This window comes from Astatotilapia calliptera, chromosome 6, assembly GCF_964374335.1.
Source record: "Astatotilapia calliptera chromosome 6, fAstCal68.1, whole genome shotgun sequence".
In the NCBI taxonomy this organism is placed as follows: domain Eukaryota; kingdom Metazoa; phylum Chordata; class Actinopteri; order Cichliformes; family Cichlidae; genus Astatotilapia; species Astatotilapia calliptera.
In genome coordinates, this window is record NC_137427.1 from 43,823,239 (window position 1) to 43,967,417 (window position 144,179).

At 42.2% G+C, this 144,179-nt stretch overlaps 4 long non-coding RNA genes across 6 annotated transcripts; 3 read left to right on the forward strand and 1 right to left on the reverse strand.

The window, feature by feature from the left end:
* The first annotated feature begins 3,938 nt into the window (after nucleotides 1-3,938).
* On the forward strand, nucleotides 3,939-52,998 carry LOC145429620 (uncharacterized). 3 transcript variants are annotated; one of them, XR_013909880.1, is made up of 4 exons: nucleotides 3,965-4,066; nucleotides 23,992-24,146; nucleotides 52,529-52,720; nucleotides 52,846-52,998. It is a non-coding gene; the product is annotated as an uncharacterized LOC145429620 (long non-coding RNA). The 3 variants fall into 3 exon arrangements; XR_013909881.1 differs by lacking the exon at nucleotides 23,992-24,146 and having other exon boundaries at nucleotides 3,939-4,066; XR_013909882.1 differs by lacking the exon at nucleotides 52,529-52,720 and having other exon boundaries at nucleotides 3,952-4,066.
* On the reverse strand, nucleotides 32,186-33,164 carry LOC145429621 (uncharacterized). The gene is made up of 2 exons (XR_013909883.1): nucleotides 33,023-33,164; nucleotides 32,186-32,434 (listed from the first exon to the last, which is right to left on the reverse strand). It is a non-coding gene; the product is annotated as an uncharacterized LOC145429621 (long non-coding RNA).
* Nucleotides 52,999-78,781: 25,783 nt separating the features above from the next.
* LOC145429619 (uncharacterized) lies at nucleotides 78,782-80,312 on the forward strand. The gene is made up of 2 exons (XR_013909879.1): nucleotides 78,782-79,152; nucleotides 79,780-80,312. It is a non-coding gene; the product is annotated as an uncharacterized LOC145429619 (long non-coding RNA).
* A 17,332-nt stretch (nucleotides 80,313-97,644) lies between these two features.
* LOC145429622 (uncharacterized) lies at nucleotides 97,645-98,486 on the forward strand. Its single transcript, XR_013909884.1, has 2 exons — nucleotides 97,645-97,755; nucleotides 97,800-98,486. It is a non-coding gene; the product is annotated as an uncharacterized LOC145429622 (long non-coding RNA).
* The last annotated feature ends 45,693 nt before the right edge of the window (nucleotides 98,487-144,179 follow it).

Consider the following 144,179-nt stretch of genomic DNA (forward strand, 5'->3'; position numbering starts at 1 on the left):
CAAAGTAACCTCAGGATTCACTGATGTGCTTCTCATTGCACCTTTAACATTTTACAAGTTTGTCATCAAAGTATAGTTCAATAAATGCAAGTACTTAAAAAAGAGGTCAAGTAAAGACTGATAATTTCAAATTGTGTTCCAGTACAGTAGTACAGGTTTCATCCTGTCAGCGGGGAGAATATTGCTTTTTTTAAAATCAGAAACACTTGGAGATGTGCAGCGACAGTTACCCAAAACCCAGTTTTTGTTCTGTCAGACGGACAAGTTCACAGACTGATAACAAAGCAACACTGATGTCAGTTTGTAATGATTTGTTTTCTTAAATTTAATATATTATTCATGTTAAGATTGGTGTCAGGTCTGCCACTTCACTCTGTGATTTGGCTGCTGAATATGGAAGCTGCTGTTTGACTTCAGTAGTGAATGAAACCCAACAACCCCCCCAAAATAGAGACTTGTTAAAGTTTTTTGCAGATAATGACGCTTCCCTTTTCACAGTCCTGAAACCAAACAGTAGCCTTTGAGTTAAAACTACTCGGACTTCCTCCAAGTTCTGGAGAGTCTGGATTATTCTTCAGTGCTTCGTGCAACACTTTCACTTGAATGCATTTTTGGTGTTTCTTTAGTAACAATTGTTCCTATTTTTGTTGGCCTGTAAGGTTGTGATAACATGCCAGTTAAGACCATAATGAAATGTTTACAATTAACTTTCAGCTTTGTGAAACTGAGTCGTATCTGTAAATGCTTAAAAATAAACTTCAACCTGACCACACCAGGTGAGGTTCAGCTCAGACCTCAGGCCTGTGCTACGAAGAAACAAATCTAGAGTAAGTGATTATTAACTCATTGTGAGGTCATACCGTGCAAAGGTTTATTATACTTCTGAGAATTTCACACTTTAAGTTGCAAAAAGTTGATTACTGTGAACTTGAAAAAGTTCTAACGGAACAATCCTGAATCGGAGCAGTCTTTGGTTTGTCCTCCATCTTCAAAATAACACCAAACCTTTCAAGGTACTTTTAAGGATTTTAAACTTGCCACAGCTCTTCTGTAAACTCAGGCAGTATCAGTGCCTCCTGTCTCTTCATGATGCTGGACTATTATCTCTATGGGGATCTTCCTCTTCTTGTGACTGAAGTTCATCTTTTCCAGGCTCTGCCTGTTTACGCTCATTGTTTTATGTACAAATTAATTTGGGAACATCTACAGTATCTGAAAGTTTAGTCACAGTGCTGAAATATTTAAAGGAAACTTCCACACAGTGCTACTTGTTAGCTCCTTGTGTTATTGTCAGTTATGCCAGCCTTATGTTGCAGAAAAAATCTACTTGCAGAGTGGGAGCCCTGCCTCGATACAAAGGCCCTTCAGCCTACGGATCCTTTTGATGTCTTTCAGCCAATCAGATGACCATATCAAAATAGATCCAAAACTCCGCCCTCTCTCTCAGGATGGTTCATTTTTGGCACGAGGTCGGCCTCAGATTCCAGTCGAACCAGCCGCGTTTTTTTTCATCTGTCACAGAAACTCAACACCCCAAGGGCCCGAAGAGCCAACGGCCCCAGATTAATGGGTTTGCTCAAATTACGTGGCGCACACAGGAGAAAAACTCTGGGTTTCTCTCTCCTCCTGTCTCCCTCTCTACACTCTGTTTGTTCAGCTGTTCCTCACCCAAAGCTCAACCCCCTCCAGCACCAAACCGCCTCCTCTTTCCTGACTCTGAAGTCCAGGATAAGGCTGTTGTCTTGATTTTACATCTGCAGAACAGCAAACACACCGAGAGCAGGAACAACAAACCTCAGCTCTTCACACCTCCGTGAACACTGCCAGTGACAGTAGCTTGGATAAAAAACACTGTGCCATGCAGCTATTTTTAATAGGTAGGAAACTCTACCTGCAGGGCAAATAAAGAGACTTATGATGCTTGGAAACTAGGTCATAATCGAGTGAAAAAGACAGCTCTGTGATCTTATATATAAAACATATGAAAGCTGTTTTTAACTTTGAAGCTTTGTGGTCTGTCCAAGCTGGAGTCAAACTGTGAAGTATAGTATACAAAATAACATGGCAGTGAGCTTTTACTGGATTCACATTAACATTACAAATGACTTAAGAAAGTCATTTACACAACAATGATTCATTTTATGTTATTTAGAGGCAATCATTATGATTTAAACTGGTCAATAGTAGTTGTTGGTGGTGGACGGCTGTTTACATCCACTTATTATTGGTCGTAAAGGTCAGGAACATTTTTTTTTAATGGTTTTCTTAAACTGTTGTTTTCCAGGGTGAAATGATTGTACAGCATTCATGTTTAATGACTTCAAAAAACATGAGTCATGGTGAAAAGCTTTTAGCATAATTTTTGCTGGATATTTGACCACTCCTCTCGACGGAGTTGTTAGAGTTCATTTAAAGTGGTTGGTTTCTTGGTTCGAGCCGGCTCAGCCCTACTTTCAACAGGGTTGAGGTCAAGATTTTGGGAATTCCATTCCAGAAGCTTAATGTTAGCCTGCTTTATCCTTTCCAAAACCATCTTTAATGTGTATTTGGTATCATTGTCCCGTTGGAACTTCTCATTGTATCCCAAGTCTCAAACTGCACATTTAAGGTGAAGCTGAAGAATTCGAAGGTAACCTTCCAGTATTCCATCTACTTTGTGCAGCATACCAGTGCCACTGGCAGCAGTACATACCCCAAGCATGATGCTGCCACCACCATCCTTGACAGTTTATAAAGTGTTCTTGGGTTTCAAAGCTTCAACTTTACTCCTCCAAACTTATCTCTTGTCATTGTGGCCAAACAGTTCCATCTTTGTCCGTAAGGTAGTTAGCTTGTCTATGTGGGCAACGGCAAATATTAGTGTAGTTTGAAGGAGCGGAGCTTCGTTCCTGGTCCCTACGCCCTCGGTCCTGACTTCACTGTAAACAGTGCTGCTGGTGTTCCGGCAGGCTTGAGGCTTGATAGTTTCTGAACAACCTAACCAATTTCTTCTCATTTGAGGGTAGCCATGTGGGTCTTGATCCGCTGACTCTTATGTTAAAATGACCAATTTTACTTTAAAAAAGCATGTACACACTGCTACAAAAGGCTTCTTGGGGCTCCACAGATAGCTTACCCCTTCATAGCAACTGAATGTTATTTCATAACGTATCTACTGGGATACAGTTGAAGCTTATAGAGAGGGGGGTATCTGCTTCAAGCGACAGTGTTTCTGTCTACTAGGCCTCACCACTTGTTGGATTTTTCACTGTAGTGGATCTCTTAATTGTATTTTTTGCTGCTGGTGAACTTTTTGAAGCGTTTTTAAAGTAATTATCTTGCAAGAAGTTTGTGCTTCAGTTTTGGTGAGTATAATTCCAGTATGATATTATTCCGTTACCCACCAATTAACCAATACGTCTGTCTGTGAGACAGTTTGCCTCAGCCCAAGGCCCAGAGAGGAAAGCAGCATTTCTAAATGTCATGTGTATAATAGCTTGCATTTGTATTCACTCACACAGGTGAAATAATAAAATGAACAAAAGTAGTTTTGTAGTAATTCTGTGGAGCAGCAACTGAAAATAATTTTTAAAAACTTTAATTTTAAACGTCCAGTTCTCTGAGAACTCGGTCCTTGCTAGTTGCCTAATTTTGTCAACTAGCAGCTAAATATTAGCAGTAAGTGTTGACATCAACCCCATGCTGATGTGCTGTGCTGGCTTTAGGGTGAGCTTGGGTTAACCATGTGCTCCAGGGTCATTGTGTCCAAATGAGTTGTTTGTACATCCAGGGCTGGGGCCTCTCTTCATTTAGACTGTGTCCAGATCCTAATGCTGTTCAAAAGGTCAATCAGTCCCCGCGTGAAAAATGACCCGAGCTTAGACCAACATGCTGCTGTCACACAATTCGTTGGTCAGGCCCCCACCGCGTCAGCACTTTCCTGTGTACCCTGGGGCATTACAGACCACCCCCACATCCTTACCTCGTGGCACACACATACATTGTGTTCTGTCAAAATAAAGGCCTGAATTCTTCTGTTTCTTTCTTCTGCTGTGCTGCGTTTTTCCAGCCCAGGCTGCCATTTCAGGTAAACCTTTTCTTCATCTTTGGTATTAGTGGAAAAACATGCATGAAAACAAACATTTAGATTAAGAAAATAAGAATACATATAAATACTAAAGGTAAAACAGAAATGCTAATGTAAGACGTAAGAAACTAATGACACAAATAAAAGTTAGAATAAAGGTCAGAAGAAATGTGACGTCAATTTGTAGAATCAGCAAAAACATCTGAAGACATTTGTGTCAGAAAAGACAGTTTTGTTGTAGTTTTTCCACAAGTCAAACTTTTGTCTTTGTTTTTCTTTTCTTTTTTAGTTGGTGTTTGGTGATTTTTACTTGGTAAAATTTAGGAAAAGCAAACAAGTAATAATTAGCAATGCACTAAACCACTGCAGCTCAATCACCATGCAAAAGCAAACATACTTCACAACCTCTTCCCCATCATTCCAGAGAAAGGTTGGTCACCAAACTTCTAAACAACACAGTGTTTAGAAGTTTGACTTCGTTTTTCTTGGTTATTAATGTGTTTTGCAAGTTTTTCCAAGTCCATGCACTGATATCCACTAGAGAAGATCACAGCCTTTCAGAAATGGTTTCTGGTTGTATTTCTTGCATACAAACATTTCTTGTTACTAGCTTGTCAACATTAGCCTGTAGCTAAAGTTGTCCACCCACACAAAAAATGAACACAGTTGTGATTAGTTGCCTGAAAAGGATCAACAATGAAGACAACATCATCTTTCTGAGAAGATAGATGTGAATCAATAGTAAAGCTCAACATTAAAACTTATAGACCTCTCTGGTGAAACGTTTTCTACCCTCACTAAATTTGACATAGATTTACTAATTCATATTTGTATACAGTTTAGTCCACATAGATTGCAGGGTAATACAGGTTACGGATAATGAAGTAATAACACCAAGTGCATCAGCTGGGTTATAAAATGTGCCACGTGTTAGTTTGTAGCCAAGTGAAAGTATATAGCTAAAAAAAAAACTAAAGAAGACCGAGAATAGAGCTTTGAAGTACTCCAGTGCTTACAGCAGACTTTCACTTCCCAAGAAATACATGTAAGTAGAATCAGTTCTGTATGTTTTTCAATAGTTGAATGATTATTACTGCTGCATGATATTTGCATACAAGTAACTACATGCACATGGGATCAGCTGTCTAGTTAAAAATTTCACTTTGCTAGAACTTTATCTTTAGATAATCAAGTGTGTTAGAAACCAACAATAGATTTAAACTCCCAAAGTTTAACATAGCATCTGTAAAACCTGTCAAAATCATAAAAGGGGTGGAATGTGTGTGCTCAGGTTTTTTCAGGTGGAGTTTTTTCTGTGGAAACACAAATGGAAAGTGACCAGTCTCACTCAGCATCCAAAGTGCTTTTACAGCTCATTCACTCAGGCAACTGTCAGTGTAAATAGTTGGCACTATATGAAGAGAATTGAGTTGTTTACATGGCACTGCAAGAGCTTTGTCCATCTTACTAACACACCCACAGCTAGTTTAAGAATCATCAATTAACTTAACAATTAGCAGTTTTCTAAAATACTTTGTTTTTGCTGACAGTCATCGTTTGGATCGATGTAACTCTAAATAAATAAGCTTGTTAGTGCCACAACAGTTACTTTTCTTTGGTTTCACTTCATTTGAATCTTGCAGCCCCAAAATCCCCAAAAGTTTCTACTACACAGCAGAAAAAGAAGATAGCGAGAGAGATGAAGATGTGAAAGGTGTGTGATGTTTCCTGAGGTTGCAGATAGACACTGCCATCTAATTTTAGAGAGTGCAGCTGCTGTTTGATCCACCAAAGGATCCTCTGCCTTTAATCAGCAAACACCCAGCAGTGAGCACCAAGAAAGGAACACAGTGTTATGTTGACTCTGTATCTGGAAAAGAGGTTTACAGAGCAAAGCCCAAATATAGCAGCTAGTTCTCAGAGCCGCAACCCTGTTGCCTGGATATCCCTGCTGGAAAGTAAACAGAGGGGATGTTGGATTTGCCACGTCAATGAACTGGCAGGAAGTAAAGGCCACACTGAGGGGGGAGGGGGAGGCAATCTCTTTTATTAATGCTGAAACTTTATAACCTGGGAACAGCAGGCTGGACTGTTTCCTGGCTGGAGAGGGAGTTTTACAGTAGAGCTGTGTTTAGAGGCAGTACGCATCTTATCTGGCACTTTTATTACAAAGCACAGGGAGCCAACCAAATGTGATATTGATGACATCACCCTGCAGAGATACAGAAAAGTCTCTGCAGGTTGAAAACACACACAAATTAAAGGACAAAGGAGAGCTGTGTCATTCAGAGGAGACTTGTGAGTTTCTGTAAGTAGAATGGGAGGCAGAGCCAGCTCCCAGTTTGGATACGGGTTAAAACTTTCCTTTTCAAATAAGGCTTGAAGACTTCCCATGATGAACTCTGTATCTGTTTATACACTGCTAATGCAGCTCATTAAATTATGTCTTCTCTGTCCCACAGTTGTCTTTTGTCCGTCTCCCTGTGCTCCCGCTTTATTCTTCTCTCCTCTCCCAAACTGGTCACAGCAGATGGCCCCGCCCCTCCCTGAACCTGGTTCTGCCGGAGGTTTCTTCCTGTTAAAAGGGAGTTTTTCCTTCCCACTGTCGCCAGGTGACAGATTTTGATTTTCGAGGTTTCCTCTAACATTATTAAGATAAGATAAGATAAGATAAGATAACCTTTATTAGTCCCACACGTGGGAAATTTGTTTTGTCACAGCAGGAAGTGGACAGTGCAAAAGTTATGAGGCAAAAATTAGAATACAATAAGAATAAATACAGTACACAACTGTACAGAATATTACTGTTACCTTTCAGTACTAAGCACCTTAACCCTCCTGTTATGTTGCGGGTCAGATTGACCCAGAACAGAAGAGATGTCACATGTCATCTGCATCACTACAGAAAATGAAAAAAATCAAAATTATAAAAGAAAATTGTAAAATAATCAATGCCAGTGTTTCTGACACTTTTGGATGAGTAAATTTGCCCCGGGTCAAATTAACCCAGGAGCATAATTGGTGTTCCTGGAAACCAACATAACAGGAGGGTTAAGGCAACTTGTATGATATATAAATAAAATCTAAAGAAATATTACTCACTCACCGCTGGTGCTGTGCTGTACCTGCTGTTTCAACACCTCTGCCACCTTATTATCCACCATTTAATGTTAATTTATTGAAGTATTTAAGTTCCCAATTTTATTTACAACATATTTTTGGAGAGTGACAAGCTCACTGTTAATTGTTAATTGCCCCTTGGGGATAAATAAAGTCTTTCTGCCTCGATACAAACCTCATTAATTATAGTTAAACATTTCAAAGACATTACAAAGACATAATAATTAATAAAGTCTGGTTAACTATATCATCCTGGGTTAGGTCATCCATGTTGCTAATCATGTTTAAACATTAATTTTGATCATAAGCTTTCACAAAGAGAAAATCACACTTTCCCTGATCCAAGGAGCATCCCATTTTTCTTTTGTCAAATTTACCCTTCCTTGTTTTTTAATCTGCTTTTGGGCTAATGTCTCGGAGATGTGCTTTTTAAAGGGGAACACTCCCATCCTTCCAGCTCTCTGTTTAGCCTTAGCTTTGAGCATTAACTTTTAAGTACACTGTGGTTTGTGCTGTGCAGGGCGGAGCTGGGCTCTTGGCTGTGTTTGGAAGGCCTGGATCTTCTTCCTCAGATCTGCTTTGTAATTAAATATCCCCCACAGCAGCACAGGGCCACTTAAAGAAGGGGAAGAGCCGCTTCCCTGCCAGCCTTCCTCTGTTAAATGTGTAACAGCTGCTCAGCACTTTCATCCTTGCTTGCTTAATATTTAGTTTGTTTTTAAAATCAGAGCCGACCTTTGATCCTCCACCCTCGCCTCCAGGCAGTTCTATATTTGATCTGCTAACGTCAGCATGCTTCCTCTTATCTACACTTTCACAAGTAACGCTAAAATCTGTTTATGTCATTTGTGTATTGAGGAGTCACGGGGTTTTCCTGAGGCTTCTTTTAGACTGCTCTCCACACGGCTGAATGAATAAGATGTTTTGTATTGTAACCTGATTTAGATCCTATGTGCAAAATAAAATTATGAAGATGACTTTCAAAGGAGACTAAGAAAAAGATATTTTGAAATTTAAGCAAAATATGTTAATTCCATAGCAAACTTATGCCATGCCCTACTTTAAAGCAGGAAAAATCCCTGCGAGACAAACTGGAATAATTAGGGCACTAAAAGTGTGGAGGATCCATTGTATCCGTGTAATAATAATTACTCGAATTAATCACGCTAAACATGCTCAAAAAGTCTTGAAACGTTGCACACACATGTGTAAATGTATGTGTTTCATTGGTTTTGGACATGGATGTTTTAAAACGGCTCTAGAGCGCCACCCTATGCATTGATTTTGATGGATTTTATAATTAATCAGTGTAAACTACAGTTTGTATCGTGGGGCGTTTCCATGGCGCCACAGTGAAATTCAATGATAAATTATAATTTTCTGTCAATCACACATACATCGTCCAATCCGGACCAAACTTTTCACATGTGATAATGACTGGCTTTTACATTTCAATACAACATTTGAAAATGGGCACAGCGCCACCTGGTGGAAAAACATAAAATTACATGTTTTACACTTTGAGGTACAGCAAGTGAATGACCCAAGAAATCTCAAATTTGGTGAGGAAGCCTGAAAAAGTTGGTCGTATGTTACATTGAAAACTGTAAGTTTTCGCAAATGACCGTGAACCTGGTGGCAAGGCAAATTTCAATGTTTTGCCATGAAGAATGAAAGTACTCTTGTTTAATGTGCCCAAACTTCACAGATTGATGAAAGCCCAGCCCTGAACAGACCTTGATGACATGCCAGTGCTAAACTTGAGTTATCACTATCGGGTACGTACAGGAGCAGCCGCATCCAGCTGCATCCAGGAGGCTTCATGGTGCTTCCCTAACTGGGCCAGCGGCCATTTTCTGTATCTAATCCCTTTTTTTGCCTGTGTTTTCTTTTCTGGTCCTGGTGGCTATGGACACTTTGCCCCACTCACTGGGAGCCACATGAATGTTGGGGCAGTAGTGCTGGAGGCGTGGGTGCCTAGGTCAGCTGTTCAGTGTCACCGGCTCATCCTATTGGCTATGGTGGACTCCATCCAACCCTGGTTCAGCTGGGGGCTTTTTTTGGAAGTTAAATGAGTGGGAATCAGATGTGTGCCAGGGGATATTCACAAATATCCCATTGTTCCAGTGGAAGACAGCTGGGAGGTCTGGGCAGCTGCTGTACTCTTAGGCATCCCTTTCTTCAGCTCTGATAGTTGGCTTTCTTCAAAGATGTAGTCCACCTGTGTGTACCTCCCTCCACTCTTATACATCATCCTGTGTATAAAACTTACATCTGTTCGTACGATGGTCTTTCGTTCTACACGGTGCATTTCAAGGTCCTGCACCCATCCGTCGGTAAACTGTTCCTGGGTTTGTTGCAGTGACCTGAAGTTACTAAACTTCACGAGTGTATGCACTCACTCCAAGAACCGTATGATTATAAATCTGAGCGTGGTGAAAGTTGGGCAGCACGCTGACGTCTTTTGTCCACTCTGTGTGCTCGTAAGGGTCTGACCCTTTCACTCCTTTGATTTTTTTCCTCGTATCTTTTCTTTGTCTTTTCGTCGAGTCTGTCTTTGTACGGACCGGCATTGTTCTCCTTTTGTTTTGTACATTCCTTTTTTGTGCGGCAAAGAAAAAACAAGAAGGTATTGGAACCGGAGAATGAACGTTTTGCGGTGCTGCAAATGCTTGTATTTGATGCGGTACTTGGATCGTTTTGCCACGAGTTCCCGGCATGCAATGCGCGAAAATCAGGTGATTGCTAAACAAGGGGGCGGGTGCATCCGGCCTCCTCGGCTGTAATTGGTCCAGCCCAGAGTTGATCATGACCAATTGGCCAATCCAACACCTTTCATTATATATACCCTTCCTAAAAAAAATTTTAAAAAAATCCACCGGCCCATAAAAACAAAAAATCGCCAGCGGCAAATGCCCGGTATGCCCGATGGCCAGTCCAGCTATGATGGGTGGTGACCATGGTGGCCATTTAGAAGTCGGCCATCTTGGATACAACTTTTGTTTTTTCAATAGGAAGAGGGCCATGTGACACATCAAACTTATTGGTAATGTCACAAGAAAAACAATGGTGTGCTTGGTTTCAATGTAACTTTATTCTTTCATGAGTTATTTACAAGTTTCTCTTTGTTCACAGCCATTGACATGTCGAAGAGGTTAACACGTGAGGAGCGGATCGAAATTGTGTTGATATGTGGTGAACGCAGTAACCGGGTCATTGCAGCAGATTTCAATGCAAGACACCCTACGAGACCACCCATCTCCCATGCTACAGTCAGCAAACTGCTTGCTAAGAAACTGGTTCAGTGTTGGATTTGCCAAAATGTGGACGCAAGAAAACTGTCACTAAATCAAATCAAATCAAATCACTTTTATTGTCACATCACATGTGCAGGTACATTGGTACAGCACATGTGAGTGAAATTCTTGTGTGCGAGCTTCACAAGCAACAGAGTTGTGCAAAATACGATAACATAAACAGGCAAAATACAAGAATGGCTACATCTGAAACTAATAAATATATGTACAATATATAATAGTATATGCATTTCTGGATGTGTATACTAAATATTTTTCTACGTGTGTGTGTGTGTGTACACATATTTTACAAATTAAATAGAGTAAACAATAAATAAAATATATAAAATAAATAAAATAAAATATACAGAGTGAGACATGTGCAAAACAGTGGCGTTACTGTACAGTATGGAGTGCATAATGTTAAAGTTCCAGTAGTGAAGCTGAGGTGTCTATGAAGTATCAGTGGCTGTCCTAGCTTCATTCAGCAAGAGCCCACAGCGTAGCACTCGCCGCATGTCACTGGAGAGTGGCATTAGTCGAACATCCCTTCGGCAGATATTAGCTACTCACAAATGTCACCCTTACAAACTCCAGCTACTGCAGCATCTCAACGAGGATGACCCACATCGGCACACAGAATTTGCAGAATGGGCATAGACTCACAAGTTAAATGGGCAGGGGATCTTGACTTGTTCGTTTGTCTTTTGTTTTTTTGGCAGGATTTTCTCCAACTTTGCTATGGAATTTATGTAAATCTAACCATGTGTGAAGACTAGAGAACTTTTGATTATCCACACACATCTGTGACAATTGGCACCTTACACAGTTTAAAGTTGCATTATAGAAATATAAAATATAATCAATCTGTCTCTATTAATGTGCCACATACCACAGGCCTTTAAGGTGCAGTAATTAAACCTTTACTTAAAAAGCCACCATTTGACCCAGCTGTCTTAACCAATTATCTCCAACCTTCCTTTCATATCAAACATCCTTGAAAGAGTAGTTGTCAAACAGCTAACAGATCATCTGCAGAGGTTTATTTGAAGAGTTTCAGTCAGGTTTCAGAGCTCAGCACAGCACAGAAACAGCTTTAGTGAAGGTTACAAATGATCTTCTTATGGCCTCTGACAGTGGACTCATCTCTGTGCTTGTCCTGCTAGACCTCAGTGCAGCGTTCGATACTGTCGACCATAATATCCTATTAGAGCGATTAGAACATGCTGTAGGTATTACAGGTACTGTGCTGCAGTGGTTTGTATCATATCTATCTAATAGACTCCAGTTTGTTCATGTAAATGGAGAGTCCTCTTCACACACTGAGGTTAATTATGGAGTTCCACAGGGTTCAGTGCTAGGACCAATTCTGTTTACATTATACATGCTTCCCTTAGGCAGCATCATTAGAAGACATAGCATACATTTACACTGCTATGCAGATGGCACCCAGCTCTATCTATCTATGAAGCCAGATAACACAATCTTCACTTCACTTTTTTTTTTTTTGAAGAATTCTCACGGCACTCTTATGTCCCACATCGGTGTGGGTATAATCCCAACCCTGTGTGTGGTGCAGTGATTGGAAAACACTGATCTAGAGACAGCCACCAAAACAGTCTCTGCAGAAAGCTAATGATCTGCTGGACTCCAGGATGACATATCTTAGACCTCAGTTAGCACAGTACCTAGACTGATGATAGAATGATCAAGCGGTTATGTGGGCCACTCTCTGGATCAGGCTCGTTCTGCTGTGCTGTATGGATGACTTAATCTCATAGGTAAGGGACCCAACACTAAAGCATGAAAGAAGGATGGGTTCTTTTTCAATGGGAGCATCTGGGGTAGAGAACTGGCGAGAGAGGCCCTCCGGCTTGGTGTTGAAATTAAAGCAAGCAAAAAACAAGTACCATCAGACTGGACGTGCATTTTATAAACACTTATCAGTTTGAATTTAAGCCAAGTTTTTCTGATCTGTACAAACAACAAAAGGATGTTCTGCCCCCTCGAGCCAGTGCCTCCATACCACTAAAGCTACCTTGATTGGCAGCTGCTCCCAGTCCTCTATGTCCTAGTTCCATTCTGCAGGGGATAAACGGCAGAATGCTCCACTGTAATGGTCCCAAGGGAAGCTGAAGTCCTGCGAGGTGAAATTTCCTGAACCTGGTGGGTCCTGCAGCTTTGGTGTTTACTCGTGTGGTCATCTAAATAGATGACATTGGAAACAAGTCTGATCAAGGGTCTCATAAAATTCTTTGGTTGCTAACTCACTTGTGATATTGTCATTTAATTGATAGAGGAATGCGCCCTGAAGAGCTCTGTCTTCTCCACCACCAGAATCCAAAAATTGATGGAGAAGTCAGCCACACTTTGCTTTCCTTCCCTAGTTCCTTTCACAAACACACACGCTCAGGGGGCTCCGATGGAGTGGATCATGGCAACTAGGTGAGTGGGGCCAGCAAAGCTGATTCAGTGGGTGGATCTAATTGTGCACCTGGAGCAGTTGGAGCCTGACAGACACCAGGAGTGGTGTGTGAAACTGTGGAAACAGACTGGATGTCAGGGTCTGCGGAGGCAGACCATGCGGAAACGTGTGTGGTGGACCCAGGTGCGAACACAGGCGAGGATGCAGGAGTGGATTTAAACAAAAGCGAGCCGTTTATTATGGCTGATGAAAAGGAACAAAACAGAGTGAAGGCAGCATAAGAGTAACCGTTCAAACGAAAACCTAAACTGGAAATAAACTAAGGAAAAGCTATGGCTTGGAATACGGAACACAGAGGTGGTAACACAGACGACGCGACACAGACTGTATGAAACACAGAGACTAAATACACATGAGGGATGATCAGGGGAAGTGGATGCACACGGGGAACACAGGTGACACTGATAATCATAACTGGGGACACTGGAAACTGAACTGAGGGGGACACAGGAAACTGAACTGAGGATGGCTGCGAGGGAGCTAACTGAGCTGTGAAGGGCTGCGAGGGAGCTAACTGAGCTGGCCTGGGAGGAGAAACACGAGCAGGAAAAGGAGTAGGCTCAGAAAAAAACAGTCCGAGAAATGGCAGACTCAGGGTCGACAAAAATAGCTCTATCAAAAATGAACCCGCCGTCCACTTCATGTTTTGTAGTTTTAGCATTGTCCGGTTTATGGCGGCGGGCGCGCCGCCTCCTTCGAGCAGAGGAAGCTGGCGCGATGGGCGCTGATGGCGCCAACACAGAGGGTGACGTAGTGGTGAGTTCCCCGTCGTCCGCCCCCATCCTTGCCAGAAATGAGACAGGCGAAAAATAGCCTAAGCGGATCGGAGACGGCGAGCGGCTGGTAGGCTGTGCAGCAGGTGAGAGGTCCTCCTCCGGGATGAGCCAGGGTTTCCACCGGAGCTCGTCCTCCCGATAAGCCCGTAACACCTGCTGCCGCTCTTCCTCGCCAAAGTCTATGGCTTCCGTTGTCTCCGTGCGCCACGCCGTGCGGCCAGACCGCGGTGAAGACGCGGAAGCCGGCGGGGTGCGGGCGGAAGGTGTGTCTGTGGCGAGCCTCACCGTTCCAACTCTGACCGCTACTGGCTCATGAGACAGCGGGGAAACGGCGCAACGGCACGGCTCTGGTGAAGGTGCACGCCCACCGGGCCGCTGCTCCTGCGGACGGAGTTGGAGGGTGGAGACGAGAAAGTCGCTGACGAGGGGGTGCAGCGTCTCCCATAACCAGGGGAACACAGATACGCACACCCCTACTTGGCGGGCGAACTCCTCTCGTTCCTCCTCACTGGAACAGTGCAGCCACTTGTCGCATAGAGACTCCACTGTCCGGACGATCCCCCTCCTCTGTGTCGCTGGGTCCGACATGGTCGCGTCGTACTGTCAGGGTCTGCGGAGGCAGACCGTGCGGAAACGTGTGTGGTGGACCCAGGTGCGAACACAGGCGAGGATGCACGAGTGGATTTAAACAAAAGCGAGCCGTTTATTATGGCTGATGAAAAGGAACAAAACAGAGTGAAGGCAGCATAAGAGTAACCGTTCAAACGAAAACCTAAACTGGAAATAAACTAAGGAAAAGCTATGGCTTGGAATACGGAACACAGAGGTGGTAACACAGACGACGCGACACAGACTGTATGAAACACAGAGACTAAATACACATGAGTGGATGCACACGGGGAACACAGGTGACACTGATAATCATAACAAGACACAGCAGGAGTGAACGTAACACTGATGGGAGATGGGCAAAGTAAAATAGGAAGTACACAGAGGTTCAAACAAGAGGGGAGAGAGCACGGGGGAGAACGCAGACATAACGGGCTGGGGAAAACATAGAATAAAACACAAAGAGAGACGAGGGCTCATAAATACACAGAGGGGCACACAGGGGGTGAGAGTCACGAAGGGAAAACACATAAGGAACAACGTAACAGATCAACCCAGGAAGCATGGCCTAAATAAAGAACAAAATACAAAAATACATGAAAACTAAGAATACTGGGCCCACATGGCCCAGGACCATGACACTGGAATTGTCCAAAACACACCTGAAACGTTCTACTTGTTTCTACTAAGTAGTCCTGAAGTTCTTTGCCCAGTTTGAGACCACCCCTCCCTGCACCCCCTGCACCTATCACCGTCTGTAGTCATGGAGTGAAGAGCAGATAGTTTCTCAGTACATCAGAGAATGCCTGCCCTCCTCTCTCGACTCCCAAAGGTGGGACCAAGTCACTGTTTGCAAGTCTCAAGTCTTTGTCCTTGGGTCTGGATTGACACATCACAAGTCAAGTCTGAAACTTTGAATTTCAAGTCTTTTTTCTTTTAACAATGTTGCAGGTATATGTTAAATGTAAGTAACAGACCATGTGTTCTTTTTTATATCTGTATTCATCTCAACACATGATGAAACAGGTGTGACTGAACCCACAAAATATACACAAAGTCATTCTGAAATTGCACCTCTATATTGGTCAGCTCAGTTAAACTTAGCTGCAAGAATAGTCTTCCTTTAAACTATAATTTCACAGAATAAACATTCAATGAAAAATACAAAAGCAGAACCTGAATGCACAGGAATGTGCACTTTAAGTCATTTCAGTTAACTATTCTGCGTTGCATTTCCAAAAGACCAAACCATCCAAAAGTCTGTCAGTCATTTGTGCACGATGAGGCCATAAAATGATGCTGCCATAGCTGAAAACTCGCTCCACAGCAGCTCTACATGCAGGCACTGCCAAAACTCTGGTGGCCACATGAAACAGTGAAGGAAGAACAAGAGGGTGCTCTATCCATCAGCAGTATCCAGGTAGTGACTTAGCTGCAGCACTGGACTAGTCCCTGCATCCTTCTTCGGCCTCTTACAGGAAGCAGCAGAGTCCTCCGTCTTCACAGTCCTCTGATGTTCCTCACCAGGAGTCACAGGTTTGCAGGATCTGCAGCATCTTGCAGGATCAGATCTGACAAAACAAATCAACAACAGCAAAAGAGCCCTTATTAGAATTTTAGACAAAAAAAATACAGAAAAAAATACACACTAAATTTAGTCTCTACCTTTAACTTTTTGTGCCACCTCTATCTTTATGTCCCGACAGCCCAACACATGGTGTTCCACCCGTAACAGAGAAACTGAAGGATCCAAAGCAGCTGCTTTGAGCTACACTGGATCTGAGGGGGCAGTGATCTTCTGCTCTAGCCATTCGCACACGATAAAGATTCCAAGAAATCTTTTGTTCACAGACGCTTGGAGACTCCTGACCAGACCCTTCAGGAAACAGACTTGAGGCTTCAGTTTCTCCAGGTGGTGATTGAGGGACAGCATGGATGGAACAACATCACTGATCGTGACTATTTTCTCACTTTGTGTCAAATCTGTTTCTTCTCCGAAAGGCTTCTAGATGTCCACCATCTCGTTCAACGGGTTCCACTCTGTTAAAGGAGATGAAGGAGTTTTCAAACGAAAACGCATCGTTTTCTCTCCGTTTCATCTCCCGTCCACACTGAGACGGCGTTTTCGCTTATGGAAAACGTATCATTTTCAGCAAAAGATTAGTGTGGACGTAGCCTATTTTGTCAAGTCATAAAATGAATGAGTCCAAGTCATGTGACTCGAGTCCACACCTCTGTCAACCCCTATCAGTTTGCATTACCCTTCACACCCGCTCCCGGATCTAAGCTTTCTCCACCAACCAGCCCCAACCTGTCAGGCCTCCACCTCTCCCCTCAACTGTCACTCAGCACCAGATCTCTGCAGGGCCACATTCTCAGCTACCCTACTGGACGCCTGTAGCTCTATAACTGTACAACAACACGCCCAACTAGTGTCATCGTGTAGTATGCCAATGAAACTGCTGTGGATGAGATAGAGCTCCAACAATTCTATTCTATTCTCTAACTGTAAGTTTAACACATGGAGTCACTTCCAGATCTCTTATTTACTTACTTTGGAAACAGGCCCATCCTGGTCATGAAAACATTTGTTAGTCACTTGCACAGTCACTTTGTGTGTGTGTAATAATGGTACTTCCTAACGAGTTGATGCAGTATTTTTGTTAAAAAGTGATATAAAGCTGGTAGTCTGCACTTCAACCACATCTTGACCGTTTGATTTGAAATACATTGTGATGGTATAAAAAGAAAAATGAGTTATGGAGCTAACTTTATTTAACCCCATCAGTGTGTCAGAGCTGCAGTCTCTGGCATTTTAACAATAACTAAATTTGTTAGATAGATTCCTTTTTAAAATACATTTTAAAGCATTAAATTGGCTTTAGAGCCAACCTGCTCTGACAGTTTTGCCACAAAAAGAAGAAACTGGGCCATTGTACAGAATAACTTAGACGTGTTGTTTCTAATACTATGACAATGTGTTGCTGCTGTGTGTAAACAAACTCTCACGCCATTTTTCTATTCTCCCCTCTCCGCGGTATTTTATCTGGAGGAAGTGAATACATGTGTTTCTAATTGTGCTGGAGGTTGAAGCCAACCAGCCAGTCTCCTGCTCTGATCATTTCCTACAGTCTGGTACCGTAAATAAGGAGAGAGAGAGCTGAGGTGAGGGGAGCGTTTTCTCCACGGCTTGTTTCACTTCATGTCTCATTTCTGGAAGCTGGGATGTTTCAGACAGACATCAAAGAGCTGTGGCTGTTCCCGCTCAGCTTTTTGTCTTTTAGGCCGCCCATATGCTGCTCACGCTGTTCTCCTAACATAAATCAAGGGAACGTGTCCCTGCTGGATGTGCAGGATGGGGTTGGGGGTTGGGGTGGGAGGTGTTCACCTGGTCTCACTTAATGCCACATTTCATTTCCCTGGTTCTCTACAATGGTGGTGGACAATGAGAAAATGAGGACTTTACATGACCCACGGAGTAAAAACGACCTCATGTGAAATATGCCGTGTAGACACTGAACTCTAAGAGAAAATATATATATTATATAATATATATATATTTCTAAAATATATTTCTATAATATATATATTATAGAAATATATATATATTATAGAAATATATATATTATAGCTCAGTCATTGCCTGCTATCTTTACTCACTGAAACCAGTCAAGAGATTTTCATCCTGTCCAGTGTCATAAAATGCTCTCATGGCTCTGGCTCGTCAATGAAACTGAATTCAATTCTAACTCAACTGATGAACACAGACGAAAACTGTATAGAAGAGAATACAATGCATCGTGCCTTAAAGCTGTATTATGGATGGGACAACTCCTTTGGTTGCAAAAACCCATTTTGGTTGTACAGAAATCTATGGGAATATGTCCGTGTAGGTCCGAGTCATCCAGGTCATGGTAGTTTGAGGACCTTGTGAAACTGGTGTGTTCCTGCGTTGTGTCTGACAATGAAAAGTAAAAGAAACAAAGACCTCCAAGTCATTAACTTGCCCACTCCAGCTCTTACAACCAAATGCAAACAGTAGGGAAGAGGGTTAGCTCAATCCACCACAACTCCCAAGCTAACCAGAATTATCTATTCATGCTAGCATTAACTGTGCCTATAACACATATGCAGTGTTGGGGAGTAACGGAATACATGTACCGCCGTTACGTATTTAGAATACAAAATATGAGTAACTGTATTCCGTTACAGTTACCGTTTAAAAAGGTGGTATTCAGAATACAGTTACTTTGTTGAAATAAATGGATTACACTGCGGTACTTTCCTGTTTCATGTTGTCGCGGGTCAGGACTGTTTGGGTTTTGTTTGACAGCTACGTTCTTTCGTTCCAGGCGGCAGCGTTACGGTTGCCATGGTTACAGGGCGACGCTCTCTCTCTCTTTCTGCGACTGTGTGTTTCCTGGGTGAGAGAGCGCCTTTTCGTTGTTGTTGTTGTGCTAAGCTAACAGGCAGAATGCTACAAGCATAGCTCTAAAGAATGTAGCATCATGGGCAGTGTAGTCCGTGCTGCAGGGAGAATGCACTGCCATACAGGAGGGAGAAAAAGGCGAGTGGAAAGGTATGAGTTGTCGTCGAGGAAAAACGGGAGCTGGAAGCATGTAAATATAATAATAACCACTGCAGCCAAGAAGAGTGCCTGACGAGCCCAGTTGTAAGTAAGCTATTAAGACTCGACTGTACACCGTGTTCGTGTTTTCCTCCGAAAACAATAAGTTCCGTTGGAGCCTTTCAACGCCTCTCTCTGTCTCTCGCAAGAAAAATTGACCCACACAACAAAGTAAAGCTATTTTTCGGCTATGAGCCGACAGGGACCCCGCCGTATTAGTCAGAGGTCCCTTTACTACAGTTCGGAGTCGCGGACCTTCAGTAATAGTAATAAATCACACAGCAATAGTACATTCACGTTGTTGTAAAAAGCATGATAATATATTAAGTAATCCAAAGTATTCAGAATATGTTACTGTCATTGAGTAACGTAACGGAATACGTTACAGAATACATTTTGGGGCATGTATTCTGTATTCTGTAACGGAATACATTTTAAAAGTAACCTTCCCAACACTGCACATTTGTGGCACACACCTACTACACATTTACAGCATCTAGCAAAGACAGGCACAATGATGACAATAATTGAACTAAAGACACACAATCAGAAATATCAGGGTGGCTAAATATACATTATATGTGTGTTGTACAGTGTCTGGAAAGAAAGGACACCCACCTCTCCCACAGGGGAACTGTAGAAAAGGGGAGAGGCCAAAGGGGTACACTGTATTTATAGGGTTGCACCAAAGAAGAAGAAGAGCAATGACGAGGGGCTCCAACTGATAATGAACATAACTACAGGCTTGAAGGTCCTAACAGTCAGGTATAACAGGAACGGTTTTGGGTCTAGAACACGTTTTGTGTAATTATAACAATATGTAATTTATGGCCCGGTTACACTTGGAAAGAAAGCGATTGAAAGAAAGTGGTAGAGATTCTCAGGTATTTAAACCCTAGTGGGAGTTGGTGACCCACTGTTGACCATGTGTCTCATTACTTGAGCCAATGTGCTGAAAAATGTATGAGAGCTTGCCTTACCCCACCATGGGACCTTAACAGGTCACATGATGAAAAGTGGTAGAGATTCCCTTAACAGGTCACGTGACCTGTTAATGCAATTCATTCGTGCTTGGAGAAAACTCTGCCGAGTTTCTCTGATAAACCTGCTGCATAAGAGATGACAGTGTTGTTCTGTTTGTCCTTCCGTTGGTGTCTGACCTCTGACCGTGCACCTTCACTGATTTGATGAAGGCCACGTGTTTTATGAGCTTTACTCATATGTGTTCCTTTTCTTTCCCATTTGTCTTAGAGGGAACATATTCTGCCCGGGTCCCGATCACCCCAAGTTTGTATTCCAGAGAATAATGGTAGTATGTACTGGTCTGTGTGTGTGTCTGTGTGTGTGTGTGTGTGTGTGTGTGTGTGGGGGGGGGGGGCTTCTGGTAAAGTTTAATGCTGAGGCTTCCAGCCTCCTCTGTGTGCAGCACATTTCAGAAACAGCAAATTATTTTCAAATATATTTTCTCTGGTGATGTTTCTATCATCTGAGCTGATGTGAACTCTGAAGGCTTTTACCTGTTGTGTTTGGATTTTGACCGGGTGTCATCCAGATATCGGTACCAGTGTACAGGTGCTGCCTCTTGATCCTTGGCACCCTGTGGATCTGTGAGCTCAACTAACACTTTCCTGTTAGTAGACTTCAGTTAGTAGTTTCAAGTCACAATCATTACTAAAGGATTCTCATTTTATAAACTATGGTCCTGTTAAATTTGAAAAGAAGACTAAAGTATTCTTCAAAACAGGAAATCAATTGTGTAAAAATATATAGAAAAACTGTAAACCTTCTTGTAACAAGGAAAAATCAGTGGTTCCTCAGTTACTGTGTTGAATTGTTTTCACATTTAGTAATCAATAGCGAGTAGTTGTGGTGGTCAGCAGGTCACCCAGAGGCTGAGTGTCCAATCTCCTAATGATCATTTTGTTTTGCCAGGTCACCTGTCTCCAAACAGTCATGAATAGTGACTGCTATTCAGAAAGTGATATTTGCTGTCTATAAACTGCAAGACAAACAACTGTCATCGAATGTATTACAGCAGACATATTGCAAACACACAGCAGTCAGTCTGAGGCATTCTGCACCAATGAACCAGACTTTGTCTCTGATGCATCTCCTTGGGGACACGACTCAGCTGGTTGCCAACTCGCTGTATTCTGGTTATATTCCTAAAAAAAAAAGCAATCTGAGCGTCATTTACAATTTCATTTGGCAGCAAATATGTCACTATAGTGACCTAGTAATCTATTCCAAATCTGTGAGGTTGTGGCTAGACACCAAAATCATTTCATGTGCATGTAATTACCACTGACTGTCTCGATCCCATTTTATCTATTTTACAGGTCAGAGTCACTCTGTGAGTGTTCATAGCCCTTGTTACAGTCTTTCAAGCAACCATTTCAAAGGTGAACAGATCTCAAGTTGATTGCACACAGTTGCAGTTGTTTTGGTTGAGCTGTGGTCTTCGATCCCGGTTTTCTCCAGTGTGACTTTAGAATAAACAAATGGCAGCTGTCACAGTGGCCACATCACAGTTTCATATTCTATCCCAAAAGATCAACAGTAACACCCAAGTTTGAAAAAGAAAACATTTTTTTAAAAAGTAGGTAAACTCGGGGTTAAACGAAAAAGAAAAATGTAAGTTAAGGATAAGTTCTATTGATACGGCCCGATATTACAAATCAGGAGGAGAGGAGGTTTAACTTGTGATGCCAGGCATGCTTCGGTTCTTCTGCTATTATGTAACCAGCTGCCTATGAATAAAACTTCCACTGAAATTCCACCGTCGTCACAGATCAAAGGCTCGTCCCAGCTTTCTGCTGCTGCTGCAGGCAATATGACTTCTTTTCTCCTCCCACTCTTCATCCATGTGTGACAATTTGACAGCCACAACTGTTAACTCTGTGTTTGTGTGTCTGAGCATGTGCGTGAGTGTGTGCGTCAGGTTGGTGTGTGTGTGTGTGTGTGGGGGGGGGGGGGGGGGGGGGGGTATATCCTCCAGTTTTCAGCTCCAAGTGTTATGTTTCTAAACTTTGGTTGCTTTTTTTGTCTGTTGTTGTGTAAGAGCTGCAGCCCACATTATTTTCCACCCTGATTTACGAATAAATTCTTTACAAATCCTACCATGTGGATTCATGGATTTTTTTTTCACATTCTGTCTCTCACAGTTGAAGTGTACCTCTGGTGCAAATTACTGACCTCTGTCATCATTTTAGGTGGGGGAACTTGCACAATCGGTGGCTGACTAAATACTTTTTTGCCCCACTGTATATATATATATATATATACACACATGTATATATATATATATGTGTATATATACACATATATCGTCAGTTGTCCAAGTACGCTAAGAAAGGAGTGGGAAGGCTGTATTTTTTGGATGAAGCTCCTCATTTTTTCTCATGCTATAAAAAAGAGCCTGCACTGCTCTAATAACAGCCTAGGCATAGTAGCAGAGAGTTTTCTCCTTCTTTCATTGTTAGTTGTGAACATCTGGTTCCAGGCCATGATTCGTGGAGAAGTGTTTTTCTCCTCCTTTTCTTTCCCAGTGATGATTGGGGATAGGATTGGTTTTGTGGGAAGGAGGGAAAAAAGTCTCTGGTGTCAATCAAAGGCTCATGGAAAGTTATCCAGTGAGCCAGGGCAGGATATGTTTAGATGGTGGTGGTGGTGGTGGTGGTTTGGAGGGTGGTGAGTGAGAGGAAGAGGGTTAAGTGTATATTCGTGAGGGGGGATGTTTGAGTCCAGGCGCTTTGCCAGGAGAGACAGAGAGGAAGGAGCAGGGATGAGGTGGTAATACTGAAAGATGGAAAAAAATGTGACCAGGCCTCAGATTTCAGGATGGTTTAAACTTATTTTCCTTTCTGTTTCCAAGGAACTCTTGCAGTACTTGTTTAACTTTGTGGGTTTTTCTTCATATCAGATGTATGGCTGAAACTGTTAGGGTTGTGTTTTTGGCGATTCAAACTCAGTTTAATCCCAAACTAAAAAATTATGACAAAAATCACGTCATTCTTAGTTTCCTTTTAATGATTTTACAACATATTTGTGATTTTATATGTTTGTATTTTTTTGATGATTATTTTTTATTGCTTTTAGTGTTATTTGATATCTTTAAATTCTGCAGAGCATCACTCTAAAGGTGTTTTACATATCAAGGCATCAACAGGCGACACATATACATTTTGACTGACTGTAAGAGGAAAAGGGTAAAAAGATTTATTGTTTGGCAGTAATAGAATAGAATAGAATTCAACTTTATTGTCATTGCACATGTCACAAGTACAAGGCAACGAAATGCAGTTTGCATCCATCCAGAAAGTGCTTTAGCAATAATATAGATATATTACAGAATATGGATCTATTATTATGTTACAATGTACACGGTATGAAGGTATATTATGAATATACTATAAGTATGTACAGGCTATAGTGTATAAGCTATGCACAGGCTATGAAGAGGATATAAATATGGTTAAAAATATGAAACTATACAGATTGTAGATATACAATTCTGAGTATTAATAAACAGCTATAAAGAGTTGTAAACAGTTGTAGAACTATAATTATTGTATTGTAGAAAATTATTGTCTATACAGCATTTGAAGTTGATCTAAAATAATTAAGACTTTATTGTTCTTAGCTGTAACTCCTCCTTTAAACCTGAAGCGTTATGATGGAGCCAACGAGCTCAGCACGTGCTGAGGGTCAAAGCTGACACGAATCCTCCTCAAAGCTGCTAGTCTCCATTCTTGTTGGGCCTTATGAACTTATATTTACAACATTAGTGAATTTTACCGTTTCCTTTAACTGGAGTATCAATGCTAACACGCAGAGCGAAGATTTTTATTATTTTTATTAAAAAAAGAAAAGAAGAAGAAAAAACAAGCTGAAGACAGTGGCTGGGGGAAGTGGAAAGGCTTTTTGAGTTCATCTCACAAACCCAGTGATGCTCAGATTTGTTTTTGTCAAAGAGCCTAGCCAAGCACAGTGAGAGCTTTTTCCTCCTGCAGAGAAAACCCAAAGTGAGGAAGCGTCTGTGAGGAGGAAAGCCAAGCTTCCACTGTGGTCGACCTACTTTCACAGGAGCCAACATCCAAAGAGGGGAAAATGGCAGAAAATATGGAAAGCCAGCCTCAAACACTGCACGCAAAGCCAGGGCTCAAAGGTGCGTAAAGAAAGGTTTGAATTGCTCTAATTCTGGATGACTGGAGAGTCTGAAGACTTTCGGACATTTTGTTTGTACATTCCATGAGATGCTTTTGATTCCAGTTTAGTTTTTACTTCACCACACGGACTAAAAACACCGAGCCACAGCCAGAGGAAAATATTGGATCCTTTTTTCCAGATGGAACTGAATATAGGCTGTCCTCAGTTTTTCACTGTAACTGGGGAAGACATCGGAAAATGTTTCAGAGTGGTTTTTAAATCATAGTGAACTTTCACTGGCTCAACGAAACAGTGAAATAGACCATAAGGACATCTGCAGAGAGGCAGGTCGGACAAAGGTGATCCGGTTTAAGCTTTAGGATGCTTTAAAAGAAGAGCATATCCAATCGCACAACAAATCCAAATCTAACTTTCTGATGGAAGCAATTCAGAATTGACGTTTTTATTTAAAACTTCTGTAAATGATAGATCTTTAGAAATACGCTCTGAATAAGAACATGCATGACCTGCAGTAGACAACGGATGAAAACCTGGAAGCTTAAAGGTTTGAGGCCTTTAGTCATCGACCGGTTATGTTGGGACAGCTTTGTTTACATTCAGCTGGTGAGCAAAAGAAGAACAGGAAGAAGCTTTGGTCTTCATATGTGTTATCCATTATTCACATACCATTACACTTTAAGCTCACATGTTCTGGACGGTGAGTGTATCCACACAGAAACCCAGCTGACCACATGGTTCAAACAGAGACTACAGCCCTCTGCAACCAGCGTACCGCTGAAATGTATTCAGTTCAATGTATTCAGTAGATCCTACAATAATAGATACAGACGAAAACCCAACAATCATATGACCCCTTTTGAGCAAGCACTTTGGCGACAGTGGGAAGGAAAAACTCCCTTTTAACAGGAAGAATCCAAACTGGAAGCTGGTTCCACAGAAGAGGGGCCTGAAAACTGAAGGCTGTGCCTCCCATTCTACTTTTAAATACTCTAGGAACAACAAGTAGGCCTGCAGTGTGAGAGTGAAGTGCTCTAATAGGGTGATATGGTACTACAAGGTCATTAAGATAAGATGGGGCCTGATTATTTCAGACCTTGTATGTGAGGAGCAGGATTTTGAATAATGGATTTAACAGGGAGCCAGTGAAGGGAAGCCAAAACAGGAGAAATCTGCTCTTGGTGCAGCATTTTAGATTAACTGAAGGCTTTTCAGGGAGTTTTTAGGACTTCCTGATAATAATGAATTACAGTCGCCCAGCCTGGAAGTAATAAATGCATGAACTAGTTTTTCAGCATCACTCTGAGACAGGATATTTCTAAATTTAGAGATGTTGCACAAATGGAGTCTTACATATTTGTTTAATATGTGCATTGAAGGACATGTCCTGGTCAAAAATGACTCCAAGGTTCCTCACAGTGTTACTGGAGGCCAAGGTAATGCCATCCAGAGTAAGAATCTGGTTAGATATTTCTAAGATTTTCAGGGCCGAGTACAATAACCTCAGTTTGATCTGAATTAAGAAGCAGAAAGTTAGCGGCCATCCAGGTCTTTATGTCTTTAAGACATTCCTGCAGTTTAACTCATTGGTGTGTGTTATCTGGCTTCATGGACAGATAGAGCTGGGTGTCATCTGCATAGCAGTGTAAATGTATGCTATGTCTTCTAATGATGCTGCCTAAGGGAAGCATGTATAATGTAAACAGAATTGGTCCTAGCACTGAACCTTGTGGAACGCCATAATTAACCTCAGTGTGTGAAGAGGACTCTCCATTTACATGTACAAACTGGAGTCTATTAGATAGATATGATACAAACCACTGCAGCACAGTACCTGTAATACCTACAGCATGTTCTAATCGCTCTAATAAGATATTATGGTCGACAGTATCGAATGCTGCACTGAGGTCTAGCAGGACAAGCACAGAGATGAGTCCACTGTCAGAGGCCATAAGAAGATCATTTGTAACCTTCACTAAAGCTGTTTCTGTGCTGTGATGAGCTCTGAAACCTGACTGAAACTCTTCAAATAAGCCATTCCTCTGCAGATGATCTGTTAGCTGTTTGACAACTACTCTTTCAAGGATGTTTGATATAAAGGAAGGTTGGAGATTGGCCTATAATTAGTTAAGACAGCTGGGTCTAGAGATGCTTTTTGAGTAAAGGTTTAACTACAGCCAGCTTGAAGGCCTGTGGTACATAGCCGATCATTAGAGATAGGTTGATCATATTTAAGATTGAAGCATTAATTAATGGCAGGACTTCTTTGAGCAGTTTTGTAGGAATGGGGTCTAAAAGACATGTTGATGGTTTGGAGGAAGTAATTATTGAAGTTAACTCAGAAAGATCAATTGGTACTAAGAGTAGCTGTAGATAATATTACATCTGTGGGATGATTATTGGTAATTTTTTCTCTAATGATTAAATTGTTATTTGTGAAGAAGTTCATGAAGTCATTACTAGTTAACGTTAAAGGGATGGTTGGCTCAACAGAGCTCTGACTGTTTGTCAGCCTGGCTACAGTGCTGAAGAGAAACCTGGGGTTGTTCTTATTTCCTTCAATCAGTGATGAATAGTAAGATGTTCTGGCTTTGCGGAGGGCTTTCTTATAAAGCAGCAAACTATTTCTCCAGGCTAAATGATGATCTTCTAAATTTGTGACATGCCATTTCCTCTCCAGCTTACGAGTTATCTGCTTTAGGCTACGTGTTTGAGAATTATACCACGGAGTCAGGTACTTCTGATTAGAGACCTTAGTTTTCACAGGAGCTACAGTATCCAGAGTCGTACGTAGTGAGGAGGTAAAATTATTAACAAGATAATCGACCTCTGTTGGAGCAGCGTTCAGATAGCTGCTCTATGTTGGTACAGGGCATTGAAGATGATAACAGTGGGTGGATTATATTCTTAAACTTAGTTACAGCGCTTTCAGAAAGACATCTACTGTGATGAAGTCTACTCTCCACTGCTGTGTAATCAATTATTGTAAATATATATGTTATCAGGAAATGATCAGACAGCAGAGGGTTTTCAGGAAACAATGTTAAATGTTCAGTTTCGATGCCATATATTAAAACAAGATCTAGAGTGTGATTAAAGTGGTGGGTGGGTTCTTTTACATTTTGAGAGAAGCCCATTGAGTCTAATAACAGATTAAATGCCATGTTGAGGCTGTCATTTTTAGCATCTACATGGATGTTAAAATCACCCACAATAATTATTTTATCTGAGCTCAGAACTAAATTAGATATAAAGTCTGAGAAATCAGACAGAAACTCTGTGTAAGGCCCAGGTGGACGATAGATGATAACAAGTAAGACTGGTTTCTGAGTTTTACAGCTGGGGTGGACGAGGCTAAGCATCAGGCTTTCAAATGATCAGAGCTTCCTGACCTGTTGTCCATCTACACCAAGCGGTGCAAGGTCAAAACCAGGAAGATTATGTTGGACCTCTCCCATCCCAACAATGGACTCTTCTCACTTTTGAGGTCTGGGAAGCGCTTCCACTCCATTAAGGCCAAAACTGAGAGAATGAGGAGGAGCTTCTTCCTCCATGCTATTCAGGCCCTGAACCAGGTGTAGGACATGACTCTCACACACATCACCGCACGCACTCTGGTTTTTCTTCTTGCACACTTCCTGTAATTTATAATTCTTTTGACTACTAATCTCTTACGTAAACTGTTATTTGAACATTCTTACTGTAAATTTCAAAGTTAAAGCTGTAAATTTTTTTAGTAAGCTCTGAATTTTTATATCTTACTGGAAACCTACTGTAATTTAATTGTCTGGCACTGCACAGCTACAAGCATTTCACCTCATGTCATACTGTGTATGGTTGTGTATGTGACAAATAAAATTTGAATTTGAATTAAAAGTCTGTCTGGGTCTTTGGTTGATTAATAGGCTGGTGTGAAAAATTGCTGCCACACGGCCCCCTCGGCCTGTGCTTCGAGGTTTCCGGTAGTTAGAATGACTCGGGGGTGTTGATTCATTTAAACTAACATAATCATCCTGCTGTAACCAGGTTTCTATAAGGCAGAGTAAATCAATTTGTTGATCAATTATTAAGTCATGTACTAAGTCATGTATCTCTATTCCAAGATGGCTGCGCGTGAACAACGCGAGGCTCAGCGTCTCTCCAGAATCTGCTATTTAGCGGTTTTTTATCTACTTTTTACCGGATTATTCGTCCAGAATTGCTGTGCGTTGCTGACCTACAGCAGACAAGAGCTTCTGGACATCTGGGCTCACAACTCCAACAGTTTTATCGCCGATCTCCGACTCATCCCAGAGATCTCCAGAACACCGGAGGCTGCCCACTCTCCCCGGCCGGGCGGAAGTGCACGCAGACAGCGCCGAGATCGTAAACAAAGGCGAGGTAGGCGCGGAGGGCTACGGGCTAAGCTAACGCTAACACCACACCGGCTGCCTTTACCCAGTATTTTTCTCGCCAATGTCCGTTCTCTGGCAAACAAAATGGATGAGATACGGCTCTCCATCACTAACAAAAGACAGATTATGGACTCAAATGTCATGTTTTTCACCGAAACATGGCTGAACAACAGCTGCCCGGACAATGCTATCGAGTTAGCAGGACGCCACACACACCGAGCCGACAGGCTAGCAGATGACTCCGGCAAGACCAGAGGTGGAGGTTTGTGCATTTATATTAACAATGCTTGGTGCATGAACTCCACTACTACTGAGAGTCACTGCTCACGTAATGCGGAGTTTTTAATGGTCAAATGCAGACCTTATTATCTCCCCAGAGAACTCACTTCAATCATACTCACTGCCGTGTATATCCCCCCCGACGCTAATGCTAGGTTGGCCATGAAAGAACTTTCTGCAGCCATTAACAAACACCAGAATAAACACCCCGAGGCTGCTTTTATTGTTGCTGGCGACTTCAACCACACCAACTTAAAGACAGTCCTCCCCAGATTCCACCAAGATGTCTCCTGCCACACCAGAGGAGACAAGACTTTAGACCATGTGTATTCCAACCTGGCTAGAGCCTACAAAGCCACACCCCTCCCCCACATTGGACAATTGGACCATCTCTCCCTGTTCCTCACACCTAGGTATTCACCACTCATCCAACGTGTGAAACCTGCTGTGAGGACAATTAAAGTGTGGCCAGAGGGGACAGACGCAGTGCTCCAGGACAGATTTAAAAACACAGACTGGAATATGTTCAGCCACACAGACCTGGACCAGTACGCCTCATCTGTACTGGATTACATCTCCGAAACCACAGACAGTGTCACCACCCAGAAACGGATCACCATGTACCCCAACCAGAAGCCTTGGATGAACCGGGATGTTCGTCTCCTCCCGAAGGCCCGCAACACCGCCTTTAGGTCAGGAGATGCACACGCCTACAGCACAGCCAGGGCTAATCTAAAGAAGGGCATCAAAAAAGCCAAACACCATTACAAAAAGAAGGTAGAAGAACACTTCTCCAACTCCAACCCCCGACGCATGTGGCAAGGACTCCAGACCATTACAGACTACAGGACCACCAAACCCTCCCCCGCATCCTCTGATGTCTCCTTCCTCAACGAGCTCAACAACTTTTATGCTCGTTTTGAGCGAGGGAACCCCACAACCACAACCAAAGCAGACATGACGCCAGACCACCAACCTCTGACTCTCTCCCCCACCGATTTACGAGCGGTGCTGAGCAGGATCAATGTCCACAAGGCTGCAGGCCCTGATGGCATCCCCGGGCGTGTTCTCAGAGTGTGTTCTGGGGAGCTTGCAGGACTGCTGACAGACATATTCAACCTGTCCTTGGCCCACGCTGTGGTACCGGCCTGCTTCAAATCCACCTCCATCGTCCCGATACCCAAAAACTCCAACCCATCTTGCCTCAATGATTACCGCCCAGTAGCACTCACCCCCATCATCACTAAGTGCTTAGAGCAGCTGGTCCTAGCACACTTCAAATCCTGTCTCCCCCCCACCCTGGACCTCCACCAATTCGCATACCGCCAGAACAGGAGCACAGAGGATGCAGTCTCCATCGCACTGCACTCTGTCCTCTCACACCTGGACAACAACAACACCTACACCAGAATGCTGTTTATAGACTTCAGTTCAGCATTCAATACAATCCACCCCTCACAACTCATCAGGAAACTGACAGACCTGGGCATCAGTTCCCTCATCTGCAAATGGTTACTGGACTTCCTGACCAACCGTCCCCAACATGTCCGGCTGGATAACCGCTGCTCATCTACAATCACGATGAACACCGGTGTACCACAAGGCTGTGTGATGAGCCCTTTCCTCTACTCCCTCTTCACCCACGACTGCAGACCTGCTGATGGTTCCAACACCATCATTAAGTTTGCAGATGACACCACGGTGATTGGCCTCATCAGTGACAACAATGAGGCCGCCTACAGGGAGGAGGTGGATCGTCTGGCTGAGTGGTGCGACACAAACAACCTGCTGCTTAACACCGAGAAGACCAAGGAGCTCATCGTGGACTACAGGAGGAATGCTGACCCACATCCACCCATCCACATTAAGGGGACGGCTGTGGAGCGTGTGAGCAGCTTCAAGTTCCTGGGAGTCCACATCTCCGAGGATCTCACCTGGACGACCAGCTGCTCCAAGCTGGTCAAGAAGGCTCACCAGCGCCTCTTCTTCTTGAGGACTCTGAGGAAGAACCACCTGTCCTCAGAGATCCTGGTGAACTTCTATCGTTGCACCATCGAGAGCATCCTGACCAACCGTATAACAGTCTGGTACGGGAACTGCTCTGCCTCGGACCGGAAGGCGTTGCAGAGGGTCGTGAGAACTGCCCAGCGCATCGCCGGAGCACCACTTCCTGCCATAAATGACATCTACAGGAAGCGGTGTCTGAAAAGGGCTTGGAAAATCATCAAAGACCCCAGTCACCCATCACATGGACTCTTCACCCTCCTGCCCTCTGGGAGGCGCCACAGGAGCCTCTGGACTAAGACCACCAGGTACCGGAACAGCTTCTTCCCCACAGCTGTCAGACTCCTGAACTCTGCCTCCTGACATCTGACCCACGTTAAACTCATGGACTGAACATACACACACCCACAATGGACAACTGTACCCTCAAACACACAATAATAACATGGACTGAACCACCACTCACAACCACTAGCACTTTATATAGCCTCTGTAGAAACTATCTACACCCTCACTTATCTTAACTGCACTACTGTATAGCTCTGTGTAAATAATCATTCTGTACATTCGATAATCTTTAATCCTACAACTGTTTACAACTTGCATAGTTCCCATTTCTGTATAGCTGTATATCTCAGATTCTGTAAAGTTATTTATTTCATATTCTGTATAGTTTTTCATATTTATATCCTGTTCATAGCCTGTACATAGCTTGTACTCACTACAGCCTGTACATACTTATAGTTATAGAATATTCACAACATACTTCATACTGTGTACATTATAACATACCATAATAGACCCATTTCTGTAATATACTCACATATCTATATTATTGCTAATATATATTGTAATATATCTATATCACTAAAGCACTTCTGGATGGATGCAAACTGCATTTCATTGCCCTGTACCTGTGCATGTGCAATGACAATAAAGTTGAATTATATTCTATTTCTATTCTATTCTAACAGAGACTTGGAGGAGAGAGACCTAATATTTAATAATCCACATTTCACTGTTTTACTCTTTGGTACACAGCAAATCCAGCATGTCCAAATTAACACTGTCGGATTTGATTTCAACACTATTAAAGTGTCTATATGGGTCCACACCAGAGAGTGTTAATTTAACTCTTTTTGGAGAGTTGGTACGTTAACTCTGATTTAGTGTTAAACACCAAATCTGTCTGGAGTTGATAATTTAACACTTGGTGTTAAGAGTTTATATATTAACTCTCAAAGAGTATTTTAGTTTAACTACGTAAGAGTTATCTTCTAATTCATTCTAAAAAGCGGGAATTTTACTGTTCTGAACTTCTAGAAATTTCTTTTGGAAATAAACATTTACTAAAAAGATGCAATGGTTTTTGAAAAACATTTATTCTGAACTGTGCACCACAATTTCAAAACATTTTCTGAAAGACGTAACAGTATACATGTTCTCACTTTATTTAGAATTTTGTTTATCAAAAGGTCTGACATGGTAAATGCAAATAACAGCATTCTCATCACTTATTTCTTCAATACAATATGCATGTCCTTCATTCATCCCTTTGTGGAACTTCAACGCACTTCTGCTCTCCCACATATTCCATCTTCACAAGCATATCCTGTGCGGAGATTGAATAAAAATTAGTTGACACTAATTAATGGCACAAATAATCCAGTAAACAATTGCAGCACAGTAAAAAAAAAAAAAAAGGAATCCTCTTTGAGCCATTACTTGTGTAGAGTATTTTCCCAAAAGACAAGGACACAGGCAACAGGTAATACTGAACTAAATGTAAAACCTCAACCTTTTTCATTTTTACCTAAACCGTGTGCACAAAACTCTGGAGGGATCTATGCTAACGTAGAACCCAGTCAGGACGTCTGCTGCTGCTCGTGTTTTTTTTAATTTTTTTTATGGGTGATCGTTTTCAGGCTTCAAGTAGCACCATTATACCAACATTTCACATTCTACACATTGTTTTAGGTGTATTTGACCAAAGGTTTGACTGAAAATTCTCATGCAAGCTTTTTTCAAGGCTGTGGTATTTGCCCGCAAACAATACCTTTCAGCTAGCTAAAACATAATATTATGCTATCACCGAGCAACATGGCTAATGCCTTTCACACAGCTTTGTCTCAACTCCAAAGAGCCACAGAAGTAAAAGCTCATAATAATAATTGAAACAATCTTTGAAAAAATGACTTACCAAGCATGGCAAACAACTCAAATATGTAGAGCAAAATGTTCTGAAACGGCTTCACTTCAGCTTCGATTGGAGCCGTGCTGGGGGCGGAGTCTGTGAATTTACTCTATTGGTGTCATAGCCCCTGTAGGAGTTCAGAGTTAAGAGGTCAAGAGTTAATGTTTCCATTGTAACACCTCCAGATTTGACAGAGAAACACTCATTTTTAACACTCGATTTTAACTACTATCAATTTACACCTCAGAGTTACATTAAAAGAATGTGACTCTGCTTAGAGTAAAATTAACTCTACTTTTGCAAGAAGACTATTAACACCAAAACATTTAACACTTTTGAATTTGCTGTGTACAGATGTGGATACTGTATTGTTCTTTCTTTGTAATTGTTGATGTTTAAGTTGTTTGTTGCTGGTTTTTAGTTTGTAACCGGGTGTCATTACTGCCGACGTGAATTATGATTTTACTAAATTTGCGTTTACCCTTGGCCAGCAGTTTTACATTTCCCCCAATGTCGCCTGCTCTGGCCCCTGGAAGACAACTGACTATGGTTGCTGGTGTCTCTAGCTTCGCATGTCTGAGAACAGAATCACCAATTACCAGAGTTTGACCCCCAGTGGGTGTGTCGCAGAGTGGGGAAAAACGGTTAGACACATGAACATGTTGGTGGTGTACCTGGGGCTTCAGTTTAAGACCGAAATGTAGAGCAGTGTTTATTCATTAGAATCTTTGGGAATATTTATATTCAACTTTGTTTGGTTTTGTTGTTTTCTTTTATCCAAAGTTTGCTGAAATGCCCACTGATCCACCTTCAACAGTTTATCTGTGTGTGGGTCAAAGCAGAGATGTTCTTTCCACCTTCAGCAGTTCTTCTGGGAGATACCCAAGCACCTGTGTGACCAGAAACACCTCATTCAGGTGGTACTACAGTGGGGCAAAAAAGTATTCAGTCAGCCACCGATTGTGCAAGTTCCCCCACCTAAAATGATGACAGAGGTCAGTAATTTGCACCAGAGGTACACTTCAACTGTGAGAGACAGAATGTGAAAAAAAAATCCATGAATCCACATGGTAGGATTTGTAAAGAATTTATTCGTAAATCAGGGTGGAAAATAAGTATTTGGTCAATAACAAAAATACAACTCAATACTTTGTAACATAACCTTTGTTGGCAATAACAGAGGTCAAACGTTTACTATAGGTCTTTACCAGGTTTGCACACACAGTAGCTGGTATTTTGGCCCATTCCTCCATGCAGATCTTCTCGAGAGCAGTGATGTTTTGGGGCTGTCGCCGAGCAACACGGACTTTCAACTCCCGCCACAGATTTTCTAGTTGAGGTCTGGAGACTGGCTAGGCCACTCCAGGACTTTCAAATGCTTCTTACGGAGCCACTCCTTTGTTGCCCGGGCGGTGTGTTTTGGATCATTGTCATGTTGGAAGACCCAGCCTCGTTTCATCTTCAAAGTTCTCACTGATGGAAGGAGGTTTTGGCTCAAAATCTCACGATACATGGCCCCATTCATTCTGTCCTTAACACGGATCAGTCGTCCTGTCCCCTTGGCAGAAAAACAGCCCCATAGCATGATGTTTCCACCCCCATGCTTCACAGTAGGTATGGTGTTCTTGGGATGCAACTCAGTATTCTTCTTCCTCCAAACACGACGAGTTGAGTTTATACCAAAAAGTTCTACTTTGGTTTCATCTGACCACATGACATTCTCCCAATCCTCGGCTGTATCATCCATGTGCTCTCTGGCAAACTTCAGACGGGCCTGGACATGCACTGGCTTCAGCAGCGGAACACGTCTGGCACTGCGGGATTTGATTCCCTGCCGTTGTAGTGTGTTACTGATGGTGACCTTTGTTACTTTGGTCCCAGCTCTCTGCAGGTCATTCACCAGGTCCCCCCGTGTGGTTCTGGGATCTTTGCTCACCGTTCTCATGATCATTTTGACCCCACGGGATGAGATCTTGCGTGGAGCCCCAGATCGAGGGAGATTATCAGTGGTCTTGTATGTCTTCCATTTTCTGATGATTGCTCCCACAGTTGATTTTTTCACACCAAGCTGCTTGCCTATTGTAGATTCACTCTTCCCAGTCTGGTGCAGGTCTACAATACTTTTCCTGGTGTCCTTCGAAAGCTCTTTGGTCTTGGCCATGGCGGAGTTTGGAGTCTGACTGTTTGAGGCTGTGGACAGGTGTCTTTTATACAGATGATGAGTTCAAACAGGTGCCATTCATACAGGTAACGAGTGGGGGACAGAAAAGCTTCTTACAGAAGACGTTACAGGTCTGTGAGAGCCAGAGATTTTCCTTGTTTGAGGTGACCAAATACTTATTTTCCACCCTGATTTACGAATAAATTCTTTACAAATCCTACCTTGTGAATTCATGGATTTTTTTTCACATTCTGTCTCTCACAGTTGAAGTGTACCTCTGGTGCAAATTACTGACCTCTGTCATCATTTTAAGTGGGGGAACTTGCACAATCGGTGGCTGACTAAATACTTTTTTGCCCCACTGTATAGAGCCAAGAACTCCAGTATCCATGTATGGAGCATGGATTCGTAGGCTTGTAGTGAATGTAGGAGGCAATCAGGTCGACGTGCCCTGGTAATCTTTTCCATCAACCAGGAGCTGGGGTTTTGACCATCTTGTGTTACTTCCAGTCCTTTGTGCTGTGGCCATCCATGGGGGGTTTCTTCAGCCAGATAACTTACAATAAGCCAACGTTAAGTGTCCACAGTTTTATAAATAGGTTAGAATCCATTACTATTGTAATGCCAACATATATCTGTCATTCTTCACGTTTAGATTTTGTTCAAATGTGAAGGTAGTTTTTGAAAAAAGGTCAAATTATTTTTAAATGCATGCAGTATGTGAAAGGTAAAGGTATTTTTAAAACTGGAACTTTTTGTCTTTTTTAACCCAACAAATTAAGGGTTAGAATAGTTTCAGCCAAAGATTTCTCACAAGGAAGGAAGCAGCATGAGCGTGAGTACATGAGGTGTTAGTTTCCACTAGGCTTGGTTCAGGAGTTTATTTTAAATATAACTTCATGTGCCGAGAATAAACAGTTCACATACATAAACACATATTTGTGTTAGGAATCTATGGGTAATGTTATTTATAGGCTCTCGCTGTGACTTTGGTTAAGTAGGGCAACCAGTTTACCCAGCAACACCCTCCGCCCTCAGGTGATGGTCACCATAAGTGAAGATGGAGCAGTGAAAAGCAACAGTACAGATATTTCTACACACATCTCCTAAAATACTGTGGTAGAAGATAAAATACTCAAAATATTTAACTTCTTCACCTAAGTAAAAGTAAAAAAGTGTTTGTGTGTGTTCGCACACCTGCGCAGGTAGCTTCTCTTTCTTCACACAACACACAGCTCTCCTATCAGGTGTCAGCATCCTACTCCAGTCCTACTTTCACAGTTAAAGATCAGCAGTGCTGGTCAGCCTCCCCTCATACTACCCCTTCACCCACTGCTACTCCCCCCTCCTAAAAACAAATGCAATGACGAAAACGTAATAAACACTATGATCTGCTCGATGTATACAACCTAAACATCTGGTGAACCTACGATTACCTGGAGAAGCTAGCTCCTGATATCAAATGGTTGATTTTCAAATGACTTTCTGTTGTCAGTGGTAATTGATTTATAATAGTGTTCAGTAATGAGAACATGTTGAATGCGTTAGTGTATTTTTACAGTGGGGCAAAAAAGTATTTAGTCAGCCACCGATTGTGCAAGTTCGCCGCACTTTTTTTTTTTTTTTTTTTTTTTTTTGGCCTGTCCCGTTTGGCTCTTTTGCCATCAGAATTGTTGTCTAAAGGCAAAGAAAGATGCCCAACGGATTTACTTTACCAAACTGACCATCCCAGCCTTGCCGTAATGGTCCATTTGATTCACCTTTTATTGTTTATTTTATTTTCACTTACTGAATACGGGACAGACTTGACTGGGGGAAAGAAGGGGAGAAAGAAAGAGGGAAAGAGAAACAGCTGAGAAGAGGGACGGGGGAGAAGGGCAAAAGACAAAAACCAACAGAACGGGCAGAGAAAAAAAAAAAAGTTCCCCCACTTAAAATGATGACAGAGGTCAGTAATTTGCACCAGAGGTACACTTCAACTGTGAGAGACAGAATGTGAAAAAAAAATCCATGAATTCACATGGTAGGATTTGTAAAGAATTTATTCGTAAATTAGGGTGGAAAATAAGTATTTGGTCACCTCAAACAAGGAAAATCTCTGGCTCTCACAGACCTGTAACGTCTTCTGTAAGAAGCTTTTCTGTCCCCCACTCGTTACCTGTATGAATGGCACCTGTTTGAACTCATCATCTGTATAAAAGACACCTGTCCACAGCCTCAAACAGTCAGACTCCAAACTCCGCCATGGCCAAGACCAAAGAGCTTTCGAAGGACACCAGGAAAAGTATTGTAGACCTGCACCAGACTGGGAAGAGTGAATCTACAATAGGCAAGCAGCTTGGTGTGAAAAAATCAACTGTGGGAGCAATCATCAGAAAATGGAAGACATACAAGACCACTGATAATCTCCCTCGATCTGGGGCTCCACGCAAGATCTCATCCCGTGGGGTCAAAATGATCATGAGAACGGTGAGCAAAGATCCCAGAACCACACGGGGGGACCTGGTGAATGACCTGCAGAGAGCTGGGACCAAAGTAACAAAGGTCACCATCAGTAACACACTACAACGGCAGGGAATCAAATCCCGCAGTGCCAGACGTGTTCCGCTGCTGAAGCCAGTGCATGTCCAGGCCCGTCTGAAGTTTGCCAGAGAGCACATGGATGATACAGCAGAGGATTGGGAGAATGTCATGTGGTCAGATGAAACCAAAGTAGAACTTTTTGGTAAAAACTCAACTCGTCGTGTTTGGAGGAAGAAGAATACTGAGTTGCATCCCAAGAACACCATACCTACTGTGAAGCATGGGGGTGGAAACATCATGCTATGGGGCTGTTTTTCTGCCAAGGGGACAGGACGACTGATCCGTGTTAAGGACAGAATGAATGGGGCCATGTATCGTGAGATTTTGAGCCAAAACCTCCTTCCATCAGTGAGAACTTTGAAGATGAAACGAGGCTGGGTCTTCCAACATGACAATGATCCAAAACACACCGCCCGGGCAACAAAGGAGTGGCTCCGTAAGAAGCATTTGAAAGTCCTGGAGTGGCCTAGCCAGTCTCCAGACCTCAACCCCATAGAAAATCTGTGGCGGGAGTTGAAAGTCCGTGTTGCTCGGCGACAGCCCCAAAACATCACTGCTCTCGAGAAGATCTGCATGGAGGAATGGGCCAAAATACCAGCTACTGTGTGTGCAAACCTGGTAAAGACCTATAGTAAACGTTTGACCTCTGTTATTGCCAACAAAGGTTATGTTACAAAGTATTGAGTTGTATTTTTGTTATTGACCAAATACTTATTTTCCACCCTGATTTACGAATAAATTCTTTACAAATCCTACCATGTGGATTCATGGATTTTTTTTTTCACATTCTGTCTCTCACAGTTGAAGTGTACCTCTGGTGCAAATTACTGACCTCTGTCATCATTTTAAGTGGGGGAACTTGCACAATCGGTGGCTGACTAAATACTTTTTTGCCCCACTGTACGGGGCTAATAGTGTCCTAACAAAATTCATCAAGAACTCACTGGCACTGTGGAATACATCACTGTTCAACATCACATCGTTGGAGGTCAGCTCAAAGGAAGTTGCACAAGTTAATTCAATGTGGAAAATGGGTGATGCACCTTAAGCCAACTCATCACAAAAGTTTGGATACAGATATAGACTCAGGAAGAAAGTGAGACATTGAGTGATAGTCACCGATCCACCAAGATCTACAGCAAGGATATCGGGATTTCATTCATACTGTGGCTGAATGGCTGCAAAAGAGGAAGGGGTGGATCTACCAGAAGCCCTGTGGATATACAGGACAGCTACCTGGAGAATCCACGGGATGTGTGAATTCATCAGAGAGAGAGCCTCAAACACCCGGGAAAAGAACAAATCAAAGAAATGTACATTAAAAGCCTAGAATCACCATGACATCATGTTTGCCATTGAGAAGTGTGCCATTTGTTGAAACCTTCTAACTTTCCATAAATGAGTCCTACTTGCTAAAAGTGACATAATGAAGACAGTCAGTGTAGGAAGCGAGAACCCTCAGATGTAAAAATGACTGTGAGCTAAGAAAGCAAGAAATAAAAATGTAAATTAAGAAAAGTGAAGAAAATGTGATCTGATTTCTACCAGCTGCTGAATTCTTTTTTCATCATTTGCTGCTTCAAGTAAACAGTGTGTTGACTTGTTTTTACAGTCTGACCCACTTTAATATCACAGAGAAGAAGCTGAGTTGTTTTCCTCTCTTTAAAATCAGCTATGTCAAAGACTCGGCTCAACCTTGTCCTCATTAGTGAATAAACATAAATGGTCAGTGATGCCACATGTTAAGAGCTGCTGTTGTGTCAAAAAGGATCAAACTCTGACCTTTGAGCTCGTGTGACACTGCAGCTGCTGTGTTTCTGCAGAGCATCAGCAAACATTCCTAAAAGGCCAGTGTTTATTTTGGTCTTTAACAGCTTCTAATGTGAAGTTCGTGAACAGGACCTGTAGTCACCTCTTGGATGCTCCTTCTGGGTTCTTTCTTCAGAGTTTTTTTATCAGGATCATACACTTCAAATGTAAAGTTCATACCTTTAAAAACTCATTCTCATGCTGATGCATTCACTCCTCTAACATTTTTTTTAAGTAACTCGTTAATTTGGATTTTTACTAAGTTTTAAAATTGGTGTGACCACTTTTGGTGCCTTGTGGTATGGCCCACCCAAAAAGTTTGTACTTTTTGATAACTGAAATTCTCCCATTTTATTAGTCTATTAGTTAGCACCACCATGTATCTGTGTTACAGCTTAGGACAGTCAACCAGTCTTATTGCCTGCTTGTCAATTCCAGCTGCAAAATGAACAACATCACAGTGACAGGACAAAAATGTTAAAACTGGAAAATGCAATCAGAATCTGATTTGCACTCTTCCAGTACAGACCAGGATAGACATCAGTCCCACTCACTTGTGTGAGTCACAGGATTCAAAAGTCTGGTGTAAATTCCTAAAATGTGAATGGAGGTTTGGCTGAGTGTAGCCTCATTGTGACATTCAGACATGTCTGGACATGTTTTTCCACCAGCACAGCAAGCATTTCCTTTTTTTTTTTTTTATCTTCGTCTCCAACTAATATGCATGCTAGTGTGTGCAGCTGGCACAAAAACAGCCAGCTGGAAGCAGTGAAACTCAATCACCACATGTTTTCCTCTAGCTTGGAGCACATGCCCTGGTGTGCGCCCTATGGATCAGGTGTCGTGGAAATCAGAGGAGCCTGGGGCCATGCTCATGTAAGCTAGCCATGAGATGGTTATATTTAGATGAGGCGATCAGCACGCCTTAACCCCCACAGCTACACAAACTCTTTGCCCCTCACTCTGGTTACAAGCCTGCTCACTTTAGCACAAACAATGCGAATGGTGGGGATTTATCAGAAGGAGTAAAAAGAGTCAAACTACACCAAGAGTAGTTTGACTCCTGGTGGTGCTGTCACTTGGGGTTCGCTCTCTCTGCGGTAGAATATCACTTCCTGTTCCTGCTCAAGCACAGTGGTGTTTTTGAGTAGCTTATCTGCTTAGCAAATTAAATAAAAACTTTTAGATACATCCTTTTTTCATACACTTTCTGTGTACTCACTACCTAACATATAGCCAAAGTATTCACTCACTGTGTTTTTACTGTTTCGCTAGCTTAGCTTAGCTCATAGCCGACTCGCTAGCAGCATGGCCTCTTCACCTGTCCCTCCTGCACTTTCCTGCTCATTGTGTCAGATGTTTAGTTACTCCTCGGCCTCCTTTAGCAGTAATGATATCTGTAACAAATGTAGCATATTTGCAGCTCTGGAGGCCAGGATTACTGAATTGGAGACTCGGCTTCGCACCCTTCATTCACCCGTAGCTAGCCAGGCCCCTGTAGCTGGTGCAGCCGAAGATAGCGTAGGCCCCGCTAGCTGTTTCCCGGCAGACCCCAAGCAGCTGGGGAAAGAGGGCGGCTGGGTGACGGTGAGGAGGAAGCATAGTCCTAAACAGAAGCCCCAGGTACACCACCAACCTGTTCATGTGTCTAACCAGTTTTACCCACTCGGTGACACACTCGCCGGGGGTCAAACTCTGGTAATTGGTGATTCTGTTCTCAGACATGCGAAGCTAGAGACACCAGCAACCATAGTCAATTGTCTTCCTGGGGCCAGAGCAGGCAATATTGAGGGAAATGTAAAACTGTTGGCTACGGGTAAACGTAAATTCAGTAAAATCATAGTTCACATTGGCAGTAATGACACCCGGTTACGCCAATTGGAGGTCACTAAAATCAATATTGGTAAATGGCCTGCATTTGTATAGCGCTTTTCTAGTCCCTAAGGACCCCAAAGCGCTTTACACTACATTCAGTCATTCACCCATTCACACACACATTCACACACTGGCGATGGCAAGCTACATTGTAGCCACAGCTGCCCTGGGGCGCACTGACAGAGGTGAGGCTGCCGGACACTGGCGCCACCGGGCCCTCTGACCACCACCAGTAGGCAAACACAGGGTTAGTATCTTGCCCAAGGATATTTGTCATGCAGCGAGGAGGCAGCCTGGGATCGAACCACCGACCTTCTGATTAGTGGCTGACCTGCTCTGCCACCTGAGCTACAGCCACCCATTGAATCGATGTGCAACTTTTCCAAAACAATGTGGGACTCTGTAGTTTTCTCTGGTCCCCTCCCCAATCAGACCGGGAGTGACATGTTTAGCCGCATGTTCTCCTTAAATTGCTGGCTGTCTGAGTGGTGTCCCAGAAACGATGTGGGCTTCATAGATAATTGGCAAACCTTCCGGAGGAAACCTGGTCTTGTTAGGAGAGACGGCATCCATCCCACTTTGGATGGAGCAGCTCTCATTTCTAGAAATATGGACAAACTTATTAAATTCCCCAAAAATATGACTATCCAGAGTTGGGACCAGGAAGCAGAGTTGCAGTCTTACACACCTCTCTGCAGCTTCTCTCCTCCTGCTATCCCCCCAAAAACCCATCTCCATAGAGACTGTGTCAGCTCCCAAACAGACAAAAAACAAACTAAAAACCAGCAACAAACAACTTAAACATAGAAAATCACAAAGAAAGAACAATACAGTATCCACATCTGTACCAAAGAGTAAAACAGTGAAATGTGGATTATTAAATATTAGGTCTCTCTCCTCCAAGTCTCTGTTAGTACATGACTTAATAATTGATCAACAAATCGATTTACTCTGCCTTACAGAAACCTGGTTGCAGCAGGAGGATTATGTTAGTTTAAATGAATCAACACCCCCGAGTCATTCTAACTACCAGAAACCTCGAAGCACAGGCCGAGGGGGCGGTGTGGCAGCAATTTTTCACACCAGCCTATTAATTAATGAAAGACCAAGACAGACTTTTAATTCATTTGAAAGCCTGATGCTTAGCCTCGTCCACCCCAGCTGTGAAACTCAGAAACCAGTCTTACTTGTTATCATCTATCGTCCACCTGGGCCTTACACAGAGTTTCTGTCTGATTTCTCAGACTTTTTATCTGATTTAGTTCTCAGCTCAGATAAAATAATTATTGTGGGTGATTTTAACATCCATGTAGATGCTAAAATGACAGCCTCAACATGGCATTTAATCTGTTATTAGACTCAATTGGCTTCTCTCAAAATGTAAAAGAACCCACCCACCACTTTAATCACACTCTAGATCTTGTTTTAACATATGGCATAGAAACTAAACATTTAACAGTGTTTCCTGAAAACCCTCAGCTTTCTGATCATTTCCTGATAACATTTACATTTACAATAATTGATTACACAGTGGTGGAGAGTAGACTTTATCACAGTAGATGTCTTTCTGAAAGTGCTGTAACTAAGTTTAAGAATATAATCCACCCACTGTTATCATCTTCAATGCCCTGTACCAACACAGAGCAGAGCAGCTATCTGAACACTACTCCAACAGAGGTCGATTATCTTGTTAATAATTTCACCTCCTCACTACGTACGACTCTGGATACTGTAGCTCCTGTGAAAACTAAAGTCTCTAATCAGAAGTACCTGACTCCGTGGAATAATTCTCAAACACTTAGCATTAAGCAGATGACTCGTAAGCTGGAGAGGAAATGGCGTGTCACAAATTTAGAAGATCATCATTTAGCCTGGAGAAATAGTTTGCTGCTTTATAAGAAAGCCCTCCACAAAGCCAGAACATCTTACTATTCGTCACTGATTGAAGAAAATAAGAACAACCCCAGGTTTCTCTTCAGCTCTGTAGCCAGGCTGACAAACAGTCAGAGCTCTGTTGAGCCAACCATCCCTTTAACGCTAATTAGTAATGACTTCATGAACTTCTTCACAAATAACAATTTAATCATTAGAGAAAAAATTACCAATAATCATCCCACAGATGTAACATTATCTACAGCTACTTTCAGTACCATTGATGTTAAGTTAGACCAGGGGTGTCAAACTCAAATACACAGTGGGCCAAATTCAAAACTGGAACAAAGTCGCAGGCTAATGTTAATATTTATTGAAATATATATATATATAAATATATATATTTATTCCTCCAGATATAAGAATGAATCTTTTCTTATGGACTCAAACACGTTTTGCTGAAAAACTGAATATGGAACAAGCAAAGCTTAATACTAAACAATATATATATTAGCTGTATAATACCAGTAGGCCAGCTCTGAAAGTAATTTGGTATGGCTTCGTGGGCCAAATGTAAGTAGGCTGCGGGCCAAATATGGCCCGCGGGCCAGAGTTTCACACCTATGAGTTAGACTCTTTTTCTCCAATTGATCTTTCTGAGTTAACTTCAATAATTACTTCCTCCAAACCATCAACGTGTCTTTTAGACCCCATTCCTACAAAACTGCTCAAAGAAGTCCTGCCATTAATTAATGCTTCAATCTTAAATATGATCAACCTATCTCTAATGATCGGCTATGTACCACAGGCCTTCAAGCTAGCTGTAGTTAAACCTTTACTTAAAAAGCCATCTCTAGACCCAGCAGTCTTAGCTAAATATAGGCCAATCTCCAACCTTCCATTCATATCAAACATCCTTGAAAGGGTAGTTGTCAAACAGCTAACAGATCATCTGCAGAGGAATGGCTTATTGGAAGAGTTTCAGTCAGGTTTCAGAGCTCATCACAGCACAGAAACAGCTTTAGTGAAGGTTACAAATGATCTTCTTATGGCCTCTGACAGTGGACTCATCTGTGTGCTTGTCCTGCTAGACCTCAGTGCAGCGTTCGATACTGTCGACCATAATATCCTATTAGAGCGATTAGAACATGCTGTAGGTATTACAGGTACTGTGCTGCAGTGGTTTGTATCATATCTATCTAATAGACTCCAGTTTGTGCATGTAAACGGAGAGTCCTCTTCACACACTGAGGTTAATAATGGAGTTCCACAGGGTTCAGTGCTAGGACCAATTCTGTTTACATTATACATGCTTCCCTTAGGCAGCATCATTAGAAGACATAGCATACATTTTCACTGCTATGCAGATGACACCCAGCTCTATCTGTCCATGAAGCCAGATAACACATACCAATGAGTTAAACTGCAGGAATGTCTTAAAGACACAAAGACCTGGATGGCCGCTAACTTTCTGCTTCTTAATTCAGATCAAACTGAGGTTATTGTACTCTGCCCTGAAAATCTTAGAAATATGGTATCTAACCAGATTCTTACTCTGGATGGCATTACCTTGGCCTCCAGTAACACTGTGAGGAACCTTGGAGTCATTTTTGACCAGGACATGTTCTTCAATGCTCATATTAAACAAATATGTAGGACTGCTGGGTCTGCGCTTCCACAGGCCCCGCTGGTTTAGAAACTTATTCCCGTTAACGACAAGGAAGCAAGACAAATATCTTTAACCGGGTTTTTACTTGCTAGCTGGTCAGAACCAGGCTCTTGGAGCTGAACACTCCTCACCTGTCTCCTAGCCAACTTCAAATGAACAGCCTTCCTTGCAGCCTTTTATTCTGAGAACACAAGCACCACTCATTGTAAAAAAAAAAAACCCCTATGGTCACAAAAGGTTAAAACACTGCGTGTTTTGGGGGTGCGTTTGTGTGACCTCCTGCCTACAAAAGGGTCATAAAGCTGGAAGTTTACTAAACAAGAAAACAGAACCCTCACATAGGATGTCCCATAATAAAACACTATAGCCTCCCCCACCAACAAACTGGCTGGGGAGGTGGTCAGAAACAAAGGAATGTCTTTGATCATGCTGCTTGAACTAAGACTTACAAATTTAAGTAACACAATGACAACATTTAACAATTTGACTCCAACAACTGCTTTCTTCCATTTGTGCAACATCTCTGAAATTAAAAATATCCTGTCTCAGAGGGATGCTGAAAAACTAGTTCACGCATTTATTACTTCCAGGCTGGACTACTGTAATTCATTATTATCAGGAAGTCCTAAAAACTCCCTGAAAAGCCTTCAGTTAATCCAAAATGCTGCACCAAGAGCAGATTTCTCCTGTATTGGCTTCCCTTCATTGGCTCCCTGTTAAATCCAGAATTCAAAATCCTGCTCCTCACATACAAGATCTGAAATAATCAGGCCCCATCTTATCTTAACCCTGGAGAAACTGCGGGGTCAAATTTGACCCCATGGGTTCTCCAGGGTTAATGACCTTGTAGTACCATATCACCCTATTAGAGCACTTCGCTCTCGCTCTGCAGGCCTACTTGTTGTTCCTAGAGTATTTAAAAGTAGAATGGGAGGCAGAGCCTTCAGTTTTCAGGCCCCTCTTCTGTGGAACCAGCTTCCAGTTTGGATTCAGGAGACAGACACTATCTCTACCTTTAAGATTAGGCTTTAACCCTTACTTTTTGCTAAAGCATATAGTTAGGGCTGGATCAGGTGACCCTGAATCCTTCCTTAGTTATGCTGCAGTAGACGTAGGCTGCCGGGGAATTCCCATGATGCATTGAGTTTTTTCTTTTCAGTCACCTTTTTCACACACTATGTATTAACAGACCTCTCTGCATTGAATCATATCTGTTATTAACCTCTGTCTCTCTTCCACAGCATGTCTTTATCCTGTCTTCCTTCTCTCACCCCAACCGGTCACAGCAGATGGCCCCGCCCCTCCCTGAACCTGGTTCTGCCGGAGATTTCTTCCTGTTTAAAGGGAGTTTTTCCTTCCCGCTGTCGCCCAAGTGCTTGCTCACAGGAGGTCACGTGATTGTTGGGTTTTTCTCTGTATGTATTATTGTGCGATCTACTGTACAATATAAAGCGCCTTGAGGCAACTGCTGTTGTGATGTGGCGCTATATAAATAAAAATGAATGTAATTGAAATTGAATTCAGGCAACTCTCATGGACATCTCCCTGCTCTACGTGACACTGCAACGACCTGCCCAGAAAAAGCCAGGAAGTTCAGAGGCAGGAAACACAATCAGGAGCACAGGGGCGATGTCAGCCTGTTGACTAAGCAGAGATGGTTGACATCCTATTCCTTGGGGGGATTACGCTGTGGGTTGTTTTCAAGGAGTGTGTTCGGCTCCTTAGTTCCACTGAGATGAACTCCTAATACTTCACATACCAAGGCATTTTGGACAATTTCATGCTCCCAGTTTTGTAGGAACAGTTAGGGGATGGCTCCTTCCTGTTCCATCATGGATGTGCTCCAGTCTACAAAGCAGGATCTATAAAAACGTGGATGCGTGAGACTGGTGTTGGAGAACTTGACTGGCCTGCACACAGTCCTGACTGAAACCTGAAAGAAGACCTTTGGGATGAATTAGAAAAGGGACTGTAAGCCAGGCCTTCTGGTCCAACATCAGTGTCTGACCTCAAAAATACTCTTCTGGAGGAGTGGTCAAAAGTTCCCAGAAATACACTCCTCAACCTTGTGGAAGAGTTGAAACTGTTATGGCTGCAAAGGGTGGGCCAACATCATATCAAACCCAATGCATTAAGAACGGGATGTTGCTCAAGTGAGGACAGATGAGATAATACTATTGGGAAAGTAGTGAATTTTTATTTCAGTGATTATTTTTTCATTGTAACCTTGTAAACGTTTAAATTCTTTCTTCTATAAATTATGTCAACCCCCTAAGTCAGCAAGAGTGGATGCAAATATAGATTCAGGGGTGGAATAGCCATCAGCCATGAAAACGTCTTACACTGGATGGTCTCCACCTGAAGTCTAACTCACTGAGTCTGTGTGAGCAACAGAAAGAGTGATGGCAAGCATTAGTGAGTGCCACAATCCAAGATGAATTTCATCCTCTTATATATCAGCAAGATGACCCCCCTGAGATGGCTCGCGGAAGTGGATGACATTCTACCAGTGGCTTGAAATATCTAGCTTACAGGACAGCACAGCGAGCCCTGGAGTCTAAATACTAAGAGACTATCTAATACATAGCAGCAGGATAGTGTACAGTCAGGGGCACAACCAAGTGGCTGGGATAATGTCCAGGAACATCTGTGCTCATATGGACTCAAATCCAATAGAAAACACCACCAAAGGTGGTTTGGAACAACAGAGTAAAGGTCTTGTGGGTTCCAGACAGACAAGGAGTTGCTGGACAACCAACCAGACACAGTGGTGGCTGACAAGGAGCAGAAGACCAATCACAGTGGGCAGAGACATCGGGAATAAGGAGCATGAGAAAACAGAGAAGCATCAGGGACAACTGGACCAGATGTGGACAATGCAGTCCAAAGTGGTCCCAGTGGTAATAGGGGCAGTAGGAGCTATGCCCCAAAACAGATTCCAGGCACAACTTCAGAGGTCACTGTCTAGAAGAATCCAGTCGAAGGAAACAGCCAAGATACTGTGTTGAACCTTAAAAACCTTTAGTAGAGAACCCAAGCCCGAGGATCACGCAGGCATCTTTTTAAAAAAAAATGCACGACCAGGTCCTCAGTCAAGGCCCACCATACTACCCAAGCCTGCCTCAGAGCATGAAAGCAATACTGGCTCAGATGGCACCCGGGTTAACAGGGTGTGCATCAGCTGCTGAGGATCCAGGACACACTGATGACAAGTGACAAGGATATTCTATACAAGGATAGAATTACTGCAATACTGCAACGCCAGCCAGCCCAGTGAGAGGGGTTATATGCAGTGCATGTGGAAAGTATGAATGAGCAGAAAGCCAACATTCACACTGAACACACCATCAAAAAGGCACTCTGTAGTGCTGCTCAGTAAAGAAAGATGACAACGCTTCACCCCAGTTTGTTCTTTCCGGATCCTTTCAGTTTCATTTAATTCAGTTTTATTTATATAACTCCAAATCACAACAACAGTAGCCTCAAGGTGCAAACATTGTACATTGTTCAGACAACAAACTGCATCTTCTTTAAGGTTTTCTTCATGTTTTGAACACAAACACTATTACATACTGAAGAAATGGACCCAAGTACAAACACAAGTCATCCACGTCCTGATTTTCCCAAAAGTCTCAGGATCAAGATGTTTTTGGCAAATGTGAGTCTTTGTGTTTTTTTTGGTCAGCAGTGACATTCACCTTGGAACTTCCCAGGGGATATCAGTTTTGCTCAGTCTTCGTCTTATTGCTGAATTATGGACTTGGACCTTAACTTGGCCAATTTAGACCTGCAGTTCTTTAGAAGTTGTTCCTTGTTCTTCTGTGGCCTCCTGCATGAGTCATTAATGTGCTCCTGTAGTAACTTTGTTAGGCTGGCCATGCCGGTTCCCCACTGTTCCAAGTTTTCTCCATTTATGGGTAATTGCTCCATGAATGCCTTAAAAAAAACCTTTGTAACCCTTTGCAAACTGAAAGATGTCAATAATAGTGATGGGAGGTCTGGCTCTTTTCAAACATTTGGCTCTTTGGCTTGGGTTCCTTACTGGAGCTGGCTCTTACAACTCCCAAAGGGCTCCTCATTTGGGAGCTCTGCTTTTGCTCCTCTTCTATCCATCCATCTTCTTCCGCTTTATCCAGGGCCGGGTTGCGGAGGCAGCAGCCTAAGCAGAGAAGCCCAGACCTCCCTCTCCCCAGCCGCCTCCTCTAGCTTATCCGGGGGGACACCAAGGTGTTCACAGGCCAGCCGAGAGATATAATCTCTCCAGCGTGTCCTGGGTGGCCCCGGGGCTCTCCTTCTATTTCAGCCTAATTTAGGAAATATGAATGGTCTGTGTGTTGGTAAGCAATTATGTATTCAGTGTATCCTTAAACACTGTATTTTCATGCATTCATTACTACTGGGTAAAAACATATATGGGGTTTAAGGCCTGCACAAAAGTTTGAAACTTTTTGTCCTCCACGATCTAAGATACCGAACAGGAAGTAGTTATTACATTCGCTGGGGGGATTGCTTTGGAATAAATGTGCTGACTTTAGTTTGAGTCTACTTAGTCATTATGCAATGACTCGTCTGCTCTTGACTTTCTCGAGATTCTGGCATAATTTGTTGGTTTTTTAGCCTACCTCTCTTTGTCAGACAGGTTCTGTGATTAGCATGTGGTTACTCACAGTTAATTCATGATTTAACAAGAGGGGTATTTACTTTCTCACACAGGACCAGAGGATACCTTTTCATTAAATAAATGAAATTGTCAGGGTCGGACGGTGCCCCGACCGGTCGACCTGCCTGTGTGTATATGCGTGTGTGTGTTTTTCTCTCTCTCGCTCTTTCTCTCCGGCTCTGTTGCGATTGTTTACGGAGGTTGCGTAGCAACGAGGGACCCGGAAAAGCTGTCGCCCTGAGCTGCCTCACCCAAGAGCACCTGGCTGCAGCCACTGGGGAGCGCCATATTGTGACCTCCACAGTAACCGGAAACACGTGACTTCGGTTAAATTGACTTTGACATCGAAAACTAAATTGCGTTTTTGTTGCTATTGATGCTGCAGAGAAATAAACATGACCAGGTCGGTCATGTCCCTTCAGCTTGTGCATGGACAAAAGTGTCCATCTGTTATGTTTATTGTTTTTGCCTTTTTGCTACTTTTTTGGCATAATATATATATTTTTTTTTACATCACATTGTGTTGTGCATTCTGATTGCTGTAGACCATTGTCAATCAATCTATTGCTGTGTTTCCTGTACAGCAGCGGTCCCCAACAGGGCCACGGACCGGTACCGGGCCGCGAGAGTTGAGGCTCGGGTGTGAAATGTATGGTTGTAGTTTTGTGTCTTATCTTGAAAGAACTATTTATGTGTTACCATAGTGACCAGAGAGCATTAAGAAACAGAGAGGAGGATGTTAGTCTCAATGTTGTTGGCGCATTTCAGGAGGACGCTGATAATAAAGTTACATAATTACAATTTTTTTTTAATATTTACAAAATACCACTGTTGTTGTCTTTGTCTGTATCATTTTATTTTGTTGTATTAACCGCGACACCTTGAAGGCTGGTCCGTGAATATATTGTCTGACATTAAACTGGTACGTGGTGCAAAAAAGGTTGGGGACCACTGCTGTACAGTACAGAATGAGTTTAGTTTGTCAAATTTACACATACCTTTGATCGCTAGCAGTGAAGTGATGTAAGTTTTCTCCCCAACAAACACAACAATGCTGACAAAACGTTTTGCACGGTTTCATTCTATAATACTGGACTTATGTTTCTATGAAGGTTTGAACTTTAAGAGTGTTTAAACAAAAGAAAAAAGTGTGAAAATGTTCATGCCAGTCTGAGAAAAGTGTATAAAGCATGTAGTGAGGGGTTTTACAGTCTCAAAACATCTAAAATAATTGTAAAAAATAAAGTTGGCTACTTCACGGATTTCATTTATCGCGGGTTATTTTTAGAACGTAACTCCCACGATAAACGAGGGACCACTGTATCATTAATAGTGTCTGGGACATCTAATTGATTAACATCAACACTGATTATCATGCACTGTTATTTTTGTTCAAGGACAGCAAAAAATATAAAACTCTCTCCCAGCTTGTTCGTTGGCCACTTTTTTGGCCAATGTTATAAAAAGCTATAAAATGTATATTTATTAAAACATTTATCGACTTTTACCGATTTGACACTTAAAATTAGTTCCAGTCCTTTTCATCAAAACCAAAATTTTATCTACATTCTTTTTTTTTACTCTTTAAATGCCAGTTAGGTTAGGTTATATATTACCAGTAACTTTTCAGATAAGCAGGTGATGAAGTCCTAATGTTTTCATGAAACTTCCTTTTTTTTTTTTCATCTGAGCATCGCGGACAAGGCGCTCTTGCAATTGTTGAGGTCACTAGTGTGCGCCCCATTTCTTCCAGGATCACTCTTCATTTGTAGGTTTTAGAGGACTCCTACTGTGAAGTGGTTTTCATCGGACAAAGGCTTCTATTCCAAGATGTGGGAGATTGTAGAAATGAGCAGTAATGCCCTTCTTGCCATCTTTCCAGAAAAATAAGTGATCTTGAAGCTGTTACAGCAGTAGCACTTATTGCACCTGCACAAACTCCAGGAAACATTTACTAACAGTGTTTGTTGCTGTATGTGCAGCAGCTTTGAATTTTTTTTTTTTTTTTTGAGAGTTAATATTTTGGCTATGCTATCTTGTTATGAAATCTACAAGAGTGAAAGTGTTTTTAGCATGTGTTTCAGAGCTAAGTTTGACTGGGAAACTCAAAGCTCAATAGCCTGTATCAACAGAGATTCATTGCAGCCTGTGTAATATTTGATGCGTCATAATTTATTGTCTAAGGAGCTTGGAAAGAAAAGCGTCTGGACTTCTTTGAGTTGCTTGAAGCAAATCTAGACCCATTCATTCCATTTCCATTAACGCAGCAAAAATGGTCAAAAAAGTGAAGTGGCCACAAATGGCCAGGATAGTTGCCCAGAGGGTTAATGCGTAAAATGTATAAAAATATTATTGATTGCAGGGTAGTACATTAATGTTAATAGCAACTGTAAGCTTTTTATTTTGAAATTGCATTGTGTTAGTTTAAAGCAAAAATCTTTAAGTCATCTATGTTGTATGAACATAAATGATACATTTACAGGTTAGATGGTTTAGATTAGTTACTTAAACACATTTCTTATTTTTGGCAGTAGAATGTTAAATTTAAGTTAGATTAATTCAAATATTATATTTTCAGCCACCTTATGCTTTACTAATTAGTTTTACATAAATCTATTTTGTCAACAGATTCCACACAAATGAATTAAGTACATCCAACTTATTTTTTTTTAATTTCCTTTAATTTCCAACACATTCAGTGAACATTTCTGTAAATCCAGTCTGAAACAAAACACGACAGCTCATTCGGGTCAGTAACTAACATCACTGAAGTCTGAGTTGACACAATGTTCCTACCATATTATAAGGTTACATTTGCTAAGCTCGGCAGTAAGCGTGTACTTACTTTCTTACTTACTTACCATTTCCATTGTATCCATGCAGGGAACGTATTTCTGCCTACTGTGGAGGTCACATGTTTCCGGCTACTGTGGAGGTCAGGTGTTTCCGGTTACTGTGGAGGTCGCAATACAGCGCTCCCCAGTGGCTGCAGCCAGACCCTTCTCACCTCATCTGCAACTTATTCTTCACCAGCAGCTGCCAATCATCCACCATCTTAGGCAGGACTATTTAATGGTGTGGCTGAGCGACAGACAGCGCTGGAGTATTGCACTAAGCCTAGCAGTGTTACAAGCCGTTCGTGTAGCTAAGTGTTGTCAGCTATATTTGGTAATTTACTGTTGTTGTCTGTGTGCGACTAGGAATTGGGACGGAGGATACACGAGCACAAGGAGACACTTGGAGGAGAGACAGGCACCCACTACCACGCACAGTCTGAGCACCAGCCACTATTGCAGAGTCAAACTATTGTCAGCCTTTATCCACTGTAAATAAATGCACTGGTTATATTCAGAGCTCCGCACCTGAGTCCACTCTATCCTCAACCGTGACAGAAATGATCATTTGAAGCTATATTTTATATTAAGTCTGGCTATTTTTGTCCAACGTTAGAAATGCTTAGATGATCTGAAACATGTAAGTGTGACAAGGCATCTTCTCACTATGACACCAAGAAAACTGCTGCTCACAACAGCTGAGAAACAGCAGACTCAGCAGGGCCTGAGGATGGGCACACACATACTGTTTGTGTGTATGTGTGTTTCTTAGAAACATCCTGATCAGAAGGCAGCCGTGGGTCACTTGACTCAGCACATTAAGCTGTCACTGTGCACACATTACACCTCTGCAATAAAAAAACACAATTATTTAAAAACACAATTATATACTAAATCTTCATCAAACACACCAGAGCAGTGATGCAGGCTCGACCAGACTACTTGTACATGAACTTTGCCCTTCTCTCCATTGATTGGCAAATATTTGAGTGATTTCTGATTAAAGACAGTTATTAGATAATTGTTTGTGATGGATGTTTTCTTCCTAGCGCCCTCCCATGTCGACCCACCCAGGGTGGGAAACACGCAGCTTCCATTTTGCATTAGCAAATTAATGATAAAATAAATAGATCAAATCCTATTAAATTTCTGTAATCGGTATTTTTAAAGAAATGCTGGACTTATCCCATGGTGTGAATCCAAAGATTTTAGAATTGGTCTCAAGATCAATTTTCCTCCAGTTCAAGGTGAGTGATTGAAATGACTGCACATGTAAAACACCTCTGACTGAAGGGTATATCTATTATTGTGTGTATGATAATGAATACAGGACAGAAGCTCAGGTATTTGTGTATTTTATAATCATAGATTTTTTAAAGGCAACATGCCAAAAATGAAATAAATAAATAAACTATATTCACAATAAGGTGTTTTCTTGCACCTATCCCGAAGCCTGTTCTGTGCCCGGTCTGCTCCGGTTGTCATAGATCATCTGGCTGATGTCTCCCCGGCCTGCGCAGCCTGCTGCCTGCTTCTGCAGCATCCTGTCCATCATCAGTGAATCCCTGGCTGTAGTGCTAAAGCTTTGTTATGAATGTTAACTGTTTCTCTGTAATATAGCACAGTGTTGAACCCAGCGCTGAGATGTGATGTATTTTAGCTCATCCTCTGATTTACCCACAGCTGTGAAGAAGCTTTTACTGGGTCACACAGAGGTGTGGCTGATCAGAGGTGACTGTTGCCTCTTCAGTTATTGCTTCAGCCAGCCCTTCCTTCAGAACTGCTGACTGAGGTGAGCAGACGAAACCCCATCAGCGCTGAGTCAGCACATTTCCACCTCTGAACATCAGGTCAGCGGCCGAGCCTGACGTCTGCACAGGGACACTTTTAGTGTGTCTGTGACACCAGTGGAAACAGCATTACTGATCCCCAGAATAGAGACATAGGTGTTTGATTACAGTGACATTTTCAGCTGCTGTTAATTTATAAAATTAGAATAGCCTGGCATTGTCAGTGTTGATCTCCAGCACTGACGTTATCTTAGAGCGCTGAGGTCGCCTGTATCTGTGAATAGAGCTGACATTATTTTAATTAAATCAAGCAAAGGGTGAAGAAAGAGCAATAACAGAGAGAAGCACAAGATTAATGTTCAAAATGTTTGAGAAGCAGAACATGAGGTGGCACCAAGAGCAAATGGTCTTCATCCCGATGAAGCTGTTCTTACATCTACCACAGCAGAAAGGTCTGAAGAATGAAGGCACAGCTTTGTTTCTTCTTGGCCAAAATGTCTCCTTTCTGTCACTTTGTAAAAAGGTTTTTAAAAAAGTCCCAAAGTGGTTTGAAAAATCTCATTATTTTTTATTTACACTAATGTCATTATTTGAATATTGTTTTATATGAGTATCCACTAATGCAAAAAATAGATGTGACAGAAATAATAAGAAAGTCGCGATAGGTCAACATTAAAATAATCCTTGCATCACTGGTTTTGCTTCCTGTTCCATTTATCTGCCTTGTGATTGGTTGCCCCTCACAAAAAACAGGATTTGAACATAAGTCAGGCTCTGGAGCTGAAAACTGTGTTAAGAGAGATGAGCGCAGGGGCGCTGCTCTTGTGGCGACCTGCAGCAGGTGTTTATTGGCGTTTTCTTTCTCTTTTTCTTTTTGTTTTTAACTTTGTTTTAACTCTGTTCTTAACCGTGGTTTTAACTTTTTTTGCCGAGATGGAGATCTTCTACACCTTAGTCTTATTGTTGTTGGCGATATTCACCTGGAGTCATTCACTCTCACTGACAATCACTTATACACGCGAGGAACTACTTGGATTACGGTGGTCCTGTTTGTCTATGTACGACTCTTCTAATGCTCGGACAGATGTGCTTCTTGGTGAGGATTTATTTTCCCGGTCAAAGACTAATTTTGGAAAGCCCTGCCGCTTGAGAAAACGCGGAAAGAAAGGCGGCGTGCGTCAGCGTCTAAGAAAACTTCGGAGAAAGAATCGTGTTCCTCTGCCTTCTATGATTCTGGCCAACGTCCAGTCTCTTAGGAACAAAACAGATGAATTACAAGGAAATGTGCTTCATCTACGGGAATACAAGGAGGCTTGTCTGATGGCGCTTACCGAGACATGGCTGACCGATATGGACAGTGACACTTCACTGCGAATCAGCGGCTTTGGGACCCCTGTCAGATTGGATCGGAACTGTGGAGTAACACGCAAATCTCACGGAGGAGGAGTTTGTTTATATATCAACCAGGGCTGGTGCAATAACTTTACTGTGTGGGAGCGGTTGTGTCTTCCTGACATCGAGCTCCTTTCAGTATCTGTCAGGCCTTTTTACTTACCGAGGGAGTTCCCTCAAATCTTTGTCACTGTTGTTTACATTCATCCTAAGGCTGACGTTAAAGATGCTGCAGATGCCATTTTTAAAGTGGTACACAATCTGCAGACTCTCTCACCGGAAGCTCCAAATTTTATTCTTGGTGATTTTAACAATTGTAATCTTAAGAAATCACTGAACAATTTCTTTCAATATGTCACTTGTCCTACAAGGAATAACAAAACGTTGGATTTGTGTTATGGACCAATTAAGGGGGCATATAAATCTGTGGCCGGACCTGCGCTAGGTTCTTTGGATCACAATGTTGTTCACCTCCTCCCTGCTTACAGATCTGTGGTTAGGAGGGAGAAGGCCTGTGTGAAGCGGACTAAAGTCTGAACAAAAGACAGTTGTGTTGCCCTTCAGGGGTGTTTTGATTGCACTGACTGCTCCTTGTTTCAAGAGAGCACTTCTGATTTGGATGAACTCACCGATGTGGTGTGTAGCTACATCTCTTTTTGCAAAGACTCTGTGGTTCCAGTCAGAGAATTTAAGACTTTCCCCAATAACAAACCGTGGCTCTCTAAAGATATTAAGGATCTGATTCTTAAAAGGAAATTTGCTTTTAATGAGGGAGACGTTCCCACTATGAGAATATTGAGGAAGGAGGTGAGGGCTGCAATAAAGATCGCCAAGATGAGGTACAGAAATAAGATTGAGGCAGAACTCAGCAGTAACAACCTCAAAAGAGCTTGGCTTGGTATGAAAACAATGGCAGGGCTACAGATGAAAGGTAAAAGTAGCATTACCTTAGAGGGGTTTACCTCTGACAAACATCTGGCATCAGTCTTAACAGTTTTTACCTTCGTTTTGAGAACTTTGACTGTTCTAGGTAGACCAGCACACTGAGGGAAAAGACCATCACTCCCCAATCTATTTGTATTGATGAGACAGGGGTAGCTAATCTTTTTAGACACACCAAAAGCAAGAGTCCTGGACCTGACAACATCTGTGGACAGGTACTGAGAACTTGTGCTGATCAGCTGAGTGGGATTTTTCACTATATCTTCTCACTTTCTTTAGAGCTACAGACAGTACCTAAGATTTGGAAACATGCAATCATTGTTCCTGTTGCTAAGGGCAGTTCTCCTAAGGTACTGAATGATTTTAGGCCTGTGGCTCTGAATTCTTTAGTGATGAAGACATTTGACAAGATAATTAAGAAGGAGATTTTAATGCATGTTGAACACCATCTTGACCCCTTCCAGTTTGCTTATAGAGCAGGGAGAGGTGTGGAGGATGCTGCTGTCACACTCCTGCATCTCTTGTATAAGCATCTTGAGGCCCCCCACACCCATGCAAGATTATTATTTGCTGACTTTTCATCTGCATTTAATACAATTCAACCCCTCTTACTTGCTGACAGGCTTTACAATCATTTCAAGCTTGACACTGGTCTGGTCGGCTGGGTGACAGACTTTCTGACTAATAGGTCACAATGTGTGAGGGTGAATCATGTATTTTCTGATGTGCTCTCCTCCTCTACTGGATCACCCCAGGGTTGTTGCCTCTCTCCCCTTCTGTTCATTCTGTACACAAATGAGTGTCGCAGCAATTTCACGAACAGACACATCCTGAAGTTTGCTGACGACACAGTGATCGTCAGTCTTCTAGTGGGGGACGAGTCAGGCCATGGGCAGGTTGTAGATGATTTTGTGGATTGGTGTGATGAGTCCTTCCTTTCACTTAATGTGTCAAAAACTAAAGACATGATTATAGATTTTAGGAAGTCCTCTTATAGCTCATCACCCACTATCATTAAATCTGCCAATGTTGGGATCGTTGAGAGTTATAAATATCTAGGTGTGGTACTTGACCATAAACTGTGTTTTGAATCTCATGCTGATGCCACTACTAAAAAGTTCAACAAAGACTGTTCTTTTTAAGGAAAATGAGATCTTTTAATGTCTCATCTGAGATGTTGTCCTTGTTTTATAGAAGTTTTATCGAATCTGTGATGTCTTTTTGTATCGCTGCCTGGTTTGGTAACCTGACGGTGAAGAATAAGAATCGGTTGGGACTTCTGGTAAAAACTGCTAGCAAAATTTCAGGGTGCTGGCAAGATGGACGTTTGGCCATTTACAATAGAAACGTGCTTAGAAAGGCTCATTCTATTATTAATTGTGTGAACCATCCACTTCACAGTGAGTTTGAGTTGTTGCCTTCCGGTCTTGTCTCCTAAATGGCAAATAACTGTCCTTGAACTTTCTATCATTATTATTGTTAATATTATTTTATATTATTGTTCTGTTTATTTTTATCCTCCTGCTGCTAAACTAATTTCCCCATGTGGGACAATAAAGAAATTGCATTGAATTGAACTGAAGCTAACATGTAAAATGACACGACACCACTAAAAGTCAGTCTTTATGGACTCATACTTTCTGTTATTAAAAACCATATTTAAAACCAATGTACAGTTCATGAGATTTATCATTGTTGGAGCCATCCATGGCTTCATTTTCATGCTGTTGGAGCCTTTTGTTCATTTTCTGTTGTTTTTGATTATATGACCAAACATCCGAGAAGTTTGTGTTTTAGTTTTGTTGAGAGAAGTTTTTTTTGTCAACTGTTGCTTATCAAGCTAGCTAACGTTACCTGAGAAATCAGCTCTCCAACCTCATGAGATCATTTCTGAGAAACACCACGACCAAAATGCTAACACTAAAAATCCTAAAGGTAGGGCTTTACATCTCAACTGTTTGTGGCTACATTTTTTATTAAATTTCTCTGAATTGCATTTTTATAATATTGGTCTCACAACAACAGTGAGCTGAATGAGCCTTTCAGAGGAGAATCTGCGTGCACCAGCTCGATCCCCGACGGTTCAAGGGGACGATCAGCTGGTGAAAGCCTGGATAAAAGAAGACATTGCTGGGATGCTTTTGCAGGGCGAGTGGGTACAGAGTGGAAGACTTCAGTGGATGTAAACCTCAAAATAGCCACTGATTACCGGCTCAGACCCTCAGCAACAGCCCAGTGTTTACATGCAAACAGCTAATAAAATGCCTGGTGATGACCCACAATGACCCCTCTGAAATATACAGACGTGTGTGTCCACAAGAAACACATGATAAAACCTGTCCGTCTGCACATGTTAGCATAAACATTCACATGTTTACATGAATTCCACTAGACTGAAACGTGATCTGGCAACCATGATGTCTGGCTCTGCTTGTGAGGACTCTTGTTGACACAATGCTACAAATCTGGTTCTTTCCTCCATCCTAAAAACAAGTCAACCCCCCTCTGAGCTCCGGCAAAGCTCATCAAAATAGTCCTGCAATGGACCATTGTCCTTGCAAAGACTACGAACACACAAAAATGGATTATTAACACACCTCACGCGTGGTTTTGTCTCACTCTGTTCAGGCCCAGTGGAATCACACAGCCATCGTCCTCAGCTAAAGCAGACGTGTGACGGTCAGCCTGCAGGCATCTCAGCAGCTGCCTGAGTGTTGGGCCATAAATAAATATGGGGACAACATGAGAGAGAACACGCACACACAGACACGCACAGAAACACACATACACACTGCTCAGTGCGGTAGAATGGGTCCCAGACCTGAGGACTGGGTCGATTTCTGCTGCTCACTCCTGCGTCCTGTGTTCACTACATGACATGAAACGGCCATCATGCGGTTACAGTGTAGACTAACACAGACTAAGTGACAGTTTGGTATGAAGGATCCCGTTTTCACAGGCTCAGAAGTGCCATGACAAATGAAGATTACTTTGCTAGGTTTTGCTGGAGCCTCCTGCAGTTGCTGCTTGGCTGTAGTCACAATTTTTTCTTCATTAAATACAAAACAGGCTCAAAGAAGTTGAGATCAGGTGAATTAGGAGGATTTAATTTGTGTTCTGTCGTTGCTTTCACTGTGTTTTTGGTCTTTATCCATCTGTAACATCAAGCTCATCGCTTACATCGGTGTTTTTAATCTGCAGTCCTGCCACATTTGTGTGGAGATAATGGAGTTTGCCAGCAGCCCCGCCTCTCTCTGAACATCTCCTCCATTATCTTCACTCATCTTGAAGACCTTAGTCCACACTCCTCTGAGAGACGCTCAGACTCACAACTGAAGCTGAGCCACATCCAGGTTTTCATCACTGGAAGAGACAGTAACTGTCTTATCTTTGATTTAAACAAAACAAACTGAAAACTACCAGAAACATGATGTAATGACAAACAGCTGCCAATCAGAAATATTATTTTGCTCATGTAAAATATTTGTTCTGATACTTCCACAGGTTCGTTCTTCTTATGCTTGGCATTGATCTGTTTTGGACGTCTGTCCAAGGATCGATTCAGGCTGGACTCCAACACTGTCTTTGTAACGTTATACAATTATTGTAATAAATAAAGACATTCAACATTTAACATACATTTTATGCACATTTAGTAAGAAATGAATGAAGAAAAACTGAAACTAAAGAAATCATTTATGTTATTTGCACGATTTGAATTTAGACTTCTTGTGAATCAGACACTCGTCTCCACACTGCTCCAAACACACGTGTGTGTGATGCTGACAGAGCGTGGAAATGACATTATTCACACAGCAACGCTTTATGTTACTGCAAGTGCAGGAAACGTTTCCAGAGATGTTAGACTGAATATAATGACCCCGCTATGCTGAGCCTTTTTACTTTAGCTTTAACATAAGTGTGTGTTTTGTCCTCTGAGGCGTCACAGACGGAGATGAGTTGGCACAATCGACAGCAAAGTCCAGACGAGATGTCTCACCAGTAGGTAAAGATTCCTGATAGCACCACTCAAGTCTCCTCCTCTGCTTCACCTCCCTCAAACTGAAATGTAGCCTCCCTCCGTCCTCTTCTCTCGCTGTCTAACTCTCCAAACTTCATGGCCTACTTTTTCAGCCCTTTGAAAAACTGTCTTTGGCAAAGGTTGGATGAAAGCTGTCAGGGTGGGGGGAGGCGCTGGAGCACTGGGCAGAGGAAGCAAGTGATGGCTTGCTCCCTTTATCTCTCTGGCCAGACCTCCATCATTTCCACCCCACCCCCCACCCCCTCTCTTCTTCTCTCTCTCCCTCACTCATGTTATGAGATTACTCAACAGCATAAATTGTTATTGGGGGCTCAGGCTTGTGTAATCAGCTGATCTGAAAATGTGAAAGCATGGCTGGAACACAAACCATCTCTTTGATGCTCTATGAGGACAACAAACATTAATAACATAATTTCATTTGATTCATTATAAAAATAATTCAATAATTCATATTCACGTACAGCACAGTGACAAATCCAGTTCTCTTCAAAGTCCTGCTGTGACCACATTCTTCAGGACCAGCTCTCCAGGCTGGTTGGAGGAGCAGCGCTCTGCTGGGTTTAGGCTCAGAGGAGGTCTGTGCAGCACTGATAGGGTGTATTTGCTTTCATTGTACTGGCAGTGCAGAAAAATGAAGCAACTGGCAATCAGATGCTTTCCAGATGGTGTTACATGGTTAATCAAAATCTGACTATACTTGTCTCCATTCAACCAATTTTGAAAAAGATCCCCAACCTACGACAGAGCCTGCAGTGTGCCGTACACATGGAGGCCTGACTCTTACACACACTCACACATCTGGATCTATCAAAGCCTGCTGATGAGGACTTTCAGCCCAGTTCTGGTTTAATTTGGGAAAACTCGGCCTCTCATGTTTAGCTGTTTCCCTCTTTTTCTTTGGTCATTTTAGCCTTTTTGGCCAGGGTGAAGGGAGTATCTGCCATCAAACAAGAAGACAGCCGCATGTAACTACGACGGTGTTTGCTAGTTCACCTTACATGCATTAATGTAATAACGTGGTTAGCCTACTCAACGTAAATTACACACGAACAATATTAAGCGACTCACCCAGACAAGAACAGCTGCTGCTGCAGCAAGCTATCAAATACGGCGCATTTCTCGGCTTTAAAAAACCGCTATGCGTCGCCAGGTGTTTCATCAGATTTGAGGTGTTACCTCCTTTGACAGTATCACAGTATCAGCTTAAAGCACTTGTTGCAGGCTGCTGAGTTTGCATCTTTTGCTGTGAAGTACAGCCAGACTTTGACCGCTTCGCCTTGGGCGTTTTTAATCTGTAGCTCTGCTCTAAAAGAACGGACGCACCTGGGCCCGCCTACTATCCTCGGAAACGTAAAATGATTGGCGCGAATTCAAAGTGTATCACAGCTCAGGGGAAAAAAAGCACCGAAATAAAGCATCGAAATGTGCTCTGCTTTTCGGTCTGGTTACTACCGTTTATGTCAGAACCGGTGCCATCATGGCACCGGATACCGGTACCCATCCCTAGCTGTGACCTCTCTCTCTAAAGTTTGCCTCCCACATTTTTACAGAGCTGAACATTCGCTGCTTTTGTTGCAAGGAAGTCACTTCTTGCTAATACTTTCATATTACAAAAAATGAAAATGAATCAAGTATCTTAAAAGTTTGTGTTCACCAGGTTACAAAGGTCAGTGAGAATCTATCAGGCTGGCATGTCAGCAAACAGGAGCAGCAAGGTCTTTGTGTCATGAGCTCCGTGTTCTCAGTCATACATCTAATGTTCATGAACGACAAAAACTAATATCTGCTAATCACGTCAAGGTATATGTGTGTTCAGACATTTCAAAACTGGCATGTGAAAAATCACACCACATAGCAGGAGCTCTGTTGTCTGTCCATTCAATCAACATTCAAGTAGTGTAATTATCATCAGGTATTACACTGATGGCTGCATCGGAGGATATTTTGCATGTAGAGTGGAGCAGACAGGGATTGAATCGAGTCACCCGCTTGACCTCCGTCCAAACAGGTCAAGCTTATTAGGCCTTTCTAACTGTATCCTCATGAACTTGAGCTCATTCCTCTGAGTATGACACAGTTACTCCAGTTTGATGAGTCTACTTAACCTCCAAAATCATGTGCAAACAGTAGTTTTTCTAAACTTTATTGTTCATATGAACACATGTATCAGTCTGCACTATGTTTAATGCAGTGAGAGAAAAAAACTAACAGCTAACAATGTTTAAATTCATCACATGTATATGTAAATATATTATATAGAGATATATATGTATATGCATGTTGACCCATGACTCTGATTCTGAAACACAGTCATTGTTCCTCATGCATATTGTGGCAAAGCCTGTTTGCAAGCATCAGTTTGTAAATGTGCTTTGTCATGCTGCAGCTCACTCTGCTCTCACTTCCTGTTTTGATTGTTATTGCTTGGCTGGGCAGACGACCGTTTTACTACAGGAAGTGAGACAGAAGTTGGCTTGTGTTTTTTTCCTCCAACCACAGTGTGACAGAAAGCTGAGTTCACCACAGTTGAGGAGGAAGCAGACGTTGGGTTTGTTTTCATCATCTTCTGTCCTGTAAGGTCCCCCATAACAGAGCTGCAGAGTAAAGCAGCAGTGTGTTTGAGCAAAGCTAAAATCATAGTTCTGGGTAAGTTTTGATGTCCTTGTGACTGGACAGGGCTACGAAAGCCCCTCACTTATTTTAGAGACACTCACCAGCTTTGTTTGACACAGATCATCAAAGTCCATCCAAAAACATGCCTGTTATGCCCCTGACTGTGTTTTTGTGATACGCTCATGTTTCCACTGTTCTAGCTACTTAACACGAGTCAGTACAGCGACACGCTGTCACCGCCATGTAACTGTTCATAGTTGGCCTCTTTCTAGGGTGTGTGAGGAAGGACCTTTATTGTGAAATCAATACACTTACAATGGTAATCTTTATTTCTCTTACACACTCAGCAGTCATCAAAAGCTAATTTACAATCAGCAGCAGCCTGAGGTGTTATCATCTGCAGAGATCTGGACATGAAACGTCTCCGTTATTGAAATAAAGTTTTAACTCGACCTGTAAGAATCTGCAGCCTCTGAAAGCCTTCCTGTATTAGTCTGCACTCAGAACAAACAACGAGCAGCAACTCACAAATGTGTTCATTATTGTTTGTTCTTTGATATCATCAATGTTCATATTGTTCATTGTGTTATTGTTCTGACAGTCCAAAGTAGCATCTGGAACAACATGCTTCGTATAATGCATGTAAGAATGCGCCTGTGTCAGCGTGGCAACATTGGTTAGCTAACTGGCAGAAAAGAGCGAGTTCATGTCATGTAAATTGTACTTTAGATTTTAAAATGTATCTATAAGCTAATCACGGTCACTCTGAGGTAAATTAACAGGTCTGTTTCAGGTTATGGGACAGATGAGATATCACCAATATCAACTCACTATGTGACGAGATGAAGGTAAACGCGGGTCAATGTACAATAGGCTCTGTGGACAACATAACCACCAACTCAAGCTAAATGCAAAATTATACATGTGAGTAGGAAACTCTAATGTTATGTTTTGTTTTATTTTTCATGTAATGTTACTTTTTTAAAATTGCAATGTAGCCATTTGTTACAGTATAGTAAGACAACAAAATACCTTTTTCTACACTACACTAATCTAGTTCTTATATGTGTGTGTGTGTGTGTGTGTGTGTGTGTGTGTGTGTGTGTGTGTGTGTGTGTGTGAGAATGCTGTTGTGATCGAGCCCTGATGGGTATAACAACAAAAATGTACTGCAAGAGCAGCACAATTGTATACAGCAGTGCAACATGTGTGAACACTTATGAAGAGTGTTGTCGTTGCAAATCCTCGGTCGGACCTGTGAGACGGCCTGTGGTCTGACCGACCATGTCAGGACAGATTAGCTCCACCAGCGTCTTCATTCAGCATTATCCTCCAGAAGCACGCCCAGATACCTGCTGGGAAAGGTAACCGTGAGGTCACAGAGATTCCCCTTTGTGCTAATGATGGAAAATGTTAACCAGGGTTTAAAGTCACTGCTGTCAACATGTTGAACATCACACTTACGTTTTGGTCTTATGTGCTGTCAAGTAACATGATTTGGGGTATGTTAATCATTAACTAAAATATTATAGATCCGTTATCCATATCAATACGTTGGTTACCAGAGCTTGGAAAATCCTTCTTAATAATTCTCCATTAAACTGACTGTTTGACCTGTTCTTGACCTACAGGATCGTTTGTAGAAACAAGTTCCATGAAGCTGAAATTTTATTACTTTTTGTTAAAAGAATTTTTTAAACCACAAACTTCAGGTGTCCTTAACATTTACAGATGTGAAATCTGAAGATATTAGTTTAGGTTACGTTTCAGGCTTATTTGGCAGTAACACAAATTTTCTTACAATTATTTCACTCCACAGAGGATTGGTAAGAATGGTAGGAAATCCTACCTACCATTATGAATAATAGTTAAATCAAATACAGGCTGCCCCTTAGGCCCTGCTTGCCCAATTTTCAATCAAAGTGAATTGAATACAAACGTACAGGTGCAAACCACGTCTCATGAGCAAATCTGCTGGCACTTACGGTGAAGCGATACAATATTTGACTTTGTCTTCAGTTCAGACAATAAACACTGAAAAATGCTTGCCCCTTGTTTTAATAATAATAATAATAATAATAATAATAATAATAATAATAATAATAATAATAATAATAATAATAATGCAGATTAGTGTACTGGGAACTGTTGGTGCTTTCGGATGGTCCAGGGATATCAAACACAAACCTCATGTGAGAGACAGAAACTGTGGCTGAGGAATTAAATGTACTCCTTGGTTCCTTTGCTGGAAATGATTGGAAAGTTTTCACAATGGAAAATTACCACAGACTGAAGCAGGTAAAACCTAAAGTATAGAACATTTTGTGATACATTCAGAGAATATACGTACTGTTTGTGTTAGTTAAAAATCCTTTTTAAACCTTTGTGGTGTCCTCGGGATTCCCATATGCTTGTTTGCATTCACCTAGGGACCATTTTTGATGCGACGACACCATTATGGACTTACCTGTGATTTAAAGGGTGGATAGTTACCAGCATGTACCTCTGAAAAATGACCTTTTTTTGTGCTCAGTCACACTAAAGAAATTAATATATGATGGAAACATCCTTTGCACTCGGAAAAATGAGTTGTTAGATAGCTAGATGCTGAGCAACAACTATATCTAGGTAATCACTTCCACAGGTCACCCAGTGGAAGGCGTCTCCAAAGAACGGCTGGCCGACTCAGACGGATTAACGTTTCAAGGTTCAAAGTTGCAAGTTCAGTGCATGAGGTTGGCAGTGCTGCTGTCTCCAATCACTGTTTTAATTACTGTGTGACTGTAGCAGAACTCCAAACACATCACCTCATGCTACAGTGAAAATCATTTTACACCTCGTTTAACGCTCTTAGACGTTTGTGTTGCTTATTTCATTCTAAAGAATAATAAAGCAGTTTTTAATACCAAAATATATGATGTTCAGGGTGTGTCAGCTGATTTTGTTTGTTTCTTTGTTTGTTTCTTTGTTTGTTTGTTAGTTGTAGAGGTCTCAAGAGTGCTGCTGCAGATTCTGTCCTAACCTTGAATCACTTTGTGTGCAGGTGTTGCCTGAAGTAGGAAACTGTATTCAGAAGACATGTTTGAAACAAAAGGAGTAATTTAATTAGTAATTTTAAAAAATGATTTAACGGTTTGAATCAGTAACTGACACACAGAAATGTTGCATGCTGAGTAGTTTGTTTGAAGTAAATGTGTCACTATTGCTGCTAAACCTTTCTTAGTTTCAGGACAGCCTTGTTGTTCTGAAATATTCATTTTAAGGGGAATAAATAATCATCACAAAGCTTTTTCTCTGAAAATCTAACAATTTTTATATTTGAATAACATTTGCACTGAGCTCAAACTTGCAGTCAGAGATTTCTTGTGTTTTACCAAGATTCAAATCCCAACAGTCAGCGTGCTTTTATTTTACAATAAATCTTAATCATTGCAGGAGAAGTGAGACTCATGATCAGGAAGTGAGAGTGTTTCTGAGGTGAGTTGATGACTTCAGCTCAGCTTTGACGGTTGCAGGATTTTCCCGCTTTTGTCCTTGCACACATGACATAGTTACTCAGTGTTATGTTGATGCAAATGCAGAAGGAAATGCCCTGTGTGGTTGAGATGGGTTACACACTCACTGGTATGTCCTGTACAGTCAGACCACAAAGACTTGCACAATAAATGCAGCACAGTATGCAGCTTCATCGTTTTTGCTTAAAATATGAAAGAGGACTTCTGACAGTTAAAGTTTTGCGTTATATATTTAGTATATTTTTGTTATGGGTGGGACTCGATTACAAAAAATTTATATAATTAATTAGAGGCTTTGTAATTAATGAATCTCTATTAATCACATTTAATTTAAGTAAATTTGCTCCAAAGTGCAAAAACTTTTTTGAATTTAAAAGGGTTTTAGTGGGCAACAGAATAATAATAGACATTGACATGAACATTGTAATTTAAAAGGGTATAATTTGTAATTTAAAAGGGTTTTTTTTGTGGTCGACAGAATCAAGTAATAGACATGGACATGAACATTGTAAACTCCAGCTCTTTTAATTTATGAAAAAAAGCATTTAAACTGCATTTCAATTCAAAACAGAGAAACTAATATCCCTGGCCAAAATTGGGCAGACTTAAAAATAAAGTGCTATTTTAATTACATTTTCAAAACGGTATTGTCTTTTAATAATAATAATACAAATTTCACCATAAAGTGCAGTTTTTCTTCTTAAAAAATAAGGCAGAAACATAAAAGGTTTTTTTGAGCAGCTTCACCTTTAAGCCAACATTATTTTGTACATCAGGCTAAAATGATCATCGAACACTTTAGTGCAGAAAATAACAAAAGCATTGGACTCACAATACCTCCATGCTTATTTACTGTCTGTCTCTTCCAGCCAGTTGCTTAGAGAAACTAGCCTGTTCACATTTTCAGAGCAGCTTTGTTGTTACTACATGACCTGTAAGTGAGAACAGTCTGTCACATGGGACAGAAGTGGCTGGACCAATCAGATACTTGAAGGCCAGGACAGACAGCTGTGGGCCGGTCCCTGCTCGACTGGTCCACCACTGCAGCGGGCAGTCTGTCTGGCTGATGGTGGATTCTGCTCTTGTGACGTTGGCCCTTTGTGAAGGCAGTCTTAAACTTCACCATGCAGTTTGAGTCGTCATCAGAGACCTCCATGTTGTGATGCAGGTGGCAGAAAGCAGGTAAAACCACTGAACACGAGACGTATGTCTCACCTCCGAGAAGCTCAGTCACAAACCTGTAGCAGACAGTTCAACAAAGTAATTATTAATCTACACAGTAACTGTCAACTATAGACTTTTGAAGAAACAGTAACAATAAGTTGCATGGCTCAAGGACAGTCGCCAGCTTTTGGAGTTTTACCAGCTGTGATGGAGTTAAAATGAAAAGCTCTGTCGTGGTCCTGGGTCGGTGATCGCAGTACAGGCACTCCCCTGCTCGGAAACGCCGCTCCCTCTCCTCGGGCGTAAGACGTGAGCGTCCAATTTCCATGGGTTCAGGAGGGGGCGAAGGAGGACGCGAGATCGTGGGGGTGAAAAAAGGCGGAGGTGCGGGGGAAGTGAGCGGGGGCGCGACCCTTAACGGCGACTTCTGAATACGAGGATGTTTTTCATTCTCTCTCTCCCTCTGGCAATTATCCAGCCGGAGGGCGAGAGAGACCAACTCCTCAAAAGAAGCAGGCTCGTCTCGCGAAGCTAGCTGATCCTTCATTTGATCATTGAGCAACTGAAGAAATATGCCGCAAAGTGCCGGATCCGGCCAGCCTGCCTCGGCAGCCACCGTGCGGAAGTCAGTTATGTACTCCGCAATGGTCCTTTTGCCCTGTCGAAGCCCCAACAACCTTTTCGCGACGCTACCCTCCGTACTCGGGTGCATGAAAGTCCCCTTAAACTCTGTGAGAAAGTCGTCGAAGGGGTATCACTGAAAAATATGCTTCAGCCCACGCAAGCGCCTTTCCCCTCAGTAAACCCACGAAGTGGGAGATCTTAGTAGCATTGTTGGGAAAGGCGTGTGGCGTTCGGCAGAAGAATAGAGCACACTGGAAAAGAAAACCGCTACACTTATCTAGATCCCCGTGAAACGGCTCTGGCGAGGGGGAAGAGACGCTGCGATACGCGGCTTCAGTCACCGGGGAGGAACCCGCCGGGACAGCGCTAGCGGCAGGTGTGGGCTCGGGTTGGCTGGGCGCAAGCGGTCTCGCTGCCAGAGTGTGATTGAACCAACTGATCTAACTTGTCGAGGATTCCCTGCTGAGTCTGACCAATAGCTCTATATTGTGCCTCTAATGACTGCAAAGCCTGCTCGTGGCGACCGAGCACAACGCCTTGCTTACTGATTGTGGCGGAGGCGTGGCCCCGGGCGCAGCTGCAGGGGAGGAGTGGAGCGGAAGGCTCATCAGGGCGGCGCTGCGAGGCCGGTAAGAACAGCTGATGTGTGTCTCTTTTTCTCCTCTCCCGCTCCTCTTCGTCTCACTATAACACAGGGGAGGGAAACCATCATCAGTCCATAAACAACATCAGCTGTTCTTACCGGCCTCGCAGCGCCGCCCTGATGAGCCTTCCGCTCCACTCCTCCCCTGCAGCTGCGCCCGGGGCCACGCCTCCGCCACACTGATTATAGAGCGAACCGGGTCTGCTGGGTCCATTTCTTGGCCAGTTTGTTCTATCATGAACCAACAAGTTTGATCAGGAAAGTGGACCCAAAAATGCAGACAAACATGGGCGAGGAATGCTTACAGTGAATTTTAATTGAAAAAGTGACCTAACGTGACAATGGGGGACCAATCAGGCTAGTTGCAGGGACGGGGAGGAGGTCAGTGAGCCACGGGAATATTCTGTAACAGAGGAGGAGGTAGTTATAATCGGAAGGGAATGCTGGAGCATAGATAACTAGAAACTGGAGAATTGTTCGCCTTACTGTGCCATTCCGGGTTAGAATTACTGAAGGGAGGGTAGAGGTCCGTGGAAAGCGTCTGGAGGGTCCCAAGCTGAAGCGTGGGGGTTGGAGGGCAAGCGGACGAGTAGGCTGGGACTGTCCCCATAAGGTGAAAGCCAGGATAGGAACTCCGCTGTACGAAGGGAAGACAGAAATCACTCGAAGAGCTAAGTCACACAAGGAAAACCACAAAGGGAAACATCATTTACCACCGAGACGGGTAGAACAAACTGGCACGGAGGAGACGGTTGAGACAGCTGAAGTAGGTCTCCAGCTGATTGCTCACAGCTGAGGCTCAGTTGAAGCACCGAAGTCCCTGCCCCAAAGGGATGGTACAGCAGCCACAAAAGGAGACACCCTCCAGGTAACCCCACAGACCATGACATCTGGGAGTCCTGATCCGTAACTATCATTTTATTTTTAGTTTTTGTCTACATTATATTGAAATGTTTCATTATTGCAAACATTTTAAGTGATACTTATTATTCTTAACATCTTAACCGATACTCTGACCCGTAACTATCGTAAAATGCTTCAGCCAGAAGTAGACACCTTTCACACACGCGTGGTACCGATCGGGTTTCTGGTACGGATCGAGTAGTGACACAAGACAGGCTTCGGATGGTCCGTGTCATGGTCTGGGTGGGTACCTGCAGGTCTCCAACAGCGGCCCCTCCTCCTTTAGGCGGAGTTCGGTTGCTCCTCTCTGGCTGACCACCTGTGAGCAATTATTCCGGCAGTATATTAGACCTGCGCTCTCAACCATTCATCGCCTGAGTATCTGCTATCCCCATGTTAGTCAAGTGGAGCATCATAACTCTGTCCAGAATCCGTGTGATGACTTACTTGTTCTTCTTGTTCTCAGAGGTAGCACCTGGAGTGGAGGTCTTGTCTCCCTCACTCCCGCCTTCCTGGACCTGGGCCGCTTGCTGCTGATACGACGTGGCCTGCCGGCCCACCACTCACTTGCCTGCCTCCCCACGTCTCGACCGCTTCCGGGCCTTCCGCCCCACCTGTCCCCTCCACCTGAAACCAAGTAAGGGAACTCAATTCAACTGTGGACGATCGTTGATTGTCTGCTGGATCCCACTGACCGTGATCTCCTCTTATTCCAGTGCCCCGGCCCCTACCTAGTCCTGTTTCCACCTCCCCGCTGCCTCTGCTGTTCAGCCGTCTCCTAGAGGTGTCTAGGTCACCCTCTGTTATCTTAGATTATCCTACGCGCCACTAGTGTGGTGGCGTCGTTTTGTTTTTTTGCTTGTGTTTGCCTGTGGGCGGAAATAAATCCTTTGTTCCCTTATCGTCTCGCTTCCGGGTTGGTTTCTGCACCTGTGTCCATCTCTGTTCCCTCGTGCCGCTGGGCCGTGACAGTCCGTGCGGAATTTTCTGTCATTTTGGTGAGTTGAGCCCATGTGTTGGATAAAAAATAATAACATACTAGTCTTTTGCTAAAATTTGTTTTTTCTATTCATGCTAATTCATGAGTGGTTATTTTCTGTTTGAAAGCAATGAAAATGCTGTTTCTCAAACATCCAATGACATGAATGCTTTGAAAGCGTCAGCATCAGCTTTTCTCTGACAGCATGGTGGGAGTTTCTAAAATTGACGCAGTCTTCATTAATCCCATGCAAATGTACACCTATCTGGAACAACCCTGACATATCACAAAACAATAATATGATTCCAGATTGGAGTGGTAAAGGAATAAAATATTTAGAACATATACTAGAAGGAACAGAATTTATTTCATTTGACAGACTAATTACACAATATGGGATCAACAAGAAAAGATTTTTTAGAATTTCAACAAATTAAATCCATAGTAAAAAATAAATTTAAACCCGGTCATGTTGACCTACAAAAAAACATAAAGTGTGGTACAATTACTTGCTCTTATACAGAATGTTTTCTAAAACAGGTGAATCAATATCACTTCCTATTGCAAAATGGGAAGCGGATTTATCAGTTAACTTAGACCAAAACGTCTGTTCTCAGATATGCTTAAAAACCTTTCATTTAATTAGAAATCCCAGTCTTCAATTAATTCAATACAAAATACTACATAGAGTGCACTATACAGGTCATCAAATGTTCAAGATGGGTTATACGTCTACCAACAACTGCTCACACTGCCAAACCAACTCACCGGACAATTATTTCCACGCTCTTTGGTTCTGTCCACCGGTTCAGAAGTTTTGGCGCGAGATATGTGAGGACTTATCGAAGTGTCTGAAATGTAACATTCCAACTTCCCCTTTAACCCTTGTGCTCCCCTTTGGTACTCCCAAAATACCCCACCCTCAGTAGAGACAGGTGAATGAAAATGATTGGTCTCACCCCAACCGGTCGCAGCAGATGGCCGCCCCTCCCTGAGCGTGGTTCTGCCAGAGGTTTCTTCCTGTTAAAAGGGAGTTTTTCCTTCCCACTGTCGCCAAAGTGCTTGCTCATAGGGGGTCATATGATTGTTGAGTTTTTCTCTGTATCTATGAAGCGCCTTGAGGCGACTTTTGTTGTGATTTGGTGCTATATAAATAAAATTGAATTGAATTGAAAAAAAAAGAACGATCATTTGGGGTCCCCAGAGCGATTCTAATGGGTTTGTCAGGGGATCGGGAAAGAAAACTTAGCACTTGGGGGTCACGCACAGAAGCTGCTGCGGCAGCGTGGGGGTCATTGATACCCCAGTACATAAAAATGAAGCATAATCACAATAATGATAATAATGATAATAATAATAATAATAATAATAATAATAATAATAATAATAATAATAATAATAAGAAGAAGAAGAAGAAGAAGAAGAAGAATAGACGCTTCTTTTTTTTTTTCTTTTTTTTCTCGCCTGTCCCATTTGGTTCTTTAGCCATCAGAATTGTTGTCTGAAGACCAACAAGGATACCCAATGGATTTACTTTGCCAAATGGATCATCGTGGCATTGCCGTATTGGTCCATTTGGTCGATCTTTGTTTTTATTATTTATTATATTTTATTTTCAGATGTTACAGACGGGACAGACATGAGTGAGGGATAGGAAAGGGAGAAAGAAAGAGGAAGGAAAGGAAAAACAGAAGGGGAGAGGGACAGTGAGAAAGGGGGGGAGAAAAAAAAATCTCCTGGATCACCTGTTGAGAGAAGAATAGAAAACAAGCAAAAAAAGACAAAAAAAACAAAACAAAGCAACATACTAAACACAACACCATCGCATTAATCTAGCTAAGTGTAAACAGCAGTAAATACTAAATATTCAATGTTGTTGTGCAGCATGCAGGACAGATGTGCTTCGAAGTAGCAGCCAAGAAAGGTGTAATTTGGGTCTACGAGCAGTGAACACCTGTGTGCATGCCTGTGTGGATCAGTGCGCTTGTATTCCAAAGGTTTCTCCATGTAACGATCTGCTAGGGAGTGTGGGGGGGCCACAGCCCCGTCCTCCAGGGTGTGAAGCAGGTATGGTGGAGATCAAAACTCCAGACATCCAGAGGCCCCCAGAACACAAGAGACCATGGAAGACCAACAGAGGGGCAGCCGCGCCACTGTTCCAGTAAGAGCTGAGAAGAGTCCCAGATGAGGGTTCACTCAGCAGCCGCGGAGCAGAAGCCAGGGGGAGTTGCAGTGACGCGCCCGTGAGCTCCGCCGGCCGCCAGCTGTGCCTGAGTGACCGAGCCCCAGGCCGAGAGGCCGGGGGCACCCCACCCCCGAAGGGGCCCGAGCGAGCCCCAGGCTCCAGGCCCCGATAAGCGGCCGCCAAGGAGTGAGCCGGTGTGTACCTGGACGCCCACCCCCAGACACAAAGAACCACCAACGCACCGACACCTGAGGGAGTCCGCCACCGGCAGGGGAAGTGGTGGTAGGTGGAGATAGGCCTCCAAACCTTGGAGGGCCTGAGGTGTCCCCAGAGAGGTGGCGTCTGATACCCAGCCTGACATATAGACACAGACATACAGGCACACACAGACACAAACATCCATTCCCCCCCTCATGCTCTCATATGCACTCACTCCACACTCAACCAACGTGGAGACAGACATAAAGAGACGCTGTACACACGATCACACTCCCCAAGCGTACTCTACAAACCGGGTCTAGGTACCCTTGCCCCTGGAGGGGGGAACTGCACCCAGACCCAGGTGGTGTTACCCTTTTCCCTGCGGTGGGGAGAGGCAGACCACCCCGACTCCGTAGCAGCAGGGAGGCCCCACACTCCAGACCGCAGTCGGACGGCCAACTCCACCTAGCCCTCCCGCTCCAGCAGGCCGCAGAGAATGGGGGTGGGAGAAGACTCCAAACCTCCCTCCACCCGCTCATTGTAGTGTTGATGCATGTGTGTTCTAAGGTGCAATTAAAACCCAGGAGGGCATGGAGCTACCTGCCAAGGAGCAGCAGGTAAGCGCATAGTCCCTCCTGATAGCCCTCAATGTCTAAGTGTATTTAAAATTGAGAGGTGGGCAACGACGCCAGGGGTGAGGTGTACACCCTGATGGTAATTTGGACTCCGTGATTGTGCCCACCCCCAAGATCCTATATATATGTGTAATGAGAGTGTGAATAATGTGAATGTCTAAGTTGTGGGATAAAATAGACGCTTCTGAGTTTTATTTTATTTTATTTGAAATTACACTCACGATACAACTGAGGCAATCTTGCTTTCATTCAAACTCTGTTCTATACATTGTAATTCCGTAGTTTTCATTCAAACTGTTCTGTACATTCTAATTTCGTTTATTTTCCCATACGGTAAAAAAATATATTTTAAAATACATTTTGAAATATATTTCAAAATATACAAAAAATGGCCAAAAAATATATGTGCTAAAATACATTTTAAAATATATTTATATATTTAAAATGTATTTTAGCACATATATTTTTTGGCCATTTTTTGTATATTTTGAAATGTATTTCAAAATGTATTTTAAAATACATTTTGAAATATGTTTATGTATTTTGAAATGTTTTTTAGCACATATATTTTTTGGCCATTTTTTGTATATTTTGAAATATATTAATAAAATATATTTCAAAATACAATTTAAATTTATTTAAAATCATTCAAAAAAATATAAATTTAACCCTTCATATATTTCTAAGAAAACACAGTCACATGTAACATCTGAAAGAAATCTTTATTTGATGTTTAAAACATACATATAGCATATCAATCAAGCAAGGAATATTCATTTTATAAGTTTATTCTCATTACATACTTAAACATTCTAAAAGAAACACACACACATATACATATATGTGTGTGTGTGTGTGTGTATATATATATATATATATATATATATATACACACACACACACACATATGTGTGTGTATGTGTATATGTGTGTGTGATTGTATGAACATAAATCAGCATACTTAAAATGTAATTTCTTTTCCTTTTCCAGCAGTCTCAGTTCCCCCAGCTTTCACGGCAATCCTCAAAGCCCTTCTGGACACGCTGGGAAACCCCTTCCTTACCGCCACTGTAACAAACAAAAGTCACAGTTCTATTACTTTTATCAGAGTTAAAATAAAAATGTGATTTATGTTAGCTGGCTTCATTTAGCAAACAGATATTTCTGTTTATATAGATACAGATATTAATACAGATATATTTTACGCATAATTTTACCTCTTTTTCTTCCTAGATGGGAAGTCTATCCAGTTCACATTACAGTAATGCTAACACCCCTTTTGGTCGTCTCTCCTTACCTTCCAGCATTCATAAATCTGTTGACCTTCTTTGTCTGAGACCAACCACTACAATGCATCATCACCTATTTGTATTGGTAACTTACTTTACAACCTATTTTAATGGTTGCAAAGTAAGTTACTTGTGCTGTATGCAATTTTAGATACACAGAAAGTCTTCACTTACTATATATGGCTGTCATAGTGTCCTTATCAAGGGCAGTTCTTCACTCTGCGCCGATGTCCGTTTTGCTCTGTCCTCCTATAAAAAGCATGAACATTTGAGTGTTTGACTAGTTTTAGATTTCCAAAAATTTGATATTTGTACAACTAAACATTTGAACTACAATATATGCTATTGAGCGATACTTTTATGGGTAATTTTTGGTAAAGAAACTGGTGACAGAGTTGTAGGCTTTTTAAAGTACTATTAGCTAACCATTTGAACTGACTTTCAAAGCTGATTACCTTTTAAATTGCTGTGGATCAAAACCTCCAGTGGGAAGGCGGCCATTAGAAGAACACGCACCATTGAACCTGAAAATAACAAAAACAAACAAAAAACAGAACAATATATAAGAGTCCGGTAGGGTAATAAATCTCTTCTGAAGCAATATAGTTCATTTTGGGTGAAAAACAAAACATTCCTCTAAAATATATATACTGACATCAGCAATCAACATCATGATTGTAATTATTTCCTTTTTAGTACATCTACTGCTGTTTGCATGTGTCAAGCACTACGACTGTATCTATGCATATAAATTCACCATATATATCCAGCAAAAATGTTTTGTTATAGTCAAAAGGAAAACAAACAAAGGCATTCAATCAGAGGTGAGAAATTAATTGGGAATATGAATTATAGGTGAACTATTCTTTACCTACTAGCAATCAAGCTTCTTTAACCAAGAAGCTTGAAATATTTGAATGTAAAATAAAATAAATAAATAAATAAATAATAAAAATAACATGATGTAATTAAAATGCACAACTTACATTGAGGAAATCTGCATTTGTATCCACAGGCTAAAAGTAAAGCAGTAAATGTGTTAGTGATAGTACAGGTATTTGTAAAAAAAAAAAAAAAAAAAAGAGGCAGTAACTGTGACGCTTCTAGTGGGATGCTAAATGCAGAGATTTATATTTACAGTATAATACTGCATGTACGGGTAACTGTGTTGTGAACTGTAACTGAATATTAGAGAATCTCAGAGAAATTAAATGTATTTATTTTTTGAATTTATCAATCATAAAACCGTCTGTTTTGAAGGCCTGTTACGATAGCGACTTTTTGTTGGTCGGTATATTGCCCCATAAACAATTGTGACAAGTTATGTCATTGTCATTTTAAGACCATTTTATGTCTTTGAATGTATAATCATAATATAACACCATAATAATGCAAGATCTACACACTTTCAATTGACAAACCAACATCTAATTCTTAAAGTATTTAGATCATTGAAATTAGAAATCAAAATATTAGATACCTTAAAAACTTGAATAAATAGTAAATTTTCTAACAAATAGAAAACAATGTTATTTAATGTTATTGTTTTGTTATCATTATATTTTATTTTTGTAAATATAATGGCGGATAAATTACATCATCAACAATTATTGAGGTCATGTACATGTATTGTGTGTTAAGTCGATATATCGATTATTGTGATAGGCCTACTGTTTTTGTATCATAACGAGCTTGTCAAACATGCATGACCACTAAACAATGTCTAAGCAGTAGTATTGGTCTGAATGACAACAAACATAACTAGTGTTTTGGAAAATCTGTTAGAAAACAGTTATTTCAATAATTATGATTAGCATGTGACACAGACACCGCATAAAAAACTACAACAACAAATACTTACTTTAGGAGGATGGGGGAGGGCAGCATGAGGTTGAGACTTTGACATCTGTAAAAAACAAATTCATGTATTACAAACAAGTAACTTAAAAATACATTAATGTGGCAGACTGTTCCCTGTTCAGATGCAGTGTATAAGTACAATCAGGGCTGTCACAACAATGGGGTGGGGCCAAGTGGCTGCAACCCTAGGTACAATGTGCAGGTATATATAATTACATATAATATATGTGAATAAAGCAAGAATCTGTTTAGGTTAGTCACTGTGCTGACTGATGCTTGCTAGGTTTATATGATTGCAAACGGCACAAAAACAACAACAGCAACAACATTAATGACAATGACGAACAAAATTACTTACATTTATGTAAATCTCACATTAGGAAGATCTGCATTTGATTTCATGGGCTGAAATAAATAGGCAGAAACATTACTGCTAAAAAAATAAAAAACAAAAACTCTAAAAAGCCTAAAAATGACTTAAAAAGCAAGGAAATGTGGAACATTGTAATTAGCGAACATTAATAAAGCATAACTGTTCTTTGTTTCTAACCTTGGTAAGTACTCTGTAGCCAGAAGGAGAGGTAGGATTTCTGTGAAAGCCAAATTAAATGTGAATAGGCTTTGATAGTTATTGAGAAGGCAGAATAATAAGAAAAGGCAAAAGTACGTCACAATATAATTAATTAAGTTACATATTTTGATTACCAAATTATGGAAGCGTGGAGCTGCCACCCAGGCAAAAGAAAAATAGAGCTGTATCACGTTATGACGTGAAATGTTTATTGTTCTAACATTATGCTTTTCATGTTTGTATAATATAATATCACATTATTATAATATACATAATTGTCACGTTCGCACAATATTGTACGGACGTGATAATTATGTACATTTTTCGTACAATGTTGTTCAAACATGTTGTTCAAACATGATAGTATATTGTTAGAACGATAAACTTTTCACGTTATAACGTGATATACTTATATTTCTCTTTTGCCTGGGTGGCAGCTCTACGCTTCCGTTCCAAATACACGAGAATAAAGTAATATTATATGGGAAAAGGCACCTGCTAGCTTGATGATGGAGGCTTCTTGTCGCCACTCCACGAAATAAAGGTCCGTTTCCTCCATGCCGGCTAATTATTCATCCTCATTAAAATCTCGTATATGTTCAGTTGGCAGAATTGAGAATTTTACATCTTCCAACCACTTAATTAACGCGAACATAATCGGCTTGTTTCTTCCCGTCTCCTGTATCCGGCCGTTCCTCTCGCTGTCAGATTTCGCGCCTCAGAGACGTCGTTATTTTTCAAAAAAAAAAAAAAAAGAAGAAAGAAAGAAACAGTAACAACTACTAAAGAGAGTTTTTGCACGTTCATTGCACATTTGTGGGAATGTTTAAATATTTAATTTTTATTAATTACTTTTCATTGTATCTTTATTTTTTAAACCACCGTGGCAATGCGCATGCGCATACACTCCTGCACGCAAAGGGCTTTGGAGTTGACGTAATGTCGCAATGCATTGTGGGAGCGCAGCACCATCTTGGCAGGTCACGAATCAAAACAAGATTGCTACGAACCATTCTGAAACGTAGCTCAAAAGAAAATGACGGTATAGAGACAGATTCTGTCCAGATGCAAAGAGACGGTACTTGATTGTTGAAATGTGGACCCGTATGAAATATAGCCGTGGAGTAGAAACCCTGAAGACCAAACCGCTATTGACTTAGCATGATCTACTCTCATACCTTGTCTGTGGAGTCAGAGCATACACGGCGCACCAATTTCGCAATTATAAATCTCTGGAGGCGCACATCCAATTCACCAAGGACTGGGTACAAGATTTGGCTATTTTTAAGCCTCCACGTTGTGAGTACGCCGTCATTCAAGCAAAGGTAAGTCAGCTTGAGTACTGCGAGTAAAATGCGTTTGATTCCCCCCAACATTCAAATTAGTGCTAGCAAAAATTCATTCGTGAGGGGGAAATTACAGTGAGAACATGTAGAGGCTCTGTTAGAGGGATAACATAGTGAGTTCAGTGCATTGATGTGACATTGTCCTGAAGGATTTAGTTATTCTTTATGGTTAAAGAAATTGCCCTAATTAATTCATATTTATTATAAATAATCCTAATTACACATCTTGCTTCCTTGTTTGTGTCCTGTGTCACTAAAAATACATTCTGTTTTAGTTTTATACATTGATTAATGACCTGCAGAATCTGCTTGTCATATTAGGTGTCCATAGTTGTCACTTAAAGTCGAACTTTATGTTTTCTCCCTCTTGAAAGTGATTACATCCTTGCATTACATACTTTAGGTTCATTTTTTGCTATTAGGTTTCTAAAAAGAAACATGCAGATTTAGAATATAACATGCAGCGTTCTATAGATGGATACATAAAACCACTTTATTTGTTACATTTATGATAAATGGATTTGAAAGTAAATAAAACACATTTGTGTCGGCCTTGGCTTATTAAAGTTCTTGTCTTTAAATGAACTTTGTCTGTGTGTGTTTTAGGTCCTGCACTCTTAAAGACTGAATTGCAGCATTGCAGCCACAGGTCATTGTGAGCATCACAGGGAAGGTTGAAGCCGCCCACTGCAGCTGTATGGCTAGAGTCGTGGAGACTTGCAGCCATGTCACTGCTCTTCTGTTTAATGTAGAAGCAACAGTGAGGATCTGTGGCACAAGGACTGTTACAGATGAACCTGCATACTGGGTTTTGCTGGGTAATATGACCAAGATACAGCCAGAGGTTGGCCATAAGATAGACTTCTCCTCTTCAGCTGCCCAAAAAAAAGGTTCTTGATCAAAACATAAACAGACCATTCGTTGTGACAGGTAAAAGAAGCCATCCTCAAAAAAGAAAAGTTCCACCTGCTACTGTGGAGGAGTTGGATCAACTGATGGGACAATATTTTTCCAAGCATAGTTCTGTTCTGAATAACCCATAATGTTTTAATTTAGGGGGCCATGTAAATACTTTGCATTTACTGAATATGTACTTACTAAATACCACTGTTCAAAAGTTGAATAAAGAAACAAAGAAATGTTTGCCTATTTTTAATTAAAAGCACTTTGTCGAACATCACATCAGTTACAATGTAGAAAAAATGTTATGTATAGTTTACAAATGACAAAATGTTCACATAAAATCATGACAGCATTTGTATAATATCACCCACTACTAGCATTCTGTAATTTACTGTCTCTTTTGAAAACTTATCACTACATAAACAGCACAAGACTTAAAAGTATTTAACAAGAGCATTTTTCCCTGGTTTTACTACCACACTGGGGCACATGTTCACCAAAACGCAGCAAACCTTTGCCATCTTATCCAGGAAGGTCACCTTTTTACCCTCACATGGAAGAAGTAATCTGATTGGCATGGTGGTATGTAGCATGTAGTTTGAAGCAGGGATTTCGTAGTGCCCCATGTGTAGTGTTGGAACCCAGTCAGGATTTGTTTCATTCATTTCATAGGCTGGTTTGTTGCAATAATGCCAAATAATTAGCAACTCTATAAATAGAAGGTAGTTCTGCATGTTTGTTCTAAGTTTGTGCTATTGAAAATAAAATTAACAGGCTATAAATAATAATATGAACTTATTTAGAACTTACCTGAATGAAAATACTGGAGCACACCAACAGATATCTGTGGCTGGTAGAGAACTGAATATCAGCTCGTCTCGCAGCTGCTATCCAGGCTAGACGGCTTCTTTTGGTAACATCCAACACATAAGCTCCCTCATGATGTTTCCAGGTGAGGAAACAATGAAAAGAGAGCCTGTTTTCAAGCTTATTCCTTTGTCGGTAGTGCAATCTAACATTACAACCGACCACACAGCAAGCATTTGTTTGGCCTGCTAATATGGCACCTTGACCAAAAATCCTGGCTACGCCCCATCCCGTAAGATCACGCTCCAGAGCCCTATTAACGTACGGATCTAGAAAGAAGACGCTGCATTTTTAACTCTGAGGGAGATGGAGAATGAGCCTATTTCCAAAACAGTGGAGTGTGTTCCTTTAAGTACTAAATTGTATATATTGTCAAAAACTAAAGTGTACATAGCAGTTGTTGTATCTTGTTTACTGTATCACTGACAGATAATTTCAAAGTCAATGAACGCTACATTATAGTGAGATATTGTGTAATGTGAAATACTGTAAGCAAATGAATAAACAACCTAATTCGTGATAGACCTTTGACTCTGTTTTGTTTGAATCCAACTGTTTTTTGCAGATGTGCATAAAACATGTTACTTTTAGTATTGTTATCATTATCATCATTATTGCACTAAATAAATTTTAAATAAAGGATACTTTGATATACATTCTACTGTAAGGTTGGAAATGTATTTTCTTCACCCTAAAATATGTTTTGAAATGTATTTTGGTTTGAAAGAAATATATTTTCAATTTCAAAAATATATTTTTTTGGAGCATCACAAATACAAAATATATTTACCATATATTTGAAATATATTTTGGCCAGGAAAAATGTATTTTTTTACCGTATGGGTTCATTCAAATTCCGTTGTTTTCATTCTAATTCTGTTGTTTTCATGCAAATTATTTTGTTTTTGATCAAATTCTTTTCTTTTCATTGAAATTCCGTTGTTTTCATTCAAATGCTTTTGTTATCATTCTAATTCTACTCTTTTTATTCAAATTCCATTGTTTGTTCTCAAATTCTGTTGTTTTCACTCTAATTCTGTCTTTTGTTTTAAACTTCCATTGTTTTGATTCAAATTCTGTTCTTGTTGCATTTTCAAAAAATAAAAATACAATAACTGAGCCTTACACCGGAGCATCGTTGCAACTGGTTTACTGAACCTTTCTTTCAGGGCATGTACAGAACATGAGCATCCATTTTCTACTGCCTCCTACAGGACACACTCTTCTTCCACTTCCTTACACATTAATGTACCACAGAACTAATACTGCCTCTCCTGGCATTACCATTATAACGACACACTCATTCTGTTTCTTTCAGAAGAATAACAGGAACTTAGGATGTAGGTATCTATGAATAATAACTATTATGCATACTCATATATTTATATAACCTACTAATTTCTTGCGATACCACAGTTCTGTTCATTCAAATTCCGTTTTTTTCATTCAAATTCTGTTCTGTTCATCGAAGTTCCGTTGTTTTCATTCAAATGCTTTTGTTATCATTCTAATTCTACTCTTTTTATTCAAATTCCATTGTTTGTTCTCAAATACTGTCGTTTTCATTAAAATTCTGTCGTTTTCATGTTAATTCCGCTGTTTTCATTCTAGTTCTGTTGTTTGTTTTAAACTTCCATTGTTTTCATTCAAATTCTGTTGTTTTCATTCAAATCCATTGTTTTGATTAAAATTCTGTTCTGTTCATTCAAATTTCATTGTTTTGATTCAAATTCTGTTCTGTACTTTCTACTTCCGTTGTTGTCATTCAAATTCCGTTGTTTTCATTTTAATTCTCTTTTCCTTCTAATTCCTTTGTTTCATTCAAACTCTGTTCTGTACATTCTAATTTCGTTGTTTTCATTGAAATTTCGTTGTTTTCATTCAAATTCCATTGTTTGTTCTCAAACTCTGTTCTTTTCATTGAAATTCCGTTGTTTTCATTCAAATGGTTTTGTTTTCATTCTAATTCTACTCTTTTTATTCAAATTCTATTGTTTCTTTTGCAATTCCGTTGTTTTCATTCAAACTCTGTTCTGTACATTCTAATTTCGTTTTTTTCATTCAAATTCCGTTGTTTTCATTCTAATTCTACTCTTTTTATTCAAATTCCATTGTTTGTTCTCAAATTCTGTTGTTTTCATTAAAATTCCGTTGTTTTCATTCTAATTCTGTTGTTTGTTTTAAACCTCCATTGTTTTCATTCAAATTATTTTCTGTTCATTCAAATTCCGTTGTTTTCATTCAAATTCCATTGTTTTCATTCAAATTCTGTTCTGTTCATACAAATTCCATTGTTTTCATTCAAATTCTATTAATTTCATTCTAATTCCGTTCTTTTCATTGAAATTCCGTTCTTTTCATTCAAATGCTTTTGTTTTCATTCTACTTCTACTGTTTTTATTCAAATTCCATTGTTTGTTCTCAAATTCTGTTGTTTTCATGCAAATTCTTTGGTTTTTGATCAAATTCTGTATTTTTCGTTCAAATTCCATTGTTTGTTCTCAAATTCTTTTGTTTTCATTCAAATTCTTTTCATTTCATTCAAATTTCATTCTTTTCATTGAAAATCCATCATTTTCATTTTAAATCCGTTGTTTTCGTTCAAATTCTTTGGTTTTTGATCAAATTCTGTTCTTTTCATTCACATTCCTTTGTTTTCATTCAAATTCCATTGTTTGTTCTCAAATTCTGTTTGTTTCATTGAAATTCCGTTTTTCTCATTCTAATACTTTTGTTTTCATTCTAATTCTACTCTTTTTATTCAAATTCTATTGTTTGTTTTAGAATTCTGTTGCTTTCATTCAAAGTCTGTTCTATACATTATAATCCTGTTGTTTTCATTCAAATTCCGTTGTTTTTGTTCAAATTCCATTGTTTTAATTAAAATTCCTTTGTTTGTTCTCAAATTCGGTTATTTTCATTCAAATTCCATCATTTTCCTTTTAATTCCGTTGTTTTCATTCAAATTATGTTGTTTTCATTCATATTATGTTGTTTTTTTAAAACTTCCATTGTTTTCATTCAAATTCTGTTGATTTCATTCAAATTCCGTTGTTTTGAATCAAATTCTGTTCTTTTCATTCACATTCCTTTGTTTTCATTCAAATTCCATTGTTTGTTCTCAAATTCTGTTTGTTTCATTGAAATTCCGTTTTTCTCATTCTAATACTTTTGTTTTCATTCTAATTCTACTCTTTTTATTCAAATTCTATTGTTTGTTTTAGAATTCTGTTGCTTTCATTCAAAGTCTGTTCTATACATTATAATCCTGTTGTTTTCATTCAAATTCCGTTGTTTTTGTTCAAATTCCATTGTTTTAATTAAAATTCCTTTGTTTGTTCTCAAATTCGGTTATTTTCATTCAAATTCCATCATTTTCCTTTTAATTCCGTTGTTTTCATTCAAATTATGTTGTTTTCATTCATATTATGTTGTTTTTTTAAAACTTCCATTGTTTTCATTCAAATTCTGTTGATTTCATTCAAATTCCGTTGTTTTGAATCAAATTCTGTTCTTTTCATTCACATTCCTTTGTTTTCATTCAAATTCCATTGTTTGTTCTCAAATTCTGTTTGTTTCATTGAAATTCCGTTTTTCTCATTCTAATACTTTTGTTTTCATTCTAATTCTACTCTTTTTATTCAAATTCTATTGTTTGTTTTAGAATTCTGTTGCTTTCATTCAAAGTCTGTTCTATACATTATAATCCTGTTGTTTTCATTCAAATTCCGTTGTTTTTGTTCAAATTCCATTGTTTTAATTAAAATTCCTTTGTTTGTTCTCAAATTCGGTTATTTTCATTCAAATTCCATCATTTTCCTTTTAATTCCGTTGTTTTCATTCAAATTATGTTGTTTTCATTCATATTATGTTGTTTTTTTAAAACTTCCATTGTTTTCATTCAAATTCTGTTGTTTTCATTCAAATTCCATTGTTTTCATTCAAATGCTTTTCATTCTAATTCTACTCTTTTTATTCACATTCTATTGTTTTTTTTCAGAATTCTGTTGTTTTTATTCACATTCTATTGTTTGTTTTAGAATTCTTTTGCTTACATTCAAACTCTGTTCTATACATTCTAATTCCATTGTTTTCATTCAAACTCTGTTCTATACATTCTAATTTCGTTGTTTTCATTCAAAATTTGTTGATTTCATGCAAATTCTTTGGTTTTTGATCAAATTCTGTTCTTTTCATTCAAATTCTGTTCTGTTCATTCAAATTCCATTGTTTTAATTCAAATTCTGTTGTTTTCATTCAATTTCCATTGTTTGTTCTGAAATTCTGTTGTTTTCATTCAAATTCCATTGTTTGTTCTGAAATTCTGTTGTTTTCATTCAAATTCCATCGTTTTGATTCTAATTCCCTTGTTTTCATTCAAATTCCGTTGTTTTCATTCTAATTCCATCGTTTTGATTCTATTCCCCTTGTTTTCATTCAAATTCCATCATTTTGATTCTAATTCCCTTGTTTTCATTCAAATTCCGTTGTTTTCATTCTAATTCTGTTGTTTCTTTTAAACTTCCATTGTTTTCATTCAGATTCTGTTGTTTTCATTCAAATTCCGTTGTTTTCATTCAAATGCTTTTGTTTTCATTCAAATTCCGTTGTTTTCATTCAAATGCTTTTGTTTTCATTCTAATTCTGTTCTTTTTATTCAAATTCCTTTATTTGTTTTAGAATTCTGTTGCTTTCATTCAAACTCTGTTCTATACATTCTTATTTCGTTGTTTTCATTCAAACTCTGTTCTATACATTCTAATTCCGTTGTTTTAATGCAAACTCTGTTCTGTACATTCTTCTGTCGTTGTTTTCGTTCAAATTCTGTTGTTTTCATTCAAATTCTTTGGTTTTTGATCAAATTCTGTTGTTTTCATTCAAATTCCATTGTTTGTTCTCAAATTCTGTTGTTTTCATTCAAATTCTATTGTTTGTTCTCAGCGACCTTACTTTCCAGGTATGCAATTATTTTATCTTTTTCGGCATTTTGGATGCTGAGGAGCTTTACCTCCTCCACAATTTCAATGATATTTTTCTGCTGCAGTCTGATAGTAGAAATTTCCTCCATTATGAAGTCAAGAGACTTTTTAATGTCCTCGACTTCCTCAGCTGTCGGTGTCCTCTTCGGCCCCATTTTATCTGGTTACCCTGGTAGCAGGTTCAGTCAGCTGATTCCTCAGTCAGCTGTTAGCCTGGTAACGTGTTGGCTAGCCTGCAATTACCTCGTTAACTCCGTTAGTCCAGTCCAATATCATGTATCAAAGTCGTAATCCAGACAGGGTTGTACAAAAAGTTCCAACAATTTGAGTAGTCTTTGCTCCAGAAATTGATGGCCAAATTTCAAAAATCCACAGGACACGATAAAAACACAACTTTCAAACAAATGGCAAACAGGAAGTGACATGAATGGCAAACAGGAAGTGAATTCTGTTCTGTTCATTCAAATTCCGTTGTTTTCATTCAAATGCTTTTGTTTTCATTCTAATTCTACTCTGTTTATTCAAATTCTATTGTTTGTTTTAGAATTCTGTTGCTTTCATTCAAACTCCGTTCTATATATTCTAATTCCATTGTTTTAATTCAAACTCTGTTCTGTACATTCTAATTTCGTTGTTTTCATTCAAATTCCGTTGTTTTCGTTCAAACTCTGTTGTTTTCATTCAGATTCCATTGTTTGTTCTCAAATTCTGTTCTTTTCATTGAAATTCCGTTGTTTTCATTCAAATGCTTTTGTTTTCATTCTAATTCTACTCTTTTTATTCAGATTCTATTGTTTGTTTTAGAATTCTGTTGCTTTCATTCAAATTCTGTTCTATACATTCTAATTCCGTTGTTTTCATTCAAACTCTGTTCTATACATTCTACTTCCATTGTTTTCATTCAAACTCTGTTCTGTACATTCTAATTCAATTGTTTTAATTCAAACTCTGTTCTGTACATTCTAATTTCGTTGTTTTCATGCAAATTCTGTTGTTTTCATTCAAATTCTTTTGATTTCATTCAAATGCTTTTGTTTTCATTCTAATTCTACTCTTTTTATTCAGATTCTATTGTTTGTTGTCAAATTCCGTTCTTTTCATTGAAATTCCATTGAAATTCCATTGTTTTCATTCAAATGCTTTTGAATGATGGCGGCGCGCACAGACGCAGCGGCCCGGAGCTCCTACACTTTTGCACTTTTGGTGGTACTGTGTATTATTTCACACAGTCTGGGGTTACTTCAATACAACAGAGATGATCTACTACAACTAAGCTGTGGAGATCTTCAACTAACATCCGAGTATCTCATCCCCCCGGAGATCGTTAAGCAACCCCCGGGGCTACCCGCAACAGCATGCCGCAGGAGGAGACGTTGCGAGCGGAGGCAGAAGAGAGGCAAGCGGGGAGGCCTGTGGGCACGGCTAAAGACTAGTCCGTTTAAACCACCACTCCCGATCATATTCCTCTCCAACGCCCGTTCAATCCGTTACAAACTGGATGAAATACGACTGCAGATCGCCACTCGACGGACTTTTAATAACTGTTCGTGCATGATTTTCACTGAAACCTGGCTGGACAGCGCCATTCCCGATGCAGCTATTGATCTAGCAGGCCGCGCCGCCTATCGAGCCGACAGGTCTGCGGACTCGGGTAAGAAGACTGGCGGGGGGCTGTGCATCTATATTAACAACCTTTGGTGCACGAACGTCACGGTAACGGAAAAACTGTGCAGTACAGAGGTAGAACTGTTGGTGTTAAAGTGCCGTCCATTCTATCTCCCTCGGGAATTTTCTGCCGTTTACATCTGCGCTGTTTACATTCCACCAGATGCTAATGCTAAGCTAGCGTTAGCACAATTGAGCAGCAGCATCAATAACAGCCTGGTAGCACACCCGGACAGTGTCTTTATTGCGGCTGGGGATTTTAACCACGCGGACCTGAAATCTGTACTTCACAATTTCCACCGTAATGTGAAGTGTGCTACCAGAGGAGATAGAACGTTGGACCAGGTGTACACCAACATGGCGAATGCGTACAGAGCCCAGGCTTATCCCCACCTGGGTCTGTCAGACCATCTCTCCCTTCTGCTACACCCAATATACACACAAAAGATCAAGAGCACTGGGATTACAACCAAAACCGTGAGAACATGGCCGCAGGATGCTATTCCGATGCTTCAGGACTGTTTCCACTGCACAGACTGGGATGTATTCAAGGTGCAGGACACTGACAATCGTGTCGCATTGGACAGTTACACCTCCACTGTCTTGGACTACATCTGTTTCTGTGTGGACAATGTAACAACTTGGAAACGATTCCGTGTGTTCCCTAATAATCCACCCTGGATGACACACGGAGTTCAACAACTTATTCGAACAAGGAACAACGCTTTCAAATCCGGGGACCAGGAGGCATACAGTGCTGCCAGGGCCAACCTGAGAAGAGGCATCAAGACTGCCAAGCAGCAGCACAGGAGGCGTATCGAGGCCAAGTTTGAGAACAACACAAACCCAAGGCAGGTCTGGGAGGGCATCAGGGCTATCACGGACTACAAAAGAAGAACACCATCACCCTCAGCCGACAGTTCTACTCTGGCTGAGGATCTAAATCTCTTTTATGCCCGTTTTGACAGGGAGAACACCGACCCTGTCCTGTCCCCTCTCCCCTCAACCGACCCTGCTCCGGTCCTGAGCACTCATGAGCTGAGGCGTGTGTTCCGGAGCATTAACACCAGGAAGGCGGCCGGGCCGGATGGAGTGCTGGGCCGGGTGCTAAAAGACTGTGCTGCGGACCTGGCGGACGTCTTCACCTCTATATATAACACCTCGTTGTCCTGTTCACTGGTACCATCCTGTTTCAAACCAGCAACCATCGTTCCCATCCCAAAACAGTCAAATGTCACATGTCTGAACGATTTCAGACCTGTGGCACTCACCCCCATTCCCGCCAAATGCCTGGAGAGACTGGTCATTAAACACATCAGAGCTGCTTTTCCACCATCCCTGGACTCGCATCAGTTTGCATACAGGGAGAACCGGTCAACCGAGGATGCGATCGCCACAGTGCTGCACACATTACTGAAGCACTTGGAACACAGGAACACCTATGCACGGCTCCTCTTTGTAGACTACAGCTCGGCTTTTAATACCATCCGGCCATACAAACTCCGTCCCAAACTCCACCAACTGGGACTTAACTCTTCTCTGTGCAACTGGATTGTGGACTTCCTCACTAACCGTAGACAGAGTGTCAGAGTGGGTAAGAACACCTCTTCCACCCTTGTGGTCAACACCGGTGCCCCTCAGGGGTGTGTTCTGAGCCCTCTGCTATACACTCTCTTCACCCATGACTGTATTTCCTCCTGCGCGTCCAATCTCATTGTTAAGTTTGCAGATGACACTACAGTGCTCGGACTTATATCCAACAATGATGAGACAAACTATAGGACAGAGGTGCAACAACTAGAGTCATGGTGCCACGACAATAACTTGGTCTTAAACACCAAAAAGACCAAGGAGATCATTGTAGATTTCCGGAAGAGGGGTCATAACAACCATCTGCCTCTCTTCATTGGCAGTGAGGCGGTGGAGAGGGTGAGCAGTTTTAAATTCTTGGGGGTAACTGTGACCGAGGACCTGTCCTGGGGCAACCATATCACCTCAGTTGTACGGAAGGCCCAACAGCGCCTCTACTACCTGAGGAGACTGCGGAGCGCACACATTCCCAGATCTCTGATGTTGAACTTCTACAACTGTGCCATCAGCAGCGTTCTGACGTATGGATTTCTAGTGTGGTTCCCCAGCTGCACCAAGGCCGATCAGCAAGCACTCCAGCGGGTGGTGAAAGAAGCTGGCAGAATTATTGGAACAAGTCTGCCAGAGATCAGTAATATCTTCCCCACTCGCTGTCTGAGGGTGCACAGTATCCTGCGGGACCAACATCACCCTGCGCGCCACCTTTTCCATCTGCTGCCCTCAGGGAGAAGGTACAGGTCTATACAGGCCAGAACATCCAGACTGGCCAACAGCCTGTATCCACAGGCTGTGAGGCTCCTGAACTCTCTGCCCCCCTCTCACGGACAATAACCATATCCAACTTCTTAATAGCAATGAACTGGTCTGCATTGGTGCATCATATCTTTATTCTCTTCCCCCTCCTGCCCCCCCCCCCTCTTTCTTAAATAGATAACTATCATATCTGATATCATATCTCACAGTACAATAATATTGAATGGGTTGCATTGTTGTATTTTGTCATGTTTCTCAGGTCTTTGTCTGAATTTCTACGAACATTATTGCTAAGGATTGTCTTATTGCATTGGAGTCACACTGGGTTAAATATGTACACTTGGGTTTTAAGGGGTATTTATTATTTTCTTCTTTTTTTGGGGTTGTATGGAAGCCCCAAACGCAATTTCATTGTTCTTGACAATGACAATAAATAAATAAATAAATACTAAATTCTAATTCTACTCTTTTTATTCAGATTCTATTGTTTGTTTTAGAATTCTGTTGCTTTCATTCAAACTCTGTTCTATACATTCTAATTCCATTGTTTTCATTCAAACTCTGTTCTATACATTCTAATTTCGTTGTTTTCATTCAAATTCAATTGTTTTCATTCAAATTCTGTTCTGTTCATTCAAATTCCGTTGTTTTCATTCAAATGCTTTTGTTTTCATTCTAATTCTACTCTTTTTATTCAAAATCTATTGTTTGTTTTAGAATTCTGTTGCTATCATTCAAACTATGTTCTATACATTATAATCCTGTTGTTTTCAATCAAATTCCGTTGTTTTCGTTCAAATTCTGTTGTTTTCATGCAAATTCTTTGGCTTTTGATCACATTCTGTTCTTTTAATTCCAATTCTGTTGTTTTCATTCAAATTTCATTGTTTTAATTCAAATTCCTGTGTTTGTTCTCAAATTCTGTTGTTTTCATTCAAATCCCATTGTTTATTAATAAGAAGAAGAAGAAGAAGAAGAATAGACGCTTCTGAGTTTTATTTTATTTTATTTGAAATTACACTCACGATACAACTGAGGCAATCTTGCTTTCATTCAAACTCTGTTCTATACATTGTAATTCCGTAGTTTTCATTCAAACTGTTCTGTACATTCTAATTTTGTTTATTTTCATTCAAATTCCGTTGTTTTCATTCAAATTCTGTTGTTTTCATTCAAATTCCATTGTTTTCATTCAAATGCGTTTGTTTTCATTCTAATTCTACTCTTTTTATTCAAATTCTATTGTTTGTTTTAGAATTCTGTTGTTTTCATTCAAACTCTGTTCTATACATTCTACTTCCGTTGTTTTCATTCAAACTCTGTTCTGTACATTCTAATTCAATTGTTTTAATTCAAACTCTGTTCTGTACATTCTAATTCAATTGTTTTAATTCAAACTCTGTTCTGTACATTCTAATTTCATTGTTTTCATTCCAATTCTGTTGTTTTCATTCAAATTCCATTGTTTTGATTCAAATTCTGTTCTGTTTTTTCAAATTCCGTTGTTTTCATTCTAATTCTACTCTTTTTATTCAAATTCGATTGTTTGTTTTAGAATTCTGTTGCTTTCATTCAAACTATGTTCTATATATTCTAATTTAATTGTTTTAATTCAAACTCTGTTTTGTACATTCTAATTTAATTGTTTTAATTCAAATTCCGTTGTTTTCGTTCAAATTCTGTTGTTTTCATTCAAAGTTCTTTGGTTTTTGATCAAATTCTGTTCTTTTCATTCAAATTCTGTTGTTTTCATTCAAATTCCATTGTTTTAATTCAAATTCCTGTGTTTGTTCTCAAATTCTGTTGTTTTCATTCAAATTCCGTTGTTTTCGTTCAAATTCTGTTGTTTTCATTAAAATTCCATTGTTTGTTCTCAAATTCTGTTCTTTTCATTGAAATTCCATTGTTTTCATTCAAATGCTTTTGTTTTCATTCTAATTCTACTCTTTTTATTCAAATTCTTTTGTTTGTTTTAGAATTCTGTTGTTTTCATGCAAACTCTGTTCTATACATTCTACTTCCGTTGTTTTCATTCAAATTCCTCTGTCCTGTACATTTTAATTCAATTGTTTTAATTCAAACTCTGTTCTGTACATTCTAATTTCGTTGTTTTCATTCCAATTCTGTTGTTTTCATTCAAATTTCATTGTTTTAATTCAAATTCCTATGTTTGTTCTCAAATTCTGTTGTTTTCATTCAAATTCCATTGTTTGTTCTCAAATTCTGTTGTTTTCATTCAAATTCCTTCGTTTTCATTTTAATTCCGTTTTTTTCATTCAAATTCTATTGTTTTGATTCAAATTCTGTTCTGTTTTTTCAAATTCCGTTGTTTTCATTCTAATTCTACTCTTTTTATTCAAATTCTATTGTTTGTTTTAGAATTCTGTTGCTTTCATTCAAACTCTGTTCTATATATTCTAATTTAATTGTTTTAATTCAAACTCTGTTCTGTACATTCTAATTTCGTTGTTTTCATTCAAATTCCGTTGTTTTCGTTCAAATTCTGTTGTTTTCATTCCAAGTTCTTTTGTTTTTGATCAAATTCTGTTCTTTTCATTCAAATTCTGTTGTTTTCATTCATATTCCATTGTCTGTTCTCAAATTCTGTTGTTTTCATTCAAATTCCATTGTGTTACAGGAAAAATGATTCTATGTTTCTTTACCTTCTTTTAAATGTACAAAGATGCCTTTTGTCTGCCCTCTGCCTATGGTTAGATTAGTTTAGAATTATCTTTTTAGACTTTCCCAGCAAACACATCTTGTTTCTGGGACATATTGTTTTAGATTGTTTTATCTTCCCTAGCTCTCTGCTGATGAGACTAGCACCATATATGGAGTTGTTTTATTTTATCTGTTTATTATTTGTTATCCTGTTCTCACTGTCTCTGTGCTCTGTGCCTATAAAAATTACCAAGCCACTGTGCATGGTGTGAGTTGTTCTTAGCAGCTCACCCGTGTACACGTTTGATAAAGAAAGTAACTTTGTCTCATTGTGTCTTTATTTCTCCTGGGTCTTTTACAGAGTTTTCCCCCAACATTTCTTGGTCCTTCGGAGCCGGAGCGCCTCCATCGTGTCCCATCTCCGTGACCAGTCCACGTTGTTCGTCTGTCGACAGCCCACACACTAGGTGTGTGGTCAAAGACCAAGGGCGTTAAATTCGAGTCTTGGCCAACGTTCTAGAAAGCGACCCACGGTGGTGGGGCCCGATCGAGGTGGACCAGACCCGGCGACACTGACCAGGTAGATACAGACACACTGACACAATCTTGCGTAAAAGCGTATTTTAAATTCAGGGAATTTAAAATAGCGAAAGTAGCTCGTCGCGACTGGAAGCTCCCCACCTCTGTGGGTTTAAAGTAGCTCGTCGGCTGGTAGCTTGGAGCTCGTCGACTGGAAGCTCCCCACTTCTGTGGGTTAGGTTTGGAGCTCTGGGTAGCTCCCCCAGCTGGGTCTAGACAGGGTCTAGGGAATAAGTAGCTCGTCTACAGAAAGACTGGCAGCTCCCCTTATGATAAGGGTTCCGATCGCGCGAATAGGTGTGAATGTGAATGTGTGTGTGTGTATTGTTTTAATTAACGGAGCAAGCTGAATTTTCACGGTCCAATAAGAGACTGAGCTGCTCCTACTGTGTTTTTTCTTTTACTGCTATTCACTGACGTGCTGGTGAGTTGAGAGAACGGTCGAGTTCCGTCTCGTAAAGTTCACACCGCTTTTGGAAATAGTCCGAAAGTAGAAGGGCGTGTGAGCAACCACTCTCGTCTCTAATACCAGCGAAGGTGATAGCAGCTGTATCGTGTATATATTACTTAAACAAAAATAAGTAAATACATAAATAAGATGGGTAATCAAGCAAGTGAAATTAAAACTCATTCCTGCTGACGAGCAGTGGTGAGAAAAGAAAAGTCCAGACGCCGGACAAAAACAGAGAGAGATTTAAGAAAACAAAATATAAACAGTCAGAAGAACAGAATCCAACTGCCAGTTTAGTAAAACCAGAAGACGAGACACTGTGCAGTGTCCACAATCCTTTTAGTAAACCATCACTCATTCCTGCAGCCGCATGTGCAGCAACACCCATATCAGGAAGAACATAATAATCCCTTATTAAGTGAAAACTAGAGATCACAGTAGTTTTGTAGTAGTTTAAAAGGGTTGAAAACAGACCCCACTGAGTAGATATAAATATAAAAAGTACGAAATAAAGATAAACAAAGAGAAAATTACAGTAGAAATTATCTTTAGAGTATTTGAAATTAATAATAGCAAGGATAACAACCTGTAAAGTGATATTATCAATGAAACACAGTTGGCATGATGACCATGCCCACAATGTATAAAATGAATATAAAGCAAATAATTCACACGAAAATATTTTAATAACATAAATAAAGTATATTAAGGCTGTGTCATTGTTCAGCCAAGGACAGTGTGTGAAAAGGTAACTGTCTCCACCCTGGGAAAAGGATGATTCTGCAGGTCATCTGAAGCCCTTGATGGATACAAAATAAAATATAAATAATATATTATAATAGAACTGCCTGGTCCGCCATGCAACAGAGAGAACAAATGTGACCGCAGATTGGATGAATTCTAAATTATCTGTTTGCTGAATAAGATGATCCTAACTAACAAATTGGCTCAGGAGTAGTATAGTGGTACACACTGATAAAATATTATAATATGCTATTGCTGTTATATAAGACAAAGAGGATAATATTAACAATGACATAATATTAATATGAAGAGGCACCTTAATCGGTTATGATGTGAGGTGGATAATTGTTAAGCAGTAGTCTACATCAAGCTTAAGGTTTGCTGAAACTCAGTGTAATGACATGTGAGATGAAGACAATACAGAGAATAACTAAACTAATGAAGTGCATAGAGGCACTTGACCAGCTTGAAACTTATCATTCTAGAATGACACATTGCTGAGATATAGAGCACACCTATAATAACAACCAATAAGCAAAACCCTGTAGACAACAGCTAAAACTACAGGATTGAGAAGCTGAATTAAATATGTAGACACTGCTAAGCTGATGAGCATGTTCCACATTTTCTTTTCTTTTTATTTATTTGTTTCTTTTAGAGCAGAAGCTGCTATTCTGCCCAAAGAAAGACTCTAGGTCTGACCAACCGTTTCAGTCATGGGCAAAAAGATGTCAGTCAATAAAATTCTAAAAGATAATTTATTGACGAAAAATATATCAAGAGATAAAAGATAAAACAGTCCAGTGTCCCACTTATGAATTGTATAAAAACACACAGTCCCAAGGCCAGAGCCAGCTATGCCACACGGCCAAGTTGCACCCCACATGTTGCCTTTAACAGGGTTAGAAGTTGTCCTTGGAGACCCACCACCCTGCAAGCATATAGTCAGTGGTCACTCAAGCCTCTGCAACTCTGCTGCCTTTAGGCTGTGGCATATAATAGGCCCTGGACTGCACAGAGAGACAAAACAACACAGCAGTGTTTGTAGTGTGGGCTATAAGTAGACCAGTGTATCAGTGCAATCAAGTACACCTGCCTCTAATTAGTCCAACCCCATTCCAGCCATTGGCTCACCAAAAATGTGACAACCACAAAACCACTCCCAACCCAGTGCAACTTCACACAATAATATGGAGCTGAATTAACACAGGCACATTAGTCTACCATGTTACAAGCTGCATGCTATTACAAGCCAACATATGCAGACTTCTGCCTTGTACGGGTGGCAGCATTTTTCTTTTTCTTTTGTGTCCTGACACGTTTATGTTTTTTGTTTTTGTTTGATTATTTTGTTGGTTTTGGAAACGAATTTAAACGAACTTGTGACCATACTTGAGAATCACAGTGACACATAGTGATTAGGCATATGATTGAAAAATGCCTAGGTTTAGAGCTGTGAGCTATGAGCTGTGAGCAATGCAAAGTTAAATATATATATATTTGTATAAATGGGAAACAACCCTAACTTGAAAGTTTGAAATGTGTGAGATCCATGACTTGTTTGAAGAACTAGAAATTATCTAAAAATGCCTTAAGTGAAAATGTAGAGTTGCATCTATTCTCCCAAACCAAAAAAAAAAAAAAAAAAAAAAGGAGAAGAAGCATTCTGTAACTTAGAAATAAGGCTGACGTGTTGACAACAGACTAAAACACTAATTCGCAGGTGGCTATCAGGAACAGAGAGGCGAGCAAAGTCACAAACACCAAGGCTGCAGACAGCCACGCAGCAACAGCAGATAACATAGAGACAACGCCTGCTAGAACCGTTTTGAAACCTCAGCAAAACAATTTGTCAGAACGTGCATGACGTGTCAAAAATATAATGCTCAGGGAAACCTGAGACCACACAATCCATATGGACTTTATTGAGCTAAATGAATGCCAAGGGTAAAAATACACCCTAGTGGTTATAGATGTATTCTCAAAGTGGCCAGAAATCTACCCAGTGAAAAAGGCAGATACAATTTCAGTAGCAAAATGTATGTCTAAGTTGTAGGAAAATAAAGAGATGATTGTAAATGACGAAGAATTTAATGATGTCTATCAAGTGTCTTGCAGATCACAGCCCGGTGACTGGGTTCTGATCAAAGTGCTCCAAAGGAAAAACTGGAGCTTGCAAAATTGCGGAACGACCATCCTGGATCCATCAGAGTCACTGCAGGCGAGTCAGTGAAGCCATCTAAACACAGCTGACGGCAGGCTTGCCCACTTGTTGTGATCTCGCCCGGTGGAGGGGTCAGCTTTCCTGGCCGGGGGGTCTACTCGCGACAGGAGGGTGTGTCCCGTCGTCATGAGGTGGTGGCTCTTAATAACTGCAGTGGCCCTGACCATGGCCGGGCTCCCCATCTTTGCTTCCGTGAGGGACAATAAGTCACGCTACATGGAGAAAAGGCAGACACTGTATGACAAAGGAAAGTACACCAAGTTTCCCCATGGCTATGCCACTAATTTCTGGTGGCAGTTTATGAACACTACAGCTTACTTGAATAATAAAACTGACTGCTATGCAAATACATATACACTTTCTGCCCACCAAGGAACGAGAGGAAGTGTATGGACTGTTCACTCAACGAAACCTGTGCCAGTAACGCGACACTGATGAGCCTCAACTGTCGCTCCAACTACAGCTACCGAATGATACTACAAACAAAGACTCATTACCAGACAGGATGTGCACGGACGGCACCAAGCAGTAAAGGAACCAGAGTTTCGCATCTGAGGAGGAGTGAAATTCTTACAGAGCTTGATCCCCGGCATTGGAGTTGCCGAGGTGCGGGATCACGTGGAAATCAACCGATATGCTCTGCTACGACACATCAACTTAACTAAGGCCCTGGGAACGGCCTTAGCAGGAGAACAGCAGGCCATCAGAACGATGGTGCTGCAGAACAGACTGACACTAGACCTGCTAACAGCATCACAAGGAGGAGTTTGCAAGCTGATCGGGGAGACATATTGCACTTTTATCCCTGATGGATACGAAACTGGAGGAGACATTTATGAAGCTTTGCAGAATTTGTCCATTCTGCAAAAATATGTCACTGACCATACATCTGGAGCAGCTACACCGCCATGCCTAAGAGTAATGATTTCAAAGATGATAACAACTACAATGACTGCTTATGTTGCCGTGCCTAAAGAAGACCAGCATCCTGTTGCAATTCTGTTAGAGGAGAACTTGTAATAACTGCTAATGAATGACGTGGTGATTAAAAATGACTTCTGCCTTTTTCAAGTGATCATGCACTGATTAACACATTAGTAGTTTATGCAGGTACAATATAAGGTTTTCATCCTTGTATTTTTTGAAGTTTTCATTTTACATATTAGGTTTTCATCATTTTTAAATATAAAGTTTTCATTTTAAATATTAGGTTTTCATCATTTTTAAATACAAAGTTTTCATTTTAGTTTTCATCCTTTTATTTTTTGTAGTTTTCGTTTTAAAATATAAGGTTTTTATCCTTTATTTTTTGTAGTTTAGTTTTATTATTTTTTCTTGTTTATTCCACTTGTTATTTCATTTACTATGATTTTCATTTACTATGTTTTTCTTTTTATTATTTTCTTTTGTTTTATTCTTTAGACCAAATGACTTCCATTTCTGCTATGCTGACATTTTGAAAATTAAAAAATTGCTTAAGATACTTAATAAATAACCTTCACAGACAATTGTTGTATACATTTAAAATAAGTTAAAACAGGAGGGAATGTTACAGGAAAAATGATTCTATGTTTCTTTACCTTCTTTTAAATGTACAAAGATGCCTTTTGTCTGCCCTCTGCCTATGGTTAGATTAGTTTAGAATTATCTTTTTAGACTTTCCCAGCAAACACATCTTGTTTCTGGGACATATTGTTTTAGATTGTTTTATCTTCCCTAGCTCTCTGCTGACGAGACTAGCACCATATATGGAGTTGTTTTATTTTATCTGTTTATTATTTGTTATCCTGTTCTCACTGTCTCTGTGCTCTGTGCCTATAAAAATTACCAAGCCACTGTGCATGGTGTGAGTTGTTCTTAGCAGCTCACCCGTGTACACGTTTGATAAAGAAAGTAACTTTGTCTCATTGTGTCTTTATTTCTCCTGGGTCTTTTACAGAGTTTTCCCCCAACATTTCTTGGTCCTTCGGAGCCGGAGCGCCTCCATCGTGTCCCATCTCCGTGACCAGTCCACGTTGTTCGTCTGTCGACAGCCCACACACTAGGTGTGTGGTCAAAGACCAAGGGCGTTAAATTCGAGTCTTGGCCAACGTTCTAGAAAGCGACCCACGGTGGTGGGGCCCGATCGAGGTGGACCAGACCCGGCGACACTGACCAGGTAGATACAGACACACTGACACAATCTTGCGTAAAAGCGTATTTTAAATTCAGGGAATTTAAAATAGCGAAAGTAGCTCGTCGCGACTGGAAGCTCCCCACCTCTGTGGGTTTAAAGTAGCTCGTCGGCTGGTAGCTTGGAGCTCGTCGACTGGAAGCTCCCCACTTCTGTGGGTTAGGTTTGGAGCTCTGGGTAGCTCCCCCAGCTGGGTCTAGACAGGGTCTAGGGAATAAGTAGCTCGTCTACAGAAAGACTGGCAGCTCCCCTTATGATAAGGGTTCCGATCGCGCGAATAGGTGTGAATGTGAATGTGTGTGTGTGTATTGTTTTAATTAACGGAGCAAGCTGAATTTTCACGGTCCAATAAGAGACTGAGCTGCTCCTACTGTGTTTTTTCTTTTACTGCTATTCACTGACGTGCTGGTGAGTTGAGAGAACGGTCGAGTTCCATCTCGTAAAGTTCACACCGCTTTTGGAAATAGTCCGAAAGTAGAAGGGCGTGTGAGCAACCACTCTCGTCTCTAATACCAGCGAAGGTGATAGCAGCTGTATCGTGTATATATTACTTAAACAAAAATAAGTAAATACATAAATAAGATGGGTAATCAAGCAAGTGAAATTAAAACTCATTCCTGCTGACGAGCAGTGGTGAGAAAAGAAAAGTCCAGACGCCGGACAAAAACAGAGAGAGATTTAAGAAAACAAAATATAAACAGTCAGAAGAACAGAATCCAACTGCCAGTTTAGTAAAACCAGAAGACGAGACACTGTGCAGTGTCCACAATCCTTTTAGTAAACCATCACTCATTCCTGCAGCCGCATGTGCAGCAACACCCATATCAGGAAGAACATAATAATCCCTTATTAAGTGAAAACTAGAGATCACAGTAGTTTTGTAGTAGTTTAAAAGGGTTGAAAACAGACCCCACTGAGTAGATATAAATATAAAAAGTACGAAATAAAGATAAACAAAGGGAAAATTACAGTAGAAATTATCTTTAGAGTATTTGAAATTAATAATAGCAATAGCAATAGTTTTCGTTTTAAAATATAAGGTTTTTATCCTTTATTTTTTGTAGTTTAGTTTTATTATTTTTTCTTGTTTATTCCACTTGTTATTTCATTTACTATGATTTTCATTTACTATGTTTTTCTTTTTATTATTTTCTTTTGTTTTATTCTTTAGACCAAATGACTTCCATTTCTGCTATGCTGACATTTTGAAAATTAAAAAATTGCTTAAGATACTTAATAAATAACCTTCACAGACAATTGTTGTATACATTTAAAATAAGTTAAAACAGGAGGGAATGTTACAGGAAAAATGATTCTATGTTTCTTTACCTTCTTTTAAATGTACAAAGATGCCTTTTGTCTGCCCTCTGCCTATGGTTAGATTAGTTTAGAATTATCTTTTTAGACTTTCCCAGCAAACACATCTTGTTTCTGGGACATATTGTTTTAGATTGTTTTATCTTCCCTAGCTCTCTGCTGACGAGACTAGCACCATATATGGAGTTGTTTTATTTTATCTGTTTATTATTTGTTATCCTGTTCTCACTGTCTCTGTGCTCTGTGCCTATAAAAATTACCAAGCCACTGTGCATGGTGTGAGTTGTTCTTAGCAGCTCACCCGTGTACACGTTTGATAAAGAAAGTAACTTTGTCTCATTGTGTCTTTATTTCTCCTGGGTCTTTTACAGAGTTTTCCCCCAACACATTGCTTGTTCTCAAATTCTGTTGTTTTCATTCAAATTCTATTGTTTGTTCTCAAATTCTGTTTTTTTTTTCATTCATACTCCATCATCCATCCATCCATCCATCCATTCGCTTCCACTTATCCTTTTCAGGGTCGCGGGGAGCGCTGGAGCCTATCCCAGCTGTCATAGGGCGAAAGGCGGGGTACACCCTGGACAGGTCGCCACTCTGTCGCAGGGCCAACACATAGGGACAGACAACCATTCACACTCACATTCACTCGCACATTCACACCTAGTGGCAATTTGGATTATCCAATTAACCTATCCCCACAAGCTGCATGTCTTTGGACGGTGGGAGGAAGCCGGAGTACCCGGAGAGAACCCACGCAAACACGGGGAGAACATGCAAACTCCACACAGAAAGACCCCGGCCTGATGGTGGAATGGAACTCAGGACCTTCTTGCTGTGAGGCAACAGTGCTAACCACCGTGCCACCGTGCTGCCCAATCATACTCCATCATTTTCATTTTAATTCCGTTGTTTTCATTCAAATGCTTTTTTTTTTTTTTTTTTTTTGCTTTTTTCTTTAGGGATAGGACAGGGAGAAAGACTAAAAGAAAGAGGGAGAGAAAGAAAACCAAAGGTGAGAAGAGATGGTAAGAAGGGGGGGGGAAGAAAGAGAAAAGAAAAAACAAACAAAAAAACAAAACACCTGGGTCACCTGTATGGAGAAAAAACCAGAAGAGAAAGCAAACAACAAAGAGCAACATAATAAAAAAAACAGCACCATCACAATAAACTAGCTAGCAGTAGATATCAGCAGATACTAAATAATAAACGATATTGTGCAGCACGCAAGATAGACAGCGCACAATGTGCTTTGAGGCAGCAGCCAAGAAAGCTGTAGTCCGCGTCTGTGAATACCCGTGTGTACACCTGTGTGCATACCTGTGTGGATCAGCATGCTTGCATTCCAAAGGTTTCTCCATGTAACGATCTGCTAGGGAGTGTGGGGAGCCACAGCGCTGTCCTTCAGGGTATGAAGCAGGTATGGAGGAGATCAAAACTCCAGACATCCAGAGGCCCCCAGAACACAAGAGACCAAGGAAGACCAACAGAGGGGCAGCCGCGCCACTGTCCCAGTAAGAGCTGAGGAGAGTCCCAGATGAGGGCTCACTCAGCAGCCGCGGAGCAGAAGCCAGGGGGAGTTGCAGTGACGTGCCCGTGAGCTCCGCCGGCAGCCAGCTGTGCCTGATTGACCGAGCCCCAGGCCGAGAGGCTGGGGGCACCCCACCTCCGAAGTGGCCCGAGCGAGCCCCAGGCTCCAGGCCCCGATAAGCGGCCGCCAAGGAGTGTACCCGGACGCCCACCCCCAGACACAAAGAACCACCAACGCACCGACACCTGAGGGAGTCCGCCACTGGCAGGGGAAGTGGTGGTGTGTGGAGATAGGCCTCCAAGCCTTGGAGGGCCTGAGATGTCCCCAGAGAGGTGGCGTCTGATACCCAACCTGACATATAAACACAGACATACAGGCACACACAGACACAGACATCCATTCCCACCCTCATGCTCTCATATGCACTTACTCCACACTCAACCAACGTGGAGACAGACATAAAGAGACGCTGTACACACGATCACACTCCCCAAGCATACTCTACGAACCGGGTCTAGGTACCCTTGCCCCTGGAGGGGAGAACTGCACCCAGACCCCGGTGGTGTTACCCTTTTCCCTGCGGTGGGGAGAGGCAGACCGCCCCGACTCCGCAGCAGCAGGGAGGCCCCACACTCCAGACCGCAGTCGGACGGCCAACTCCTCCTAGCCCCCCCGCTGCAGCAGGCCGCAGAGAACGGGGGTGAGAGAACACTCCAAACCTCCCTCCACCCGCTCATTGTAGTGTTGATGCATGTGTGTTCTAAGGTGCAATTAAAACCCAGGAGGGCATGGAGCTACCTGCCAGAGAGCAGCAGGTAATCGTGCCCACCCCCAAGATCCTATATGTATGTGTAATGAGAGTGGGAGTAATGTGAATGTCTAAGTTGTGGGATAAAATTGAGGCAGAGGCAGCCAGAAGGGGACAGAAGGGGGGGGGGGGGGGTAGCCTTCTCTGCACCCTGGTGACATACCCCTACTCCAAGGCCCTGCATGTGTGGGTGGTTGTGGTGGAGCGGGAAGAGGGAGGCAGCTGGAGATGGGGAGGGAAGGAAGGGAGGGGCAGGTGACCCCTCCCTGGGGCCAGCTCCCCCGCTGACCCCAGTAGGCACTCCCATACTCCGTGACCCGCCAGGGAAAGGGGGCCCAGGCCCATCCAGACCGGGGCCCAGCGCAGCAGCGCCACCCGGCCCCACAGAGCCCGGGACAGTCTACCCAACCCCACCACAAAGAAAACTGCACCCACCCCACCATCCACTCATCTTCCAGACTACATAAGACAATAGACGCCCAGGCTGAGATCTTCCTCCACCTCTCCTGTATCTCCCCCTCCTGCAGAGAGTTCCTGAGGAGAGGAAAGCTCCTGTAAGATGTGACAATCTCCCCCACCAGTTGAAGAGCCCCCCAGGTGGCTCGACGCACCGGCGGCACCCTGCTCCAGGGATGGGCCCCCATGCACCCACCCGCCCACAACCCCGGCAACACACAAACCAGGACCCAAGGCCCCGAGGTCCGGCCAGGGCCCCAGCCCAGAGAGGGAGCGCCCCCAGAACCTCACGCCCATCCCGGACCCACCCAGGGGCAGACAGGCTACCAGGTCAGTAACCCACGTCCGTCAGCACAGACCCTCCCCTAGCCCCGCTGCACGCAGCCACGAGGAAACAGTCACCCGAGAGCCAAAAGAGCCCCCAACCGGACATGACCGCTACCCCGGGTTGAGCCCCCCAAGGAAGATGCCTCCGGGGAACCCCCGACGCCCTAAGCCTGTCCCTACCCCCACACCAATCACAACAGTGAAGGCGGGATCAAACTATGACCCCCCACCCCCACTAGGTGATGGAGCTGATCAAAGGAGCCCAGAGCAATTGATCTGATGTGGTGGCAGAGGCTGGATCAAGACTAATGTAATCTAATAGATAATTTCTATATTGGTTAGAATTAAGATTGTTTTTATTTTTCCAGTTCATGAGGACTGTTTTCTTGGCTATGCATAGGGCAGTGAAAACCATATGGGCTATATTCTTTTCTGAAGTGACATTATCTAAGCTGCCCAACAAACACACTAAGGGGGAAGTTGGAATGTTACATTTCAGACACTTTGATAAGTCTTCACATATCTCACGCCAAAACTTCTGCACTGGTGGACAGAACCAAAGAGCGTGGATGTAATTGTCTGGTGTATTGCCTTGACAGTGTGAGCAGTTGTTGGAAGATGTAAAGCCCATCTTGAACATCCGATGACCTGTATAGTGCGCTCTATGCAGTATTTTGTATTGTATTAATTGCAGACTGGGATTTTTAATCAATTTAAAGGTTTTTAAGCATACCTGAGACCAGAAGTTTTGGTCTAAGCTGGCTGATAAATCTGCTTCCCACTTTGCAATAGGAAGGGGTATTGATTCATCTAATTTAGAAAGTGTTCTGTATATTTTAGATAATAATTTGGGGGATTTAAGAGTAAGGAAATGTGCCGCACTTGGTGGTGTAATTTGTAATTCAACTTGTTAAATTTCTTTTTTACTATGGATTTAATTTGTTGATATTCTAAAAATCTTTTCTTGTTGATCCCATATTGTGCAACTAGTCTATCAAATGGAATAAATTCTGTTCCCTCTAATATATGTTCTAAGTATTTAATTCCTTTACAACTCCATTCTGGGAAATTAATCATATTATTGTTTTGTAATATGTCAGGGTTATTCCAGATAGGTGTACGTTTGCATGGGATTAATGAAGACTCCGTTATTTTTAGAAACTCCCACCATGCTGTCAGAGAGAAGCTGATGTTGATACTTTTAAAGCATTCATGTCTTTTGATGTTTGAGCTAATAAATGGTAGGTCTGAAATCTCTAGATCCTTGCATAGTGCCTGTTCAACATCTAGCCAGGGCTCATCTAAGAAGGTATGTTTTGACCATTCTGTGATGAATAGCCTGTTGGCTAAGAAGTATTGGTGAAAATTAGGCAGATCTAATCCTCCTCTATCCTTGGTTCTTTGTAGCGTTTTTAAGCTGATACGCGGGGGTTTATCTTTCCAAAGGAATTTGGAAATATATGAATCCAGAGATCTGAACCAATCTTGTGATGGTTTGTTAGGGATCATCAAAAATAAGTAATTTATTTTTGGCAAGATCATCATTTTTATAGTGGCGACCCTTCCCATGAGTGATATGGGTAAAGATTTCCATCTAGTCAGATCGCCTTCTACTATCTTTAGAAGTGGGATGTGGTTTAATTTAGTTAAGTCTGAAAGCTTAGGAGAAACATTAATACCTAAATATTTAATATTTCCGGATTGCAGTGGGGCAGAGGAAGAATTATGGAAGGAGCAGTTAATGGGGAGAACTGTAGATTTTGGCCAGTTAATTGAATAATCTGAAACTCTTGAAAACCAGTTTATTAGAGTAATTACCTCAGAGAGGTTGGTTTGTGTGTTTTGCAGAAAAAGCAACACATCATCCGCATAGAGACTGATTTTATGTTCTATGTTCTTACATTTTATGCCCTTAATTGTTGTAGCCTGTCTAAATGCTGCTGCTAGAGGTTCGATAAAAATTGCAAACAGTGAAGGGGAGAGTGCCGACCTTTTATGAAACCAGTTTGGTCAGGATGAATTAAGAGGGGGGTTATTTTCTCCAGTCTCTTCGAGAGAGCTTTGCAGATTATTTTAAGGTCTACATTTAAAAGAGAAATTGGACGATAGCTTGAGGGAAATAAAGGGTCTTTGCCTGGTTTTAGCAGGAGACTAATGTTGGCAGAATTCATATTTGGTGGTAGTCTGCCATCTTCCTCGATTTCCTGCAACATTCTGTGGAATACTGGTGCCAAAATTATCCAGAATTCTTTGTAGAATTCTGCAGGGAAGCCGTCTGGACCTGGAGCCTTATTATTGGGCATACTTATCAGGGCTTCCTGGAGTTCACTTGGCGTCAGTGGCGAATCCAGTGCCATTGCTTGACTGTCCAGAAATTTTGGAAGAATTACGTTGTCAAGAAACAGATCAATTTCATTTTTAGATGGGTTTATTTATGGTGAGTATAAAGTTTCATAGAAATCCCTAAAAATGTTGTTTATTCTTCCAGGGTCATATATTGTGTTCCCCGATAAATCTTTAGCAGCACATATAGTTGTTTTTTCTTTATTTATTTTTAACTGGTTAGCTAGAAATCGACCTGATTTGTTACTGTGTTCAAAATTCTGCAAAGCGAAGTCTTTGTATAAGGAATTGTGTTTTTTTATTAATAGTTTCATTTAATTCTAGTTTTGTCTTGCGTATTGTGTTCAATGTTTCCTGATCTTGGTCGCACGCGTAGGCTTCTTCTAGTGATTTGATGGTTTTTTCTAATTCCTGAATATTTTTGTTTTCTTCTTTCTTTTTGTGTGATGAGAAAGAAATGATTTTACCTCTCATCACAGCTTTCCCTGCCTCCCATAGAACAGAAGCAGATATTCCGGGAGTGTCATTAAAGTCTAAATATGAAGTCCATTCCTTTTTAAAATATTTAATAAAGTCTTCATCTTTAAGCAATGATGTATTAAATCTCCAGTTTTTACTTGGCGTAGTATTATTCTTGTGCATTAGTGTTAAAGATACAGGAACATGATCGCTGACAGCTATAGGGTGAATCTCAGTGTCTGAAATGTCGTTCAGCAGTGAGCTGCTGACCAAAAAATAATCCAGACGAGAGTAAGAGTGATGAACATGCGAGAAAAAAGTATATTCCTTACTGGTGGGGTGAAGGGAGCGCCATGCATCGCGAAGGCCAAAGTCGCTCATATACTGTTTGATTATATTTGTGGATTGCCAATTGCGCTGAGTTCTTGTTGTGTTGAGCCTATCCATGTCTTCATTTAGTCCAAGGTTGAGGTCACCGCCAAGAATGAGTGTGCAATCAAGGTGTTCAGAGAGTGCACTAAAAAATCCGTGGAAGAATGAGGGTTCATCAACATTTGGACCATATATACTTACAATACATAGTTTTTTGTTCAATATTGATAGTTTAGTAATTAGAAATCTACCCTCTGGATCTATAACTGTATCGAGTACTGTAAAATTAACATTTTTATGTATTAAAATTGCTACTCCCCGTTGTCTAGAATTATAACAGGCTGCAAACACGTTAGGAAACTCAGGTGTTTTAAGTTCGTTTAAACCTGTGACAGGTCTGTGAGTTTCTTGTAATAAAACAACATCTGCCTGTAGTTTTTTAAGCTGGTTAAATATCTTTAACCTCTTTCCTCTGGTGCCAGCTCCATTTACATTCCATGTGACAAACCTCAGCATGCCCATAATTGTGTGTGTATGTCTAATGATGTACGCTGGGTGTTTCGTTTAGACAGGTGGAGAGAATATGGAAACATCCCTTGTTTGTAAATAGAAAGAGAGAGAGAAAAAAAAGTGTGGTGAGAGGCTCCATAAGTCTGACTATGTGTGTGAATATTCACTAATATGAACAAGCGTGGCTTGTGTTATGTGTCCTGCAAGTCTGTGCGTGCTGTGAGGCTGTTGTGAATGTGCTGCCGTTGAGCGGATGTGTTTGCGTGATCGTGGTGTGAAAATATGGAGAAATAGAGGGTGTTGTTTGTAGGTGAGTGGGGAAGTAGGTGACCACAGCAGTGAAAGACAAGAGAAAGAAAGAAACCACATGAACTGTGAGCAACAACAAAAAAAAAGAAACGAAACGGAAACATTCCAATTAAAGTAATGACGGAGGGTGACGGTGTTATATCTGCTATGACATCATATTGATATTACTAGGTTAAACCCATGTTAAAGGAGAAAGTGTGAATGAATAAGAAAAGAGTGTAGCGGGTTCTTATCTGGAGTGCAGTCAATATAACCACGGTGTGGTGCTGGGGTCGCGGTAGAGCTGTCCGTCCACGTAGAGCCGGTCCACGGCGATGACAGCACGGGAGCCTTTCTGGATGAAGCTATGTCGAACTGGGAACAGGACCTTGCGTCGTTCCAGGATCTCTTTGGGGAACTGGTCGTTCATGCTGAAGTCCGTTCCTGTCATGGTCCTGGGCCATGTTGGCCCAGTATTCTTAGTTTTCTTGTATGTTTGTATTTTGTTCCCTATTTAGGCCATGGTTCCTGAGTTGCCCTGTTGTGTTGTTCCCTAAGTGTTTTCCCTTCGTGGCTTTTACCCCCTGTGTGCCCCTCTGTGTATCTGTGAGCCCTCGTCTCTCCTTATGTTTTATTCCATGTTTCCCCTGCCCGTTATGTCTAAGTTCTCCCCGTGCTCTCTCTCCTCCTGTCTGAACCTCTGTACTTCCTGTTTGACTCTGCCCGTCTCCCGTCAGTGTTATGTTCACCCCGCCCTGTCTCGTTATGGTTATCTGTGTCAGCTGTGTTCCCCATGTGTTCATTCTAATTCCATTTTTTTCATTCAAATTCTATTCATTTCATTCTAATTCCGTTCTTTTCATTGAAATTCCTTTGTTTTCATTCAAATGCTTTTGTTTTCATTCAAATTCCATTGTTTTCATTCAAATTCTTTTCTGTTCATTTAAATTCCATTGTTTTCATTCAAACTCTGTTTTGTACATTCTAATTCCGTTGTTTTCATTCAAATTCCGTTGTTTTCGTTCTAATTCTGTCATGGTCCTGTGTCTGTGGAATGCGTAATGCTCGGGTAGCCACACCCCCGGGCTGGGCCATCACCGGCACACCTGGGCCCTATTTCAGGAAGCCGGTTTAGTGCAAACTCTGAGTAAGTATACCCTGAGTTAACGAAAACTCTGGGTTTTCGGTTTCACAAAGCGAGTTTAGATTAATTCCGAGTGAGTTACTATGACGACACACTCCGTGAAGCTAACCTGCCCCCTAGCAGGTTTACTTCAACTAACCCTGACTTTCTCCGCCTCTTTGTCGGAAACCTGACTGTAGGAAGTGTCAGACATGGCATGCTCCCTCCTTGAAGAGCCAGTAGATGTTGAAGCCCAAATTCTCCACAGAGCTCTCCGCCGGGAGAGAGTGATTAGAGCGCATTTTATCATTTCCTGATGATTTTCTGTGTGAACGTTACCGTTTTTCAGCACAATCTATAATTCATTTGAATAACATCCTCAGGCTTAATATTGCTCATGTGACACATCGCGGACATTCTCTCAGTTCTGTACATATTATTTGTATTGCACTTCGGTTTTTTGCAAACGGGAGCTTTCTGTATAATATTGGTGACGCTGAGCACGTTTCCAAGGCTACCGTCTGTCGGGCAGTCAGGAATGTTACAGTTGCACTGAAATGTCTCCTGTACTCGTTTGTGGTGTTCCCCGGTCATAGACCCACAAAATTTATCAAAGAGGGATTCCACAAAATTGCAGGTATCAGGATGAACAAAACTTAATTCATGATGTGGTGATACTTGAACTACTACTTAAATTTTACATTTATTCTCACGGTTCCCAGGCGTGATTGGCTGTATAGATGGCACTCACATTCCAATCATTGCTCCTTCAGTAAATGAAGGAGACTATGTGAACAGGAAGTCTTTCCACAGCATTAATGTGCAGGTACATAGTTCCCTGTAGCATTTCAAACTAACAAATTATTTCATTATAGTAATGGATGCTAATTTGTGTTCTCTGCACTGTGAAGATCATGTGTGATGCTGCCAACATTATCACAAATGTGGAAGCCAACTGCTCAGCCTCTGTGAGTGGTGGTGGTGGAGGACCCCCACCTGTTTTTCGGGCCTCCGCTTTTTTTTTCTGTTGGCTATAACGGGTCACATTTGAGCATACAGAGTAAGCAAATATGTACTTGTAATGTGCTCAGATAATTTCAATAAGCTTACAGAGGGGAAATTAATGTAGCCTCTAACTGCAATTGATTTACATCGGACAAACAGACCAAGCACTATGGCTCATAATACAATTACACCTTACCTGTTTGGACTATATTTTTATATTTCATTTTTACTTGCTGCCAGGAACGTTTGGGGCTTGTTGGGTTGCACCTGCACTCAAATCACATCACAAAATAAAATGTATAAAATAAAAAATAAAATGAAATATAATAAAATAACGTGTTAAATGGGTGAAAATCCCTAGATCAATGTTTAAATTAACACTCACGCATTGACTCTGTTTTGCTTTGTTTTGCCATGCATGCTCTCTTTCTTTTGCAGCTGAGGCTGCGTTACTTTTTTTCCGCAAAATTTGCATGTTATCGGCATATGCTGCCATCAGAATTTCGGCCTCAAGCGCTGTAAAATACATTGACCGCGCCTTCTTTCCCTCCGTCTCCATGGTGACTCGCTTAATCTGTGCTCCACTAATCAGGGCTTTATGTATCCTCGTGCGCGCGCTTAACTTGGGGTTAAAGCAACTCCGCGTTGACTGAACTTATTGTTATCAGCCTTTCTGAAACCGAATATTCCAAGTTGGACAGTTCGGGGTTACTCAACCCTGAGTATCGTTTTTCACTCTGAGTTTTCTAAACCGGCTTCCTGAAATTGGGCCCTGCTCTCCATCGCGGTGATTACATGAAGATCTACTTAACCCGGCGCTGACGGATGCTCCACGCCAGTCCATTAGTCACCCCACAGTGGTTTCGACTCGGCGTCTGCCACCTGCCTGTCCTCCGGCTCAACTGGATCACTCGGTGCATCATCTGGCCCATTCGCTATCCCCACGGACTTCCTGCTCACGGACACGGAGGATGTCTGGTCATTTGTTCTGACACAAGCTGTTGGGGAATTATATAATATTTTTAACCAGTTTATGAAAGAGGATCCAAAACCAAATTTGTGTAAAGTTGCAAATAGAAATTTCCAGTTAACTCTGTCAAATGCTTTTTCTGTATCTAAAGAAAATATTGTAGTTTCAATGTTTTTACTGTATGAGTAGTCTATTAAATTAACTAATCTACGTGTATTTGTTGATGAGTGCCTACCTTTTATGAAACCAGTTTGGTCAGGATGAATTAAGAGGGGGGTTATTTTCTCCAGTCTCTTCGAGAGAGCTTTGGAGATTATTTTAAGGTCTACATTTATAAGGGATATTGGACGATAGCTTGAGGGATATACAGGGTCTTTGCTTGGTTTTAGCAGGAGATTAATGTTTGCAGAATTCATATTTGATGGAAGTCTGCCCTTTTCTTTAATTTCCAACAACGTTCTGTAGAAAACTGGTGCTAGAATCGTCCAGAATTCTTTGTAGAATTCTGCAGGAAAGCCGTCTGGACCTGGAGCCTTATTATTGGGCATACTTATCAGGGCTTCCTGGAGTTCACCTGATGTCAGTGGTGAATCCAGTGCCATTGCTTGAGAGTCTAATAATTTTGGGAGAGTTATGTTGTCTAAAAACTGATCAATTTCCTTTTTAGATGGGTTTATTTGTGGTGAATACAATGTTTTATAGAAATCCCTGAAAATGTTGTTTATTTGTATCGGATCATATATTGTGTTCCCAGATTAATCTTGAACAGCACATATAGTTGTTTTTTCTTTATTTATTTTTAGCTGGTTTGCTAGAAATTGACCTGATTTATTACCATGTTCATAATTTTTAGGCGTAGTCTTTGTACTAAGAATTTTGTTTTTTTATCAATTATCTCATTTAATTCTAGTTTTGCTTCGCGTATTTTGTTCAATGTTTCCTGATCTTGGTGGGACGCGTAGGCTTCTTCTAGTGATTTGATGGTTTTTTCTAATTCCTGAATATTTTTGTTTTCTTTTTTCTTTTTATGTGATGAGAATTATTTTACCTCTCATCACAGCTTTCCCTGCTTCCCATAGAACAGAAGCTGATGTTTCGGGAGTGTCATTATAGTCCAAATATGAAGTCCACTCTTTTTTAAAATATTTAATAAAGTCTTCATCTTTAAGTAGTGATATATTAAATCTCCAGTTTTTTCTTGGCGTAGTATTATTCTTGTGCATTAGTGTTAAAGATACAGGAGCATGATCGCTGACAGCTATAGGGTGAATCTCAGTGTCTGAAATGTCACTCAGCAGTGAGCTGCTGACCAAAAAATAATCCAGACGAGAGTAAGAGTGATGAACATGTGAGAAAAAAGTATATTCCTTACTGGTGGGGTGAAGGGAGCGCTATGCATCGCAAAGACCAAAGTCGCTCATATACTGTTTGATTATATTTGTGGATTGCCAATTACGCTGAGTTCCTGCTGTATTGAGCCTATCCATGTCTTCATTTAGTCCAAGGTTGAGGTCGCCTCCAAGAACAAGTGTGCCATCTAAATGTTCAGAGAGTGCACTGAAAAAACCGTGAAAGAATGAGGGATCATCAACATTTGGACCATATACACTTGCAATACATAGCTTTTTATCAAGTATAGATAGTTTAATGATTAAGAATCTGCCCTCTGGATCTATAACTGTATCGAGTACCATGAAATTAATATTTTTATGTATTAAAATTGCTGCTCCCCTTTGTCTAGAATTATAACAAGCTGAGAACACATTAGGAAACTCAGGTGTTTTAAGTTCATTCGAACCTCTAAGAGGTCTGTGGATCTCTTGTAAAAGGACAACATCTGCCTGTAGTTTTTTGAGTTGGTTAAATATTTTTAACCTCTTTTCTCTGGAGCCAGCTCCATTTATATTCCATGTAACAAACCTTAGTGCACCCATAGATGTTTGTGTATAACTAGGGATGTATGCTGTGTGCGTCGCTTAGCCAGGTGGAGAGAATACATCACTTGTTCATAAATAAAGAGAAGGAGAGAGAGAAAAAATGTGTGGTGAGATGCTCCCTGAGTCTGACTATGTGTTTGCATATTTACTAATATGAGTAGGCTTGGCTTAAGTGTGTGTATCCTATAGGTCTGTGTGCGCTGTCTGACTGATGTAAATGTGCTGCCGTTGAGCGCATGACTGTGCGTGATCATGCTGTGCCTATGTGTCGAAATAAAGGATGTTGTTTGTGGATGAGTGTGGAAGCAGGTGATCAAAGTAGTGAAAGAAATAAAGAAAGAAACCAAGGACAAGGGTGAGCAGCATAAAAACAAGAAGCGGAAAAAGAGAGAAAAACGAGAAGAAAAAAAAAACCCGGAAAAAAAACCACTGACAGAGAGTGACGGTGTTAATTCTGCTATGATATCACACTTAAGATGCGATTTGATACTAGTAAGTTAAACAGATGTTAATGCAAGTTAGTGTGAGTGGATGGGGAAAGGGTGCAGCGGATTCTTATCTGGTGTGTAGTTAAGATAAGATAAGATAAGATAAGATAACCTTTATTAGTCCCACACGTGGGAAATTTGTTTTGTCACAGCAGGAGTGGACAGTGCAAAAGTTATGAGGCAAAAATTAGAATACAATAAGAATAAATACAGTACACAACTGTACAGAATAGAATAAAATAAAATACTATATACAGTAGAATAAAATAAAATAAATATACAATAAGATAAAAATAGAATACAAATACTATATACAACTGAGTAAAAATACAACGATGACAGAAAGGATTATTGCACTTAGTATTATTGCATATGTATGGATGTGTGTGCTTGATCAGTTAAAGTCTTTATTATGGAGTCTGACAGCAGTGGGGAAGAAAGACCTGCGAAATCTCTCCGTCCCACACCGTGGGTGCCGCAGTCTCCCACTGAAGGAGCTGCTCAGTGCTGTCACAGTCTGCTGCATGGGGTGGGAGATGTTGTTCATCAGGGATGACAGCTTAGCCGCCGTTCTCCTGTCACTCACCACCTCCACTGGGTCCAGAGGGCATCCTAGAACAGAGCTGGCCCTTCGGATCACCCTGTTCAGTCTCTTCCTGTCCCCAGCAGAGATGCTGCCGCCCCAGCAGACCACGCCATAAAAGATAGCAGAAGCCACAACAGAGTCATAGAAGGTCTTCAGGAGTGGGCCCTCCACTCCAAACGACCTGAGTCTCCGCAGCAGGTACAGCCTGCTCTGCCCTTTCTTGTAGAGGGCGTCTGAGTTATGAGTCCAGTCCAGTCTATTGTTCAGATGAACACCAAGGTACCTGTAGCTGTCCACAGCCTCAATGTCCATACCTTGGATGTTCAGTGGTTGCAGTGGAGAATGCTTGTGCCTGCGGAAGTCTACCACCAGTTCCTTGGTTTTACTGGCGTTGATCTGGAGGTAGTTCAGCTGGCACCAGTCCACAAAGTCTTGGGTCAGACCTCTGTACTCCTTGTCGTCCCCATCAGTGATGAGGCCGACTATTGCAGAGTCATCAGAGAACTTCTGCAGGAAGCACTGGGTGGAATTGTGGGAGAAGTCTGCAGTGTAGATGGTGAAGAGGAACGGAGCCAGAACCGTTCCCTGTGGGGCCCCCGTACTGCAGACGACCCTGTCCGACACAAAGCCCTGAGTCCTCACATACTGTGGTCGGTCGGTGAGGTAGTCCAGGATCCAGGTAGTGAGGTGATGGTCCACTCCAGAGTTCACCAGCTTGTCCTTTAGAACCGAGGGAAGAATAGTGTTGAAGGCACTGGAGAAATCAAAGAACATGATTCTCACAGTGCTTCCAGCGGTCTCCAGGTGAGCGAGGGAACAATGTAGGAGGTGAATGACGGCATCATCCGCTCCAATGCCAGGCTGGTAGGCAAACTGAAGTGGGTCCAGTGATGAGCTTATTAGGCGCCGAAGCTGAGCCAGGACCAACCGCTCCAGGGTCTTCATCAGGTGGGATGTCAGAGCCACCGGCCTGTAGCTGTTGAGGTCCTTGGGGCGTGAAGTCTTTGGCACTGGTACAACACAGGAGGTTTTCCAGAGCTGTGGGACTCTTCCCAACCTCAGGCTCAGGTTGAAGAGGTGCTCCATCACCCCACACAGTTGGTCCATGCAGGACCTGACGACCCTCGAGCTGATGCCATCTGGACCCGCTGCCTTCTTGCCATTAATCCTCCTCAGTTCCCTCCTAACCTGGGTGGTTGAGAGAGACAGGCTGGAGCCTTGTGTTGAGTGTGTATTGGATGCTGCAGTTGGGGGTGGGGGGGAGTGAGCAGGGTGAATAGAGGAGGTGTGAAGTGTCTGAGGTGGAACAGCAGCAGTGGGGGTGGGTGAGTCTGCAGCCGATGTTGCAGACTGCCTCATGCCTGAGTCAAATCTGTTGAAGAAATGATTCAGTTCATTTGCCCACCTCACATCCCTCCCAGGCAGAGAGTTCTGCTGTTTGTGGCCTGAGATGGTTCTGAGGCCTCTCCAGACTTCGCCAACGTTGTTTTGTTGAAGCTGGTTCTCGATCTTCTGCCTGTAGCTGTCCTTCCCATTCCTTATCAGTCCCCTCAGCTCTCTCTGCACCCTTTTCAACTCCTCTTTGTCTCTGGATTTGAAGGCCCTCCTCTTCTGCTTGAGGACGGTTTTAATTTCTGGGGTAATCCAGAATGTGTTTGTTGGGCAGCTGTCACTACAGATAAGAATATAGCCCATATGGTTTTCACAGCCCTATGCATAGCCAAGAAAACAATCCTCATGAACTGGAAAAATAAAAATAATCTTAATTTTAACCAATATAGAAATTATCTAATAGATTACATTAGTCTTGATACAGCCTCTGCCACCACATCAGATCAATTGCTCTGGGCTCCTTTGATCAGCACCATCACCTAGTGAGGGTGTCATAGTTTGGTCCCACCTTCGCTGTTGTGTGGGGGTAGGGACAGGCTTACGGCATCGGGGGATTCCCCAGGAGCATTTTCCTTGGAGGGCTCAACCCGGGGTTGCGGTCATGGCCTATTAAGGGCTCTGTTGGCTCTTAGGTGATGGTTTCCTCGTGGCTGCGTGCAGCGGGGCTAGGGGAGGGTCTGTGCTGACGGACGTGGGTTACTGACCTGGTAGCCTGGCTGCCCCTGGGTGGGTGCAGGTCGGGTGTGGGGTTCTTGGGGTGCTCTGTCTCCTGGCTGGGGCCCTAGCTGGGCCTTGGGGTCTTGGGTCCTGGTTGGTGTGTCACCGGGGTTGTGGGTGGGTGGGTGTATGGGGGCTCAGCCCTGGCGCAGGGGCTCTTCAACTGGTGGGATCAACTCACAGAGGGGCCACTTGCCCCTTCCTTCCCTCCCCATCCCCAGCTGTCTCCCTCTCTCTCCACCACAATCACCCATGCATGCAGCACCTTGGGGTGAAGGTGTGTCACCAGGGTGCAGGGGAGACATCCCCCACCCCCCAATTCCCCTTCTGGCTGCCTGTGCCTCAATTTTATCCCACAACTTAGACATTCACATTACTCACACTCTCATAACACATAGTCCTATATGTATGTGTTATGAGAGTGTGAGTAATGTGAATGTCTAAGTTGGGGGTGGGCACGCTACACGGCATCCAGATGACCATCAGGGTGTACAACTTCACCCCTGGCGTCGTTGCCTAACTCTCAATTTTAAATACACGTACACATTGGGAGCTATTGGGAGGGGCTATGCGCTTACCTGCTACTCTCTGGCAGGTAGCTCCATGCCCTCCTGGGTTTTAAATACACCTTAGAACACACATGCATCAACACTACATATGAGCAGGTGGAAGGAGGTTTGGAGTCTTCACACACCCCCGTTCTCTGCAGCCTGTTGGGGCGGGGGGGCTAGGAGGAGGAGTTGGCTGTCCGATTGGGGTCTGGAATGTGGGGCCTCCCTGCTGCTGCGGGCGGTCTGCTTCTCTCCACCCCAGGGAAGAGAGTAACACTACCTGTGCATCAGGTCAGTTTGACAGTCTAAGAGTTGACCTAAAAGATGCGATTAGCCAGGTGGAGGCACTAAAAACAGGTCAAATAAAACAGGATCAGTTTGATTCAATGCTCGCTGCTGTGGAAGGCAGAGAGGAACCTCTAAGTGAGTTTGTGCATACGTGGGATCATTGCGCGCTTGTCTCAAAGAGCTCAAGGAAACGAGGAGAGTAGCTATGGTTGTGCTGGCTACCACCCTAGATGGAAGAAGGAGATCTGGGTGTAGCTGATAGGTTTGTAGCTTGAACCTATTCGCTGGAACGTTGAAGACAATATAATTACACAGCAAGCAAGACACGAAGTAGGCAAGGTTCTTCATGTTTCTCGTGCATGGGAGAGAACCGGACAAACGCCGTTCCTTCGCTTGAACCCAGTTGCTCTCGTCCGTTCTCCCGTAACACTGCTCTTTTATTGAGGTTACATGAATATGCATAGGTTCATTAACATATGACGTCTACATACACACAAAGAGTACCTTGCCTGTGTGTGTGTGTGTGTGTGTGTGTGTGTGTGTGTGTGTGTGAGGTCAAGATGTGACCCTGTGAAGACCCTCCCCAAAGCTGGTGCCAGGAGTCCAGCGGGTCCATCTGAACAAAAGGCTCTTATACTTAAACAGATATACGTGTGTTTGCTATACCATATATCAGCAAGAGAAGATACGACCTCTCCTAGGAGGTGTGTGATCTATGCCAGAACACTCTGTAGAGGAGTGAACGCACTCCCCTCTTCATGCTACACAGAGTTGTTACAGACCTCCTAGGATGAGACATTCTTTCAATCTACAAATGATTATATACTTCTAAGCATATATGAGTAAATATTTCTAAGCATAAATGACAATCAACAATACAAAAACCTAACAGTAGCGACCTTAGAAGCCGGCCTAGCAGTGAAGGTGAAGGCAGTGATGAAGGTGGCGCTGACGGTGGAGTGACGACCAGCAGTAGCAAGCCCAGTGGGCCCGCTGCGACCAGTGGAGATGATGTGGGCAGTAGTAACCAGGTCATTGATGAAGGTGGCCCCGATGGAGCATGAGCTGCAAGTCCTTCCATTGCAACCCTTCAAGCGCCACCACAGGGACCACTATCCCAGGGACTTGTTAGTCCTGTGTTCAACCCTGGCCTCTCAAGCACGCCACAGCAGCTTTGAGGAATGCATGGTGTGAGACCCGATGGCGCTGGGGCAGGACAGAGCACGTCTACCAAGGATCACTCGGAACGAGGATCGCACTCACACCCCTGAGCCTACCAAAGTTCTTTGGGGACAGGAGGAGCTACTGGTGCTGGAAGAGTAACTGGGGGAGCCTCCAAGCGTTAGCGGAACCCACAGGTTCCCCAGAGTGCAGGCTATTCCACCTGATGGACAGTATTTCTGATCCAGTAAAATGTGAACTTAGGCTGTCATACTGCCGTACTGCGAGCGAGGTTTTCCGGGTTTTAGAGGATTGTTATGGTGACATATCACAGATAGCAGATGACATTGTACTTGAACTACAGGAGTTACCAGGCGTGCGCACCAACAAACCCAGAGAGGTTTTACAGTTGATCCAAGCTGTAGAGAGGGCGCTGCTGGACCTAATAGACCTAGGTTGTGAAGATGCCATAAAAAATCAGTTAGTGATCCGGTCACTTGAGAGTAAGCTACCGGACAGTATGAAAGAAAGGTCGCTTTTGTACCGATGTGATCCTGTCAACGATGTCAGTCAACAGAACCGGTTTGATAAGCTATGGCAGTTCCTGAAAGATCAGAAGACAGTTCTGGTGCAACTGGAGCAGTTGCAATCCATCAGACAGTCTAATGCTACCAGGGCAGCTTGAAACCAAAAGAGAGACCAGATCGGAGGATAGAGAGACGTTCGTTCACCAAGGCTATAGCGAGCAAGACGAGAGGTTAGCTGTCACAGAATCCTTGCTGTTTGTGTGGCGAAGAAGGTCATACAGGGCGTTTAAACCGCTGTAAGACGTTTAAAAAGGCCAACCCGTCAGAGCGGAGAGCTTACGTGAAAAAGACAGAAGTATGTCCCAGGTGTCTGGACTCCCATGGGAGGGATGACCCGTGTAGTAAAAACTTTCTGTGTCACAATGTGGGATGCAGAAGGGGTGATGCCTCATCGGATCACCATTTCTTCCTGTGTCTTAAAACCCCAACTAGGAAAGATGCAGCTAGGCAAGGGACCAAAAGGGAAAAAAGGAGAGAACCCCGAGGCCCGATGGAAGAGCAAGAGGCTGTGTTTGCTGGCCTACGTCTGTCCCTGGAGCAGCTGGAGGCTGTTCGAAAGGCTTGCACAAACAAAGTGTCTTCAAAGTTGTGGGCTGGAAGAGGCTCGGAAGATGAAAGTTGTCTGAAGGAGCTCCCGGTCCTCATGATGTTGTTGGATGTCACCACCAAGAGGGGAGACTGGATTGGAGCACTCATTGATTTAGCCTCTGACACGAATTACATCACCCACCAGGCAGCGGAGAGGCTTGGTCTGCCTGATGAACCAATCACCTTAGTTGTTCATGGTATTGGTGACATGGAGGCAAAAGTAGAGACAAAGAGATACCTGGTGAGCATAAAAGTAGCCACAAAGAAGGGGACATGGCGACTCTATGAGATGGTTTGTTGTAGATTAGAAGATATTGCCAATGTGGGTCACATCGTGGACTCGGAGCACCTGGAGAAGTTCTTCCAAGTCTCCGTCGAACTGGGGGAACTGATCAGCCCGGAAAAGATTGAGCTACTCATCAGCACCCGGGAGGGTCGTCTAGCCCCCCCAGAGAATGATGAGGTGCGGTGACTTGGTTCTGTGGGATGGTCTGTTAGGGAAAACCATCAGTAGCGCACACCGAGATCTGTTTGAAGATGTGGAGGTGACTGCACGACTCTCATCGACCCATTTTGCGTGCTCCATGAGGGCGGAGTCTCAGAGAGTAATGGTCCTCCGTAACTGCTGCCCAAAACCAAAGAACAGCGTAGAGGTCGGTACCACGGCTACATCCAACACTGAGATCATTAAAGGGCTGCAGTGGGACAGTATTGGTGCCGCCTGTGATCCCATGTGTGGCGGGTGCCGCTGCGGGAAGTGCGCCCCTGGAGGGAAGGAAATGTCACTTGCTGATGAAAGAGAGTTGGAGATCATCAGAGGAGGTCTAACCTTCAAGCTGAGTGACAATCATAGTGACAAGCCCCATTGGGATGCTAAATATCACTGGAAGGAGGACCATGCGACCCTGCCTAACAACCGCAACGCTGTGGAGGTGAATTTCCTGAAGTCAGAAAAGCGCCTCGAGAAAGATCCGCTATGGAAGGCAGCTTATGCTAAGCAGGTGCGTGACATGCTGGCTAGGGAGGCCGCTATCCAGCTTTCCCAAACAGCGTTGGACGAGTGGAAAGGAGTCGTGTTGTGGATAAACCATTTGATGGCGCCCAACCCACACTCCAACACCGCGTCGGTGAGGCTCGTTTGGGACAGCAGCCAGGTGTACAGAGGTGTTAGTTTGAACAGCATCTTGATGAAAGGCCCAGATGTTCTGAATCCCATTAGGGCAGTGCTGCTCCATTTCCGGGTGGGAGAGCATGCGGCAATAGGGGATGTCTCCAAAATGTATAACTCTGTATGGCTGGAGGATCAAGAGGTGCATGTTCACTGCTTCTTGTGGAGGCATTCCCTGGAGGAGGACATCAAGGATTATGCTGTAGTGCGTGTGAACATGGGTGACAAGCCTACAGGTTGTATCGCTCAGGTTGCCATGCGAGAGACTGCCCTCCTGCCACAGTTTGTCAACAGGGTGGAAGAAAGACGTGCCACTGAAGAGGATACTTACGTGGACGACATCCGTGTGTCCCACAATGACCCTAAGAGACTGAGCGAGATCCTTGAAGGGGTTGAAACCATTCTCAAGCATGGGGGGTTTTACCTCAAGCCTTGGCTTTAGTGGGAAGCAAGGTGCTGTTCCTGCCAAACCAGAAACCATCATGTTGCCCAGCCAGCTGTGCACCGAGGACAACAAGGCCTTGGGTGTGGGTTATCTCGTGGAAGAAGACAAGCTCTTCCTCATGGTGGCTATTAACTTCTCCACAAGAATGAAAAAGATGCGTACTCAAGTAGACCTCACTGAGGAGAACAGAGAGGAGAAGACGCCGAATCCCCTCACCCGTCGTATGCTTCTGAGTCAGGTAGCAGGGCTCTACGACATCCTTGGTCTGGCGACGCCCCTGAAGCAGAAAGCTGTTATTCTTGTCAGAAGACCCTTTCAGGAGGCCGAGATACTGACTAAGGATACATGGGATAAGCCGCTGTCTAATGAACTACGTAGGAGAGCGATCAAGCTCTTTGAGGAGTACACGCGGCTGAGTACCATCACCTTTCCCAGGAGTATTACGCCATCCGGCTGGGTGGGTAAGCCCTGGGGGATCACGTTCTCTGATGGGAGTTGTGACTCATACGGAGCGGTCCTCTACCTGCGCTGGGAAAGACTCGGCTCGTGGAGTCCAAGGCCAAATTGACTCCAATCGAACAAAAGGGAGATGCTGTCAAGGCAGAGATTTGTGGGGCTGTTTTTGCCACTCGCCTGAAAGGTTACTTTCTGAAGTACAGTCGGTTGGAAATAGATCGTTGGTACCATTTTCTGGACAGTCAGACTGTGTTAGGTGCCATCCAATGGGAAAGTTACAGGTTCCAGACCTTTGCCAATCGAGTGGGAGAGATACAGAAGGCCGGGCCTGTGACCGACTGGTGGTGGCTTCCTGGCCAGTTCAACGTGGCTGACCTGGTCACAAGAGGATGTTCCCTTGAGCAGCTTGGTGAGGACTCTTCATGACAGACCAGTCCCATGTTCCTAACCAAGCCAGTAGAGGAATGGCCCATAAAGTCGGCTGCAGAGGTGGCCTCTGGGACTAGAGAAGTTGTAAGTCGACTCCAAAGAAAGGCTTTTTCTGCCATCTTAACAAGGTCGCAGAAAAGGGTGCAGACTACTCCTGATAGCGTTAAAGCTGTGGTCGACGGCTGAGTAAGTCCAGAGCTTTTACCATTCAGCAACAAGGTTACATCTTTTGAGACTAAGGGGTCTCTTTCTGTTGTTTCTAATGTCTGCAGGATCAAGGAGTAATGGGGTTCAGACTTGATAAATCAAGTAGATCTTTCACGGTTCAATTCTCTAGCCAAGCTCTGTGGGGTCTTAGCTTATGTCCACAGGGCCTTGCACTTTTGCTTATCTGGCAGGGGTCAAACTGCTGTGGGATTAAAGTGGGAGGCGTTTCAGGACTTGTGCCTCGCCGCCCAAGAAGGTGTGACTTTCCGTACGACAACGCTCAACCGCCTGGTTGTGTGCAATGATAAAACAACGGGGCTCTTGATGTGCTATGGCCGGATTCAATCTGTTAAGGAGGAGAGGTCCGGGGTCCCATTAATCCCCTACAGGTGTCGGTTAAGCTCTCTCCTCGCTGAGGACGCCCATCGTGTCAACCATGAAGGTGTTTCTGCCACCCTTCTTCGGATGAGGAAGAGGGGCCTGGTAGTTCAAGGTTCCAGGATCATACGGAAGGTGATTGATTCATGCATACATTGCAGAAAGTGCAGGGCCAAGCTATGCACTCAGGTGATGAGTGATCTTCCTCCCGTACGCACTACGCCAGCAGCCCCTTTCGAGTGCACTACTTTGGACTTGTTTGGTCCGTATTTTGTCAGAGACTCAGTAAGGCGACGAGTGAAGAAGAAAGTCTGGGGCGTGGTTTTTAGCTGTGTGGCCTCAAGAGCAGTTCATGCAGACATAGTTGAAGATCTGTCAACTGAGGGCTTTTTGAAGGCATACCAGCAGTTTACTGCCCTGAGGGGTCACCCCAAGAAACTCTGGTCTGACCAGGGGACCAATTTTGTGGGAGCTGAACCTGCACTGAAGGAGCTCTACAATTTCCTTGCGAGTATCGACAAAGAAGAGATCCAAAGAAAGGCAGCCGTAGTTGGGTCTGACTGGATGTAGGAGTTTAGTCCAGCGGACTCCCCACACTGGAATGGAGCAGCAGAGGCAGCTGTTCGCGTGTTGAAAAGGGCGTTGAGTAACGTTGGTGAGGAGGGAAGCTTGACTGCTCTGGAATTCCAAACCCTCCTCTATTTGGCGGCCAACCTCACCAATGAGAGGCCAATCAGGGCCAGAGCTCAAGTTCAGGAAGAAATTGTAGATGTTTTGACACCAAACTCTTTGTTTGGTGTCAAAACATCTACAAGGGCCCAGAGGTGACAACATGGGTTTTGAGATCCCTGCCTACCCATTCAATCGTCTACGTGCAGTCCAGGTGGAAGTGGCAAGTTTTGGAGACGCTGGAGCCAGTTGGCCGGGGCATGCCATTTTTGCCGAACAAACTGGCTCCAGAGAAATGTCTCTGTTGGGGACCTTGTCTGGGTGGCAGATCAGAACACACTTAGGGGCCATTTCAAGCTGGGCCGCGTGGAGGAGGCAGATCCAGATCACCGGGGTGCTGTTCGGGACGTCAAATTAAGGATTTGTTGTGGTCGTCCCATCAACTGGTCTCAGGCAAGGAAGGACAGGGAACCATGTCATTCCACCATTCTCCACAGGGACGTAAGGAGGTTGGTGGTGTTACTGCCAGTAGAGGAGCAAGAGGGACGTGGTTCATCCCCCTGAGTATCCGAGAAATACTTGCGGATTGGGGACTCTTTGGTGTGGGGACCAGGCCCAACCTGTTTAAAACATGGTTATAAGAGTTTTTTGTTTTCTATATTAGTGTTTACTGCTATTGGTTATTGTAGCCTACTTAGTCTGACACGTAGCCCAAGTGGGAGGTGTGTGGTTTTTTCCCATATTTTTAACATGTCGATTTATTTTGTTGTGATTTATTATCAGCCAGACCCATATTTGATTTAAATGACAAATTTATTTAAGACGGAGTGATTTATGTAAGTCTGGGATGATACGTGTTAACAGCCACTCATAGATCCTACCTGCTGGATCTTCTTTTCATTGATATTGCTGTTATGACTGATGAAGCTGAACTGGTGAGTTCCTGTGTTGACTAAATAACATGTTAAAGCTATAAATATGACTATTCTTTTTTTTTTTTTTTTGCCTGTCCCATTTGGTTCTTTAGCCATCAGAATTGTTGTCTGAAGACCAACAAGGATACCCAATGGATTTGTTTTGCCAAATGGATCATCATGGCATTGCCGTATTGGTCAATTTGATCGACCTTTGTTTTTATTATTTATTTTATTTTATTTTCAATCGTTACAGACGGGACAGACCGACAGAGTGAGGGATAGGAAAGGGAGAAAGAAAGAGGAAGGAAAAGAAAAACAGAAGGGGAGAGGGACAGTGAGAAAGGGGGGGAAAAGAACAAAAAATCTCCTGGATCACCTGTTGAGAGAAAAAGAATAGAAAACAAGCAAAAAAAAACCAAAGCAACATACTAAACACAACACCATCGCATTAATCTAGCTAAGTGTAAACAGCAGTAAATACTAAATATGGAATATTGTTGTGCAGCACGCAGGACAGACAGCGCACAATGTGCTTTGAAGTAGCAGCCAAGAAAGGTGTGATTTAAGTCTACGAACAGTGAACACCAGTGTGGATCAGCGCGCTTGTATTCAAAAAGTTTCCCCATGTAATGGTCCGCAAGAGGATGTAGAGAGCCATAGCCCTGTCCCCCAGGGCATGCAGCAGGCATGGAGGAGATCCAGGCCCCAGACTTCCAGAGGCCCCAGAGTGCGAGAGCCCAAGGAGGACCACCGGAGGGGCATCCGTGCCACCCTCATGGGAAGGGCTGAGGATCCCCAGACGAGGGGTCACCCAGTAGCCACCGAGCAGAAGCTAGAGGGGGCCTGCACCGGCGCACCCGCCGGCTCTGCCAGCAGTCAGCTGTGCCAGAGTGGACCGAGCCGCACCCGCGCCCCGGAAGAGGCCTGACCGAGCAACAGGCGCCAGGCCCCACCAAGTAGCCACCGGGAGTGAGCTGGTACATACCTGAGCACCCAGCCCCGGACACCAAGAACCACCAATGCACCGACCCCTGAGGGCATCAATCACCGGCAGGGAGTGTGGTGAGGGGAGATAGGCCTCCACACTTTGGAGGGCCTGGGAGTTCCCAGAGAGGTGGAGTGTAAGACCCGACCTGACATATAGACACAGACAAACAGGCACACACAGACACAAACATGCATTCCCACCCTCATGCACACATATACAAAAACTCAACACTCACCCAACGTAAGGATTGACATAAATGGACATGTACACACAATCACACTCCCCAAACATACTCTATACCCCAGGTCCAGGTACCCTCGCCCCCAGAGGGGGAAACGGCAGCCAGACCCAAGAGATGTTACCCTCCCCCCCGGGGTGGAGGCAAGTAGACCGTCCCAGGCTCCGCAGCAGCAGGGAGGCCAATCGGACAGCCAACATCTCCTCCCAGCCCCCCCGCCCCGATGGCTAGTAGAGAACAGGGGTGTGTGAAGACCCCATACCTCCCTCCTCCCGCTCATGTGTAGTGTTGCTGCGTGTTGTTCTAAAGTGCATTTAAGACACGGGAGAGCATGGTGCTGCTGCCAGAGAGCAGCAGGTGTTAGCACGGCCCCTCCCAAGAACCCTCAATGTCTACATGGATTTAAAATTGAGAGGTGGGCACCGGCGCCAGAGGTAGGTTTGAATACACAAACCGTCCACTGGACACCGTTAACGTGCCCACCCTCAAGGCCCTACATGTATGTGTGTGTTATGAGAGTGTAAGTAATGTGGATGTTTAAGTTGTGAGATAAAATTGAGGCACAGGTGGCCAGAAGAGGACAGAGGGGGGGGGGGGGGGGGATGTCTCCCCTGCACCCTGGTGACACACCCGCACCCCAAGGCCCTACCTGTGTGGGTGGGTGTGGTGGAGCGGGAAGAGAGAGGTAGCCGGGGATGGGGAGGAAAAGATATGAATATGACTATTACTAAACTGTACTGTCATTAATAGTGTTGCTTTGTTAATGATGTATGGGTGTTTATTTTGTGTCTTTCAGTTGATTACCTGGCTTCTGTAAAGGCACGGTTACTGTACTGGTGTTAGCTTATGCTTGTGAAATAAAGCTTATAAAAGGCAGCAATCAGATGTCCGAGCCTGAGTACGACACTGTTTCATCAGTTAAAACACACCCTTACGGTGGGAGTTTGCTAAATTAAAGGTAGTTAGCTTAGTAAAAACCGTACAGCCTTGGTGCCACTGGATTTTAACATGTCTCACACTCATACAGTAAGACCAATGGTGGGGGTCTAGTAAGGAAGTTGGGGGGAAGCAGACAACTCCTCAGGAAGAATCTTTTGTCTCTTTGAGGACTCTGGGAGGTAGCAAGGGAGGGTGAACCTTAAGGTGTGAAACAGCTGTGTACTGCCTTTTGTTCCTGGAGAAGGTATTTAACTGAGAGCCATGTTAGACTCAGGGAGACTCGGCTGATCATCTGCCCCACGATCATGCAGGGACTTCATCAAGCTTGGTTGTCTGTTCTTTGTGTGTTTGATTAAAGAATGTTAGCTACCGCTCAATGCTCGTCTGCAGGCTTTATTTAATGGATGTTTGTATCTGTGTGTGCCTGTTTGACTGTGTCTATATGTCAGGTCGGGTATCAGACGCCACCTCTCTGGGGACATCTCAGGCCCTCCAAGGTATGGAGGCCTATCTCCCCCCACCACTTCCCCTGCCGGTGGCAGACGCCCTCAGACATCGGTGCATTGGTGGTTCTTTGTGTCCAGGGATGGGCGTCCGGGTACACACCGGCTCACTCCTTGGTGGCTGCTTGTCGGGGCCTGGAGCCTGGGGCTCGCTCGGGCCCCTTCGGGGGTGGGGTGCCCTCGGCCTCTGGGCCTGGGGCTCAGGCACAGCTGGCTGCCGGCGGAGCTCACGGGCAAGTCACTGCAATCCCCCTGGCTTCTGCTCCGTGGCTGCTGAGTGACCCCTCATCTGGGGTTCTCCTCAGTTCTTTCCGGGAGAGTGGCACAGTTGCCCCTCCATTGGTCTTCCTTCCTTCCTCTGAGGGTCTCTGGATGTCTGGAGCCTGGATCTCCTCCATACCTGCTTCATGCCCTGGAGGACGGGGCTGTGGCCCCCCCACACCCTCTAGCAGATCATTACATGAAGGAACCTTTTAAATACAAGTGCGTCCATGCTCACAGGTGTACACACACACAAACTACACCCTTTTTGGCTCCTACCTCAAAGCACACTGCGCGCTGTCGATCTTACGTGCTGCACAATAATATTCAATATTTAGTATTTACTGTTATATTCACATAGATCATCGCCATGATGTTGTTTATTATATTGCTCTCTTTTTGTTGCTTGTTTTCTCTTTTTCCTTTCTCAACAGGTGATCCAGGTGATTGATATATGTATTTTTTGTCTTTGTTTTGTTGGTTTTTGTTTGTTGCCCTTTATCACTGTCCCTCTTTCCCGCTGTTTTTCTTTCCCTCTTTCTTTCTTCCTTTTCTTTCCCCCAGTCAAGTCTGTCCCGTATTTAGCAGGTTAAAATAAAATAAAATAAACAATAAAAACAAAGGTCAATCAAATGGACCAATACGGCAAGGCTGGGATAAGTGTTTTGAATGAATAGAAATGTGAAACATAAGAAGGTGTTCTTTGACTGTTCCTGCATAACTTATTTTCGGACTAGCTGACAAGTTATGCTCCGGTCATTTGGTAGAGCTGAAGCAGGCGGCATCAAAACATAAATCTACTCTACCCGGCTTAAATCACAAGACCATCTCTGACCAAAGAGCTGTAGATTTTTCTTGTTTGCACAAATTAATTCATATTCACACTAATTCTGTTCACAGCTCCAACAAAATGAGGAAGAGGAGGGGGAGAAACACAATTAGATTGAATTACAATTGGATGGAAGTTGAGGACAAGGAGATGGAAGCTTAGGATCAGGAGGAAGAGAAGCAGCAGGAGCATCTTTAGGGATCTCTATGATGTAATTGAGGTTTGTTTCATTAATATGGTCCTCTCACAAAGAAAGATGACTTGTTTTAGTTCACCTGTATTAAGTAGTGATGTGCAAAATGTTGTGGAAAACCACAGAGCAGCACATATAGGCCATCTGCAGGTAAATGAACATCGAATCTCTCAGACTAAAATCCGTATTATACTTTTAGTCTTAAGAACATATGTTGTATATTTATCACCCTTATGATAAAACCCATGTCGGCCATTGGTTTATGGACTTTGTATTTTGAAGCCACAACATTTGCTTTATTGCTATCGGTATGTGGGTTTTTGTGAGCCTTTTGGGACCATATTAGGATGAGGGATCAAAATCTGAAGTTGTGCACACTACTGTTTCATTTAGCGTGTATCCATAAGATTTGTACAGCAGATCCAAGTTGTGCCTTGAAAACAGGAACGTTGTCTGCATAAAGGAGAACTTTAATAGCAGGCTTGTACAAAGTGAGGCTTTGTGCTCACATTTGCTGCAAAATGTGAAGATGGCGCCGGGTGTCATGGCACGCCGTCTGTCGGTTCTGCAATATTTATGTTTTGTGTTCTTAGTGGTGTCCCTCCTAGTTTTAAAAACCCACTCTTTGTTGGCGTATGAGCAACAGACACTGCTTAATATCCGTGACTCACTGCTGAAGCTTCCCAGCGTTAGCGAGCGATGTGGAGGACTGCCGCCGCCTCTGGCGTTGGTACTGGAGGAACTGCATCGCCATGACCCCCCTGGAATCCTTCGAAACGGAAGCGCTGGAGAAGTGGACGTGTGCGCAGAACGCACTCTGGGAAGCATGTTTGGGTCAGAACTCGCATGCGGCAGGTCCTTACCATCGGCGACCCTGGCTGTTTAGAACTTTATTTTGGCCTCAAACAGCACTGCCTTCTTCCTGTTTACCCGATGTCATCGGAGCACGCTCACCCGACGGTGCTTTATTGGTCGCCATGCCGACAGGATATGAGGGGAGGTGGAGCAAATTTAAACAACCTACAATCACTGCCTGCTACTACGGATGGACAGAGAGTTAAATTAGCTCTCTTAAACGTAAGATCTGTATCAAATAAAACTCATGTTCTTCGGGACTTTTTTGATACTCATATGCTGGATGTCATGTTCCTAACTGAGACATGGCTGCGCGTTGGTGAAGTGGCACCCTTGCTGGAACTTTGCCCCTCCAATGCCAGCTTCTTCAGCTCACCCAGGTTGTCTGGGAGGTAGCCTCTATCATCAAAGACTGTTTTAAATGAAAACAGATACAAAGTCCTGGTGTTTTTACCTCATTTGAGTCCCAACTCCTGACTTTAAGCTGTCCTGTGGTTCTAATTATAGTCATCTATCGTCCATCTAAATATAATGACTTGTTTATTTCGGAATTTTCAGTCTTCTTGACATGTTTTATCGCTCACTATGAAAGGATTCTTATAGTGGGGGACTTTAATATTCATTGTGTTGTGAGGATAAACCCCTGGTCAAAGATTTGTTAAATGTAATTGATTGCTTAAACTTCACACAATTTGTGTCTGGGCCAACATGTAAGGGCCACACCCTAGACCGGTGCTTCCCAAACTTTTTTTGCTGGGCCCCCCTTTGTTTTCAAGAAAATGTTCCCCCCCCCCCCCCCCCCCCCCGCACGCACACATCCTCCAACCACACGCCCATATTTTGCTCCATTGCGGTTTATTTCACACCTCAAGCGTTTAGTAAAAAATTAAGCAAATACAAGTAATAAAATAAACTACTAACTCTTTTACGCTACGTCCGCACCTACACGGGTATTTTTGAAAACGCAGCTGTTTCGTCCACGTAAACGGCGTTTCGAATCGTTCGTTTAAAAGATTTTTTTAAAACTCCTTTTTTGCGTTTACGTGTGGACGAGGAATACAGAGTTCGTCACGCAACATCAAAGGTATGTAACTTTTTTCACGTCACGCTGTGCACCACGCTATTGTTTACATGAGATGAATTGCAGAATGGCAGATAAAGACAAAATACTGTTAATCTGACTATCTGCAGGTTTTACACACTTACATACACACACGCAGTTACTGTCCCTCCATTTACAAAGGCAGAGGCGTCACGATGTGATTATTTTACATGTAGTTGTTTTTTCCTGTGTAATAATGTTCAACATTGCTGTCAATACATTTTTCTCTCTGTGCAAAATGTGTTCAAAAACATAAACAGCTGTGGGATCCTGTTTGTCTGTGATTTGAACCGGGGGAACAAACTGTGTCAGGATCAGCCTGATGTTATTTGTATCCTGCTGTAACTTTACTGTATAAAGAGCAAACATCTCCAACATGTCAGGAGTAGTTAGTGTGGGGATGGACAAAAGTATTTTACCAGCACAATATAATCTGCAGTATTATCATTGCTTTAACAATGTAACAGATAGCTTTAAGATGGCCTTAAGATGTTTATGCATACTGTTATCATATTAACCTTGTATTCCAGATGCAGTTATAACTATTTTATACACATTGCATATCTGTGCTTATTTTGAGTTGATGTTCGGTTCATTAATAATAATAATGATAATAATAATACATTTTATTTAAATAGCGCCTTTCAAAGCACCCAAGGACACTGTACAACAGATAAGGGTCTTAAGCTTCACTGGCGTGACTGTCCAGGTGATACATGCTGAGGGAAACTAGAACATAGAAGGAATTGCAATACATGCTTACAAAACACTTACAGTGGGGCAAAAAAGTATTTAGTCAGCCACCGATTGTGCAAGTTCCCCCACTTAAAATGATGACAGAGGTCAGTAATTTGCACCAGAGGTACACTTCAACTGTGAGAGACAGAATGTGAAAAAAAATCCATGAATTCACATGGTAGGATTTGTAAAGAATTTATTCGTAAATTAGGGTGGAAAATAAGTATTTGGTCACCTCAAACAAGGAAAATCTCTGGCTCTCACAGACCTGTAACGTCTTCTGTAAGAAGCTTTTCTGTCCCCCACTCGTTACCTGTATGAATGGCACCTGTTTGAACTCATCATCTGTATAAAAGACACCTGTCCACAGCCTCAAACAGTCAGACTCCAAACTCCGCCATGGCCAAGACCAAAGAGCTTTCGAAGGACACCAGGAAAAGTATTGTAGACCTGCACCAGACTGGGAAGAGTGAATCTACAATAGGCAAGCAGCTTGGTGTGAAAAAATCAACTGTGGGAGCAATCATCAGAAAATGGAAGACATACAAGACCACTGATAATCTCCCTCGATCTGGGGCTCCACGCAAGATCTCATCCCGTGGGGTCAAAATGATCATGAGAACGGTGAGCAAAGATCCCAGAACCACACGGGGGGACCTGGTGAATGACCTGCAGAGAGCTGGGACCAAAGTAACAAAGGTCACCATCAGTAACACACTACAACGGCAGGGAATCAAATCCCGCAGTGCCAGACGTGTTCCGCTGCTGAAGCCAGTGCATGTCCAGGCCCGTCTGAAGTTTGCCAGAGAGCACATGGATGATACAGCCGAGGATTGGGAGAATGTCATGTGGTCAGATGAAACCAAAGTAGAACTTTTTGGTATAAACTCAACTCGTCGTGTTTGGAGGAAGAAGAATACTGAGTTGCATCCCAAGAACACCATACCTACTGTGAAGCATGGGGGTGGAAACATCATGCTATGGGGCTGTTTTTCTGCCAAGGGGACAGGACGACTGATCCGTGTTAAGGACAGAATGAATGGGGCCATGTATCGTGAGATTTTGAGCCAAAACCTCCTTCCATCAGTGAGAACTTTGAAGATGAAACGAGGCTGGGTCTTCCAACATGACAATGATCCAAAACACACCGCCCGGGCAACAAAGGAGTGGCTCCGTAAGAAGCATTTGAAAGTCCTGGAGTGGCCTAGCCAGTCTCCAGACCTCAACTAGAAAATCTGTGGCGGGAGTTGAAAGTCCGTGTTGCTCGGCGACAGCCCCAAAACATCACTGCTCTCGAGAAGATCTGCATGGAGGAATGGGCCAAAATACCAGCTACTGTGTGTGCAAACCTGGTAAAGACCTATAGTAAACGTTTGACCTCTGTTATTGCCAACAAAGGTTATGTTACAAAGTATTGAGTTGTATTTTTGTTATTGACCAAATACTTATTTTCCACCCTGATTTACGAATAAATTCTTTACAAATCCTACCATGTGGATTCATGGATTTTTTTTTCACATTCTGTCTCTCACAGTTGAAGTGTACCTCTGGTGCAAATTACTGACCTCTGTCATCATTTTAGGTGGGGGAACTTGCACAATCGGTGGCTGACTAAATACTTTTTTGCCCCACTGTATATCAGGTCATTTTTAATATCTTTTATATGTTCATATTCTTGTATTGAGTTTTAAGTAGTATCAGTTGGTTAAAACATTTATTCAATTTATATTACATCTATAGTTTTAGAAAATTGTTGACAGTGGCCTCTGTTTGACTGTGAGCGTTAGTAGGTGAGAGGTGACACAGAGTGCCACGTAAGGTCGTGACATCTCATGTTTGCTTGTAATTGTGGGCTTGCAGAAGTGCTCGCTCACTGCACAATCATTGTCTGCGGTTTTGAAGAAGCGCTAATCAGAAAGGTTGACAGGAAACATCTGCTATGAAGACGAAGACAATGTTCTTTTAAACTGTGTTAAAAGTCATTGTGGTTTTGATCTGACCTACGTATGAAATGGATCTGACGTTGAGGGGGCGTCATTAAATTTAAGCCCCGATGGTATAAAATATCTGTTTATGCTTTGATTAAGTCGGAGATCAGCCCTGTCTGCGAACGGAGCTGGTTTTCCCACGCGTGTATTTCATTAAAATCAATTGTTTGACCAAGCTCTTGGACCATGGTTGTTTGTACTCTCCTTCCTCAACATATACTGTGTATTGTGTATTTTGTTGTACAGTTATTTTATTTTCAACTTTAATTTATATATTTTATCTTATTCTTTCCCAGTTAAATTTACCCTTCATTCTAATTTGTGTTGTACAGTTATTTCATTTTTAACCTTAATTAGGGCCCGAGCACCGAGAGTGCGAAGGCCCTATTGTATCTGCTCCGTGTATCTGCTCCGTGTATCTGCTCCGTTTCTTATTATTATTCACCCCAAACAAGGGCCTTTTTGAGGGCCTAAACATGCTCAAAAACTCATGAAATTTTGCACACATGCCAGGTTTGGTGAAAAATTTTGTATTTTAATGGTTTTACATATGAGCACTGGGAAATGGCTCTAGAGCGCCACCTATGCCTTGTTAAATGCAGCCCTACGACCACATAGTTTGAGCTACATGTATGAAATTTGGCACACATGTGTATCATGCCGAGTCGAACAAAAAAGTCAGTGGGCCCATTGATGCAAACCCAACAGGAAGTCCGCAATTTAGAAGTGAAGGTGACATTTTGGCTCTAATTTTGCAATTTTCATGCCTCGAACTTTTTCGAACTCCTCCTTGGGATTTGGTCCTATAAACTTCAAATTTGGACAGTGTCAACTACACCCTTGTGCCATGTTAAATTGCGGAGCTTTTGAGTTTTCACAATACTATGAGGCCGTGGCGCCATGGCGAATTTCGATGACTCGCCATGAAAATCTTATTGCCTCTCATTTTGTCATAGATTTTCTGACCTTGACCAAAGTGAACACATATGATAAGGCTCCACCCCTGAACATATTTCAACTGCCATATTTGACATGAAGGACAGCGCCACCTAGTGGGAACAGGAAATGTCATGTTTTACACTTTGGGGTACAGTATAGTGATGGGTGACATCTGCAGCCTCAAATTTCTCCAGGAAAGCCTTAAGGAGTTGGTCTTGGGTTACAGTGAAAACTGTGAGTTTTCGCGAAAGGGTGTGACCCCAGCAGCATGGCGAACTTTGATGTCACGCCATGAAGAAACAAATTAGTATAACTCAATGAAATCCAGTCTGATCAGTACCAGACTTTACAGGCATGATCTCAGACCCGCCCTGAACAGATTGATGTGCCCATTGTCGGAAATACGGACAGCGCCACCTAGTGACAACAGGAAATGTCATGGCTTTAATTTTGTTGTACTGATTTTCACAGGTTCATCGTGGCCACCTCAAAAGCGGTGAATATCACCATCAGTCCCTCGTGATGCTTCAGTGCAAAAATTGTGACTTTACACTGAACGGCGCACCCTGGTGGCAACGCGGTTCAACATGAAAGATGAAGTGACTTTTGAGGGGCTTGGAAAGTTTATAGAGGCTTGAAATTTGGCACACACCCCCAAATGGATGAAGGCTTTGTTGTCATGTGATCATTTTCATTGAATAGCTCGAAATTGCTCCACAGCGCCCCCTACAAAGTTTCAAAATATCAGCCCCTGCTCTGTGTTTTATCTATGAGTCTGAAACTTGGTAAGCTCATGGAAGATATTAAGATGTACAAAAAAGTCTCTTGGAGCAATATCCCAAATCCAACAGGAAGTCAGCCATTTTAAAATTCATGTGTAATTTTGGCGACATTTTCCCCTCTTTTCAGGCTTCATACTTTGACGAACTCCTCCAAGGGATTTCATCAGATTGGACCAATCTGAAGTTTGTGGAATCTAAAGACCTTTGTGATGTTAAATTGCGAAGCTTTTTCCGTTCAGGGAAACGGGGTGGTCATGGCGGCACGTAGAGTTTCAATCACTCGCAAAAAGCAGTAATCTGCTGTCACTAAAAAACACAATGTCCAATCTCTCCCAAAGGTCGCAGGTGTGATGAGACTCGAGCTTGGAAATGTTTGTTATGCTATTTGTCAATAATGGTTAGAGCGCCACCTAGTGGCATGACTATAATCCTGGTTGAATAAGATGAAATGTTAGCTGGTGATTAAAAGCATGAAATCCATCAATGTGACATCACATCGGACGTGCCGGTTTGAGGTGTTGGCAGTGGCTCGACGTGCCGGGGGTGCGAGGGCCCTCATAACGCTGCTTGCAGCTTTAATTAGGGCCCGAGCACCGAGAGTGCGAAGGCCCTATTGTATCTGCTCCGTTTCTTATTATTAGGGCCCGAGCACCGAGAGTGCGAAGGCCCTATTGTATCTGCTCCGTTTCTTATTATTATTAGGGCCCGAGCACCGAGAGTGCGAAGGCCCTATTGTATCTGCTCCGTTTCTTATTAGGGCCCGAGCACTGAGAGTGCGAAGGCCCTATTGTATCTGCTCCGTTTCTTATTATTATTAGGGCCCGAGCACCGAGAGTGCGAAGGCCCTATTGTATCTGCTCCGTTTCTTATTAGGGCCCGAGCACTGACAGTGCGAAGGCCCTATTGTAATTGCTCCGTTTATTATTATTATTATTATTATTATTATTATTCCGGCAAATGAATCGGCCTTTTGAGGACCTAAACATGCTCGAAAACTCATGAAATTTTGCACACGCGTCAGGTCTGGTGAAAATTTACGTATTTTAATGTTCTCAGACATGGCCAGGGAAAATTAGCTCAGTAGCGCCACCTAGAAAAATGAAAAATGCGAGCCCCCGGTATGGGTATCACCTACATGTTTGAAAGTCGGTAGACCTATATAACGTTCAGAGTCGAACAAAAAAGTCTATTATGGCAATGTCCTAAACCCAACAGGAAGTCCGCCATTTTGGATTGAATGTGACATTTTGGCTCTGATTTTACCGTTTCCATGCCTCGAACTTTAACGAACTCCTCCTTGGGGTTTGATTTCATAACCTTCATATTTGGTCAGTGCCAACTACACCCTTATGCCATGTTAAATTGCGGAGCTTTTGAGTTTTCACAATACCATGAGGCCGTGGCGCCACGGCGAATTTCGATGACTCGCCATGAAAATCTTATTGCCTCTCATTCTGTCATACATTTTCTGACCTTGACCAAAGTGAACACATATGATAAGGCTCCACCCCTGAACATATTACAACTGCCATATTTTACATCAGGGACAGCGCCACCTAGTGGGAACAGGAAATGTCATGTTTTACACTTTGGGGTACAGTATTGTGATGGGTGACATCTGCAGCCTCAAATTTCTCCAGGAAAGCCTTAAGGAGTTGGTCTTGGGTTACAGTGAAAACTGTGACTTTTCGCGAAAGGGTGTGACCCCAGCAGCATGGCGAACTTTGATGTCACGCCATGAAGAAAGAAATTAGTATAACTCAATGAAATCCAGTCTGATCAGTACCAGACTTTACAGGCATGATGTCAGACCCACCCTGAACAGATTGATGTGCCCATTGTCGGAAATACGGACAGCGCCACCTAGTGGCAACAGGAAATGTCATGGCTTTAATTTTGTTGTACTGATTTTCACAGGTTCATCGTGGCCACCTCAAAAGCGGTGAATATCAAAATCAGTCCCTCGTGATGCTTCAGTGCAAAAATTGTGACTTTAAAGTGAACGGCGCACCCTGGTGGTAACGCGGTTCACCATGAAAGATGAAGTGGCTTTTGAGGGGCTTGGAAAGTTTATAGAGGCTTGAAATTTGGCACACACCTCCAAATGGATGTAGGCTTTGTTGTCATGTGATCATTTTCATTGAATAGCGCGAAATTGCTCCACAGCGCCCCCTACAAAATTTCAAAACAACAGCCCCTGCTCTGTGTTTCATCTATGAGTCTGAAACCTGGTAAACTTATGGAAAATATCAAGATGTACAAAAAAGTCTCTTGGAGCAATATCCCAAATCCAACAGGAAGTCAGCCATTTTAAAATTAATGTGCAATTTTGGCAACATTTTCCCCTCTTTCCAGGCACCGTTCTTTGACGAACTCCTCCAAGGGATTTCATCACATTGATGCGATCTCCTGTGTGTGGAATCTAAAGACCTTTGTGATGTTAAATTGTGAAGCTTTTTACATTCAGGGAAACGGGGTGGTCATGGCGGCACATAGAGTTTCAATCACTCGCCAAAAAGCAGTAATCTGCTGTCACTCAAAAACAAAATGTCCAATCTCTCCCAAAGCTCATAGGCGTGATGAGACTCGAGCTCGGAAATGTTTGTTATGCCATTTGTGCATAATGGTTAGAGCGCCACCTAGTGGAACGACTAACTAATCATAAATGAATGAGTTGAAATGTTAGCTGGTGGTTAAATGCATGAATTCCATCAATGTGACATCAGATCGGAGGTGCTGGTTTTAGGTGTTGGGCGTGGCTCGACGCGCCGGGGGTGCGAGGGCCCTCATAACGCTGCTTGCAGCTTTAATTATTATTATTATTATTATTATTATTATTATTCACCCCAAACAAGGGCCTTTTTGAGGGCCTAAACATGCTCAAAAACTCATGAAATTTTGCACACATGCCAGGTCTGGTGAAAAATTTTGTATTTTAATGGTTTTACATATGAGCACTGGGAAATGGCTCTACAGCGCCACCTATGCCTTGTTAAATGCAGCCCTACGACCACATCGTTTGAGCTACATGTATGAAATTTGGCACACATGTGTATCATGCCAAGACGAACAAAAAAGTCTGTGGGCCCATTGACGCAAACCCAACAGGAAGTCCGCCATTTGGAAGAGAAGGTGACATTTTGGCTCTAATTTTGCCATTTCCATGCCTCGAACTTTTGCGAACTCCTCCTTGGGGTTTCATTTCATAACCTTCAAATTTGGACAGTGTCAACTACACCCTTGTGCCATGTTAAATTGCGGAGCTTTTGAGTTTTCACAATACTATGAGGCCGTGGCGCCATGGCGAATTTCAATGACTCGCCATGAAAATCTTATTGCCTCTCATTTTGTCATACATTTTCTGACCTTGACCAAAGTGAACACATATGATAAGGCTCCACCCCTAAACATATTTCAACTGCCATATTTGACATCAAGGACAGCGCCACCTAGTGGGAACAGGAAATGTCATGTTTTACACTTTGGGGTACAGTATAGTGATGGGTGACATCTGCAGCCTCAAATTTCTCCAGAAAACCCTTAAGGAGTTGGTCTTGGGTTACAGTGAAAACTGTGACTTTTCGCAAAAGGGTGTGACCCCAGCAGCATGGCGAACTTTGATGTCACGCCATGAAGAAACAAATTAGTATAACTCAATGAAATCCAGTCTGATCAGTACCAGACTTTACAGGCATGATGTCAGACCCGCCCTGAACAGATTGATGTGCCCATTGTCGGGAATACGGACAGCGCCACCTAGTGGGAACAGGAAATGTCATGGCTTTAATTTTGTTGTACTGATTTTCACAGGTTCATCGTGGCCACCTCAAAAGCGGTGAATATCACCATCAGTCCCTTGTGATGCTTCAGTGCAAAAATTGTGACTTTAAACTGAACGCCGCACCCTGGTGGCAACGCGGTTCACCATGAAAGATGAAGTGGCTTTTGAGGGGCTTGGAAAGTTTAAAAAGTCTTGAAATTTGGCGCACACCTCCAATGTGGTTAAGGCTTTGTTGTTATGTGATCATTTTCATTGAATATCCCAAAATGGCTCCACAGCGCCCCCTACAAAATTTCAAAATCACAGCCCCTGCTCTGTGTTTTATGTATGAGTCTGAAACCTGGTAAGCTTATAGGAGATATCAAGATGTACAAAAAAGTCTCTTGGAGCAATATCCCAAATCCAACAGGAAGTCAGCCATTTTAAAATTAATGTGCAATTTTGGCAACATTTTCCCCTCTTTTCAGGCATCGTTCTTTGACGAACTCCTCCAAGGGATTTCATCATATTGCACTATTCTTCAGTGTGTGGAATCCAAAGACCTTTGTGTTGTTAAATTGCGAAGCTTTTTACGTTCAGGGAAACGGGGTGGTTATGGCGGCACGTAGACTCTCAATCACTCGCCAAAACGCAGTAATCTGCTGTTACTCAAAAACACAATGTCCAATCTCGCCCAAAGGTCGCAGGCATAATGAGACTCGAGTTCGGAAATGTTTGTTATGCCATTTGTACATAATGGTTAGAGTGCCACCTAGTGGAACGAATAGCTAATCATGAATGAATGAGTTGAAATGTTAGCTGGTGGTTAAATGCATGAATTCCATCAATGTGACATCGATCGGACGTGCTGGTTTTAGGTGTTGGGCGTGGCTCGACGCGCCGGGGGTGCGAGGGCCCTCATAACGCTGCTTGCAGCTTTAATTAGGGCCCGAGCACCGACAGTGCGAAGGCCCTATTGTATCTGCTCCGTTTCTTATTATTATTATTATTATTATTATTATTATTATTATTATTATTATTATTATTATTATTATTCACCCCAAACAAGGGCCTTTTTGAGGGCCTAAACATGCTCAAAAACTCATGAAATTTTGCACACATGCCAGGTCTGGTGAAAAATTTTGTATTTTAATGGTTTTACTTATGAGCACTGGGAAATGGCTCTACAGCGCCACCTATGCCTTGTTAAATGCAGCCCTACGACCACATCGTTTGAGCTACACGTATGAAATTTGGCACACATGTGTATCATGCCAAGACGAACAAAAAAGTCTGTGGGCCCATTGACGCAAACCCAACAGGAAGTCCGCCATTTGGAAGAGAAGGTGACATTTTGGCTCTAATTTTGCCATTTCCATGCCTCGAACTTTAACGAACTCCTCCTTGGGATTTGGTCCTATAAGCTTCAAATTTGGACAGTGTCAACTACACCCTTGTGCCATGTTAAATTGCGGAGCTTTTGAGTTTTCACAATACTATGAGGCCGTGGTGCCATGGCGAATTTCGATGACTCGCCATGAAAATCTTATTGCCTCTCATTCTGTCATACATGTTCCGATCTGGACCAAAGAGCACACATATGATAAGGCTCCACCCCTGAACATATTTCAACTGCCATATTTGACATCAAGGACAGCGCCACCTAGTGGGAACAGGAAATGTCATGTTTTACACTTTGGGGTACAGTATAGTGATGGGTGACATCTGCAGCCTCAAATTTCTCCAGGAAAGCCTTAACGAGTTGGTCTTGGGTTACAGTGAAAACTGTGAGTTTTCGCGAAAGGGTGTGACCCCAGCAGCATGGCGAACTTTGATGTCACGCCATGAAGAAACAAATTAGTATAACTCAATGAAATCCAGTCTGATCAGTACCAGACTTTACAGGCATGATGTCAGACCCGCCCTGAACAGATTGATGTGCCCATTGTCGGAAATACGGACAGCGCCACCTAGTGGCAACAGGAAATGTCATGGCTTTAATTTTGTTGTACTGATTTTCACAGGTTCATCTTGGCCACCTCAAAAGCGGTGAATATCACCATCAGTCCCTCGTGATGCTTCAGTGCAAAAATTGTGACTTTAAACTGAACGGCGCACCCTGGTGGCAATGCTGTTCAACATGAAAGATGAAGTGGCTTTTGAGGGTCTTGGCAAGTTTATAGAGGCTTGAAATTTGGCACACACCTCCAAATGGATGAAGGCTTTGTTGGCATGTGATCATTTTCATTGAATAGCGCGAAATGGCTCCACAGCGCCCCCTACAATATTTCAAAACCACAGCCCCTGCTCTGTGTTCTATGTATGATTCTGAAACCTGGTAAGCTTATAGGAGATATCAAGATGTACAAAAAAGTCTCTTGGAGCAATATCCCAAATCCAACAGGAAGTCAGCCATTTTAAAATTAATGTGTAATTTTGATGACATTTTCCCCCCTTTTCAGGCCTCATACTTTGACGAACTCCTCCAAGGGATTTCATCATATTGAAGGATTCTTCAGTGTGTAGAATCTAAAGACCTTTGTGATGTTAAATTGCGAAGCTTTTTCCGTTCAGGGAAACGGGGTGGTCATGGCGGCACGTAGAGTTTCAATCACTCGCAAAAAGCAGTAATCTGCTGTCACTAAAAAACACAATGTCCAATCTCTCCCAAAGGTCGCAGGTGTGATGAGACTCGAGCTTGGAAATGTTTGTTATGCTATTTGTCAATAATGGTTAGAGCGCCACCTAGTGGCATGACTATAATCCTGGTTGAATAAGATGAAATGTTAGCTGGTGATTAAAAGCATGAAATCCATCAATGTGACATCACATCGGACGTGCCGGTTTGAGTTGTTGGCAGTGGCTCGACGTGCCGGGGGTGCGAGGGCCCTCATAACGCTGCTTGCAGCTTTAATTATTATTATTATTATTCACCCCAAACAAGGGCCTTTTTGAGGGCCTAAACATGCTCAAAAACTCATGAAATTTTGCACACATGCCAGGTCTGGTGAAAAATTTTGTATTTTAATGGTTTTACATATGAGCACTGGGAAATGGCTCTACAGCGCCACCTATGCCTTGTTAAATGCAGCCCTACGACCACATGGTTTGAGCTACATGTATGAAATTTGGCACACATGTGTATCATGCCAAGACGAACAAAAAAGTCAGTGGGCCCATTGACGCAAACCCAACAGGAAGTCCGCCATTTGGAAGAGAAGGTGACATTTTGGCTCTAATTTTGCCATTTCCATGCCTCGAACTTTTGCGAACTCCTCCTTGGGGTTTCATTTCATAACCTTCAAATTTGGACAGTGTCAACTACACCCTTGTGCCATGTTAAATTGCGGAGCTTTTGAGTTTTCACAATACTATGAGGCCGTGGCGCCATGGCGAATTTCGATGACTCGCCATGAAAATCTTATTGCCTCTCATTCTGTCATACATGTTCCGATCTGGACCAAAGTGAACACATATGATAAGGCTCCACCCCTGAACATATTTCAACTGCCATATTTGACATCAAGGACAGCGCCACCTAGTGGGAACAGGAAATGTCATGTTTTACACTTTGGGGTACAGTATAGTGATGGGTGACATCTGCAGCCTCAAATTTCTCCAGGAAAGCCTTAAGGAGTTGGTCTTGGGTTACAGTGAAAACTGTGACTTTTCGTGAAAGGGTGTGACCCCAGCAGCATGGCGAACTTTGATGTCACGCCATGAAGAAACAAATTAGTATAACTCAATGAAATCCAGTCTGATTAGTACCAGACTTTACAGGCATGATGTCACACCCGCCCTGAACAGATTGATGTGCCCATTGTCAGGAATATGAAGAGCGCCACCTAGTGGGAAGAGGAAATGTCATGTCTTACACTTTGTTGTACTGATTTTCACAGGTTCATAGTGGCCACCTCAAAAGCGGTGAATATCACCATCAGTCCTTGATGATGCTTCAGTGCCAAAATTGTGACTTTAAACTGAACGGCGCACCCTGGTGGCAACGCTGTTCACCATGAAAAATGAAGTGGCTTTTGAGGGGCTTGGAAAGTTTATAGAGGCTTGAAATTTGGCGCACTCCTCCATTGTGCTTAAGGCTTTGTTGTTATGTGATCATTTTCATTGAATAGCGCAAAATGGCTCCACAGCGCCCCCTACAAAATTTCAAAACCACAGCCCCAGCTCTGTGTTTTATGTATGAATCTGAAACCTGGTAGGCTTATAGGAGATATCAAGATGTACAAAAAAGTCTCTTGGAGCAATATCCCAAATCCAACAGGAAGTCAGCCATTTTAAAATTAATGTGCAATTTTGGCGACATTTTCTCCTCTTTTCAGGCTTCATACTTTGACGAACTCCTCCAAGGGATTTCATCATATTGAACCATTCTCCAGTGTGTGGAATCTAAAGACCTTTGTGATTTTAAATTGCGAAGCTTTTTACGTCCAGGGAAACGGGGTGGTTATGGCGGCACTTAGAGTTTGAATCACTCGCCAAAAAGCAGTAATCTGCTGTCACTCAAAAACACAATATCCAATCTCTCCCAAAGGTCGCAGGCGTGATGAGACTCGAGCTCGGAAATGTTTGTTATGCCATTTGTACATAATGGTTAGAGCGCCACCTAGTGGAACGACTAACTAATCATGAATGAATGAGTTGAAATGTTAGCTGGTGGTTAAATGCATGAATTCCATCAATGTGACATCAGATCGGAGGTGCTGGTTTTAGGTGTTGGGCTTGGCTCGACGTGCCGGGGGTGCGAGGGCCCTCATAACGCTGCTTGCAGCTTTAATTAGGGCCCGAGCACTGAGAGTGCGAAGGCCCTATTGTATCTGCTCCGTTTCTTATTATTATTATTATTATTATTATTATTATTCACCCCAAACAAGGGCCTTTTTGAGGGCCTAAACATGCTCAAAAACTCATGAAATTTTGCACACATGCCAGGTCTGGTGAAAAATTTTGTATTTTAATGGTTTTACATATGAGCACTGCGAAATGGCTCTACAGCGCCACCTATGCCTTGTAAAATGCAGCCCTACGACCACATCGTTTGGGCTACATGTATGAAATTTGGCACACATGTGTATCATGCCAAGACGAACAAAAAAGTCAGTGGGCCCATTGACGCAAACCCAACAGGAAGTCCGCCATTTGGACGTGAAGGTGACATTTTGGGTCTGATTTTACCGTTTCCATGCCTTGTACTTTAACGAACTCCTCCTTGGGATTTGGTCGTATAAGCTTCAAATTTGGACAGTGTCAACTACACCCTTGTGCCATGTTAAATTGCGGAGCTTTTGAGTTTTCACAATACTATGAGGCCGTGGCGCCATGGCGAATTTCGATGACTCGCCATGAAAATCTTATTGCCTCTCATTCTGTCATACATGTTCCGATCTGGACCAAAGAGCACACATATGATAAGGCTCCACCCCTGAACATATTTCAACTGCCATATTTGACATCAAGGACAGCGCCACCTAGTGGGAACAGGAAATGTCATGTTTTACACTTTGGGGTACAGTATAGTGAAGGGTGACATCTGCAGCCTCAAATTTCTCCAGGAAAGCCTTAAGGAGTTGGTCTTGGGTTACAGTGAAAACTGTGAGTTTTCGCCAAAGGGTGTGACCCCAGCAGCATGGCGAACTTTGATGTCACGCCATGAAGAAACAAATTAGTATAACTCAATGAAATCCAGTCTGATCAGTACCAGACTTTACAGGCATGATGTCAGACCCGCCCTGAACAGATTGATGTGCCCATTGTCGGAAATACGGACAGCGCCACCTAGTGGCAACAGGAAATGTCATGGCTTTAATTTTGTTGTACTGATTTTCACAGGTTCATCGTGGCCACCTCAAAAGCGGTGAATATCACCATCAGTCCCTCATGATGCTTCAGTGCAGAAATTGTGACTTTAAACTGAACGGCGCACCCTGGTGGCAACGCGGTCCACCATGAAAGATGAAGTGGGGCTTGGAAAGTTTATAGAGGCTTGAAATTTGGCACACACCTCCAATGTGATGAAGACTTTGTTGTCATGTCATCATTTTCATTGAATAGCGCAAAATGGCTCCACAGCGCCCCCTACAATATTTCAAAATATCAGCCCCTGCTCTGTGGTTTATGTATGAATCTGAAACCTGGTAGGCTTATAGGAGATATCAAGATGTACAAAAAAGTCTCTTGGAGCAATATCCCAAATCCAACAGGAAGTCAGCCATTTTAAAATTAATGTGCAATTTTGGCGACATTTTCCCCTCTTTTCAGGCTTCATACTTTGACGAACTCCTCCAAGGGATTTCATCATATTGAACCATTCTCCAGTGTGTGGAATCTAAAGACCTTTGTGATGTTAAATTGCGAAGCTTTTTACGTCCAGGGAAACGGGGTGGTTATGGCGGCACTTAGAGTTTGAATCACTCGCCAAAAAGCAGTAATCTGCTGTCACTCAAAAACACAATGTCCAATCTCTCCCAAACGTCTCAGGTGTGATGAGACTCGAGCTCGGAAGTGTTTGTTATGCCATTTGTACATAATGGTTAGAGCGCCACCTAGTGGAACGACTAACTAATCATGAATGAATGAGTTGAAATGTTAGCTGGTGGTTAAATGCATGAATTCCATCAATGTGACATCAGATCGGACGTGCTGGTTTTAGGTGTTGGGCGTGGCTCGACGCGCCGGGGGTGCGAGGGCCCTCATAACGCTGCTTGCAGCTTTAATTATTATTATTATTATTATTATTCACCCCAAACAAGGGCCTTTTTGAGGGCCTAAACATGCTCAAAAACTCATGAAATTTTGCACACATGCCAGGTCTGGTGAA